The sequence below is a fragment of the Sarcophilus harrisii genome, chromosome 3, assembly GCF_902635505.1.
Source record: "Sarcophilus harrisii chromosome 3, mSarHar1.11, whole genome shotgun sequence".
Taxonomy (NCBI): domain Eukaryota; kingdom Metazoa; phylum Chordata; class Mammalia; order Dasyuromorphia; family Dasyuridae; genus Sarcophilus; species Sarcophilus harrisii.
Window position 1 is genome coordinate 523155570 of NC_045428.1, and position 144179 is coordinate 523299748.

Genomic DNA, 144179 nt, shown 5'->3' on the forward strand with positions numbered 1-144179 from the left:
ATCATCATCCCTCAAATGTTTACCTTGAATTCATTTCCTTTCAGCCTCTTATTTCAACAGCATTCTCATCCAGGGATTCTTGTCCTAGTACCTTTAGCAATTTTGGGTACATCATGACACTTCTAAGGGTCTTTCTCTGACCTTTTGTAAAAATCTAGAAGAGGTGATTCTTTCTAGCTCTAACATTCTGTGATCTATATGAACCTCAGTTTCCTTATCTGTCAAATGAGGAACTAGAAGGGAGCTAGCTTTGTAGATTCCTTGGACCTCTAGGATTGTGATCCTACAAATATAAGATTTTTTGTGAGGCATTTGGGGTTTAGTGACAGCTAGAAAGTGTTAAATATCTGAGGCTAGATTTGAACTCAGGTTTTCCTGACTTCCTCTACCCACTGAACCATCTACTTGCCGCCTAAGATTTTTCTAAGATAAATTTAAGAAAAATCTAAGATCTAAATCATTTTGCTTCTTGTTCAATTATTTATTTGGGAGGATCTCAGTCAAATATTCTTTGTTATTTAATATTTTATTTTTCCCAATTACATGTAAAAATAATTATAACATTCTTTTTCTTTAATTTTTGAGTTTCAAATTCTTTCCCAACCTCTCTCCCTACCCTCCATTGAAAAGGCAAGCAAATTGTCAGTCAAATATTCTTAGGAGAATTACAGTTGACTAATTCACACTAAGGTATTTGTGATTTACCAGATATTTTCTGCCTGACCCAGTAAAATGAAGTCAAGGGAAATTGTAAGATGATACAAGGAACAAGAAAAAATATTCACCTATTCTATGCTTTGTCCAGGGTTGGCTACATTTATAGCATCCAATTGTAACTCATATAAGAGTTAAGCATAGCCTGTTTCAACCAAAATTGCTTTGAGCCTGTGTGTAAAAATATGATGGACAAAAATTGTTGGAGTGAAGGGGAAATCCAAAGAGATTGGGGGAGCAACGTGGGTGGGAGAGATAGGAACACTGAAGATGTTACTAATTATTTATACACCTCCTCTAAGTCTCAATGCTCTCACTTGTGGTGAGAGCTAAGCTCATCACCTTTGTCTCCCTCCCCAGTTGCCTCCTTTTGAGTCTCCCCTGGCAATAAAACCCCCTCCTTTTGCCTAAGCATTTTCTCCAGTCCCTAAGTGAGAGCCAGACTACAGTGAAACCCTCAGAGCACCTTGAGAAGGACAGGCTCTGGAGACAGAGCTCTCATCACAACCACATGTGGTATTGTTTACCCATGTCAGTTTGAATGATTAATGTGGAAAAATTGCTCTGTGGCTAATAAGACGGAGCTGTCTGTAGGACGGTTTCTTTCTATGTGATTTAAAACAATGCTCACACTGTACATGGCTAATCTCAATAACATTGTGGCTGGCACCGTGGGCTCTTCCCTTCACTTACTGCCCACTCCTATCCCCCAAGACTCCATTTCCAACCAGGGAAGGGAGGGTGAGAGCTCTTTAAACTTTGTCAGTAAGTGATCTATGAACTGTGGGTGGCAAAGGGCTGGGTGAGAATGCTGGGGAGCAGCAATAGCATTGATGTCATTGGTGACTGGCTGCACAAGCTGAAGGGCAAAAAAGATGGCCCCAAGCCAAAGCAAGTTTTTTGTTTGAATTTTTTTCCTTTTTCTTTGGAATAGGAGTTAATGTTAAATTTCAAATTACTTTTAAAAATTCTTCACTTTAAAATGACTGTAATGGGAAAGTTGAGGACTTTACATGTACTAGAATGTAACTAGGAGAAAAAAACAGCATGGCATAATGAAAAGGAGACTGGCTTTGGAGTCAGAAGAATACCCTCCTAATACTGGCACTGTGTGATCTTAGGTAAATAGCAACCTCTCTGGATCTCAGTTTCCTTAAAGGGAGTTGGTTTAGAAAGTCCCTTGGAGTTCTAAATCTGGTATTCCATGAAGAAGATGATCACAGCTATGAAACCTTCAAGGGCTATAAATAATTCCTGTCACGTTTTGCCAACATTATCATTGCCCCCCACTATTCCTCCATTCCTCCCTACCCTCCATTCATTTCTTTGAGGAAAAAAGCAATCTGAATGCTTAGATGATGGAAGAAGCCATTTATTAAACTGTCTCTTAATTTCATTTGATTTCTTTGGTTTTTCTATCCAGGGAAACAATTTATTGATTGATTGATTAATAATTATTTAATGAGAGAGGAAGGTTCTTAGTTTTAGACTTGGTAGATACTGGAGAAATCATTGAGCCCAATTCTTTTATTTTATAAATAAAGAAACTGAGACCCAGAGAATTTGAATGACTTGCTCAAGATCATTCAGGTGGTAAGTGGCAACTGGGATTTGAGCTCATGTCCTCCTAATGCAGTATAGTTTTCACAATGAGTGGGAAACTGGTGGAAGGAAGAGCCCAAGGTCTTTCAACATGTTGGATACCTGGCAGAGTATGTTTTTTTAGATGATCAATCCAGTAGCCTTTGCAGACTTCTGAAGGTTTGTTCAACAGAACTCCCATTTTTATAGCATGGTAAAGTATTTTCCTAATACCAGTCTCAAAGATAGGTAGTACAAACATTTTTAACCTAATTCTACAATCCTGAGGGATTGAGAAGTGAATAACTTGTCAAAGATTACACAATTTATAAACATCCCAAAGCAGGATTTTTCAGCACAGATTTCCAGTCTCCAAATCCAATGCTCTTCCCATCACATCATGTAGCCAACAATCAAAGTGAACAATGAAAAAATAAAAAAGTAATATTTTAATATGTAAACATGGGCTGCAATGTTAGTGGTTCTGCTCATGGTGTAATCTGCTTTGACTGGAGCAAAGGCTCCCCAGAACTCGAGGTATCTGTATTAATTTAATAAAATGTAAGAATTTACAAAGACCTGAACTCTGCTAGAAACTTCTCAGATTGATCCATTACCAAAAAGTGTCCTAATGCTTTGTGGGAGTTCCCATGAAAAGGGGAAACATTACATTTGACATTTGACATGGCTTCACTCTTTTGGACCCATGATGTTCTAAGTCAGAGTATTTGTTGTTGGCTGTGAGTCATCCTGACAAGATAATCCTTTGGAATGACGCGCAAGGAGATGGGGAGAGAGTATTTAAGGAGTGATGACACTGTCAATTCCCCCATGCATTTTTTGTGTGCCAGCTAGGCAGACTGGGACTTAAATGAGAGTCAGTGGCTTTTTATTTTTTCTGTCTTAAATAAAAGCTGTATTTTCAGTTATAGGAGACAGCCAGAGGCAAAAAGCATAACACTGGCTGAGAAGTTCATGAAGCCTGGAATACAAAATGGAAATGCAAATCTAAATATTCAATCTCTTTATGACTTGGAATACTAATGAATAGGTCCTTAAGTCTGCTCTATGTGAGGTTTGGTTTAGTTCTTTTCCTACACCAATTTTTGATTCAGCATTTTTGATATGGAATTATCTTGGACAAATTTTCACAAATGCCTCTATATCTTCTAAATTAGTAAACGTAAATTTAGGGAATAATGCCCCCCCCCAACAAAATAAAAATTCTAATTCAGCAAGTGTTGATTAAGTATCTATTACATTCTTGGCATTGTGGTGGGTGCCATATGGTACAAAGACAAAACAGAACAAGAAGAAAGGGCTCCCTGTCCTCAAGAAGTTTCCATTCTACTAGGATTTACAACATCTAATGATTAAAATATACACGTTAACTTGAAAAAGGAACAAAGTCTAATCAGTGACATTCTATCATAATCCTAGGTTTCAGTATTAGTAGTTCTAGCCATGGTATGATCCACTTTGTATTGCTTGAGCTAAAACCTGAGACCACAGCTCCCAGAACTCAAGATACCTGAATTAATTTGATAAAATGTGGGAACTTACAATTTAATAAGTAGGAGAAGGGTGAGGTTATGAAAGACTTGCTATAGAAAATAGCACATGATCTTACCTTTGAATGAAGGCAGAGACTCTAAGAGATGATAAGGTAGAACTATAACCATGGGGTAGGCAACTTGGGCAAAAGAACATAAGCAGGAAATAGAATTACTATTTCAGATTTATCTGAAAGGATTTTAGAATTTGTCAAGGAAAATAATGGGAAATCAGCCTAGAAAAGTACAGTGAGGAAATATGGTGAGACATCCTAACCTCTAAATTCCCAATAGCATCTATTTTATCACTCCATCTACTTTATATTTTATACATATATATGTATGTAAATATATATATACACATATACATATATATACATATATAATGAGAAAGAGAGTTTTATATGGGTTGTTTTCTCCTTTAGAATATAACCTCCTTGAGAGCAGTAATTGTTTTTTACTTTTTCTCTTTGCCTCATTGATCCTTACCAGCCTGGTAAGGCCTGATCAGCCAGATCAAAGTACTTAATAAATGCTTAGTGATTGACTGATGGATTCTAGAGCTAACAAAATATTTGATTTTTTTTCAAGTATCTAAGGGTACTTGATTTTGTTCACTTTTTAAAATTCTAAACTTTGCAAACACCAAATAAAATGCATTTCCATATGTACACTGAATTTCTCTATTAGTTATAATTTGCTTTTAACTATGTAACTTTCACGTAACTATATAATTTTTAACATGCAACTTTCAAATATCTACTTTTTGTTGATTGTAAACTTCTATGTTTTTCTGTATTTTTTTAAAAAATCTGTTATATTCTTTTTTTTTTTTTTTTACTTTCTTTCCTTTCTCCCTTCCTTTTTAGTGGGTTTTAGTTTGGTTGGTCTTAGTTTGGTGCTTCATATTTGTTACAAGGCTTTCATTTTTTTTTCAGTTGGGGAAGAGAAACATAATCCCCACATTTCTGTTCTCCACAGAAATTCCTCCTCAGACTTTACATTTTGCATAGAACTTTGTTTGGAAATATCTAATATATTTATCAAGAAACAGTGAGATTATGATAAAGAGAAGGCCAGTTCAGCGATTATGCAAACTTGTACATTCTTGAGTTCAAGTTTCTTAGGGCCTTGGGTTCTAAAAATATAATATGAAAATAAGTTGCCTATCTATTCTGATGGGTATTTTTCAAACTGGTATTTTCCTAGAACAGTGATACACAGGTTCAAATTTTAAAAAAAGATCTTACACTGATTACAAATGTTGAGTCATATGCTTGCTACACTATAAACTACATAAATGAGGTCAGACACTGTCTTATCTAAATTTGATATCTTTTTTAGAAATTAGCACAATGCTCTTGACATAGAACATATTTAATAAATGTTTTCTGTATATCATTGAATCATTCCTCAATGATTAACATACTCCCACCCAGTCATATGATCCCCATTCCAGAGATTCTGAACCCTTTGCTGTTATTGTACAAAACCATTCTCTATCTGCAACTGCCCACTGCCTGTTTCTCATTCCTCTCAGTCCAGACCCTTCGACGACCTACCTAAGAGCTACCCATTCACTCCACTGGATTTCATCAGTCCCCATATATTGAATCCAATTATCATTTCTATAATGATTCTCATTTACTCCTCCGACCCTCATGAAACTGAACTCCATCCTTTTCTAACTGTTTATTAGACATCTTACATGGATATCCCTCATACATCTGTAACATAGACCACTCTGGTTTTCACTGCCTGGAGGCTAAGGAGCTAGATTTTTCACCTCTCCTAGGGTTCTCTGGAGTCTTTAAGAAGAGTGGTGAATAACTAGGTGTTTTGGAAATGACTCCAACCCCACAGATGTTTTTCTCTCAGTTATAATCGATGGAGTCCCGGGTACCAAAATTCCATTTAGCTACTAACATTTAGATTTGCTTTTTCACAGAAATATGTGCTTCAAAAGGTATAATCAAGTACTTAACCTTATCCAACAAGTGGAGGGCAGAATCCCCCTCTCACTTCAGTCTATGAGTAGGGAAAGGGAATTAGGTCTATAGCTTAACTCAGTCCCACAGAACAATCCTAGTTTGATGTCCCCAGACCCCTTGGCTCCCTAGGACTTCTACAGCAGTCTGAATGACTGTGGACAAGATGATGCACTCATCCCACCAAAATCCGGGCTCTAAGGTCCTCATGGGTCAGACTTCTGATCCACAAGTATGGGTCAGACTCCTGATCTATGAGGATCATCTCTAGTACCTAAAATTAAGGAACACAACAGAAATAATAACTCCCCATGTCCCTATCTTGGAGCCAGGGTAAAAGAGTCTGAGCAGGGCAAAGAAGATTGTTCCTTTCTTTCTGATTCAGTTCATGGCATCCTGGCTTTGGATGGACTAGCACCTTCTCCCTCTGGATGCAACAGATAAGAGGTGCTGAAAGTGCAACAAAAAGTGAACTTCAGAGTCTCATCAGTTTTAAAGACATGGGCAGCTAATTAAGAGAAGCTCAAAGACCCTAGAGCCCTTCAGAAAGATAGAAAACGAAATGAGATTCTAGAGAGATTGGCAATAGCTGGTGGAGTAGGGGTAGGAGCACAAGGAGTAAGGAAGACCCAAGTGAGTGAAAGCCAGCTTGCTGGCATTATTCAGTTAGGAAATGCTGGTTGAAAGTAAAATAGGTGGAAAGCTAAGACATGTAGGTATACAGCCTTTGCCAGGTCTGCTGAAGAAAAAAACCTATCTGTGTTTTATATAGAGAAATCAAGCACATTTCAGCTGTGTGAAAATATGACTTCCAGAGTACCACCAAAATCACAAAGACCTGGATAATTACCAAGAGAAGTGTTGGTCATGCAGCTGACACCTGCCTGAAACACCTTTAAACTTGGGCAAGTGTAAAGAAAGTCATTTGTACCAGGACATACTAGGGATGGAGGATGGTCTTCTTCATTAATTAATTAATGAAATAATGATTCAAAGATTGATTAATTAAATTTTATCATTCCCTAGAGAAGAGTTGATAAATTCCCTACTGTGCTACTGTTGAAGAGGGAAATCCTGGATCTTGATTTTGCAAGACAGAATGCCCTATCTCTTTGGTTCTAATTATGCAGCAATTCATCAAACATGTGGAAAGGCCAGGAGCTCAGGAAGTTTCACCCACCATCCAAAAAAGCAGCATTCACACTTTGGATGTCCAGAAAAATGGGTCATTCCTTCCCATGCAATGTCCTGCTGGAGCCTCCATGCCCTAGGGCTAGAATGTAATGGTTTTCCATCCTCATTTGCAAGAGGCCACTTTAGAAACAAAGAGAAAAATCGTAATCTCCTACTACATTACTTGGTTCTTATCTGTTCCTAAATCCACTTTGCCTTCCAAAGGCACAATTAACCTGAAGCAAGCTGACTCAGGGATTCAACATGATTTTTTCTCAACTAGTATGACCCCTTCCCCTAACTTGAGCTGCCCATTTAGCGCCCTTAATAAATACAGGGATAATTTAAACCATGTGCTAGCAAATTGAAAACATGGGCTTTTGAACTATGTATTTTCTTTCTCACGTTGGAACTCTTCCCTTGAGAAAGATTTAGGCCTCACAATTATGGAAAAGGCAAATCTGTGTATATCTTTTGATGAAGTGTTTTGTGATATATATATATGTATGTATGTATATATATATATATAATGTATACACACATGTGTGTATATACATAGATATTTAATATATATAATATGTGTATATATATATACAAATATTTAATATGCATATAGTATATATGGATAATACACATGCATACGTTGTTTGTCTTTCATTCTCATTTCATTTCATTCCATTACATTAAGGAGGTGATGCTATGACAGACAAGTGAATTGGATTGAAGTGAGGGAGAGCTGGGCAAGGTCACCAGCCCCTGCTGAGCCATCTGGGTCTGGGGGTCAGGATGCCTGGAAATGGCCCTGAATAGAATGAGAGACCCTTGACCTTTCAAAGCTAAGGTCTTCAACAGGTCTCAGTTATGTATATGTGTGTGTGTGTGTGGGGGGGGTTTATATATGTGTGTGTATATGTATATGTGTGTATATGAATAGACATATATACATATAAAATGCCTATACATATATAGATGTACACTTATAAATAATTAATATACATACATATATGTATGTGAGCTTTGTATATAAAGGTTTACATTCATTTTAGTGTTTAGGTATATACTTATAAGTTTGCGTAGATTCACCTGAAATTCAAGTTCTTACTTGGGCTTGCAGACTTCTGCATTTTGATGAAGTATAGGGAGAGAGACTTCTTCCCCTTGGAGGAGGTTTCTGTAACTGGTTCTGTAACTTTGTTCCTAGAGACTATTTGTGTTTACCTGAGGCAGAGTCTTCCAAGCTTGTATTAGTCTGATCAGACACAGTTGGACACACTAACTTGATTCTAACACAGTGATATTGTTTTGTTCCTTTTCAAGAAAGAAAGACAACAACTAATACACATATAAATAGTAAACACACACACATATACACAATATAGTTAATAACACATATAGCTAATATTAATACATATTATGTATAATACACACATATACACATATATAGTATCTGTATTTTCTTTTTTTTTACTTTTTAGTAGGGGCTGAGAAAGAGGGGGAGGAAAATGAAGGTACATTGATTGGAATGTGCCATGTGCTTTGGAGAAAGGCATTCTATCAACCCATATTTGGACCTGCAGAGGCTTTTTGATCAACCTATCAATGAAACAAGATTAGAAAAAGATTATGTCTCTAAGGAGTCCAATAAGTTTTAAAGTTGCTGAACTGTTATGTAAGCTAAAGACTATTTTCTACTTGAACAATAGAATGAATAAACACATATATTTGGGAACTTTGTATAAGAAATACATATTCAAATACACCACTTCAGAGCTCACATTGGTTGTGATTTGAAATAAAGACTTTATGTTGTCACTCAAGTCTTCAGAAGCCCATCATCATCTATTACTTCAAATTATAACTTTCAACAAAAATAAAGGAAGCAGTAATTCACTCTTTAATTAACATCAAGAATCTTGATTTGGCTCTAAAATGTCCCTGACGTATTAAAGATAAAAAAATGTCTCTGTATGATGTTTCTTTTTCTCTGCATTAAGAAGAAACATCAAAGAGCTTCCCAGATATTAGATGCTTTACTACAGTTTTGCCTCAGGCTCCTTTCATGTGGAGCCAAGGAAGGTTCACAACTAGCTTTCTCCAGGCAGTGGCCCACGAGACACATCTGGCCCCATCATTTTGACCACAGACAAAAGACTTTTCCTGTACACTTTTACCACAAATTCTCTGGGGTGCTTTCTCTTGGGAGATTAAGGCTTACATCTTTCCTTTCTTTTCTCATCCCAGTCTGGGACAACTTCCCCCAGCCACCTCAACAATAGCAAGGGAAAAAAAATTTTTTTCCTCACAATCGTGAGATGGGTTAGTCCTTACTGATTCAGTACTCAGAAAACTCATTCTAAGCACCAACTGGCCTTCTCTTTCTGAAAAAAGTAATAAATAGTGTGATCTCCTATCGATGAAGGATTCTTGGCTTCTGGAAAAAAACAAAAACAAAAATCCAGATGTCATTTCAAATAAACTGAATCACCCCCCAGAAGAAGGAAGAGAAAATTCCTATTAGGCTTTATGAGACTAAAGTTCATTAGGTGTTATTCCCTGAAAGATGAGTATTAGATAGACAGATCTTGAGACTCATAATAATTTCTTCCATCTGGACAACTGGACAAGAGTACCTGTTTGACAAATTTGCAAAATGCAAGGAAATTTGCTTTCTGAGGCTATTAAGATTCAGGATGCAAGGGGGTAGGTCCATCTCTTTGAATTTTCTATGTGGCAGCTGCCTAAATTCTGTCCAACAGACTATCTGATGTGGGGAATCAGTAGGATCATTTAAAGGAGATAATCTTTTGAATATAGCATGAGAGTTTCTTAGCAAGATTTTCAGCTTGTTTCAGATGAGAATACAAATTCTGCACACAGTGCTCAGTTCAGAATACTTTTCCTTTTTTGATAATTTGCTGAACTAAATTGGATAATGCTACGACACAGTTCACTGGGTGCTAAATAAAGTTGGGATGTCTCCATTAACTTCTGTGATAAATATACAGTTGCAGAAAGCAGCTTCTTCTGATCTGTTTTCCTAATATTACAAGAAGTCAGTAACCTTTCAAAAACAAGTATAATTAGAAAAGGGCCAAAAGATTGACATTTATAAATGACTTAGAGGTTATGATTGGGAATCAGGAACCATAAAGTTGCAGGAAGTGCCTCTGACGCATCACTCAGGCAGTTACTGTACAAAGTCGGTTAATAAACACTGGTTGAGCCTGAATATTTTTATCCAGTATCTTTTACTGTCTCACCTGGAAAGTTATAGAAAGTGTGCTACTTTTGATAATAAGGTGGTCTCGCAACTTCTGCTGACTTTTACATCCATTGATGCTATTATCACTGTTTATATAGTCACCAATACAAAAAGATACTTCTCTTTTCATTTCCTCAGATTATTTTGCTCTTATTTCTAAAATGCACAAAATGATGGGTTTCTAAAATATATATAAACTATTAGTGGTGTTCATACAACCAAGGCAATTAAAACCTTGTAGGGTAGCTGCTCCTGAATTTAAAATTATCTGGACTAGCAAAATGCTCCTGATTTTCTGTAGGCTAGTTTCTACCCTTTACTTTTCTGTCCAGCCCCTGACTTTATTCAATTAGTCACAATTTGGCCAGCCAGCAATTGGCTATATGACTTCAAGAAATCCATTTAACTTCTCTGAGTCTCAGTTTCCTTTGTGTAAAATAATAAAGTTTAACTAGGTGATCTATAAAATCCTCTTAGCTCTAATTTTCAGATGAAGAATTGAAACTGTCTAGTCAAAGGTGCTCCAAATCACTATTGATCAGAGAAATACAAATTAAGGCAACTCTGAAATACCACTACACACCTGTCAGATTGGCTAAGATGACAGGAAAAAATAATGATGAATGTTGGAGGGGATGCGGGAAAACTGGGACACTGATACATTGTTGGTGGAATTGTGAACAAATCCAACCATTCTGGAGAGCAATCTGGAACAATGCTCAAAAAGTTATGAAACTGTGCATACCCTTTGATCCAGCAGTATTTCTACTGGGCTTATATTCCAAAGAGATCTTAAAGAAAGGAAAGGGACCCACATGTGCAAAAATGTTTGTGGCAGCCCTCCTTGTAGTGTCAAGAAACAGGAAACTGAGTGGATGCCCATCAGTTGGAGAATGGCTGAATAAATTGTGATATATGAATGTCATGTAATATTATTGTTCTGTAAGAAATGACCAACAGGAAGATTTCAGGGAGACTTGGAGAGACTTACATGAACTGATGCTGAGTGAAATGAGCAGAACCAGGACATTATACACAACAACAACAATACTATAGGATGATCACTTCTGATGGACGTGGCTCTCTTCAACAATGAGATGATTCAAACCAGTTCCACTTGTTCGGTGATGTAGAAAGTCAGTTGCGCATAGAGAGAGAACTATGGGAACTGAGTGTGGAAAACAACATAGCATCTTCATTCTTTCTGTTACTGTTTGCTTGCATTTTTGTTTTCATTCTCAGGTTTTTTTCTTTCTTTCTAGATCTGTTTTTCTTGTGCAGCAAGATAACTGTATAAATATGTATACATATATTGGATTTAACATATATTTTAACATATTTAACATGTATTAGACTGCCTGACATCAAGGGGAGGGGATGGGGGGAAGGAGGGAAAAATTTAGAACAGAAGGTTTTCCAAGGGTCAGTGTTGAAAAATTACCTACGCATGTGTTTTATAAATAAAAAGCTATAATAATAACAAATAAAATAAAATAAAAAATAGAGGCAGAAAAAAATTCACAATCTTATCACAGTAATCATAATAATAGCACTTATGCAATGCTTTAAGGGGAAACACCATGTGTGAAATCAGGAAGATTCATCTTCCCAAGTTCAAACTTTCCAAGCTCAAGCACTTCCTAGCTATGTAAAAACTCTATTTGCCTCAGTTTCCTCATCTATAAAATGAACTGAAGAAGTAAATGGCAAATTTTCCAGTATCTTTACCAAGAAAACCCCCAATGAGGTCTCAAAGAGGTGGATACAACTGAAAAACAACTGAACAATAATGCTTTTAAGACCTGCAAAGTGCTTTACATATATTAGTTCATTTAATTCTCATAATACTCCTCCTGGAGGATGATTTTTTCATTATCTCTATTTTACAGATGAGGAAACTGTGATTATGAAGAATTAAGTGAATTATCTGACAGCAAATGTGTGAAGGAAACTTTAGAACCAAATCTTCCTGGATCCTACTTTACCATTCTTTTCCAATACCTGACTGCCTCTATTATGTACATCTTAATAAAGTATTTCTTGACAATTTGGGACACATTTTTATTGAGTTTTTTTTCAATCAACAATTCTGACTGAATGATCAAATGGTGTGATTAATTTTGCCACTGCCTTAGCACTTCATAAACTGAACTACACTTTGCTCAGATACTGTCCCAACTTCTCACATTGCTCAACTGAGAGAAGTGGAAGATACACTTACTCTCCATTATAATGGAGAAAGTTGAGCCAAGAGGGGAAGCATCTAGTCATTTTGTCTGCTGCTCTTCTAACCTTCTCTTTCTCATTCTCTAATATTTTTAGCCTTATCTTATACTCCTTTCAAAACAGACATTTTGCATTGTCAGCTGGAGAGCTATTTCTCCAGCCTTTGTTCCATGTAGAGAAAATGAGATGAAGAGGGAAATAAAAATGATAATGATGTTGGTGATGGTGGTAGCCTAATGCAACGCTTCTTAAACTGTGAATTGTAACCCCACATGGAATCATATAACTGAATGTGGGAAGTCACAAAAAATTTAGCAACAGTAAAAGGTATCAAATATTCCATCAAGATTTCATATTTTATGTAAAAATAAACACACATCCATCTCAGTATTCAAATTTGTTTTCATCTTTAATAAATGGTAAAATTATATGTATACCAAATAGTTGTTTTGAATAAATTTCTTTATGACTTATTGTCAGTAAATAAGTAAAAACTTATTTTTTGCATTTATATCCTTGGGATCACACAGATATTTCTTGGGTAAAAAGGGGTCATGAGTGAAAAAAGTTTAAGAAGCCCAGCCTAATGAATGATGAAATAAGCTTTGATCCACTAATGCCCTCTGTCCCTTAAGATTTTTCCCCTTGGCCTTGTGGTTTAATGAATATGTTAAAAAATTAAAAAAAAAAAAAACAGAACTGGCTGCCCAGTGAGTGATGTTTTCTGCCTTTAGCTGCAGTCCTGAAATTCCCATGGGTATGGAGAAGACTCTGTTTCATCTCTTGGACATAAAACTATCAGCTTTCTTTTTCAATAAAATAACCTCCCATTACAAAGTGAATGTGCAGACAATGACTAACCGGAGGCAGCAACCACTTCACTAGGACCTGAGACATCTCTAACCCCCAAAGGAAACGTATCGGGTTTCAGGAGAGTGTTCTGGCTCCAAAAGGTTGGAGGCTCAGATCAATCTGGTTAGCACACAAATTCCAAAAAAGAAATAAAAATTCCAGCAACTACACTAATAAAGTCCAAATGTCCTTTCTCCAAACAGTAGCCCTGAATCTAGTGGAGGGTCTTATATGACTGATTGTGGATAGTGTAGTGATTGGATTAAGAGCTAAATTAAAGTTGGACTTTTCTGAGAGTCATATATGCCATCACTGCTATTATCCTCCAACACGCCCACCACCACCACCACCACACACACACACACACACACACACACACACACACACACACACTTCTTACTTCCCCAAATCTTTGAAAACTCTTTGGTTTCATTGAAGCAGTACCTGTGATGGTGGCCATCTGAGTGACTAACCCAATAAAAATCATTCTGACCTGGAGATGCATTTAGAGTAAGATGGCTAACTATGGCAAATCCTATTGATTGGCTCTAATTTGTTAGACAACCGTAATTCTTCTGAGAACATTTTCATTCACAGATAGTTGATTTATTTTTTACATATTTTTCATCACATGGTAGCATTGAAGGGACAGCTGAGATTTGATTATGTATCTATGGTTTAAATATCAGCATCTATTATAGTCTTTCATCATAATCTAATTGTTAGCCACGGGATAATTTGTAACAATATCTCCTGTGCTTAGGACATTCCCTTGCATGTAGCAGGTGCTTAATAAATGTTTCTCGACTGAGTTGTTGAGATAGTTTCTAATGTGTTAGAGGAAACAAGACTGAATTTGGTGTATTTTGAGATCTTTTGGACTACTTATGGATAGAATCAATCAATCAATGAGCCTTTATTAAGTTCTTGCTTCAATTTTTTTTAAATTCATCATAAAATTTTACAAGTAATTGCAAAAAAATTAGTCTAAATAAAAAATGATAAAAATAATAACTTCTTGTCTTCTCAATGAATGAGACAGAGAGGAAGAAAAGAAGGGAGAGAATTTTAAACTCAATATTTAAAAAAAACATGCTAAAAATTTGTATGTGTAATTGGAAAAAAATAATTTAAAAAATAAAAATACTAATTTTTTACTTTCTCAGTGAACAGGGTTTGGATAGGAAGGAGAGAGAGAATGTGGAACTCAAAACTTAAAAAAAAGGAATGCTACAAATTGTACATGTAATTATAAAAAATTAAATAGTTTAATAAAAAAATAAAATTTGGTTCCTATTGTCTCAGGTACTGACATATATATTAGAGCTACAAAGACAAAAATAAAAAAAGTCCTTGTCTTCAAGAAGCTTACATTTTACAGGGGGATATAACATACTACTACTACTACTACTATTAGTAATAATAACAATAACAATAATATCTAACATCTATATGAGGCTTACCATGTGGCAGACATTGTGCCAAGCACTTTAAATTTATACATATTTGTAGGTGTATTCAAAATACATAAAAAGCAATTTGGGGATGCTAATAGCTGGGATGATAAAAGACTCTTAATAGAAGTTGAAACAAATTGAATTTTAAAGAAAATTAGAGGTCATAAGAAGCAGAATTGAGGAGAGAATGGGCTCAATGCAAAAGCATGAAGAGAAGGAAATGGAATATTATATTAATAAACAGCACAAACTATAGTATGATACTTGGAGGAGAATAATATACAAGAAGATAGGAAAAGTACTTTGGGGTACATTGTAAAAGATTTTAACTACCAAACCCACTTTGTTTGAGGAATTTATATTTCATCCTAGAGGTAATTGGGAGCTACAGGAGTTTATTTAGTAGAATGACATAGATCTAGTCTTGAAGAAAATGACTCAACAGCCACATAAAGGAAATATTGGTAAAAGAAGAGAATTGTAATAGAAAAACAAAGTGAGATGCAGTTACAATAATAATCCAGTAAATAAGTGAAAAGGGATGGAGGATGGGAGTCATTTGGGAAAAACATAGAGGAGGTGACAGATAAGGGAAAGATAATATTTAGCCACCGATTGGACATGCAAAGTAAAATACCATGAGGAAAGACATATGATTCCATTGTTGAGAATCTGGGTAATTGGAAGGATAGTATTGCCTCACCAAAATAAACACATTTGGAAGAAAAGTGGATGGAGGGGAAGGAGGAAAAGAGATAATGAAGTCCAATTTAGACGTGTAGAGTTTTAAATACCTACAGAATTTCCAGAACAAAATGTTCCATAAGTCTTTAGTTGGTCATGAGAAACTAGAGATAAGGAGAGGGACTGGAATGGATATAGTTGATAAGGTAAAAAAATTAGATCCAGGACAAAGTGGGCATAATTCTCAGTGAGATGATAAAATATGATCTACATACATGAGAGATCAGCATTTTAGTTTAAAAGGTAATACAAAAAAGAATATACATATGCTGCAGAAAGATCAAGCAAGTTAAAGATTGAAAAAAGGGCCATTGGATTTGTCATTTAAGAGGTTATCATTAACTTTGAAGAAAATGGTTCCAACTGATTGATGAACTAAGTGGTTCTGATATGGACTAAAGAAGAAACTGCTTGATTTAATAGGAACAAAGATTTTCTTCCCTCTGCTTCTATCCACAATTTCTAATTACTTTTAGAAATTTTCACCCTAGAGGGTCAAGAGTCTGGTTCTTAAAAAAAACAGTACCCTCAACACAAACTGCAAAAGATTTATAGCTGTACTCACAAGGTAAAACTTGACAGAATATAATTCAGTTTGAATTGAGCTTATTAGGTCATGGCTTTCTGACAAAGTCTCCTTGATTTAACTCACGGATCTCCATTAAGATTTTTCCCTTAGGATATATTATGGTATATGAAATAAGTAGAAATGCCATACATTGCCAACTTTTGAATATCTTTTCTATTTAAAAAGAATGTTCTAGTGCCTCCTAAATGATCTTTACAAATACTCAAAAGTTTAATCTAACTAGACCCACAGGAAAAACAAAATAGATAAAGGATTGCCTGTATCTTCACAACGGCATCCATTTGCATGGACAGGTCATTGAAATGGGCCAACAGATTGTGTATATTTGACAAACCAAGTAGATGAACAAAGAATTGGAGAAAGAAGACAATGAACAAGAGAGACAGACAGACAGGCAGAGAAACAGAGAGACAGAGACAGAGACAGACAGATAGAAAGAGACTCGTCATTGTCTCCAGTAATTCATCATTCAGCAAAATCAAAGGAAACGTACCCTTCCCTTTCTTACTATGATTGTAGAGAGTCTAAAGGGACACATTAGAAAAATGCTCCTAGAACCTCTACTTAAGGAAAGCCCAATAACTTCAGCCACCACATTATCTCCCACCCCCTTCCAGAACTTTATTATGCCCCTATTCTGCTTCCCTTTTTCAGCTTCTTTTTCTGTTCTATCTTCCCTTTAGATTGTGATCTTGAGGCAAGGACCTGCTTCACCTTTCTTTGAATTCCCTGTGCTTAGCACAATGTCAGACACATAGTAGGCCCTTAATCATTGTTTATTGAGTAATATATATGTATGTGTGTGCATTTATATGCATGAATATAATAATCATTAGCATTTATTTGGTCCTAATCTAAACCTGACCATTGGACCCCGATGGCTCTAGAGGGCAAAGTGAGGCAGGTGACCTTATACAGCCCTCCCTCATCTCATCCAATTCACTTGCATGCCATAGTATCATCTCTCTCTTCAAGAAAGATCAAACAACAATCACAATGTTTACTATAAGCCATATAAGGAACTTTGCTAAATGTTTTTACTTACTATGAGCCATATAAGGCTCTATGTTGAGTGTTTTTTATGATTATTATCTAATTTGAACATCATAACAATCTTGGAAGGTCAGTAGCATTATTTTCCCCATTTTACAGTTGAGAAAACTCAGGTAAACAGAAGTTGTAATTTGTCTGGTCACATAGCTAATGAATATCTGAGGACAGATTTGAACTCAAATCTTCTTGCTTCAGGTTTAGCATTCTTATTTGCTACGCTACCTAGTTATATATATATATATATATATATATATATATATATATATACACACACACACACACACATACACACACACACACACACACACACAAATATTTAGAAAAATATTTTTTGTGGTAGAAAAAAAACCTGTCAACAAAGTGGGTATCCATAAAGACGAATGGTCCTTGTAGTATTAGAATGTAATGTCCATTATGCTGTTTCCTAACACTTGAAAAATAACACTCAAGACACAGACCACAAAAGTCTTAAGGCTAAATTCACAAGGACTATCTTGACAGAAGGTAATGAATTCTGAATAAACTAAGTAAAGTATTAGGTGATAGGCAATTTCTTTCCTGAATTTTCTGCATACCTATAGTACCTAATATATTGGTTTGAACACCATTTTATAGATATTAAATATCTGGGGAACTCAATTGAAATTTAAGGTATTCTTTTTTAAAAAATTATTTATTTTAAATTCACATTGTTTTTGAATCATGTTGGGACAGAAAAATCAGAGCAAAAGGGAAAAACCATGGGAGAAATTTAAAAATACTGAAAAAAGAAGTGAACATAGCATGTGTTGATTTATGTTCAATCTCAAAACAACTCTGAGGTACCGCTTCATATTTCTTAGATTAGCTAAGATGACACAAAAAGATAATGATAAATGTGGGAGAGGATATGGGAAAACTGAGACATTAGTGCATTATTGGTAGTTGTGAAATGATCCAACTATTCTGGAAAGCAATATGGAACTGTGCCCAAAAGGCTATCAAACTGTGTATACCCTTTGACCCAGCAGTGCAATTACTGATTTCCAAAGAAATCATTAAGGAGGAAAAAGGACCCATATGTGCAAAAATGTTTACAAACAGCTCTTTTTGTGGTAGCAAAAAATTGGAAAAGAAGTGGATGCCCATCAATTGGTGAATGGCTGAATAAGTTGTGGTATATGAAAAAATGGAATGTTACTGTTTTATTAAAAAGATGAAAAGGCTGATTATAGAAAGGTTTCAAAAGATTTACATGAACCGATGCTAAGCAAAAAAAGCAGAACCAGGAATACATTGCACACAATAATAGCAACAATGTATGATGATCAACTATGGTTCTTCTCATTGTCTCAGTGATCCAAAGCAATCCCAACAGACTTTGAACAGAAAATGCCTTCTGTGTGCAGAAAAAGCACTAAGGAACCTAAATGTAAATCAACATATGCTATGTTCACTTCTTTTTTCTATAATTTTATCTCCCCCATGGTTTTCTCCTTTTGCTCTGATTTTTTTCTCTCCCAACATGATTCATAAAGCAGTGTGTATTAAAAATAAATAAACTTATCACAATAAAAAAAGATTTACCCTCAGTCTCCTTAGTGCTGATTTTAGAAAGGCCTGGAAAAAAATTACATGAACTGATGCTGAGTGAAACAAGCAGAACCAGGAATATACTATACACTATAACAGCAAGAGTGTGCAATAATCAACCAAGGAAGATCTGGTTCTTCTCAATGATTTAGTGAGCCAAAGCAATCCCAATAGAATCTGCATTCAGAAAAAGAACTATGGAGGCAGAGTGTAAATCAGCACACATACACATACACATACACATACACATACACATACACATACACACACATATATTGTCTCTTTCTTTGGCTAATTCCAAATTGCTTTCCAAAGCAGTTGGATATTCACAGTTCACCAATAATCAATTAGAATGCTTCTTTTTCTATATTCTCACTATTATTGGTTTAGGGCACAGTGAGATTATTAAGATTTTATTTATAATTCTTTTATGAACTGTTCATATCTTTTGACAACTTATCTACTAGGGCGAATTTAGGGTTAGATCTAGTGGTCCTTCACTTTTTTAAGAATGGCATGCAGGGAATTCTCACTTTCCATCTAGCTGCTTTCCTGGACTTTATCATTCTCCAAGAACTCATCTCTCTCCAAGATGAAATCAGCTTGGAAAACCATGCCTCTTTGGATCATGTACCACCCGACCTGTGTAACTAACTGTATCATATCCCTTAAGAAGACCTCTGACTTTGCATCTTTTTTTACGTGCAATCTTCCCCATTAAATTTTGAACTTTCTGAGGACAAATATTCTTGTTTTTGGTTTGTTTATTTGTTTGTTTGCTGAGGCAATTGGGGTTAACATAGATAGGTCCAGGGTCACACAGCTAGGAAGTGTTAAGTGTGTGAGACCAAATTTGAACTCAGGTCCTCCTGACTTAAGGGCTGGTACTCTATCCCCTGCGCCATCTAGCTACTGTTGAGGACAAATATTGTTTTATACTATATACATATATATATATATATATATATGTATATATAAATATATATTCACACATATATGTAATGATATATACACATATTTAATTATATATATACACACACATATATAATATACACATATATTTGTATGTATGTATAGCACTTTAGCATATTTTATATCCCTGACATTTATCTCAGTGTCCAGGATTTAATTTTTTTTTAAATGCTTAGGATTGACTGCTTATCCATTGGGGAATAGTTTTTTTGATCTTACATATCTCTGTAAGTTTTCTATGCATCTTCGATATCAAAGTTTTATCAGATATATTTTACATGTTTTTTAATTCTCTCCAACTATCTTAGATTTATTAATTTTTTTGTAATTTTCTTCATAATTTAAATTGATGATTAAAGTACTTCATCTTCCTTCAAAGTATTGCGTAGGTACCACTTCTTCCATGAAATCTACCTTGATTCCCAAAGCCATCCCATCCTTCAGTTATTAGCACTTTTAAAAAATTCTTCATGAAATAAATCTTGCATTTCTTTCCCATCTCTTTCCCTGGAACTCAGATGCAAATACATGCTCGTGCAAATATGTGCATGTGCACAAGTTGCACACTACATAGGTTAATGCTATTGGGAAGCATGACACTTTGTGGCACATGGCAACCAATCCTTCCCTCATTCAGTCTGGGGTCCTGTCAACATGCTATAATGCAAACAGTCCCTCGTCCAACACTTACTGAATATCCAGAGCTCTGCCATACAGAAAATGTGGCCTTTAAAGTAATTCTAGCAAAGGAGCTTTAATAACTGATTTAATAAACTCTTGGCCATTTAAAACACTCTAATGTTTTTCATTTTTCTCAAGGTTCCTCCTTATCTCTTCTCCAACTGTAGTGGGTCAGCAGAATGACCTTTCACTCTCAAGAGGCTGGGATTCTGACTCTATTTGGGTCAGAAATGACACTGAATTCAATTGCCTCAATCTGGTCCCTCTTGGTCACCTGTCAGCCCCATTGTTGGAGGGATTGACAGTTTGGGCTCTGCAGAGGCCCCCAGTGCCGAGAGGAGGAGAGCTGCAGGTCACGCCTGAGTTATTACCCTCTTGGCGAACTTTCCCAGACTTGGCCTGGTGGGTGCATTAATTTTTCTCCACCCTTTCACACATTCCTCAAGTGCTTAATATGTTTTTGAAGATGAAAATGAAAGAAAAGTCTTGTAAAAAACTTCCTGAGCAAATTAAACTAGGTACCTATTATGACTTAAAAACTTGTCTGCCATGGAGCTGGACCATTCCAGATATTTTCATGATTAAGCTTTCCACAAGAAAGCAAAAGGGAGCCCAGGGTTTTTTTTTTCATTTTGTTTTTGTTATTATTCATTTCTTCTTAAAGAAAAAAAAAGTTTAGTGGAGAGTAAGATGTCAGCAAGTCTTAATGGTAGCTAGTCCCAAGACCACAAAAAGACTTACTTGTAAGTGATCCCATTTTTAAAAAACATTTTGAAACTTCACAGGAAAGCAATATAACATTAAAAAAATACTCAGGAGATATGTTTTGTGTCTCCAGAAAGCCAAAAACTACCTTTTTCATTCATTAGTTCACTTTTTTCCCCCAAGTCCTGCCCAGAGAAGACCTTAATGTGTGCTCAAAAGCTGTACACTCTGTGTGTTCTCAGAATTACAAATGGATTTTTCAAAAACAGAGAGAGGACTAGAACTGTGATTTCATTCATATATGGCATTCCTGGGTAAAAAAAAAATCCCATTTCCAAATATTGGTGGACCAAATCATCAATAAATATGTATTAAGTACATACTAAGCACCAGGGAGATAAAAGGAGGCAAAACACAATCCCTGCCCTAAGGAATTTATCATTTAATGATCAGGATTCTTCTGCAATTTGCAATCTTGAAGAACTGAGGAGGACTAAGAATTCAGGGGGTTTGTCCAAAGCTCATAGTCAGGATGTGTCAACAATGAGACCAGAACACCCATCTTCTTGGCTTCAAAGTCAGCTGTATAGCAACTAAAGGGTGGTGTCTCTCTAGAATTTTGGTTTCTCTTCAGATCATGCAACTCTGGCCTTTTTTTAAAAAAACAGTGCTCAGAATAAAAACTGAAAAGAAAATCTTTCCAAATGTGCATGGGTAAGAATTATTTTAAGGTGGGAGGTGAGAAATATCTTGGGAAACTAGTCTTGTTAAAGAGTGGGCATTTCTATAATGACTGTTGAGGGAAGTACAAGCTTTTTTCTAGAAAGAAAGAGAGAGAGAGAGAGAGAAGGAGGAGGAGGAGGAGGAGGAAAGAGAAAGAGAAAGAAAGAAAGAGCGAGAGAGAAAGAAAGAAAGAAAGAAAGAAAAAATAAAAAGAAGGAAAAAGGGAGAGAGGGAGAGAGAAAGGAAGGAAGGAAGGAAGGAAGGAAGGAAGGAAGGAAGGAAGGAAAACAAAGAAGGAAGGAAGAGAGAGAGAGAGAGAGAGAGAGAGAGAGAGAGAGAGAGAGAAAGGGAAGAAAGGGAGAAAGAAAGGGAAGAAAGAAAAATTGTTCTGAGACCTCTAAAGTTTGTGTAAATTAAGTCTCTCTCTCTCTTTCTCTCTCTCTCTCTTCTCTCTCTCATGCACCCACACATACACACACTCAAATGAACTGGTAATCTCATTGATTTGAATACTTCAATATAGATCACAATCCATTCATACCATTGCTCATGTCCTCCCATAACTTTGTCCAAGGGAGTCCACACAACACGCTGAAGGTCTTCATTTTCTCATGATATAAACCTAGATAATAATGGAGAAAGTTGGCTATATAAATGTTATTCCCCACCTTGGTCACATGAATAATCCCATTTTTCTTTTTATCAGACATTTCCCTAATGATATTTTCTACTTTTTTGACTTCTGCTTCTACTGTTTATCTTTAAAGAGACTATCCTATTGGAAAAGCAGAAATGGTCTTGAGTGATTTTTCATTATCAAACAAAAGACATACACAAAGACTTCCTTGGATTTTTGTCACCTCTCCCAAGACTAGGCTCAGAGAATGTTGACTTATTAACAGTATGGAATCTGTAGTCCTCCTGACCCCTGGGAATTGTTAAAATGAAATGGTACCCATTACTTCACATTTTCAGAATTCTGATGAAAAACAATCTAGTATTGTGTAGGTTTGCAATGATATTTCACAATAGCAACTTCAAAAAAAGCAACTTGGGACTTAAAAGAGGTTCTTTTTATAGATACTTCCCGTAACATGCAAACAAATACCTTTGGGGCAATTTGGGGGTTTTATGATATAGCAGAGCTATACATCTGAAAGCCCATTAGAGGACAATTGCTAGAAACTATCTGTAAACAAGCTATACTAATATGTTCCCAAGGGGTATTTTGTCTTCAAAAGAGAAAGAAAAAAGATGAATTGTTTTGAGTACCAAGATTTATATTTTAATTTTTTTCAGGCATCCAAATGATATATAATACAGGGTGACAAATCACTAGCTATACATTGCAATAGATTTCCTCCCAGGGATCCTAGACTTCAAAGGGATTCATGGATAGATTGGATGGGGAAAATAAATCTTTATTTTCACTAACTTTTAATTTCCTTAGTAATCCTATGTTTCTTATTTTATGCATTTAAAAACATTATGTGAATATAGAATTAAATAGTCTGTACCTGGAAAAAAAATCTTTTTGGCCCCAGAAAAGATATTTTCATTTCCTAGCGAGCTATATCTTTGAAATATAACCAAGAATAATGTCATTTTTCCCCATCCATTATAAAAATGACTTCTGAAATGACTGCTGTCTGTCTTTTCCCATTGACCAGAAACTCTACATAAACCAAGCTCACTTGAGCTCTCCTAATCTTTAATCGCCAAAGTACAGGAAAAACATGAAAACAGGAAATAAGGGAATATTTTATGGGAATAATATATTTATACATTTGTCTATGAGTATATATTATACACACATGCATATGTGTAGTCTTTATGTATGCATTACATGTGTTCATATATGTATACATTATATATGCAAATAATGTGTATATAAGTGCATGTTAAGCATGTATGCATATGTGTGTTTACTAGGAATAACAGCAGTTGATGCCCTTCTGACGTTTGTCTCCCAGAATCAGAGGATGGGCCTAGCCGCCCCTGTTTCTCAGGTTCTGACACAGTGTGTTTAAAACACACTGGAATCTGAATCAAGCTAAATTGCCCTGTCATTACAGGGCTGCTGATCTCAGCATACCCCCGCTGATCAGAAATGTGTCAGATGTTGAACTCCTGAAAACCAAAAATGCTAGTGTTCTAAAATGCCCTTTCATGTGGTCCAAATGTTCCTGCTTGTCTCAGGGCCCACGGTACCAGGGAAGGGGCAGCAGTAGTCGCCACCTTTGCCAGCTGTCCCTTTGAGAAAATTCTGCACACAGCAGGAATGGGGGAATTCACTTTATCTGTGGCCAAGTGAGTGGCTTGCTCTTTGTAAACATGTCTTAAGGCCCCTGCCTCTTATCTTTACACCGTGTTATTCCTCTCTAGGGAATGACCTTAAGAATTAATTCACCAATTTTTATAGGAATTTTGACAAGAAATTATTCATTAATCATTTTTTAGTCTTTTCTTTGACTGTAGTTGATACATGTGATGCTGCTTGAATGCTTATTCAACTACCAATAAAATGTATTTGATTCCCCAAAAAGAATTACCCAGAATGGAGAAATGGCACATATTTTGATAATTCATTTAAGAAATGAAGATCATGTATCTTGTCAGTATCTCTTTGTATTTTTTTTTCTAGTACAATTATTTTTCACTATTTTATTTTTTTCTCCTTTTTTCTTTTTCTTTTTCTTTTTTTTTTTTTTGCTATTTGGTATTGAGAGGTAAAATAACATCAAATGCACAGTCAAATTAAATGTGATATCAAAGAAAAACTACTGACTATCTAGGCCGGGGTGGAGGTCATACTCTAATGGCTGTTTGGGAAAATGTCATGTCTCTCACCAATCCAGTTATTTTGCCTCCTGGGGATTTCAAATGGACTCCCTCACCAACAGCTAAAGCTCATAAATCTCAAAAACTAAAGAGATATGTGATGTCATCATTATGATCACTTTCTTATTAGATATTATTAAAAGTATGGGTCCATACATATCTATATTGTCTTTATAAGAAGATATGACTAATAATCCTCTACTTGGTAGCCAAATTTTTAATGGTATTTCTCTAAACATATCTAAGGATTAGGACATCATCATTGAGGAGACTTTTTCCATTCACTTTAAATTTCTAAATCCTTCCCCCAAAAAGCTACCTTCCATTTACTCCACACGTATATTGTATATGTTATTTATATTTATCCTATCTTGCCCATTAGAATTAGAATGTATACATGACTTAAACATTATGGAAACATGGAAGAAATTATCTTTTGCAGATATGGCTAAGGGAATGGTTTATGAATCAAGCAAGGATTACATAAAAATTTTAAAGTTTCTGAACAAATGAAACTAATGCAAATAAAATTAGAAGGGAGTGGGGTGATATTAACAGCAAGTTTCTCTGAGTCACATTTCCAAAATATATAAGGAATTAATTTAAAAGTATGAGAATAAGGGCCATTCCCCAATTAAAATGTTGTCAAAGAATATGAACAGGCAGTTCAAAATTACAAGATATTTCTAATCATGTTTTTAAAAGCTACAACTCACTAAAAATTACAAGATACAAATTAAAGTAACATTGATGTTTTGCCTCCTCCCAAGTTTGCTCAACTTGACCTCCCCCTCCATAAAAAAAAGAGAGAAAATGTCAAATGTTAGATGAGGTCACAGGAAAACAGAAACATTAATTTACTACTAAAATGAAGATGTGAATTGGTCCAATCATCATGAAAAGCAATTTGAAACTATACTTCTAAATTGTGCGCACTTTTGGATCCATCATCGCATTATGAAGTTTATACTCTAAAAAGAAATAGAGAAAAAGGAAAGTGACCTATGCTCACAAAAACATTTGTAATAGGCTTTTTTTGTACTGTCAAAGAACTGAAATCTAAGAAAGTAACCATTGCTTGGTGAATAAATGAATTGTGGCATGTGAAAGAAATGATAAAGGGAGTATTTTCATAGAAATCTAAGAAGCCATTTATGAAATGATGCAAAGTAGTGAGAAAGACTAGGAGAATAATTTATATTGTAACAACAACACGATAAATACAAATAACTTTGAAAAAATGAAAAAGCCTGACCATGTAATAATTATCCAGAGGACCAATGATGAAATGTGTTATGTATCTTCTGACAGAATATGATTCAAGGTACAGAATGAGATGTATATTTTTTGAACATGGCCAATATAGGGAATTCATTTTGCTCAATTATTTAATTTATTATGGGGGGTTTGCTTTGCTTTCTCTTTAATGAGGTAAGGGGTGGGAGAATAAAAAAATAGATTTTTGTTCATTGAAAAAAAAATAAAAGAAAATAATTAGAGAAAAATATGTTTCTTGAGGATAAAAAGTGATTTTAGGTGGGATTGAATATCTTTATGGCCTTAGCTAATAGCACAAAATAAACTCTTAATGAATGCCTATTGATTGATCATCTGACAACAGACATAGTCCATCACTAGAAACATATGCAAAGCCTTTCCAGCTTGAAAAGAACTGCCAGAGTTTGTGCTTATGGAGAAAGACCACAAATAAAGAGAAGCTAGAAAGGAGAAAGGAAAAGGTCTATTCCCTTGAGTTATGGGGAATAAAGCTAAATCTCTGGTGAGGAGATGAAGAGTGAGTACTTTTTAACTTAAAGCATTATAAAACATCAATTATTATTATTATTAGGCCCAATAACAGTAGGTCAAAATCCTAAACCACACTGTTTTGCTATTCCCTAGTCATTGGGCATATGGATTATGTCCAGTATTTTGATTTTGTATTTGTTATTATGAATAAAGCTGTTGCAACTATTTCTGCATAACTAGACCAGAAGAACTCTTTGCTAATTTCTTATATGATTTGCAGACATTACTAACGGGAGATTACCCATATGTTGAATTCCAAACATACTCTTCCATTAGGATGCCATATACATTTTACACACACACACACACACACACACACACACACACACAGTATACATTTACATATTTCATTGATATAAGGAACTCCGATGAAAAAGACTCCTTCCACTAATGAAGAGACTTTATGATTTTAGAGATTTACCTATAACATTAAGAGGTTACGTGTTTTGCAGGATCATGATCCAATATATTTCACAAGGAACTTGAACCTAGATCTCTCTATGAGGTTAGCTTTCTATCCACTAGTCCATTCTGCTTCTCACATTGAACTTTAAAGTTTATAAAGAGCTCTTATATCTCTTTGTAAAGATAGTATTATCCCCATTTTATAGATGAGAAAGCTGAAGTTCAGAGCTGTCACCCAGGTGAGCAATGGTAGATAAAATCAGGTTTCTTGATTCTAAATGCAAAGCTATTTTTGTGAAATCCCATTGCCTTCATGAAGATTAAGAGCATAGAATGAAATAGTGATGATAATTAGGACTGAAGGGGTTTGGGAGGAATAGCTGAGCAACTGTGCTATAATTCTACTGATCAAGTGGATATTGTCTAGAAATATGGTGGCCTCTGGTAATTTTTTAAATTGTTCTTTGATTTTTGGTTCTGATCTGGCAGTTAACAAAAATTAAGGTGGAATTTTTTTTTTTCCCATTCATGTTCACACACCCCTGAAATCCTCCCACAGAACCATTAGGATTCTTGTTCCAGTCAGAACATCAGTATTCACTATAACATTTTTTTATTTAGCATCATCATAGGTTGCCTAGAGATAATTAGAGTTGGCCTTTTCTTTCTGAAGTGATATGAGGATGGTATTTACATCCTAAAACATTATCTAGTGCTTTGGCTTATATTAAATCATAATCTTGTGGAATCAGGTAATTACTAACTCAATCTGTCCAATTTCTTACTAAAACCAATTTTGTTTGATAAATAAAGATCCCAGGGAATTTTTAGACTCATAGAAGGGTTGAAAGGTATCATAAATTAGTCATTCAGTCCTCTCAACACCCTAGGAAAAGCCATGAATCCCTCATCTAGTCCTACTGAGGTTTTCATAGGACCATAAATCTCAACCTGGAAGAATCTTAGCGGCTGGGTAGTCCAGCTCTCTAATTTTTCAGATTAGGAAATTAGATCCATAGGGGTTATGATCACATGTCATATAAACATCAAAGGTGGGATCTGAACCCAATTTCTTGGACTCTTTCCATGTACCATTATTCCTCCTTAAGCATGTACCATTATAAGTATCTGCCTTCCTTCTTGAATAGTACAGGGAAAACTGACATAAAAAACAAATTCATTCTAAAAGTAATAGTTAATGAAACTGAGTCTGCCAACTAGTACTTACTAAGCATGAGATACTGTGCTGAATGCTAGGAATTCAAAGAAAAGTAGAACCAGTCCTTACTGTCAAGGAGCTCATAGTCTGTGCTGAGCTGTTCACTGTGGGGGGAAAGAGTGCTTACTAAAAGAGAGAGGGGCAAAAAACAGTTGTTTTCATCTTTGAATGGACTGGGGGCTTAAAAATGATCCAATTGGGAAAAATACCTATTAACCTCAGTTTTATAAGTATAGTTACCCCTATAATATCGCAACTTTCCCATTTTAGGTTTTATATATTGTTAGTAAATAAAAAAAATTAAGGAGGACTTTTGCATCAACTGCAAAAAACATACAAAAGGCAACAGACAGAATAGAAAAAATGATTTCTTATGTATGCATTTATTCAAGAAAAATGAGGTCAAATGAAAGAAAAAATGAAGTTAAAATAAAGTAAAACCTGAATTCTCATTAATTCTCCAAACAAACAAAATGTTTCACAAATCTCAGCTGTCCTCAAAGTCTATCTCTCTCTTTCCATCCACAATTCCCTGGTATATTGCCTCAAAGACAATCCAGAAATTCAGTCATGTGGGGAAAAAAGCCAGGCCTTTGGTTCTGAATAACTTGCCTCCCGCTCAGGAAGATTAAGGGCGTCTCATTTCACAATGACTGAAGTTCACATTTGGAATCAGTATATACAGTATTTCATTGAGCTTTTTCTTTCTTCCTTTATGTTCCTTTTATTTTAAATTAAATTTAGTTCTTTTAGTCTACTTATATCTAGCCAAAAACCCTTCAGCAATAAATGGAATGGACACTGTTCACAACTCTTCAAGTGCTCTTATCAAATCTCCAAGAGCTTCAGCTCTGCCTGGGACAGCTCTCAGGGGAACAATGTTCTGGTCCAAGCCATATTACCTCATAGAATCCTTGCCTCCAGATGATTAAATTCTATTCCCTGCTTTTCAATGATTTTATTCAACAAATATTCATTAAATGCCTACTATGGACAAATGAAATGGATGATGGTTATCTGCTGCCCAGATTGTGACATGCAGTTGGAAGGATAGTCTATAGAACACATCCATAAGTTACAAATACCTTGAACAGAAACTATAAATAGATGACGAGTTGGTCCAAAAGTGAAGAAGTCAATATACACCAGATGACATTTGGAAAAGTATGCATTGCTTTCAATGACCCCCTAGTTTCTTCCTAAATTAAAAATCCATTTTGTTAATGCCAAAATTCTTCTAATAATATTATGGGACTATAGTTGTAAAAGAAAAAAACTCTAAAAAACCAAATTGTGGGTGACCTTTATACTTGAATAAATCCCAGGGCTCTAACCTGGTCTCTCTCTCCATTTTCCTCTATTCTTCTTTAGCTCCTTATTAGTTCCAGTAACATTCCTATGCAAATGAGCTCCCAAACTCCATAGTTAGCCTAGTTTAAAGCTTTGGGGTTCATCCACAGTAAGGGGGAGAGATATAGATGATGAATAAACATATAGATGCACCAAGAAGTAGCAGAAAGTCATTTAAAGTAAAAAAAAAAAAAATGGAGAGAATAATATCAGGAATGACTATGGATTTGATTTAACATTGTTTCGATACCTTCCAACTCTTAAATTCTGTGATTCAGTGGTTCTATAAGAATCTATAGATAAGAGTAACTAGGAGGAGATGGTCAATAGCATCACATGTTATGGAGAGGTCAAGAAGGATGTCCACTTAAAAAAGAGAACATATTTTTTCTATTTTTTCAATTAAGTGATTATCTAGAGAGAACTGAATAATCGGAATGGGTTTAATGCAAGGTGGCACTTGGAAAGAGTTTTAATTAGTTTATTTATTTATTTGGGGGGGGAAGCGTTTTGAAGGAAATGACCAAGGGAAGATAGTGAGGCAAGTTAGAAAATTCCAAGCTCTCCAGATTCCTCCTCTCCCCAAAAAACACACAAATGCAAAATTATGTCTCATAACAAGCACAGACCAGTGAAAAAACAAATAAGACTTGGGACAGAACAAGGGTCCTCCTGGGATAACCTGAGAAGACCAGAAGAAAGACCCCATGACTGGGGTTTAACCAGTTTAAAGTGTAAACACCTCCAGGCTAGCTTTACAGAAAGAGCAAACTGGATACCCTGGAAAAAGCTGGGTTTGGAGGTAGTCTCTGTATGAACCATAGGCATTCTTACCACTCAGACAGCAAGGAAATAACCAAGAAACAGAAGTCTAGCATTCTAAGCACAGAGCTGCCTACCTGCTTTAAAATGCAACTGAAGAAAGATGGTGAACTGGGGGAAATCACTCCACTAATTTTCTTAACATTCCCTTAAAAAATTTTTAAAATAATTCTTCAAATCAAATTTTGGAGAGGCAGAGTCAACAAAAGGTCAGAGCAATACATATCTGTAGCCTAAGACAATTTACAGTTGACAGGAGATGTGAGAGTTGGCCCATAACATGATAGCAGCACCAGTCTTAAGCTTTGGTGGCAACAACAATAGCAATGGCAGAAGCTTTGGGAGCTCCCAACCAAAAGACAGTGAGGGGGTTAAACTACTCATCAGGAGTACCTTTGGTGGACCTAGATGCTGCTAGTGCTGATTGACAATTCTATCATCCATATGCAATTCTGGTCATGGTTCCAGGAGAGAAAGGAGTGATGATGATAAAGCACAAAGTATCAGGGATCCTGGTCCCAGTTTCAAAGCAAAAAAGAACACTCATACTTGATACTGCAGCAGTGTAGAGGACTTGGTCACTGTTCCAGGGCCAAGAGGTGTGCTAAACCTCTGGCTAAAGAAAAATACAAGAAAAATACTTTGAAGCACCAAAAATTGCAGATCTCCAGAACTAGCTGTGAATAAAACAGCAGCATGAAAATGCCTGAAGCTTGGGCCAAAGTGTCCCCACCCCCAGATAAGCAGAATCCAACTTCAACTAATGTTCAAAACCCAAAAGTAGGCTGGGAAAATGAGCAAACAACTAAAAAGTAACTTGATCTTTAAAAAGCTACTATGTGGCTAGAAACTGGAAAATGAATGGATGCCCATCAATTGGAGAATGGTTGGGTAAATTGTGGTGTATGAATGTTATGGAATATTATTGTTCTGTAAGAAATGACCAGCAGGTTGAATACAGAGAGGCTTGGAGAGAATTACATGAACTGATGCTAAGTGAAATGAGCAGAACCAAGAGATCATTATATATGTCAACAATGATACTGTATGGAGATGTAATCTGATGGAAGTGGATTTCTTTGACAAAGAGACCTAATTCAGTTTCAGTGGACAGAAGCAGCTACACCCAAAATTAAAAAAAACACTGGGAAATGAATGTAAACTGTTTTCATTTTTGTTTTTCTTCCCAGGTTATTTTTATCTTCTGAATCCAATTCTCCCTGTGCAACAAGAAAACTGTTTGGATCTGCATACATACATTGTATCTAGGATATACTACGACATATTCAACATATATAGGACTGCTTGCCATCTAGGGGAGGGGATGGAGGGTGGAAGGGAAAAAACGGAACAGAAGTGAGTGCAAGGGATAATGTTGTAAAAAAATTACCCTGGCATGGGTTCTGTCAATAAAAAGTTACTATAATAAAAGAAAATAAAAATAAAAAGCTACTATGATGGCAGGTAAGACCAAGACAAACTTAGAAGAAGACAACAATGTGAAAATTGCTTCAACAGAGTCTCAAAGAAAAATACCAATTGTACATAAACCCAACAAGAATTTCTGAAAGTTAAAGAAAGAAATAGGAATGATAGAGAAAAAAGTGAGAAAAGTAGAGAGTGATGCTAGAAAATTATGAAAAGAGAATTAATAGCTTATAAAAGATACTAAAGAAAATATCACCTTAAAAAGGAAAAGAGGCACAAAATTCACTCAAGCAGAACAAATCAAATGAAAAACAAAATACAAAAATTTACTGAAGGAAAGAACACCTTAAAAGAAAAAAGCAAATTTCTCCAAAATTAGAATTGGGCAAATAAAAGCTAATAATTCCATAAGACATCAAGAAATAATAAAACAAAATAATAAGAATGAAAAATGAAAGAAAATGTGAAATTTATCATAGGAAAAACAACTAATTTGAAAAACAGATCAAGAGAGAATTTAAGAATTATTGGACTATCTAAAAGTCATAACATATTTCAAGAAATAATAAAGGATAATTACCTTGATATCTTAGATCCATAGAGTAAAATAGTAATTTTAAAAATCCCCTAAACATCTCCTGAAAGAGATCCTAAAATGAAAACTCTTAGGAATATTGCAGCCAAATTTCAGAGTTCTAAGTCAAGAAGAAAATACTGTAAGCAGAAGGAAACAATTCCAATGGTGTGGAATCACAGTCAGGATCATACAAGATTTTGCTGCTTTCATGCTATAGGAGCAGAGGTCTTGGAATATGATATTCCAAAAGGCAAAGAAAGTAGGATTACAATCAAGAATAATTTAACCAGCAAAACTGAATATAAATTTTCAGGAGGAAATGGGTGTTTAATGGAATAGAGGACTTCCAAGTACAACTGATGGAAAGACCAGAGCTAAATAAAAAAAGGTTAAAATTCAAACAGAAAAGCATTAAAAACATAAACATGAAAGAGTAATAAGGGCCTCAGTAGAGTTAAACAGTTTACATTCCTAAATAGGAAGATAATACATATAACTCCTAAGGACTTTATCATTATTAGGGCAGTTAGGAGTCCATATAAAGATCATGGGTGTGATCAATTATATTGGGATGATCTCAGAATAACAACTGATGATGATGATGATAAGGGAAAGGTAAAATGTGGAAAATTTTCTTACATAAATGGACATGCAAGGAAGAGCTCTTATAGTAAGTAGAGGGGGAAATTGGAAAGGGGGCATTGTAGACAATTATTGAACCTCACTCTCACTGGAATTGGTTCAAAGAGGTAAAAATATATACACACATTCAGTCGGATATAAAACTCTATCTTACCTAATAAAGAAATAGGAAAAGAAGAGGATAAAAGATATAGGTCAAGCAGGGGGAATAATTAAATAATAAAAGAGAAGGAAAGAGGAGGGAGGGAAGGGGAGGAGGGATGGAGGGAGGAAGGGAGAGAGAGAGAGAGAAGGAAGGAGGAAGGGACAGAAACAATAAACATAAGAAAATACAAACAGGATGGAGAGAAATAGTCAATAATCATAGCTGAAAGTGAATAGGATGATATCACTCATACAATGGAAATGGAGAGAATGGATGAGAAACCAGAATCCAGCAATATGTTGACACATTTGAAAGAGAAAGACACACACAGAGTTAAAATAAAGGGCTACAGCAGAATCTATTATGCTTGGTTGAAGTAAAAAAGGTAGAGATGTCAGTCATGATTTCAGACAAAACAAAAAACAAAAATAGAGCAAATTAAAATAGAAAATCATAAAGGTAGCACAGACAGAAAAGTAATATCAAAAAATTTAAGTGAAAATTTCTCTGTTAAAAGCTTCATTTCTCAAAAATATATAGGAAATTGAGTCAATTTTATAAAAATAAGAATGATTCCCCAAATGAAAAATAGTCAAAAGATATGAACAGGAAGTTTCAGGGGGAAAAAAGTTATCTATAGTCATTAAAAATGCTCTAATTGAGGGGCAGTTAGATGATGCAGGTAGGTGACACAGTGGATAGAACACCAGCCGTGAAGTCAGGAGGACCTGAGTTCAAAACTGATCTCAGACACTTAACATTTCCTAGCTATGTGACCCTGGGAAAGTCACTTAACCCCAGTTGACTCAGAAAAATAATTGAGTATTGATTAGAGAAGTACAAATCAAAATAAATCTGAGGTACCACCTCAGACTTATCAGAAATGAAAAATGTTAGAGAGTTTGAGGAAAAATAGGTAGATTAATAAATTGTTGGTGGAGTTGTTACAGTTACAGAAATGTTATAATAATATTATCAACTATGAAAGACTTGGCTATTCTGATCAATATAGTGATACAAGACAATTCCAAAGAAATCAGGAGGAAAAAATCCTATCCACCTCCAGAGAGAGAAGAGAGTGCAAATTGGAGTATAATTTTCTTGCTTTGTTTTACTTGCTTTTTGTGATATGGCTAATATGGGAAAATGTTTTACATGATTTCACATGTATAATTAATATAATTTTACAAACATTTCACATGTATAGTTAATATTATTAGTGGGTGAGGGAGAAAGAGAACTTGGAACTCAAACTGCAATAACAAAAGAATGTTAAAATAATATTTTAAAGACAAAAAAGATCATTAAGCAGTTTCAGTTGAGTGATGTCAGAAGTCAGATTGTAAAAGGTTGAAAAGTGACTGAGAGGAGTGAAAAGGGAAGCAAGGATTATAGTTTTGTTTGTTTTTCCTGTGAACTGGGCTGAGAAGAGCAGTAAGGTGATTATTTGATGTAGTAAGGAACTGTGAAAGTATTTAAGGTTAGGAGATACTTGGGCATTTTCAAAGTCAACAAAGAAGGAATCAGTAGATAAAGAGATTGCAACTTGGAAAAGTGGGGTATAGTTGGAGAAAGTGGAAGAGGTTCAGATCAAGGGCACATATGGAGGAGTTTTCCTTGGCAAGAAGGCCACTTCATTATAAGATACTAGAGGAAAAGAGAAGTGAATGAGTCATGATGTCAAGAGATTTTAAGATAAAGAGAGAGGAAGTTTCAGAAAGAATGACCTTAACTTTCTCAGTAAAATATGAAATGTGGCCCCCAGATGAGAGAATGATGATAGAATAAGGCATAGTGGGCTAAAGGAGAGAAGAGAAGGCTTAGAGCCTTTGTGAGAATTGAGATAGTGATTCAATTAGGGAGAAGTGAAAAACCTGACTTGCTGTAATGAAGACTCTCTTGAGTTTAATAACAAATTTTTGTGCACTCACTTGGTTCAACTTCCGGGCTTCCTCCAACTTTGTATAACAGTACCTGAACAGACCCAGAATTGAGGTTCAGAAAAGAGTTTTGGCAACAGGACAAGGGTGAGAAAAATTCAAGAGTACATGGAAATATAAAGATGAAATGGTAATCTATATGGTCAAGAATGAGAAGGAAAGAAAGTAAAATCAGAGCAGGAATAATGGCCTGAGAAATTAATAAGAAATGTAGAGACTGAAGATTGTTATTAAATTATTATTGTTATTAAATTATAATTAATATTATTGTTATGAAGAATAATATTGTTATGAAGAATAAGTTTAGGAGGGACAAGGTATAAGAATGTAATAATGTTACAAGATTATGGTCAGCTAGGGGAATGTCAGAGTATTTGATCAAGGAAATGCAACCCCAATATTTAATGGTAACAATATCATGACCATTTTTCCTCAACTACTTTATATTTAATTATCTTATATTTATCTTACATTTATTTGGTATATATTTATAAATATATGTACATATTGCATATTTGGATAGATATATAGATAAGTAAATACATACTATTTTATACATGCATATGTGTGTATGTATGCTTCCTTGGTTAAATGTGAGCTCCTTAAGAGTGAGTTCCACTTTTTTCTTTATGCCTAAAAAATATATGGCACACAACAGGCACTTAATAAATGCTTATTGACTGGTTAATGTGTTGTCTCCTCTAATTAGAAAATAAACTCCTTCAGAGAAAGAATTTCTTCTGCGTTTATATTGGTATCTCCAATATTTGACATATAGTAATCACTCAATAAAAGCTTTTTCATTCAGTCCTCTCCAAAAAGATACCTGAATGTCTCACAGACATCACCAAATCAATCTATCTTCCACGTAACTTGGATGGAAATTTTCCTCTTAAATTTAAATCTACTCCACATCTAAATTTTCCTCTTTATTTCAGACACCACAATCTTATCAGTCATCCAGAATTAAAACCTAGGAGTCATTCTTATTTCTTTACTTTCACTTACCCATCCTATATTTAATTAGTTGCCAACTCTTATTGATTCCACTTCCACAGCCACCTTTACATCCTCTTACTTGGACTATTGCAATAGCATCCAAGTTGGTCTAGATTGCACCGCTTTCCTAAGGAGACTGAATATAAATCAACACATGCTATGTTCACTTCTTTTTTATTTTGGTTTTTTTAATCTCTCCCATTCTCTCCCAACATGATTAATAAAATAATGTGTGCTAAAAATAAATAAATAAAAGAGAAAAAAATTCCACCATTTTCTCCCTTCTCCACCAATCCTCCACAAAACTGCCAAAGCATATTCCTAAAGCATAGTTCTGACTTTGCTTCAAAAAACTTCAATGTTTTCCTGTTTTCTCTAGGATACAATAAATAAACCTTGATTTTGGCATTTAAAACCCTTTGCAATCTGGCTCCAATCTCTCTTTCCAGATTGAATACACCTTATCGAATTTCATGCACTTAAAGTTCAAGCCAAATCAATCTATTTGTTTCCTGAATGAAATGTTCCATCTTTGGAATCATTGTCTTTGCTTAGGCATCTTTGCCTTTGCATTAGTTGTTCCAATGCTTGAAATGTGCTCCCTCTTCATCTCTGTTCCCTAGAATTGCCAGTATCCTGCAAGTTGATCAAGCATTGCACCTGACATCCAGAGCCCTTTTCTGATCCCCCCTAGTTGTTAGTAAGTAAAAACAAACAAAAAACCACCCTCAAAATAACTTTGTACATAGTTAGCTTTTATTGATCTGTGACCACATCATTTCCTACAAATAAAAGGTAAGGTCCTTGAGGGCAGGAAATATTTGGTTTCTGTCTTTGTAACCCCAGAACTCATCAGAATTCTTGACACATAGTAGATATAATAAATGCTCACTGAATTGAATTGAATTGAATTGAATTTACTAAAAAAAAAAATAGAACAGGCATTTGAAAGGGAACACTGTACTAAGAGAGCAAAGGTAGAGATAAGACTGTGGAGGGAGGGTTATGAGGTAGATAGGGATGGAGTTATGTGAGACATAGGAGGGAGGAAATGCTTGGTGACTCAAAGAAGAAACAGTGGTTGAGAAAGAATAGGCAGACTGTGCATCAATGTAAAGAGTACTCAGAAAAAGTGAGATTACTGATCCATCAAAGTATGGAAATCACCTAATCTGGAAGGAGTTAGAGGTGGATAAAATAAATAAAGACAGGACCAAGATCAATTTTAAAAAGCCATTCGTATATCTGTCTTCTTGCATTGCTCCCTCAGATGGAATCACACAATATCTAAAATTGTTACAGACATATCTATTGATAGAGCCTCACAATTCATCTGTTACGGATTAATGACAAATCACCACACCCTTTTTTTTTTTAATCGATTTTGCTCACTCATGCACAGAATTTAGATTCCCTAATCTCCTAAAATGGTCACTAGTGTATATTCTTTCTGGCCTACATTCCTTCCTAAGAAGTCTAATCAAACCCCACAGACAGGTGGGGTTGTATTCTCTCTGCTATACATGTAACACATGTGAGCCTTCACTTGTAATCAGTCTCAGCCCTTCTGATCTTTTTTCAGGTATGTAGGCACCCGAGTCAAAATCTTTATTTTGCTATTATTTTATTCCAGATATGTATACAGACTGCTAAATCAGTTGGTGTACTGAGCCTTTTTATCCCTATCAACATCAAAAACATCTTATCAATAACTGTATTCAGCTCTTCTTCCTCTGATTCAACCAGTACTGTGAACATGCCATTTCTATCAGCATTTGGGCTACAGATAGTTTTTCACTTCTGTCCAACAGGCCCACTGGAATTGGCCATTACATTGGAACCTTCATGTTTGCTGGCAGCCAGGAGAATAAAATTTATAGCAGTAAATGGAAGCTGAATTCTTCCATTGGCTTTGTGCTAAACAGCTCTGTGTTGGCCCTTTCTTAATTGTGAAAACAATATGTATAAGAATTCTGCATTCATCAGCACTTTCTTATAATCATTTCCACCTGGCCAAAAAGACATGTGGGATGCCTATTTCCATGACTGTATTGTCCCCTAAATAAAAATGTAATGTGCAGAAGATGACCTAGGATGACATGAAAAATCTGTACTGAATGAGAGATAGATAGATGATAGATGGATGGGCAAATGGATGAATGGAAGGACAGAGGAAAAGAGGAAGAGGAGATGGAGATGGAGAGAGAGACAGACAGACAGACAGACAGAGACAGAGACACAGAGAGAGAGACAGAGAGGAAGAGAGAGAGACACAGAGAGGGAGGGAGAGGAAAAAAAGGGGGGGGAGATTGATTGATAGTCAGACATAAAGACAGATGAATAGATGGAGAGAGAGATAAAGATGGAGGAATGGAAAGATGGATGGATGGATGGATAGATAGATGAATAGATAGAGGGATGGATGGAGGGATGAATGGATGGATATATATATAGAGAGAGGCAGATAGATAGACAGATGGACAGATAGATACAAAGGAAAGATATATTAGACTCATTCAAGGGCTAATTTTGAAAAGTGGGCCAATATAGGTAATGAGAAAATCCTCAGCTGTTGGCTTTTGTGTCTTATGCCCCTTGTGCCTATTAAGTTCAGTCAATAATTAACATATGCTTGTTGAATTGAACTGACTAGAGCAGAGCATCTAGTGAAAATAGTATTCCAGGAAATAATATAGATCATGGTGAGACAAGACTAGCAAAAGTGAATATCTCTGTTAAGGCAGAGATTCTGCCCTGTATTTTTCTTAACACTTAGTATACCTCTCAATACCTCTATAACTCTGTGGTGAATTGAATGATCTTCCCTCATTTCTAATTAAGAATAAGAACTGGTGGGGACAGCTAGGTGGTGCAGTGGACAGAACACTGGCCTTGGAGTAAGGAGGATCTGAGTTCAAATTTAGCCTCAGACACTTAACATTTCCTAGCAAGTCACTTAATCCCAATTGCCTCAGGAAAGGAAAAAAAAAGAATAAAAAGTGGACCTAAGATTTGTGGTATAAGTGGTATAAGGAACTCTTGGATGAAAACAATCACAACACTAATGTAGGTCATCACCATGTCCATAATTTATACATTCTTAAAGGGTAGCCAGCCTGGACCATTGAAAAGTTCATTAATTGATTTAGTCATCAACAAGCATTTATTAATCATCTACTATGTACTAAAGACAAAAAAAAAAAAGAAAAGAAAAGAAAAAAGAAGAGGAGAAAAAAAGGAAGGAAAGGAAAAGAAACAATCTCTGCCCTCAAGGAGCTTACATTCTATCATTAACTATATAAAGTTTACCAGCATTGAACAGTGTCAAGTTATTTGAAATTGCTCAGAACCTTCATTCAAGCAGAACTCTGCTTCAAGTACATTTCTTGCTAACAATATATTGTAATATTCTGTTTTGGGGAGAGTTTATCCTATTTACATTTCAGTGATTAGTAATAACTCTGTACATAAGATGCATACCTGTAATTCAAGGTACCAGAAAGACTAAAGTTTATAAATCTCTGGAGTTTAGGACTCCTGAGCCACAGTGGTTTAAGCTCATCAGGTGTTCACAGTAGTTTAGCTTTAATAGGGGGAAGCCAAAAGAGCTGGTGGGAGAGGATATACCAGATTTCTAAGAAGGGACAAAACAATCCAAGTCAGAAACGGAGTAAGACAAAGCTCCCTTGCCAATCAGTAGAGAGATTGGACCATTAAGTAGCCCAATATTTCCAGGCAGGGTGAGATAGGGAACCCAATCTTTTGTTAATTAATTTAATTTTAAAATAATTAACTCAGAAAATATGAATTACTAGAATATCCTATGGTTATTTAGGCTTGAATAATAGCAAAATAACAGAAACAAATTCACTTAGTAAAGAAAGTGCATGGTGTCTCTCATTTTGGACATTAATAGTAGGCAATCAAGTTGATGGATTGAAATAAAGATTTAACTAAGCGAAGTATACTGGATTGTAAAGTTATGAAGTTTCTATTAAAAATCTTTTTGCCAATATTCTGTAGAAGAATATATTCACAAGTATTTAACATTTTAATGAATGTTCCTTGGTTAACTAATTGACTGATCCACTTGGGTACCCAGACTCTGTTCTTAGAACTTTGTAGAAGCTGCTAGATTTTTTTAAAAAAATGAATTATTTAATTTATGTAACCATCCAGAGTATAGAATTACTGAACAAAAAGGAAAATACATGGCCTGAAGCAATAGACTGGGTGTCAGGAGGGATGAAGGAATAAATCCTCTGAAACACAAGGCTGAGGGAACCTTATAGTTCTGTAAAGTAATATATGTTTTGAGTCTTCAGGTAGTTGATATTTATGTATTTAGGGTATCCCAAAAGTTTTATACTCTTAATGCTTATATGTGTACAAATATATATGAGCTTTATGGTAAGCACATATGTGTATCCACATCTAGATATAAATCATACAAATCAAGAAGTAAATTGTGTATGTATATGTATATATAATATATATTATATAAGTGTATTGCATCTGTATATATACACATATGTATGTATGCACATATATGTATACATACATGCATGTGTGTATATATGTATGTATATGTGCATTTTTTCTTATATTTCTTGATTTTTCCTTCATGTAATGTCAATTTTATGAATGCTGAGTTTCTTCTACTCCTATCCCAAATTTTATCTAGAATCATATCATGTTTTAGTTTGATTACACTGTTATCTACCAAATATGGAGGATGCAGTGTTTTGTTTAAGCAAATATTCGGGGTGGGGGTTACAGATAAAGTAGGGAGAAGGAAGCATAGGATCTCCAGGACTCAAACAGTAGATATATTCTGGCAATAAGGTCAAAGATATTTGAAGTGTGGAGTGGGAGGAGACCTCAAAGCAAAAACTCAGACACTAGGGTCAGTAGCAGAGAAATTGTTGGTCTGTAGTGAGTTTCTACCAGAGAAGAAAGCCGGTGGGGTGAGACCGAGAGAAGCTCTCTTAGGCAGGCACCACTAATTGCTTTTCATATCAGAGCCCTGATTCAGTCTGCATTTCAGTATGGGTCACATAGGTAACTTACATTACCACTCACCCTGGGCACCTCCTGAAAAGTGAAATATGAATTCCTGGGAAACTGAACTGTTGGGAGTGCAGAAGCTATTCTGTCACATTGGGGAAGGGGATGCTCGTGCCTTGAGAAGTCTAGTCTGTGTCCTTGCTAAAAAATCAAACACCTCCATTTCTTAGAGAAAATGTAAATGAAAGAAAGAGCAGGCAGGAGAACAGGAGTAGAAAAAAATAGACCATAGGGAAGCAGTATGAAAATCACAGGTTCCTCGCATTGTTGGCCCCCCTAGATAAAGGGACAGGAACATTTGCATTGTAGTTATCAGCTATGAATTGAAGGCCAACATTCAAAACCTGATTTCGCAACTGATGTAACAGTAAGTGAATTAAAAATATTCTTATCTATAAAATCGGGATAAAAATACTTGTCCTGTCTGCCTTAATGTGATTATAAGAATTAGATAGCTAGGTAGAGCATTTGTTAAACGCTTTCTATGTGCAAGGTACTGGATTAAACAAGGAAAAATAAGTATAAATACTTTGAAAACTACAAATTGCTTTATAAATGTAAGATAAAAACAACCATAAAGATTGTCCATATTTCCCAAAATGAATGATCAGTTTTTGAAGAATTAGAACAGAATAAAAAATATTACTTAATACTAAAAACATCCTAAATATAATCTGATAAGGAGTTTCCCTTGAGTAGCATCCAATGTTTGAGTAGCAACTAAGGGGAAATTAAAAAAAAAAAAAAAAAAAAAAAAGATGCAGCATGAGGGAACTAGAGAAGTTACATTATAACAATTCCAGCATAGACAAAATGAACAATAGCCAGATACATGTTTTGGGTATGGGATGAGATGATGACATCATAGCATCGCTGGATGATAAGCTCTGGTCCCAGTGACTCAATTCTGAGAAGCTGCTCCTAACACCAATCCCTCCCATTGGATTTTGGTTTTCACTGTCACTTAGCTACCCCTCAGTGGAAACCAAGACAAACTGACAAAAAAGGAGGCTTCTTATTGGGACAGCTGTCTGCCTCTCTCAGTTTAAAGCTTCCCAGGTCTGTCTAGTCCATAAAGGACCAGAAGCCATATGAAAGGCAGAGCACAAAGAGAAACAAATTTTCCTGTCCTTGAGTGTTGATTCCTTCTTAGGAAACTTTATCAAAGAGAGGCACTATAGCATAGGGCAGGGGTCCTCAAACTTGGGCCAGTTCACTGTCCCTCAGACTGTTGGAGGGCCGGACTATAGAAAAAACAAAAGCTTTGTTTTGTGGGCCTTTAAATAAAGAAATTTCATAGCCCTGGGTGAGGGGGATAAACGTCCTCAGCTGCCACATCTGGTCCACAGGCCATAGTTTGAAGACCCCTGGCATAGGGGATAGAGTGCTGGTCTTAGAATTATGAAGACCTGGGTTATACTCCTCCTTCACATTAGTTGAACAGTAAATAGAGTATTGGAAATCAGGAATTCAGGAAGACTCATCTTCATGAGCTCAAATCCTTCCTTAGACATTTACCAGCTGGGTGACACTGGGCAAGTTTGATTCAGTTTCCTCATCGGTAAACTGAACTGGAGAAGAAAACAGCTAACCACCTCATAAACTCTGCCAAAGAAAACTCCAAATGGGGTCATAAAGAATTATGGAAAATGACTGAACAACAACAACTCTGACTAATTAGGTGACCCTGGCAAGTCATTTAAAATCTCTGAGCTTCAATTTCCACATTTATAAAAGGAGAGGGTTGCAATTTATGGTACCAAAGGTCCCTTCTATCCCTACATATTTTTTAATCATATGCACCTGTGAAATGGATAATAATATATGACCTAGGTTTCTCTGGGTATTCAGGGGCTTCTTGGGCAAGCCCGGTGTGCCTATCGTGGAATCTGCTCTATTCCCTACCGTGTCCAGGTGGGGCAGCCGCCTTTGGTTGACTCCCTGAATTTTAAATGCCTTAAAAGCAATTGGTCACTTCTTTCCACCATTCTCTCTTCCACAGCTACTCTTATCTTATCTTGATTTTCTAACATCTCTGAGGCTATACTTTCCTTAGATTTCTGTAATCAATCAGTTTTCACATGTTACAGTGATGGGATTAATGCCACTTTTGTCAACATTAATGTGTTCATATGATGTTATAGCAGCAAGCCAGAACTCTTTCACATTAATCATGATTTTACTGCAGACAATTTTAGAGACAAGAATGGAAAGATTCAAATATGGTGTTTTAAATTAAAATAATGTTTTGTGTTTCCAGTGTTCCAGTAGGACTGATGACTAATATGTAGAAATAGGCTAGAGCAAGCAAACACCCCAAAATTAAATTCTTTTGGTTTATACTTACTGAAGTAAGAGTAATTTAAAATTTTCACTTTCTCCTTTATTGCCTTACTATTCTTTAGAGAGAGAGAGTGAATGAGTGAGACAGAGATAGCCAGAGAGCCAGAGACAGAGACAAAGGGAGAGGAGAAGGGAGGGGGGAAGAAAGAGAGACAGACAGACAGATAGATGGATAGAGACATAAAAATAGAGGCAGAAAGACAGACAGAAACAGAAGCAGAGAGAAATATTTTCAAATTAATAGTTTTAGAATATCCACTATTTTTGGTAAAATATAAAAAATATTTGTAGAATAAAACCTAAATAGATGCTTCCAATTATGAAGTGTTTTGAATACATTTTATTCATAAAATTTATTCTCTCTCTATAACCCATTAGGGGGTAGCTAGGTGGCAAAGTAGATAGAATCTTAGGATCAGAAAGGGCTACGTTCAAATCTAGTCTCAGATACTTATTAGCTGTATGACCCTGGGCAAGTCACTCATAATTCTGTTTACCTTAGTTCCCTTACCTGTAAAATGAATTGGATAAAGAAATGGAAAACTATTCCAGTATATTTTCCAAGAAAATTTCAAATGAAGTAATGAAGAGTTGGATATGACTGAAAACAACTGAAATGACGAAAAAAGAACAAATTACCTTTGAATATTATGGATTAATCAGTTATTGATTAACTAATCTTCCTGCTTTCCAGAGAATCATAATTTCTTTAAGCTTTTCTGACCTAAGTCTAATATTCAATGTTTGAATATTTTTATTGCTTTCTTCTCAATTTACTTCTATAAGTCGTTAGTATTTGTTATGTAAGTGCTAAGTGGAACAATGGATAAAGTGCTGGTCCTGGAGTCAGAAAGTCCTAGTTTTAGATCTGGCCTCAGATGCTTACTAGCTATGTGACTCTAATAAGTCACTCAACCCTTTTGCTTCATCTATTAAATGAGATGGAAAATGAAGTGGCAAACCCTTCGAGTATTTTAGCCAAAAAAAAAAAAAAAAACGAAAACAAATGAATATGATTAAACTACAATAACAAATGTACAAAATACGGACATATATTGTCATAAAGAATTTAAGAAAAGAAAAAGAAGAGAAGTAGAAATAATGGGTTACATTTAGGACATTTTAATTTTGAGATGAAATATGATATATCTCTTAAGATGAAGACATTCACAAGGAATAGAGGATTGGAGAGAAGGGAAGCTCTTGACATCTATATTACTTTTGTATTTTTATCTCCAGGATCCAATTATAGCCTAGCACATAGTAGGGGCTTAATAAATGCATGGTGCTTAATTATTGGACAAATTCATAACACTTAATTGTAGTGTGCTTTCTAGAGCCCGCATGCTGGGGTACCCAAAAAACTGTGCAGACTAGCTCTCTGGAGGATCTCGGGACCTGCCTGAGTCCTTGGTCTTAATGGAAGAGTGAAGAAGGCAAGAAACCCATGAGGCTGTCCAAGATGTTGTTTATTTCAAGTCCTTTCAGCCCCTAAATACTTTAATATGATTACATCACTATACCACACTGAGCATGTGCCAACTATAGAACCATTACATCACTACATCACCACAGCACACTGCACAAGTGTTAACTATAAGCATCCTGCTATTGATATATAAATGCGTCTTTATTGTAAGTATCCCTTGCTTCAAGTAGAACACAGATGATCAAGCCCTCCTTGACTTCTCAGAAAAGGTAAGAGGAACCAAAAGGAGATGGGGAGCTGAATCAGACACTGTCAACAAGTTCCCTCTGGGTTAAAGGGTCTTATACCTTACCCAGAATTCCCCCATTATCTGTAGCCCTCTTAATCAATGCATGGTGCTTAACTGGTGGATAGGAAAAAAATAGCATTTTTATTCTCCTATTCTATCTTCATACCTCCTCCTCCCTGCAACCAATCTAGAATACTTAATTAATGATTGCAGAGCTTAATAACTGTTTTTCCACTCATTTTTCTTATTTCAGGGAACCAAAATGACTTAAAAGTCAAAATTTTCAGGGGTTTGGACTTTTGAACCAGTGTCTGTTTAAAAGATTGACAAGGTTTAGGAGGACTAATAAGCCAAAGTCAAGTGTTGGCCTGGATCATCTCTGAGAAGGATCTTAGTATTTTCAAAACTAAGGATCTGCCTGAATTTCTTGGGCCTGTGGCTAGTCCTTTAGACATTCTGCTCTCTCTCCATTCTGCCAAAGTGAATAGAAACAAGAGATCTATAATGCAGAATTCCATCTCTGCTGCCAACTAGTTGTTGGTCATATATTTCACTTTCCTTATCTTGGTCTTTCTTTACCTATACAAAAAGAAGGCTCTAGGTTGAATAATCTTCCAAGTGCCTTCCAGAAATAAAATTCTAACTAAGTTAATAAATAATAGGGGAATGGCCTTATACAGTGGAAAGAACATTGGTTTCTAGTTCTCAAGCTTTGGCCCTATGACTCTATGAATCATGGATGTCCATGAGTGCTGCATATTTGCAAAATATTTTATGAGACTGTACTATTCATCATCTCAGACATGACCAGGCTACATTGCTGCTTGCCTGCCTGCCTTTTACTCTCCACCCCAGTCTTATCACAAGTGACAGTATTACTTCTCCCCATGTTTTCAAGACACAAGAGAATTATCCAACCATGAGATTGCCACTAAAATGCATTGTTTGTGGCAAAAGTTGGAGCTCTTGTTAGCATCTGAAAAGAACAGGGAGAGAAGAAAGAAAAAACATGTTAAGGTCAGAAGGGGGTAAAATTAAAAAGCCAGGGTAAGTCTCAGACTCCTTCTACATGGGACTGCCGGTTTGGCTGTTCTAATTTTATTTGACCAGTCAATTCAGTCAAACAGTTTCAGTATTTTTTTTCCTTCACTGAACTGTTGTTTGATGAACTAACTGAATCAATTTACTTTTGGACTTGGAATTAAGAAACTGTCTCAGTCAGAAAGATCAGAGTTCAAATCTTGCCTTTGACATTCAGTGGCTAGAAATCTAGAACCAGAGATAGCTGATGACTCAATAGAGAAAGCACTGAGTTCAGAATCAGACGTAAGTTCAATAGCAGTGTGATTTTAGGCAAGTCAATTAATATCTGCTTCCTCTACTGTTAAAATGGAGATCCTAATTATACCTACCTTGCCCAGTTGTAAGGAACAAATGAAATAATATTTATCTTTTTAAAAGGCACTTAGTATAATATCTGGTACACAGTAGGAGCTTAATAAATGCTCATTTCCTTCTATAGACTATTTATTTACTCTTCTGAGTTTCAAGCTTGCCATCTGTTAGAGAAAGATAATAATGGATAAAAGTAGCTATAAGTATCTATCTCACAGGTTTCTCTTGGAATATACAAATGAGATAATTAAAATGATTGGAATTTAAATAGAGCATTTAAGTTTGCAAAAGGTTTCACATTCTCTAATTTGAGACATGACAATCTATTCAGATTGAAAATGGATTTTTATCCCTTTTTTACACCCAGGTTGATAATTATGAATGAAGATCAGATTTTTTTATAAGTATTAATAGTGAGCAAATATGTCATACAATTAAGACAATTGATTTCAATTATTTAAATAAGAAATTGAAATTTTAAATATTGGAAATGGAATGAAAAAACAATTAAAATTGAAAAATTTTAAATGGGAAATCATTGATTTTGTTGTCAATTAAAAACTAACACAAATATGAACTATAATAATTTTATTCAGAAATTTAACAAAAGTAGATATATTGCCACAAGACCAAAAGAGTCTACAAATTGTCTTACTCCACAAATATCTGACAACTAACTAGAGAACCAAAGGCAACACTAGCTTAGAATATAAACTTTTCAGTAAAATCTTCAATGATGATAGATAATCATGAGCAATATCATCTCATAAATCAGAAACAAACAGTGAAAGAAAAGGCCAGCTTAAAAAAAATGTGTCAAGACCCAACTAAGCAAAATTGCTACAGAGCATTGAAGGATAAAAATGGAAAAAGGACTACACATAGAAAATAAATGGAGAGATTTATTTTCAAACCATTTTAACAACTTATTTGCTCCATCAAAAATGACATAACTACCATACTATACCACAAAATCACAATTCCAAAGAGTTTAATTGTAGAGGGCCAGAACTCTGGAGACTTGAAACAAAGTGTTAACCAGTGGAATTGATGAGATAATGGTTCTCTAGCTCACATATATACTTAGTACTTAGCATGGTGATGTAATGGTTCTCTAAGTTCACACATAATCAGTATGCTGTAATGATGTAATTACAATAAGGAATATAAGGGCCAACAAGGGCTGGAAGATAAACATTTCATCTTTGACCAGCCTCATGGTGGTTGTCCTGCCTCCTGCATCAACATCAAGACTGGGCCAGAATAAAGACTCTAGACTCTATTCTTGACCATTCTCATAGTGTCTATCCTGCCGAGACCAAGACCCATTCGAAGGACTTCCAGAAAGCTAGCCCAAACATTACATTTAATGAGCATGGTCTACTAAAGATGGGAATAGCAATTAAAGAGTTTTGTGATGGCACAATTTTTAAAATTGTGAGGACACTAAGCAATCAATATACAAGGCAGCTGAAGGTGGATAAAATATTAAAAGCATAGGGTAAATAATGTCAGACCTTGTTAATACTAAAAAAAAATGACTAAATATACCAATAACTACTGGTATATAAATATGTATTACACACACAAATGTGTATGTGAATTACATATATATAGAGAGAGATACATATATATTTATCTATATATAGATATAACAGAGATACACTATATATATGCCTATTCTTTCATCTGTACGAAATCCTTAAGAAAGTTACCTATACACAAATTGAGGGTATTCCTAAAGAGGACATTAATCCCTATTAATTAATTGAACAACCTGGTTTTTGCAACAATCAGTAATAAACTACTTTTAAAAAAAACATTTTATAAGTAACTGAAAAAAAATTGAGAATCTAAAATGCCATTGTAACTATTTATTAATTACAAAAAAGGCACTTGATTCTTTGGAACAGAAAGTCATCTTACAAATTCACCTACAGCATTGTCTTTCATCCATATCAATATCAAATAGTATTTCTTGAAAGACATATAAACAAAAATAATATTGTTCAATGACCAAATGATATTTTTATGATTATAAACATTATTATATTATAATATTATATATAATATATATTATAAACATTATATGATGTTTATACATCAGACAAGGCAAAAATAGGAAGGAGTAAAACATGCTTGTCAAAAGCCCATGTAATAGAGGAATCCAGGTCAAGGACGGAGTCCCTAGGAATGGTGATATCCTCTAACTGCTCCTATTATTTTAAATAGTATTTTACTTTTTCACCAATTACATGTTAAAACAATTTTTAACTTTTTTAAGTTTTGAGTTACAAATTCTATTCCTTCCTCACTCTTTCCTCTCCTTTCTTCCTGAGACTGTAAGTAACATGATATAGGTTCTACAAGTGTAATCATGTAAAACATTTCCATATTAGTCATTTTGTCCAAGAAGACTCAAAAAGTAGCATGCTTCAGTCTGAATTAAGACAATATCAGTTATTAAGAGCTGCTCCTATTTTTCAATGATATTTCGATTTTCTTCTACAATCACTAAAAAAAATTTACTTGCCCCTTCACAGCGCAATGACTAAGTGGATGAAAAATGCCTATTATACATATTAGGTATAAATTTGGATCTTTTTTCCAACAATATCTGTGTTTAGAATAGACAGTACAGATGGACAATGATCTCAGCCTAGAGCTGAAAAGGAGGAGAAGAGCTTAATGAATTTCTGTCAGAAAAAGTTTTATTGACCTCAGGTTTCCTATGAAAGCAAAAATCCATCTTTTCAATGTTAACATTTATTGGTGTCAATGAGATATCTAACAGTATTGCTTGATCTCAGCAAAACTAAATCTGAATATCACACAGAGGTCAATGGAGAAGTGGATGGTGGATGTAAGTAGGATGAGGTATGTCAAAGGAGAACAGGAATCAATAATATCATCAAAGAATTAATTGGATCTTTCATTAATTTGTCATAAAAAGAAAATAAGGATTTATATGTAATATGAGACATGGACAGACAGAGTGAAGGAGGTAGGAAAGGGAAGAAAGAAGGGGAAGGGGAGGCGAGGAGAGGAGAGGACAGATCAGAATAGGACATGACAGGAAAGGACAGGACAGGTCAGGAGAGAAAAGGAGAGCAAGGACAGGACAGGAGAGTTGACAGGTGGGCAGTCAGAAGGTTTCATTTATCAGCCTCCTCAAGAAATCAAGGAAGACCTCTAGCATGTTTGATGGACACTCTGTGATGAAGTTTTGGAAAAACATAGATAAGGATTTCATGGAATATTTGAGAAACAATCTGCATTGCTGGAGAGAATTCTTGAATTGATAAGATCACAAATGGTTCATTTCAGTATTTTGCTGATGAAAAAAGATGAAATAATATATATGACAGAATTATATAAATGTCAGTTATTCCTTCTATTCAGTAAGAATGAATTAAGTACCTACTAGGTGCCAAGCACAATAGCAATTTACAAAATATACAAGATGAAAACAAGATAGTCCCTTGCCCTTAAGGAAGCGATAAGGCTTTTATAGAAGCAGCTTAACCACGCTGAAAAATCAATTTAGTAGATAAAGCTACCTAAAACTACCTAACTTTTCTGTCATTGGTAAAATGGCCTACTTGTGCTATTTTTATCTTCCTTTACAACCAACCCCCTGCCTCTGGCAAGTCCCTGTTGCTTCAGTTATCACCTAGGAAAATTCCCAAAGTGCACATTACAATCCAAGTTATTGACATCTCCCCTAATCTGAACATCCATTATAGTTAATTTCAATTAATTCCAGCCACACCCCAATCTCTTTAATGGCTGTCAGGTTCTAGTCATTTTTAGGGGGGGGGGGAACTGCACAAAGATTACATGATTTTTCCCTTTCAGTATTTGTGGGTAGTACAGGCTTCCACTTACTTAAAAAGACATGTCTTTTTTACTTAAAATTCCCTTTGAAAATACACAAGGGTTTAAATTAAAGGGGAAGGGGTGGTAATTTTTTTTTCTTCAAAACACGAAAAGCTTTACCAAAATCCAAAATGTTTGAAAAATAGGTCAAGGAGTTTTGCAAAAGCACTGGGTTTTCCCAAATGCAGTTAGAACTGTTGATCCCATGGAAAGGTTTTCCATACAGATTTCTTCATTTCACGTCCCTCATTGCTATGTGTTTGATCACTAAGGAAGAATGCTATTTAGCTGGGCTAGGATCAAGTACTTGTGAGAACTAGGCAAGAGATCCCAAGTCTGTAACCTTGGACAGATCCCCTCTTCTCCAAGACCTCAATAAATTAGAACAGAACTAACAACCTATATCAGAGCTGGGAGGGAGGGAAGCTTAATATATGTCTCAAAGGCTGATCTTTATCCTATTAAAGGATTTTTTAAAAATGCAAATGCAAAATAATATTTCTCCAATTCTTAATGGCAAATCCAGGCACTCAATTTTCAAATATGTTATTCTCAGCACCGTGCATGATGCTCAATACTTGGCACTATGTACAGTTTTGAAAAGATGAACTTAATGTTCTGATGGCTAGAACTACTGCAATGCTCACAAGAATCATTATGATTGTTTGCCCATAATGCACATAATATGCTGCTAAAGAAGGTATGGGAAGGGGGAAGCAAGAGGTGAGGAGAGAGGGATAAATGAGACCAAAAATAAGGTAAGTGGATATGCATCATAATCAGAGATCTACAGCTTAAAAATTGTTTACTCTAACCTCAATTTACAGAGGAAGGATTAGAGAATGGCTTGTCTAAGGTAACAAAGCTAGTCTGTGCCTAAGTTAGAATTTGAACTCATATCCAACACTTATCCACTGAGCTGCTCTTTCTCCTATAAATGAAAAAGGCCTTATATTGTTCATAAGGAGTTGTGTGGGACAGGACTTCTTAAAATTTCTACACTCAGGACCCCTTTTTGTCTGAGAAATTTTTACATGAACTGTTCTCAAATCTGAGCCAAGGTGTTTCTGGCAGGTTTGTGCATGCATGTGTAAAATGTGCATGTTATATGTTCAGAAACAAGGCTGCAGAGACATTACATGATACAACACAGGCAAGTTCTGCCAGAAACACCTCGAATTCATTATGATTTTTAATTAATTTTTGATCATTGCATTCAGAAACCTTTTTCTATTACCAAACTTTTTCACAACCCTCACATTCAGTTATACCTCAGGATTGCAACCCATGGTTTAAGAAACTTTGGTGTAAAAGAAGAGGGTTGTTGACTTAAAATTAAACAAAAGCTTTTCCTTAAAAACAAGAGTGACCTCATATATTCAAGAGTAAGTCACTGTCCTTGCTTCCTCTGTGATTTGAAACTAAGTCTATAGCTCCCATCAGGCATTTGTGAGAGATATATCCAATCTGGGGTGAGAGACAAGTAAGAAGGAATTCAAAAATGGACATCCCACATTGCTTGGGAACTTAGAGACCAGGTCATATGCATAGACTTTGTGGTGGAAAAGACCTCAGAAACCATCTTATCCACGCCTTTTATTTTCTAGGCAAGGAAATTGACATGCAAAGAGATTAAGAGATTTTTTTTTTCCCCAAGGTCGCAGTGATAGAAAGAATGAACTGAATTTTTTTAAATGACATTTTGTTTCCCCATATTATATAAAAACAATTTTTAACATTTTGTTTTTAAATTTTGGGCTTTATATTCAGTCCCTCTCTCTTCCCCTCTCCCCTTCCTGAGATAAGAAGCAATCTGATTTAGCTTACACATGTGCAATCATGTAAAACTTTTCTATATTAGCCATTTTGTAGAAGAAAACTCAAATGAAAGGCAGGAAGGAAGGAAGGAAGGAAGGAAGGAAGGAAGGAAGGAAGGAAGGAAGGAAGGAAGGAAGGAATGGAGGGAGGGAGGAAAAGAGAGAGGGAGGGAAGGAGGAAGGGAGGGAAGGAGGGAGAGAGAGAGGAAGGGAGTAAAGTCACTTTACCCAGTTTGCATCAATTTCTCATCTACAAAAAAGACCTACAGAAGGAAATGGCAAACACTACAGTATCTGCTAGGAAAATTCCCAGTGGGATCATGGAGAGTTGAACATGATTGAAACAACTGAGCAAGAAGACAGAGTGATCACTGTGCTAGGCATTGTGCTAAGTGCTTGATTTTCCACCTCTGAATAATCAGGAATACCCTCCATCTTCTTTTCTCCTCACTTAATTCCTGCTTGCTCAGCTTCCAACTACACATTCCCATGAGTTCTCTATCACTGGCTGTCCTGCCCAGACTGCTGTATCCCTCATCCAGACTCGCAGAGTACTCACTATCTTCACCACTCATGGAATTATGGAGTTGAAAGTTGTCTTGGGGATCATCTATCTATTTCTCCTTCATTTTACAAATGAGGAAACTGAGGACCAGAGAAATTGACAATTTTCTCAAGGTCAGCTAGGCAGAAATTATAGAATCTGGAGTCATATTGAGATCCTCTGCAAACCAGGGACTTTTTCCACAGCACCATGATTTTTTTTTTTTGGCCTTTGTTATACAATGCCTCGTACTATTTTTGTGTGCATTTGTACTTGTGGGGCCCCCCTCTCCTCCCACCGACTTATAAACTCTGAGAACAAGAACTGTGTCCCATTCCTCTTTGGCACACCTAATGTGGGGCCTCACATACAGCAAATGCATGCTGATTGATTTAACCAAATACAATATATACTAAAATCATAATCCAGCAAACTGACATGGTTGGACTTTGTCCTCTCAATCCCTTGAGGACATCTCTGCATGCCGGGTATATTGGATCAGGGAATTCATTTTTGCTACTTTCCAATCAATACAAGTATCTATAGGTTTGATCCTTGGGGATTCCTGACAATCAAGATGAATGAAGGGGCTCAACTGCCAATCATTCATTCTATGTTTAAGACCCTGCCAGAGATTCCTTCGCCTCATTATGTCTGGCATTCTCCTGACTGAGTAGTTGGCTCTCGACATTTGAAAACAATAAACCTTCGAACAATAAGTTGGAGTTGGTTTTTTTCTGGGATCCTTTTCCTTTGAAACATCCAAATAGCTTTCCATCATATCAGGGGTCCCAGAGCGGAATCAGAGAACGCTTCAGCAGCATTGGCTAGCCTAGCCAAGCCATGCTCGAGAAAGCACAGGTCAAGCTTTTCATACCTGTCACAGGGGCTGCTAGGTTGCAGGGAATCAATGAGCTAGGCATGTGTGCTGTGCAGGCTGCTGAGTTTTCCAGCTGTGTTGTTCACTGTTATGTGTTTTTGGACACAGTTTCCATTGTCTCAGACTTCTTATTTAAGAATCTCCATTGTTAACTCATTCCTTTCACAGGATTTCTGCCTGTTCATAACAGGAGGTTTACCCCCTCCTCTTGTCACCTTCAGAGATCCAGAAAGATGCTTCTGTCACTTGAAATAATTGACTAAATTAAAAGATGCTTAAACTTGTCAAGCTAAAAAGAGCAGTAAAATAGCATTTATACTTATAACATGGAATAAAGAATAGAAATATTTGCAGAATATTCCTAGAAATACTCAGTGGGAAAATAGTAATGATCACAGTTATTTGCAATTTCACAAACTGGGAATAAATGATCACAGACAAGGTCCATAATCCAAATCCAATCAGAAAATCACACAAAGCCCAATACCTTATCATGCCCATTCAGAAAGTAAATAATAATAGGAAGAAGAAGAAGAAGAAGAAGAAAGAAGAAGAAAAACAAGAAGAAGAACAAGAAGGAGGAGGAGGAGGAGGAGAAGGAGGAGAAGGAGAAGGAGAAGAAGAAGGAGAAGAAGAAGAAGAAGAAGAAGAAGAAGAAGAAGAAGAAGAAGAAGAAGAAGAAGAAGAAGAAGAAGAAGAAGAAGAAGAAGAAGAAGAAGAAGAAGAAGAAGAAGAAGTAGTAGTAGTAGTCAGGTCAGCCAATGAAAAAGAATTTATTAAGCATTTACTATTTTGAACTTCTTCTGTACAGGAACTAAGAAGCAGAGGGAAAGTAGTAGTTCCAGTTCATGGGAATGTGTTTGGACTTTTGTTCTTGTTTTATTTTCTCAGTCAACATTCCCTTATAAATGTTAGTTGATGTTAAATACTAACCAGTGATTTCAAGGAAATACCAACTGGTTAAATTATATTGGGAAAATACTGAAACTCATATATTATAGTACAGAAGTACTCATTTGTGTTTGATACCAGAGAGAATACACTGAGTGGAGGCTCATGCCAGTAGCATTAGAAATAATCCAATAACCCTTTAAGAATACTGCTAAAACTTCAAGGAGGTATCATAATAATAGCTAGGTTATTAGTAATAGTAATAGCAAAACTTGCCAGTGCTAGTGTAAGTAAGATGAGTAAATCAAGGGCTATAAATAAAATCCTAAAAAAAATCGAGGATTGTAAAGTTTGAAAAGGCTTTCCCTGATCCAATCATTCTGAAGAGCAATTTGGAACTATGCCCAAAGGGCTATCAAACTATGATGCAGCAGAGACACTACTGGGTCTGGATGCTAAAGACACCATGAAAGAGGGAAAGAATCACATGTAGCAGCTCTTTCTGTGGTGGCAAGGAATTGGAGATTGAATGGTTGCTCATTGATTGGGGAATGGATGGATAAACTACAGCATATGGATGTAATGGAATATTATTATTCTATAAGAAATGACCAGCAGGCTGATTTCAGAAAAGTCTGGAAAGACTTACATGAACTAATGTTGAGTGAAGTGAACAGAACCAGGAGAACACTGTCCCCAGTAATAGCAAGATTATGTGGTCAGCTAGGATAGACTTAGTTCTACTCAGCAATATGGTGATCCAAAACAATTTTAATAGACTTGGGATGGAAAATTCCATCCACATCCAGAGGGAGAACTATGGAGACTGAATGTGAATCAAAGCATAATATTTTCACCTTTTTTGTTATTTGCTTTTTCTTTCTTGTGATTTTTTCTCCTTTTGTTCTGATTTTTATTGTTGTACATGTATAACATATCAGATTGCCTATTGTCTTGGAGAGGGGAGAGATAAGAGGAGAAAAATTTGTAACACAAAAATAAATGTTGAAAATAATTTTACATGTAATTGAAAAAATAAAATATTGGGGGGGGAACTTTCCTATCTATCATGTCAGAGGATTTTCTCAATACTATTGTGTGAGGTAGGCAAAATAGATATCATTATGTCCACTTTACAGATGAAAAAATATAGGTTAAGTAACAGGTCCATGATTACCTAACTAGTTAATGTCAGTCATATTTTAAAACTTAGTCTTCTTCCCAACTTAAAGGGAAGAAATGTCCAGTAACTGGCATTAGATCATTTCAGAAAACTTGGATCAGAGAGTAGAAGAACCTGGTCTTTCATATTGGTCAACATATTACTCACTCCCATTTCCCTTATGATAGTCATGCTCTGATTTTTAAAAGATTTGCTCAATTTTGCATTGCTAATAATTTATTATACCAATTTGCTAGGGAGGTGAGGGAAATAGATTCTCTGGGACTAGAAGAAACTCAAAGGATTATTGATTAATTACTATAAGGGACCTCAAGGATCCTTTAATCAAATACCCTCTCTGTCTTTTACCAATAAGAAAACAGACCCATTGGAATACAGTGACTCAATGAATCAAAGGGTCAAAGGGTCAAAGAAATAGTAAGAGCCAGAGTCAGGATTCAAACTTAATCTTCTGACTTCAAATCTGGCAAGTTGCCCCCTGCCCCCTGCTCACCTTATCTTTTGAAGAGAAGAAGGAAATAGGTGTTTCCTGATCCCTATAGAAATCAATTGATTTTTGTTGTTTTTGTTCAGAGGCATAGGCAATAAAGGAACATAAGAGCAAAAGGAGTGGAAGAGATCAGACCTGTTAAAATTTCTTCTTTCCCCAAAGATTGCCAAACAGGAAACACATTTCTGGTTTCTCAGAGTTATTTCCTGGTAAATTAGTCCTTTGCAGAATTTTCAGAAATTCTCAAACATCTGGATGTTAATATTTAAGTTTTTTTTTTAACAAATGTCACACATTTATTTCAGGAAACAATGCTGGGGTGCCAAAAAATCCATGTCTGTTCACCCATATAATATATTAAGAATAAAATGTTATTCCTACTTTCCTGGGAAGTTGGAAAGAACACTAATAGGAAAGAAAGAGGAAATTTTGAAAGAGAGATATCTATTATAAACATATATATACAGGTGATATATATAATACTATATACATACACATCTATACACATTTATATCTGTATATATGTATTATACATGCATATGCATATATATGTGTATATATACATATATTCATGCTGTAAAAGAGACTAGAACATACAGAAATTGCATCAGTGTGTTTGGCTGAGGGGGCAGAATAAGCATTTATTAAGTGCCAGATAAGCAATTTATAAATTTTATTTCATTTGATCCTTACAACGACTCTAAGAGGTATATGCTATTATAATCCCCATTTTACAACTGAGGAAATCAAGGCACACAGAAGTTAAGTGACTTACCCAGGATCCCATAGCCACTAAGTCTCTGCAGCTGGATTTGAACTCAGGTTTTCCTTATGCCGGAACCACTACAATACCACCTAATGGCTAAGGAGTCTGCTTCTGGCTCAGTTGTGTTGGCGTATAATGGAAATACTTGGAGAGACATGGGAGCATACTTAGATAATCTGTAGCTGGCTCCAGCCAGCTAACCACATGGGGAGACAAGGCATTCAGAAAGGCATGAATCATCCCTGGTTTAGTTCTTTCAGATGCTCTGTTTGTAGTTAGACTCCTTCACTCTCATCGTCCAGGGAGAGACAGTACTGTAAGGGGAAAGACCTTAGGGCTGCCTTCCCACTGAGACCACATGAAAAATAAACCTAAGACCTTGGCGTCTGCCATCTCCATTGTACACGAAGTGACCCAGTCTCTTTTGTCCAAGAAAGCTTCCCATCATCCCTTTATTCCTGAGTTTGGGTTTTAAGACCAGCACAGAATGCATGCCTGAAAAACAAGGAATGATCTTTGGGAGTGACCCTAGAGACCTAGCCCAGAAATAACTGAGATATCAACTCATCCATCTATAGACGTGGCCAACTCTATGACTATGTCATATTTGTGGGAACATGTTATATAGAAACAGAGCTAAGTTTAAGTCCTTTATCCCCAGAGACCACGATGGGATAAGGGGGAGTGTGTCCCCAAGGTGAATGAAGGAAATACTAATACTTTTGTTCCTTTTACATCCTCAAAGTAAATACATTCCTGTGTAAAAGCTAATACATGTTAAATTAATTGGATCTGGAGCTGACTCAACAGTTGCTAACAATGGATGATAAAGTCAGTAGAGGCTTGAGGTGATGACAATAGAGAAAAGACACCCACAGACTCTAAAAGAACTTTAGAACCTCCAGTTCTAGACCTACTAAGGTGTGTTAGAGTGCAAGAATTAGTTAGAACAAACTCCCTACAAAAGGATGACAAATCTATTTTTTTCACTGTCGATTATCTGGGTTTTGTCTGTGTGTCCCCAATTCCTAACACAATGACTGACGAATAGAAGAATAAAATTAGGACCAAGAAATGAAATGATAAAGAGAATGGGATTTTGTTTTTACTTTTTCTTTTTAAATGTACATGTGCAAAAGTGCAATGAATTATCTTAGAACATAGTGAATTCCTTACGGCATAAGGAACAGTAATAGATGCTTAATAAATACTTGTTGATTGATTAAATCTAAATTTCTTGAGAGCAGAAAGACTATTTCATTGTTTCTATCTGTGTCCCCAATGCCCAGCGCAGTGCCAGTGGTTCTCAAAGTATGGTCTAGAGAATTCTGGGGATCTCTGAAACCCTTTTAGAGGGTCTACAAATTCAAAATAGTTTTTATTTCCGATAGGGTAAATGTCTATAAATATAATCCAGATAAACAAAAACACTTTGGAGAGATCCTCAATAACTTTTTAATAGGATAAAGATACTGAAAACAAAAGTTTGAGAACCACTGGCCACAGGTGCTTACCTGATTAATTGTGTATCACTTCTTGTAAAAACCAGATGCCTTGATTTGGCTGGAGCTGATGTCAATCAACAACTTGGGAAATATCTCTTTTGGAATTAGGGTTTTAGATTGACAAATAGGAGGAAATTCATCTGAATAAATGATTCTCCAGCGGACTAGATGAGAGACCACAAGGCTTTGTTAAGGATTGTCAAGGATCCTTGTTTTAGAGGAGCTGACCCGAGGAGCAGTCACACTACACCCAGCCCAGACCAGGAGCTCAGACAGTAGAGTCACATCACATTTTCACCCACTCAGTACCTGACTCAGGTTATTATTATTCCCATGGTTTTAAGCATTTATCTTTAAGTGGCCAATAGTCTGGCTATTTTGTAATGTCTGGCCAAATAAAAAGAAAGAGACTGTGCAAGGGAGATAAGTATGTGTGCGTGCGTGTGTGTGTGTGTGTGTGTTGTATTGTGTGTTAATTATAAAAGCAATAAAAGGGAGGGAAAGCATGACTATTTTTTTAAGAGAGCATGTTCCCCTGCCCTCACTTCTTATGGAGATCTTATCATACAAGGGCTGGTGTGTCTCTGAGAAGGGGCTTTGTGACTGCTTACTGTGTGTATTTTCATGTATTGTTTTGGTTGCCATGGCTGCTGAACTAAGCATTCTTATAAAAACTGGGCTGGCTCAGCCAGTGCCTCCTCCCCCCAAACCCACACCCCCATGCAGGCTTAACTCACTTTGGAGTTTGTAAAGCAGACTGATTTGATGGAAAGTGTGTTGGATTCAACGTCAATCCATCAATCTATCAAAAAACATTTATTAAGTGCCTACTAAGTGCCAGGCACTGTGCTAAGTCAGAGATACCCAGGTTTGAATCTAGCCTCTTCTACTTATTAGTTATTAGTTCTCATGGTCAAGTTATTGAGTTAATCAACAACGATTTTTTACTCAAATAGGACATGGTTCACTGTGTCTATGTCTCTGTCTTTCTCTCTCTTTTCCTCTCTGTTTTTCTCTGTCTCTCTGTCTGTCTCTCTCCCTCTGTCTCTTTCTCTCTTCTCTCCTCTCTTCCTCTTTCTCTCTCTGTGTCTGTCTGTCTCTTTGTTTCTGGCTCTGTCTCTGTCTCCCTGTCTCCCTCCCTTTCTCTCTCTTTCTCTCTTCCTCTCTTTCTCTTCCTCTTCCTCTCCCTTTTCCTCTCCTCTCTTCTTTTTTCTCTCCTCTCCCTCTCCTTCTCCCCTTTCCCCTCCCGTGTGTGTGTGTGTGTGTGTGTGTGTGTGTGTGTGTGTACCTCAGAAAAATCTCTAGTTTGTTAACTTAGACTTCAGGTCTAGAGGTTTCATAAATAAAAGTAAAATGATCCCATAAAATGAAAGTAAAATGTGACCCATTGGGTTACATGGGTACCCAATGTACAATATAGTTACCAGATATAGGATGGACTTTATTTTATCCCACAGAGGATGTTTAAAATGTAAAAAACTCAAAGGTCTACATGAAAAATACAAAAATCATCAAATATTCAAATATATCTTATACTCATGAACTTTTAAAATACAGCTTGTTTATAATTCAAAGTTATCTTTATGCTGTATTTAAAATATAGGGATTCCTTAATGTTTAAGTCTTTGAGAATCTATCCCCTTGAAAACATTCTCCAGAAATGATTTCCTCACTCTATTTGGCTCAGCAGACTCTTCCCTCAAAGTAATCCTGCATTTTTTATTTATTTTGTTAAATATTTCCCAGTTACATTTTCATCTGGTTGTGCCACACTTGGAAGTGTTGCAGGACAAGCTGCAGGTGTTTTATATTTCTAGTTTAATAGATTAAGTGCCAACCTTTGGAATTAGGAAGATCTGAATTGAAAATGACCTCTCAGTGCCCCACTCAACACTATAACTAGAAGCTGGGAAGGTTTCCTCAACATGGGTTGGAGAGCTCATGAATATTTATCTCCAGTTTGTAGTTGTTGCAACTCAGCAGCACTGCAGTTACAAGTAGGATAATATCTTCTCAAAGAAATATTCTGAAGGGAACTTTATGGAAATAGCCACTAATGCTTGGGTAGCCAATTTCTGTCACCAAGGAGAAAAGGAGGTGCCATTTTAAGAGATCTTCCCATCAAAAAGAACCAAATTAATAGGTATTTCCCAAGACTGTCTGATAAGCAGCTACAAAAAAAACTCAACAATATCAGCTTAAATGTCACTAACCTTATTATAAAGCAAGTAAAGCAGAAGTGAAGCAAGAAATAAACTAGCTGCTACTTGTCATAATGAGGAGGAAAATAGCTTAAAAACAATACTCCTAAGAGACCTGTTTGTGTTTGAGGAGGAACAGTCAGTTGTAAAAGAAACACTGACCAAGGAGTCAAAAGACATGAAGTTAAGTTGATTCTGTTACTAACTAGCTGTGTTACCTTGGAAAAGTGGCTTTTAAATGGCTTTAAAATCATAATGCCTCAGTTTTTTTCATCTATAAAATCAAAGGTTTGGGTCAGGTGGATCTCTGAGGTTCCCTCACAGCTTAACCACTATTACTTTATTATGTATCTTAGGGCTGATAAATAGCTATTGTTTGTGTTTTGTTCAAATAGGAAATTATCTGGAAGTTAAAACACTAGTAGGAGGTATTATTTATCCTATTCCCCTGCACACAAGTTTGAACTGTGTACTTGGGTATACAAAATAGTCATGAACTCATTGGGTAGCCCATACTTGTACCTTCCAGGAAAGTGAAGAAGAATCGTACTTTAGCATTTTCATCAACTATAAAATGGGGATAAAAATAGTATCTACCTCATAGAAGCAAATGTTATGAGAAGCAAATGAGCTAAAATCTGTAAAGCACTTACCACAATGCCTGGCATGTAATAGGTGCTTGTTCCATTCTTTATTTTTCCCCTTCTTTGGTTAAAATCCCAAATAAGATTAAAATGATTAATATGGGAGTAATTATGAAAAATTGAATACAATAATATGGTATTAATCGATCTGTGAATTCCTACAAATATTACTTAAAGGAGTTAGGGTTACTGTTAGGCATATAACCCCACAAAATTACTGATAAAAAGATAAAGACTCCACATATACAAAAATATTTAGAACAGCATTTTTTTTATTATACCAAAGAACTGGGATAAAGTTGATGGCCATCAACTGGAGATTGGTTAAACAAATTTGATATATAACAGTAATGGAATATTATTATGCTAGACGAAATAACAAATATAATGAATACAGAGAAGCATGGAAAGACATAGGATGTGATACAAAGGAAAGTAAACAGAGCCAAAAATAATAAAATGTACACAATGATTACAACACCATATATGGAAAAAACAACAAACACAAAAGAATCAAAAATGAATGCCATAAAATTACAAAGAATAAGTTTGGTTCTTCTCTGGCTGCAGGTTCCTGACTAGTACAATAAGACAATTAGATTAACTGGGAATTTAAGTGTTGTTTTGAGGCCCCTCCACCACTCCCTCCCAGTTCTGACATTCCATGTTCTAAGCTCCCTCCCAGCTATAACATTCTATGTTCTAAAGTCTCTCCCAGCTCTGATATTTTTCTACTTTCTTCTAGCACTGACATTTCATGACCTATTTATGGGAAGAGTTAGAGAGTCAGTCTCTCTCTGACTGATTCACTGAATCATAAGCTCTTTTTGTTTCTTTACCAACAAGGGAAGTAGCCAAGGGCTCCATAATCCTCACAAGTCCCAAGGCTGAACTAGTTAGCACAAGATCAGTCAAAATCAGGAAGGGAAACTCTGAACATAATTTGTACAACTCTGTTATAGTCATCATGTATATTGTTTTCCCAGTTCTCCTCTCTTCACTTTTCATTTCTTCATATGTCTCCTCAAGTAAAAACTTATTTTTAAATGAAACTAAAATCCAATAGTCTGCACAAGGTACCATTATTTTTTGCCTTAAAAATAAGACCAAATACTCTAATTGTCACTAAACTCCACAATGTTGTTTAAATATTTTAAAAGTTATTGATATATTGTTTTTATATCATTTACCTTTCAATTTGTATCTTTTCCTCTCTCTCCCAGTCATCCTTTAAAAACAGGACTTTTTAGCTAAAAAGGAAAAGAAACAAAAAATAACTGCAACCAATTCCCTTGAGAAAGCAAAAGAAATCTGATTTTTTATGTAGTGTCATATGGTAGTGGACTCCTGATATCTAAAATGATTCTGAGTTTGGGATTACTTCTTCTGAGTTTCTTCTGTCTAGTCTTGGAGGTCACTTTGTGGGTTTGAGAAGTTTGGCATTCCTGGGTTCTTTGGTCAGAGATGACTGGCAGCAGGAGAAGGATTTGGTTTCCAATAACTATCCTAGATCTCTTGGAAGAGATCATTACCAACAAGAGGAGGAGAATTCCAAGTTTGTCTCAGCTTGCAAGAAGATATATATCATGCAATAAAACCAGTTCAGCAGTCTGAGAAACTTTATGTTCTGAAGAAGTGGAAGCCTCAAACTCTTTGCTGTATATTAATATAGTTGTTGCCGTTTCTTATTTAATTAACTATTTTAACTGTCGATGCACACTTGGGTTTTATGTGTATTATTACTGATCCCAAATCTGATTCTGAGTATATTGGAGGAGATTCTAGATATGAGCTAAAACCAAAGCTTTAGTTAAATCGACCTGCCAGAGTAGGGATGTGATTAGTCAAAGAGTATAAGAAAAGAATCTAATGCCTTTTATGGTGTCAGACATCACCACCCCCAGTTCTGGACCCAATATACATATTTCCAAAGAAGAGAAGTAAGAGAGGGGGTACAAAGTCCAAGCTCCTCAGATCCTGAAATGATTTTAATGTTAAATCCACAGCACTGTAACCACAAAGATTGCTAACAAACTAAAACTGAATAAAACAAACAAAAATTGAATGCGGAATATTATAACAACCAAGCTTATCCTTCAAGAAGAGAAATAATGTCCCTTCTTTGCAGAGATGAAAGTCTATGGGTGTGGAACACAGCAAATGCTGTCAGACCTGGCTGATTTTTTTTGCTAGTGTTGGTAAACTGCTTTTCTCTCACTTTAAAAAGTTCTCTGTTACAAGCAATAACTCATTGAAGATAGGATATGAACATATTTGGAAATATAGTTGATATTAAAACAAAAGGTATCAATAAAACTTTAAAAAATGAATAGCTCTCACAGATACACATTTCTTGTTGTTACAGTTTCTTGGTGCTCAAAGAAATATAGATGTGTCTTTAGTTACATAAAGACTTCTAAGGACTCTAAATAGTAATGAATGGTTTGATCTCAGTGAAAATCCTTAAAGTTATCTTCCTGCACATCCATTGATCTCTTAGTACATTCCATTCTGATGATACAAAAATATGAAAGGCTAGAATTCTACAATGAAGCATAACTCCAAACTCATAATAATGAAATATTTGGCTATTTGCTCCACATCTGGAGCCCTGTAGACAAGCATCCTAATAAAATAAATAAAGGAGTCTCTTTAAATCTACATCTTTTCAGCAAGATTTGCATGAATATTCCCTTAAAGCTTGTTGTTGGGAGTTTTTCTGCAGTCCCTGACCACTGAGTTCACAAGAAACTTGTGAGAGAAAACAAAATGTGAAGGCAAGTAGATGGAGTTCTGTTTTATTGAGGATCCTCCAGGTCTTTCCATGCTCAGCATCCTAGACTTTCAAGATCAGAAGGCACTAGAAATGTCACCTCATTCCACTTATACTCAAACAACAATCCCTTGTATAACATTCTGGGTGTAAACACCCTGCATCTTCCTGAATTTGCTTAAATCTCCTCAGATGAGGGGAAACTGCAATACAATAGTAACAATAATAAGAATAACAATAATTATAGCATTTACATAGCACTCTAAATTTTATAAAGTGCTTTATACACTATCACCTTTGATCTTCAAAAAAAATAAAGCTACAAAGTAGGTGTTATTATTAGCCCTTTTCAATACATGAGGAAGCAGTGACTGAAAGAAATTAAGTCACTTGCCCAGGGTCTTAGAGCTAGTAGGACTCTAAGGAAGATTTCAGACTTTGGTTTTCCTAATTCCATTTACACAGTGTACCATGTCCTTGTCACCTGGATAGCTACTAAGTAGGAGGTTTATTCTCACAACAAACCTAAATCTGCCTTTTCTATTTCCAACTGTTGATCCTAATTCTGTCCTCTATAGCAAAGGAGAACAAATTTAATCCCTCTTTCATATATGAGCCCTTCAAAGATTTGAAAACTCTTATCACTCCTCCCCCCAGAATTCTTTTTCTCCATATTAAATATCCTTATTTTTTCTAATTCTTCAGAGTTCTGTATAGACTTCAGTTACCCAACCAGCATACGGAGCAGAGCCTAGCACATAGCAGGTGCTTAATAAAGGCTAATAGACTGATTTTATTATCCTTGTCATCTGGAATTGTTATTCAGTCAGTTTCAACTTTTTGTGACCCCATGTAGAGTTTTCTTGATAAAGATATTAGATTGGTTTGCCATTTCCTTTTCCAATTCATTTTACAGATGAGAAAACTACAGCAAACAGGATTCAGTGACTTGTCCAGGGTCCCACAACTAGTGAATATCCAAAGTTAGTTTTGAACTCAGAAAGATGAATTTTCCTGACTCTAGAAAGCCTAGCACTTTAACGACTGAATCACCTAGCTGTCCTTGTCTGGATTTATTCTGAAAATATCAATGTCCTGCCTAAACTGTGGCACCGAGAATTGAACATATTTATTCAGAAGTCACCCGATATTTATCCCTGTCTTTTTATAAATCCTCTAGTCTCTAAACTACAACTAAAAGTCAAATAAAAATAGGATTTAACATACAAACATTTACTTTACTTGCATTTCCCAGAATGAATACAATGGTAAGACAAGGTTAATTTACATTTGCTTTCATACTAAAAAGATCAAGTAAGTCAATATAAAGACATTTTATTTCTTCTGTCCAGCCTTCCAAAACTCTCTTTGTAAAAGGGGTATAATGATAATAAAAAATAATAATGATAACGATAGAATGTAACCGTTAGAAGGGTCATGAATTCCAAACCCCCACCCAATGCAGGAATTCCTCATATGACATCTCTGACAGGTGGTCATTTGGCCTCTGCTCAAGATCAGGCAACACCTTCCACATAGATGAGGAATGCTCTGTTCCTGGAATGAGTAATATTGCTTTAAACCTGGCTCAGGAACCTGTGTTCAGAATTCATGGTTTACAATTCTCATTTAGTGCAGTTGCAGCCCTGATCTTCTTTCCTGGGGGCTGCCTGAAGTCTCTGAACCGGAACAGTCAGAACCAAAGAAAGAAACAAAACTGCTGTCCCCGATGAAGTAGAATTTATACTCCACTGAGCTGGAGTCATTGCTAATATGACCATGATATCATTCTTATGAGAAAAGGGAAGAACTGGACTGAGGGTATTTAAGTAAGGACAGGTGTTTTCAGGACATTCTGGAATACATTCACCTTGGTATGAAAGTGAGGCCAAACCTTTTCCCCAAAAGGGGAGATGCTCTACTCTTCTCTACAAATCCCTGACTCCTCTAGTGACAGTCCAAGATGGTCCAGAAAAACTGGTCTCTTGCTGTTCCACATATATGACATTCTATCTTTCTTTTGAATGTCTTTGCATTGTCTCCCTGCTTTCCAAGCACATCCTCTCCTGGAATTCGGCTCAAATGCTGCCTTCCCCACAAAGACTTTGTTCATCCCTTCTTTCCTGCTTGAACCTGCTAATGCAGCCTCTAAAATAGTATTGTTGTACAGTTGGTATTCAGTTGTGACTGACTTTTCTTGGCAAAAATATTGGAGTGATTTGTCATTTCCTTCTCTACTTCACTTTATAGATGAGGAAACTGAGGTAAACAAGGTTAAGTGGCTTGTCTAGGGTCACATAGTTAAGAATTGTCTGAGGGTGAATTGGAACTCAGGATGAGACGTCTTCCTGACTCCAGGCCTGGAGTCTAGCCACTGTGGCACTTAGCTGCCTAAAACAGTACTTAGTATTTCTTTTGACTGCACTATACAAGGATAGCTTAAAAGAACTGGAGATATTTAACTTAGAAAAGGAATTTCTTAGGAGGAAATTACAAGTGTTTGCAGGCATGCCATGTGGATGAGAAAGGGAGAGACAGAAGAAGGAAAGGGAGGGAGAAGGAAGAGAGAAAAGGGGAAAGGAAAAAAGGAAGGAAGGAAGGGAAGGAAGGAAAGTGCCTTTGGGCACACAACTCTGCCATTCCTTCATTTGCCTCTCCAAGGAGACCTTGGGAATGTTCCTTCCATGTAGTTGCAATTTATTTACATCTTCTCATTCCATTTATAATTTAAATGTTAATATGGCTATGGTTCAATAGTATATTAGCTCACTGGTCATTGGTCAAATATTTCATATGTAACTGGGCTTGCCTTTGGAGCATGACCAGCTTATCCAAATGGAAGTTTAGCTGAGCATGGCATGCCTCTATTGAGATACCTCCATATGAGGAAATCTTGAGTATGTCCCAAAGGCAAATCCATATATAAATATACCCATATACATACATGCATATATACATATATATGCATACATATATATTGTATAAACAACTAAATAAGTTTTTGGAAAAGGTCCATGGATGCCCCTTTTAACTCTAAGATTCTCTGAATTGAATTGAATCAAACTGAATGAGCAAGATGACTTTAAGGAAAAAATCATTTAAAATTATGAAATTCTCAGGGCACTTAGGTAGTGCAGTAGATAGAGCACCAGCCTGAAGTCAGGAAGACCTGAGTTCAAATCTGGCCTCAGACACTTAACATGTCCTAGATGTGTGACCCTGGGCAAGTCACTTAACCCCAATTGCCTCAGCAGAAAAAAATAAAAAAAAATAAAATTATGAATTTCTCTTTATCATCTACTCCTTTTCTGCCACTATGTAATCATTTGGAAGTAGAAAAGAGCCTCAGAGCACCAAGGGTCTTCTGATCTTCATAACTTCTTAAACCTCTCCAAAAGACATAAAGCTATTTATTTCTACCATCTCCATGGAACATGTTACCAAAAAGTCTTATGATATAACAACATATGAACTAAGAGCTGAGAAAGCTAACCTGTAATTATTAATATATTCACTCAGCATCCCTTCCCCTACTAGTTACTATGCTCTATCAGGGTTTCACAAGCTAACCTACAGGCTTGCCAAATAATTGAATTCTATCCCATTTTCTTCCCTCGCTGCAGAAAACTAATGGAAGGTTTCTCTGAAACGAACTACAGAGTGGAAAACTAAGGAACAGAAGGAACTGCAACTAGATTATTGCATGTGTGGATATAGGAGGTCCAAAGCATAAAAGCCCAAAGCACCTAGCTGGGGCTAATTCTGTCTCCTGAGAAATTACTTGGGGAAGAGAATGAAGCTGGTAAAAAGAAGTGCTCATCATGGAAACTGAAAGCTATCATCAAAAGGAAAGGATTCATAAAATGAGCAATAGGAGAATAGGAGATGGGAAAATGAAATTTCCAAAGATTACAGGATGAACAAAACTTAGTTAAAGATCATGAACCCAAGCAGTTAAACCAACAGGCAAGATATTGTTAACAAAAAGAAAAATAATAAATAATAAAATTATAAATAATAAAATAATAAAGAAAAATAATAAATAATAAAATAATTCAATTAAATGAGAACAGACATCTATAAATAAACATGGTGAGACAGGAAAATGAATCACCTTATGAGTCATATGATCTTGACATATGGATTATTTTTTAATTAATTGACTGATTTTCAAATTTATTTTCTTTAAAGAAACAGAATAAGAAAAAAGAAAAGCAGAAAAGTAATAGAAACAAAATGAAACAAACTCAAAAGAGAACATTGCCATGTGCCCAGCAGAATATCATCAGGGAGGATTCAAAATCCATAACAAAAAATTACCAAATCAAAAAAGTATGTATATTAACAGAAAAAAATATATTTATGAGTGTCCATCTTTTCTTTACTTCCTTGTAATTGTTCTTTAATTCTCTGCTGCGCACTTTTTTACTTTTACATACATACACATAGCCCCCATATACACACACATATTTTTCCCATCCCTGCTGACCCTTTCCTTTAATTCTGCTCCTTAACTTGCCTTGCCATTACTTAATCTCTCCCCACTCAGGGATACCTCCCTTGTCTTCTTCCCTCACATTTGCTTCCCCATCCACCTGTCCCTCCCCCTTATTTCTTTGTAGATCTTGGAGGGTGCTATATCCTTCATGGTATACATGTAGTGTTGTCTATTAAACCCATTGTTGATGTGAGGAGTTTTCAGAACTAGAAGTCACCTACCCCCCCCCACACACCACCACCACCAATGTCTTTGTGTCTATTATTCCTCTGCACCTTATTTGTATAATCTGATTACTATTTTAGCCATTATTCTGCCAATCTTTCTTTTGAGTTGCTTCATTATTGATGTCCATCTTTTTTTATTTACATTCAGTCTCCTTAGTCCTTTTTTCTGGATGCAGATGGCATTTTCTGTCCAAAGTCTATTGGTATTGCTTGGAATCACTGAACCACTGAGAAGAACCCAATCTTTCATAGTTGGTCAATGAACATTTTTGCTGTGGTTGTGTACAATATGTTCCTGGTTCTGCTTATTTCACTTAGCATAAGTTCATGTAAATCATTCCAGGCCTTTCTAAAATCAGCATGTTCATCATTTTATATTCCATTATATTCCATTACCTTAATATGTCACAATTTGTTCACCATTACCCAAATGATGGACATCTACTCATTTTCCAATTCTTTGATATCACAAAAAGGACATAAATACATAATTTTCATATGATGAAATTAAAGCCATCTATAGTCATATGAAAAAAATGTTCTAAATAACTATTGATTAGAAAAATGCAAATTTAAACAAACTCTGAAGTACCACTTCACACCTCTCAAATTAGCTAAGATGACATGAAATGATAATGATAAATGTTGGAGGAAATGTGGGAAAATTGGGACATATGATGCATTGTTGGTGAAGTTGTGAAATAATCCAAACATTCTAGAAAGCAATATGGAACTATGCCCAATAGGTCATTTGCACCTCCTCATGTCTCCGTAAACTTTACCTTTCCTTTTTTTCCAGTACAATTCTCAAAAGTTAAGATATTGTTTTACCATCCAGGGATGTGAACAGTTTAACCTCCTGTTTATTTTTCTGCACTTCTCTTGTGTCCTGTGTTTATAGATTAAATTTTCTGTTCAGTTCTGGTTTTTTTTTTTTTCAAAAGAAATGATTGAAAGTCTCTTACTTCATTAAAGATCCATTTCCTCCCCTGAGTATTACAGGCCCTCTGATACTTTATTGTCCAGGTCCTCAGTAATTTTTACTGATGCTCCTTGATATTTGAATAGTTTTTGTCTGGCAGCTTGCAATATTTTTTCCTTGAAATTGTAGTTTTGGAATTTTGCAACAATGTTCCTTAGGGTGCTCCTTGTGGGATCTCTTTCCAGAGGTGATTGATGGATTCTTTCAATGAGTATTTCCCCCTCTGTTTCTGGAATATCAGGGCAGTTTTCCTTAACGAACTCTTAATGAATACTATCTAGGTTCTTTTTTTTTGGTCATGGCCTTCAGGTAGCTCAATAATTTTTAAATTGCTATTTCTATATCTATTTTCCAAAGCAGCTGTTTTTCTAATGAAATATTTCACATTTTCTTCCATTTTTCACTCTTTTTAGTTTGTTTGATTGATTCTTGCTGTCTTACAATCATTGTCTCCCATTTGCCCTGTCCTACTTTTTAATGTGTCATTTTCTTCAGTTAGCTTTTGTTTATCTTTTTTCCATTTGGTTTATTCCACTATTTAAAGAGTTGTTTTCTTTAGACAATTTTTTCCTTCCTTTTCCAAACTGTTGATTCTCTCATGCATACCTCTCATTTCTTTTATCATTTTTTCTTCTAGCTCTCTCATTTGCCTTTTGAAGTCTTTTATGAGAATTTCCAAAAAGCCTCTTTGGTCTGTGGACATTCTGTCCTTGTCTTTTATGTTTTGGTCTTTCCTGTCACCATAGTAGCTTTCTATGGTCAAGGTTCTTTTATGTTTCTTCCTCATTTTCTTTCCTTTTATTTTGGTATTTCCTCTTTTTTACTTTTGAGGTGGAGCTCTGCTCCTTAAGTAAAGAGGGTGCTGTCCCAAGTTTCCTGTGCAGCTCTGCACCTTTGCTTTGAGTACAGGGGCCCCTTATGTCTGCAGGGGGTAGCTCTGCCTTCTCTGTTCAGGAAACAATCTGGTTTCCCAGAATATGCCCCTTCAGCTGGGAGGCTGTCCCACTGATTTGCTCTTTTACTGAACCAGGATTAAGGATCTTAGTTGCTGATTTGCTGTGGTGAAGACCCTCTCACAGGCTTTCCCAGAGTTTCTTACCTAGGTGGAACACCTTTTTCACCCCTGTGAAACTGACCTTTCTTGAAGTTTTTTCATTGTATCTTGAGTTGGAGAGTGGTTTCATTCTATCAGAATCTGTTCAGAGACTTAGTTTTATGTTTTTTTCAAGGGAAACTCAGTTCTCATTTTTTCAATGGAAATGACTGAAAGTCCCTTACTTCACTGAACATTCATTCAGGGGACCTGAGAGATGATTCTGAGTCTCCTTGGGTAGTTAATTCTTGGTTGTAATCTTAAGTTTTTTGCCTTCTGGAATATGGTATTCCAGGCCCTCTGATCCTTTGTAGTAGAAGCTGCCAGATTCTGGGGTAATCCTAACTATGGCTCCTCAATATTTGAATTGTTTTTGTCTGTACCTTGCTGTATTTTTTCCTTGAGATTATAGTTTTGGAGTTTTGCTACAATGTTCCTTGGCGTTTTCGTTGTGGGTTTTATTTCCAGAGGTGATTGATGGAGTCTTTCAATTAGTATTTCCCCCCGCCCCGTTTCTAAAATATTGGGACAGTTTTCCTTAATGAACTCTTAAAGAATACTATTCAGTCTCTTTCTTTGGTCATAGCCTTCAGGTAAATTTTTAAACTGTATAATTTTGATTATATTAAATTAAAAAAGATTTTGCACAAACAAAACCAACGCAGTCAAAATTTAAAAGGAAAACAAGAAATTGAGAAAAAAACATTTTCTAGCAAGATTCCTTGGCAAAGGTCTTATTTCTCAAAATATAGGGAACTGAGCCAAATTTTAAAAAGTAAGAGCCATTCCCCAATTGATAAATGATCAAAGAATATGAACAGGCTGTTTTCAGAAGAAGAAATCGATAGTCACATGAGAAAATGCTCTAAATCCCTAATAATTAAGGAAAAATAAAAATTAAAACAACTCTGAGATACCACCTAATACCAATCAGATTGATTAACATATCAGGAAATCAAAATGATAAATGTTGGAGGGGATGTGGGAAACTAGGTACACTAATGCACTGTTAGTTTATTTGTGAACTACCCCAACCATTCTGGAGAATAATTTGGAACTATGTTCACAGGGCTATGTAACTCTGCACACCCTTTGACCCAGAAATATCACAAATATGTTTTGCATCTCAAATAGATCAAAGAAAATGGGAGAAATCCCATGTACAAAAATATTTAAAGTAGCTCTGCCCATGGTGAATTTGAGAACTGGGAAAGGGTTAAACAAGTTACAGTATATACTTTGATAAAATATCACTAAACTGTAAGAAATGGAGAAGTGGATTTTAAGAACTGAAGCAAAGTTAAGTGAGCAGAATAAGGAGGATGTTGTACACAGTTATAGCAACACTGTAACTATGATCAATTGTGAAAAATTAACTACTCTGATCAGTACAATGATTCAAGACAATTTCAAAGGACTCATAGCAAAATACTATCCATCTTCAGAAAGAACTGATGAATTTTGAGTGTAGATTAAAGCACATTTTTATTCACTTTGGTTTTCTCGCTTTTTTATTCTTTCACAGCATGGCTAAGGCAAAAATATGTTTTTTCATAATTCCATGTGTATAATTAGCATAATATTCCTTGCTTTCTCAATGGGTAAAAGAGGAGTAGGAGGAAAGGAGAGAATTCAGAATGAAAATAAGCTTTTAATTTTTTTAAAAATTTAAAGGGGAAAGAGAGACAGTGGAAATAGAGTTTGCCTTAAAGTAACTCACTCTTTAAAAAATTGAAGACATGAAATACTGAATTTAAAGAAAAAGGGGGGAAAATCATAATTTAGAAGAAAAACTAATACAGATATGTGGGGAAAACATAAATCTAAGTCTTATAACTTTAAATATGGATGATTTAAAATTTAAAAAGTGACAGTTTGAATAAAAAAACAAATCTCCAAATCTCATAGGAAATATGAAGACCCAAGACATGCAAAAAAGAATTATGATGGGGCAGCTAGGTGCTACAGTAGATAGAGCACCAGCCCTCAAATCAGGGAACCTGAGTTCAAATCTGGCCTCAGACACTTAACATTTCCTAGTTGTATGGTCCTATGCAAATCACTTAATCCCAGTTGCCTCAGCAAAAAGAAAGAAAGATGAAGAAGTGATACAAAATTTACTATGCATCAGGTGAATACCCTCCCCCCAAAAAATCAGGAGTTGCAATCATGGTATCAGACAAACAAAACCAAGCAATTATAATTTAAAAAATAAACAGGGAAGCCACATTATGCTGAAAATAACCATAGACAACAAACTAACACTTAAATATAAATTCTCCAATTGCATTAGCATCCAAATTCATAAAAGAAAAATAACTTGATTACATAATGACAGTAATCATAGAGGTATAAAAGTAGCAGATTTTAATGACTCTCTCAGTTTTGGACAAATTTAACATAAAAATAAATAAAGGTAGGAAAAGACTATCTAGAAAGGGGAGAAAATGATCAACAGTGTGGAATGCTGTAAGAGATGTCAAAGACGATCCAGATTGAGAAAAGGCTATTCGATTTGACAACTAAGAGATTACTGATATTTTTAGAAATAACAATTTCAGTTGAATGATAAATTTGGAAGTTAAATTATATAGAATCAAATGAAAGGAATAAAGATGGAGTCACTGTTAATTGTTTCGTTAAGTCATTTACCTTCAAAACAGAGGAGAGATATAGGAAAATTATTAACATGGATGGTCAGATCAAGTGAAGGGTCTTTGACAATTGGTAAAGAGAATGGTGTGTTTATAGATAGCAGGGAAGGAACTAGTACATAAGGAAAGACTGAAGAATAGAAAATAATTGGAAAAATAGAAGAAGCAATCTGCTGAAGAAATTGAGGGAACTTTTTGCACAGTTATGAAAGAACTGTTATTTGTACAGCTCTGGGTGGAAGTCAGAGGCAGCACAGGTTTAATTCCCATAACATGTGACCAACACTTGGTAATGAGGATAAGGGTGAGGCTGATACATTACATTTAAATGGTGTTAGTGTTTTATAAAAGACTTAAGCCTACATTTTCTAATCTGTTCCTCACAGAAACTTTGTCAAGTAGTCAAGAGAGAAATCAAAGGAACTGAGAATTGGACCTTGGAGATCATTTTATCTATCTCCTCATCTTACAAATAAAGAAAGTGAGACTGGGCCAGGGATCCAGCCGAAGTCTTCTGTGTATTCAGTGTCATGCAAATAATAGGCATTCAGTAAATGAGTCTTGAGTTAAACTGAATTGAAATGAATTCTGGCTCCAAATTCATTGTTCTCTTCACTAAGAGCCCAGCAAAAAATTATTGTGCAAGCTAAGTTTGTCTTTGGCTCTCTCTTACCTTCCATTATCAGTATTCCCTTCTCATTCCCCATCTCACAAAGTCCCTTGCAGTGAAATTTTACTCAAAGCTGAAGGTTAACTAATTCCTGTGATGGTGTTCCTTGGTAACTAAGTCTTTACATAAAAGGACTAAGTGGAATATTCCAGTTGAATGATGAATTTGGAAGCCAGACCACACAGGTTTTATAAGCAAATGAAAGGAATAAAGGTAGAAAGACTGGATGTCAAGAGTTTTATCAGGTAATTTACCCTTAAAAGGGAGGATAGATGAAGGAAAATTGATAGTAGTCATGGTCAAATAAAGTAAGGGCACTTTTTTCTTAATCATCTTATTTTGATTTCAAATACTTGAAGACAACTGTCATGTCATGCAGAAATATTCTGGCAAATGTTTAACAAATGACTCTCTGAAGGAAAAAAAAATGTATGTATGTGACATTTTAAAGTTTAACCTATATTATTCTTAATCTATATTATGATTGTGCAATCTATTTTATTATCATTTAATTATATGTTCTCTCCACCTCTAAAAAAGAAAAAAAAAGCATGTGTCACACTTTAAAGTTTAACCTACATTATTATTATTATTATAAATCTATATTATGATTATTATTCTACATTATTAATTATGTATCCTTTCCATCTCTGAAAAAGAATGATCCTGGCTGTGCTCTTCTGTGCTCCATCCAGTTCATTAATGAACATGAAGTATCTAGAACCTAACACAATAAGACTACATACACACACACATACACACACACACACACACACACACACACACACAGCCTTCTCCTGGATACAATGCTTCTTTTAACACAGACTTGTTGTTCAGTCTTTTTTTTTGTCATGTCCAATTCTTTGTGACCCCATTTGGGTTTTCTTAGCCAAGATACTAACATAGTTTGTCATTTCATTCTCTAGTTTATTGTACAAATAATAAGTTGTGTGGTAGGCCAGTTAGGCCAGATTTGAAATCAGGCCTTCCTGGTCCAATACTCTCTCCATTGCACCACCTAGATGCCCTAATGCAACAAATATATGTCCTAATGATGATTCATATTGTACAATAGAGTTCTTTTCACCCCTGCCCTCTTTAGGGAAAACCCAAAAAATCAGCTAATGCATAAATTTTAAGTAATATTTCCTTGGATCAGGATGGGAGAACTGAAAAAAAAAGTGGAAAAAGGGAGTTTAAACCTTCTCATTAGAGACCAAACTCCTCCAGGATTAAATTCAGTATATGGGCATCCAGAGCATATAAGCTCTTTAATGGAGAAGGGAGTACATGAAGTATTCCAGCCTTTTTTTTTTTTTTTTTTTGCACAGTAATGGTTCCTTAACATTATTGAATATAGGCAGATACTCTTTCTGTGGTTTCCAGAAGAGTGTGTGTATACCAATTCCAAAAATAATAGAACAAAGGTCAGAAGATACTCAATTCACAAGAGAGGTTGCTACAAAATTCTGGTAAGGAAAGAATTCAGAGGATGAACTTTTGGAATACAACATGTTGGGGGAACTGACAGTAGGAGGAGGAGTTTGAAAGGAAAGAAAAAATTCATCTACTTAAAAAAAGTCCAAGTGTATTTAAATTGCATCATTATTGATAAATGTAGTACTCCAATAATTCCAAAAAACAATTCCATTCACCTGCTGCATATTTGTGCATTTGTCTTTGCAAGGATATCATGCTTGTGTATCCATTATGGTCCATCAACAACTCCTAGCAAGTATAGCTTGACAAATGACCAGAGCTGGAGTGTAATATTGGATTTGCTAAAGCCCAGGTGATAATCTTAAAATCTTAGATCTTTGGATAGCAGAGTTTAAGTTAAGGAGAAACTTAGATATCAATAATCAATGGAAAACAGAGATGATTGTAACCTTGGAGTAGAGACAAGTAAAATTGAGATTCAAAAAATGCAATATAATTAAATGGAAGAACCAAACAAAAGTCATGTGTGTGTATGTTACCAATTATATCGTAAGAGTATTCTCCTGAGAAGAGTCATTGTTAGGGATGAAAAAGATGCTAATCATAAGATTGTAGGAGCAAAGATCTAACATTAACAGAGAAAATATAGATCATGTAGTCAATCCCCTCCTTTTAAAAATGAGGGAACCCAGGCTCTGAAAGCCAAGGGATTTGACCAGGGTCATACAGTAGTAAGTAGCTGAGTTGGATGTTAGGCTAATTTACCAAATTATGCAGCCATGAGGAGCTCTTAACATATTGTCCATCTGTATTTTTTGGCGGGCAATTAGCTCTGTGCTCACAGTGTGCATTGTAAATTTATATCCATCGCATCAAAAAAAAAAAAAAAAAAGTGGGGGGTGGAGGGAGAATCTGTGAATTCATTCAATGTGAAAATCCCTCCAAGGATAGAATTGAGCAACTTCTCTGGGATTTATAGTCTTAAATGGAGTCCTGAAAGATTAAATGAAATTGCCCACCATGGTCATATAGCTAACACAAATCAGAAACACAATTGGAACCCCATATTTTCTTAACTTTAAGGTCAGCTTCCTATTTACTATGTCCCTCAAACATATACATACACATGTATTTATTATGTATATAGATATATACATACATATGTATTTGTATATAGCACATGTGTATTACATATACATATATACCCACATATGTGGGTGTGTACTTATGCATGTTATATGCCTGCAAAGTAGTAAGCAGAAATATATTCTTGTGTGTATCATTTAAATGGAGCAGCATAATAATAGGGATCATTAGAAACATACAAATTTAGAATTTTTCAGCAGCATAAAGTAGTAGAGGGAGAACTGGCTTAACAGTCAGAATGTCTTATTCTCTGAGTTCTGGGTTCAAGTCTTGTCTCTAGTAGTAACCACATAGCGACCACCGGTCCTTCAGTAAAGTACTTAAGTTCTCACTTAAGTAACTTTCTAAAGTAAAATCTTCAGAGCAGGTGCTGTTATGCTTTGATGGAGTTTCTTCAGTACAAGCATCCTCTGCTAACAAATCTAGTCAAAAAGCGATTTTAGAATCCAACCACAGAAAAAGTAGTCCCAGGGTGTGTAGCTAGTGGGTAGCAGGGCTCAAGCAAAATCTTGACTCTTAATCTAGTGCTTCCCCATCACCGCCCCTCCCCCAAGAGAGCCTCCTTTCTAAACCCTTGCATCCCAACAAAGAAAGCCATCAATTGCTCGGGAGTGTCAATGCCCCTATTGATTCCAGGAGTGACCGTACCCGGTTCACGCTCTTCATGTCAATTCCAGCTGGAATGATAGAATGATAGGAGCCCCAAACTTTGACTTATGCAGCTGAATGGGCTATTGTTCCACGGAAGTGTGTGGGCCGGGAGGACAACAAACCGCTAAGTGTCAGCCGGTGGAGCAAACATTCTCCCTTTCCCCCCCAACGTAATTTTTGACGTAAGGAGCCTTGCCCCCAATTTTCCTTGCAGATAGGCACACTGGTGGCCATGGCAACTGTCATGCTCAAAAGCTGCCCTGTCAGGAGCTCTGAAAAGCCTGAAGACATTTGTATTAGATGGCCATAGCCATGCTAGCGGAGGCTTAAATGCCAAAGCAGCCGGCCTTCATCCAAATGAAGAGCATCGACATTTGTGTTCCATTAAACCAAAATTAATAAGACTCCAATAGGAAGAAAGCAAAGGGGACTGGGTTTTTTTGTGTATACAGCTGTGTTATGAAGTAATATGGGGAAGGCTCATATGAATAATGATTACACATGTGTGTTCAATTTATTTCTTTTACTTTCCTATATGGTCGCCTTTAACCCTTTTTCTCTATAGGTTTTTAAGGAATCAATCACAGGTTTCACAGCTGGCCAAGACAGGGGTTTTGACTATTCCTTTCACATTACTGGGCCCCAATACACTTCTATATTTAAAAGCCACTCTGGGTCACTGGTAAATTATACTTTGAAAAATGGTCTCTTCTTTGCTGACTAAGTACAAGGGTCTGGTGGTTTGACTTTACCAGGGGGGGAAATAATTTTTTTTTAAAAATCCATGTCTATAAACAATGAGTCTATGAATTAAAACATAACATGAAACCTGCTTTCAGTCTAGTGAATAAGGTTGGGGGGGATTAGAAAGATGTCCATGAAAACGGCAGATTCTCCTCAATTGATAAGTCTTTATTTCCTCCTTTACTGATCTTCTGACTCAATTTTGTATGATAAAGATTGGATCATGGTTCTGCTGCATATTTTCAGATGAAAAGAAAGAAAGATGAAGAGAGGGGAAGGAAGGAAGGAAGGAAGGAAGGAAGGAAGGAAGGAAGGAAGGAAGGAAGGAAGGAAGGAAGGAAGGAAGGAAGGAAGGAAGGAAGGAAGGAAGGAAGGAAGGAGAAAAAAAGAAGAGAGATAATCAGTGGTCCCCAATCTGGCAGTATATCACATGAAACTGAATGAAGCTGGTTGTATGGGTTTATGTCATTTATATTTGCTCCTGCTTTCTACCAACAAATTTACCTTGTTTGTTTTAAGAGCCAGCAACTTCCATGGAGGCTGGATTCCCATCTTCCTGAGATCTAAGCTATTTTCACCACCTCTAGTCCCCAGCCTTTCCCTTCCAGTGTATCTTTCATTCACTTGTAAAATGCTTAGTACAGTTTCTGCAACATAGTACAGATATAAATGCCCTTTCTCTTCCCCTCCCCTTTCTCTCTCCTATTTTTTTTTTTTTGTATGAAGCTCTTATCTCCATTGTTTCCATTTTTTTGATCTTAGGCTGGGTGAGTGGGTAGAGGGCAGAGAGCAGAAAACATTTATCTTTCTAGATGTAATTATAAAATGGTAGTATGTTATGTTGTCTACACTCACATGTTCAATTGTGGAAGCCTGAAAGTAAGGAAATTAGCTTGGCCATTATGTGGAGGGATATCACACAGGAACAATCAAAATGTAGTTTTATTGACCATACAGGCAAGGAAAAGAAGAGAAACCTGTAGATCCAGATTATGAAATAATACTCAGAAATATATAAACTCAGAAATTCTTAGTTTCCTCTAGAGATTTTGGAAGGAATTTGTTCCACCTTCCAACTCTATAATCAAAGGGGAAAGGCAATGGAAGAGGATAACTGATTTTTATCAAAGTAGAATCAGTCCTGTAAGTCCTGGAAGAGGCATGATGTACAGCATAGAAATCAAGCAGAGGATATGGGAAATTTTAAAGAAATTATCAATAGGATATAGGGCATATATTATTCTATTAAATATGTTATTATATTATATTATTCTTTAAAATATTCCTTAAGTTAGTGTTATCAAAAATATTACATACTGAATAAAATTTTCTTTATAGGAAAAATCTTTTTAAAAATTTCTCCAAGATATATACAAGTCAATATACTATATATAAGATATATATCTATAATATACTCTATATAAAAAATAAACTATAGAAATACTTCTGGGGAGGGAAATTCAAAAGTAATAAAGGAAAACCTAAGAGGGAGAAAGAGTAAAGGGAAGGGAATGATCATAACAGGAGCTTTTCTTGACTTACTCTACAATGGTTTGTAGACATTGAGGCTTCCTGACCTCTTACAATATGAGACTTTGCACTCAATACAATTATATGACTATCCTGAGCAGATCTTATCCCTTCCACAACTGCAGCAGATGATGTGGCTTCAAATTTTTGAAGACTGAGAATTATTTTGGTCTTGTTTTGTCTGTTTAGTCATTTTTCAGTTGTGTCTGACTGACTTTCCCCATTTGAGATTTTTTGGCAAAGATAATGGAGTAGTTTGCCATTTCCTTTTCCCACTCATTTTACAGATGAGGAAACTGAGGTAGACAGGGTAAGTTGCTTAGGGGTACACAGTAAGTAAATGTCTAAGGCCATATTTGAATACACAAAGATGAATTTTCCTGACTCCAGGCCTGGCTCTCAATCCACTGTGCCACCTAGCTGCCCTTAATATTATTTGAATAGATTCTTAAAGAGCGTTGGGAATAATACTAGTGGCTTAGCACCTAGCATGAAGACATGGTCCCTTTTTAAGGATCAGTTATTCTATTATGCACTACTTCCCCGTAGATAAAGCAGAGGCACAAAGCCAAGACTTAGGGTACATACACAACCTTCCACTTTTGTGGGGTTGGAAGCTGATTTATATTCAAAAATAGAAATTTACCATTAATAATTTACTGTCTTTTGCCCTGAAATGCTCTTTCAAGCACTGTAATATTATGTGACTAACCTAGCACAGATTTGAAGGAACAAATTCAAAGGATATGGAAACTCAGATGCTCCTAGTAATTGTTTAAGATTTAAGATTTAAGTTGAAGAAAAGGTGATGAGCTACATGGGACAAGGCAGTTTCCTCATCTGAGTAGTCCCTATATCAATAAAATCAGAGATCTAGGCCTTATCCCTGAAATATTCTATGAGTTAGTCAGAGTTCTAAGACAGGTGTAAAAAGGAAATCACCAAGAATGGAAGAAATTATATTCACCTAAAAAGTTAAAAGCAGAGTTAATAGAAAAAGGGCGATCTGAAGCTAGGAAAGATAAGCAAAGTATATCCTAAAATTCCATGTTTCTGAGTCCTTTTTAAGGAAAAGCAAATTTGTGGAAGGGAAAAGTAAATCTTAGCAAGCATAACTCAACCATATAATTACAGTGCTTTACAACTCTTTTTGTGGTGGCAAAGAATTGAAAGTTGAGAAGATAACCAACAACTGGGGAATGGCTGAACAAATATGTTCAGTATATGAATGTAATGGAATACTATTGTGCTATAAGAAATGATGAGCAGGCAGATTTCAGAGAAGCGTAGAAAAACTTACATGAATTGATGCAAAATGAAGTGAATAGAACAAGATCATTGCACACAAGAGCAGCAACATTGTGCGATGATTAATTATGATTGACTTAGCTCTTCTCAGCAATACAATGATCTAAGACAATCCAAAATACTAATAATGAAAAATGCTATTAACATCTGGAGAAAGAATTGTTGGAGTCTGAATGCAGATAAAGCATTCTTTTTTTGGTTTTTTATTTTCCATGTTTTTTTCTTTGCTTCTGTTTCTTCTTTTATAACATGACTAATATGGAAATATGTTTTCTGTAGTAGCACATATGTAACTTTTGTGAAATTGATTACCATCTTGGGGAGAGAGAAGGAAAAGGAAAATTCAGAACTCAAAATTTTATATAAAAAATTAATGTTAAAAATTTTCTTTATATGTAATTAGAAAAAAATATCTTTTCAAGGAAAAAAATTTTTTTAAATTATAGTGTTTAGTATTGGCCATTGATCCTTCTTTTTAACTCTATAGTCCTGGCTTACAGTTACTATCTCTGGGTACTTTTCTTCCTGTCTCTTATGCCAATTGACTTAACTTTCTCTACAAACTCTGATCCAGAGAATAAAGGCCTATTCTTTAGGTACCCTTCTCTCCTATGAGGAAAAAGAGGAGCTCAGCTGATACAATTTATATAGGCAGGATTAAGAACTGATCACCAAATGCTTTATTCCTTCTATTATACTGATATATGTGGCATTTGGTCAAGCAACTGTTTGCCTCTACACACTTCTCACCTTTATTTCCCACCTCATGACAGTCTATTTAAACCCATGGAGTTAGTTCTATGTGTTATCCATCTCAAAGCTGATATTTTTTTTTTGTATTATTAGAGAAAAAAAGAATAAGAAAGACAAAGAAAGGATAAGGCATAAGAAGAATAATTTGGAACAGAGATCTACAAATTACATCCCTTTAGACAAATCCTGCTGGATGACCTGAAAATGGTTCTTACATTTTCAAATAATCCCATTTAAATAACTGTATTTTAAAATGTAATCACTATCTTACTTCACTTTTAGTACAAAAACAGGTAGAGGGCTCTGTCTCATTTGACATAGCTCACCAACTCTTGATTTCAAAAATACTAGAATGAAATTCAAAGTCTCAAGATTTGAAATTTTATTTTTCCTGAAGTAGGAACTTTCTAAGAGTTCTTGTGTTCTTCTTCCATACATTTAGATTCATTCAATCAAACAAATGTATATCAAGTATTCACTATATATAGGATACATAGCCCCTGCCTTCATGTTACTAGTTACCATCAACAATCAGAATAAACAAAGTTATGTTTTCTCGTTTTATCATCCTATTATGTGCCCAAGAAATTGGCTTTCTAGTAGCCAATAAAATTACAAATGGAGGAAGAGAAAAAGCCATATATAGTTGAATAGTTATTAATTAACTATTGTTGTATTTCTGTAATATTTACGAAAGAAGTTTTAAAGTTGAATAAATGGCACTTTTGTATAGGGTGGCAGTTTAGTGTTATAGAAAAACTGAAATTGGAATCAGAAAACTTGGGTTCAAATCCCCAGTATGCTACTTCCTTAATGTGTTTGGGCTTAGCAAATTATTCACTTTTTCAGGCCTGCTTTCCCTACTTTGCAAAATGAGGCAGTTGAACTAAATGATTTGTAAAGTCCTTTCCAACTATAAGATGATGCAGATGGAATTTAAAATAACTATTTCTTCTGCCAATAAATATTTTCACAATCATTGGGTATGCCTTCTAGAGTCCCAGGTTCATAATTGTAGTCTTTTACTGCATTCCTCACACTGTCATCCCACATAACAAATCAGTACAAAATCTCGCCATTTCCACCAGACACCTTCTCTTTACTCACCTAACCGAACTGTCATCTTTGGCCAAACCTTCATGACCTCTTACCTAGATTTTTATAGTATTTCATTTTTTTAAATACATGCAAATATATTTTTCAATATTCAACTTTTCAATACCTTATGTTCCAAATTTTTCTCCCTCTCTTCCCCCTTTCCTAAGAGAACAAGCAATCTGATATGGGTTAAACATATACAATTATTCTAAACATATCTCCATATTTGTCATGCTGTACAGAAAAAAAAATAGATCAAAAGAAAAAAACAGTAGAAAGAAAAAGCAACCAAACAAACAACAACAAAAAGGTGAAAATACTATGCTTTGATCCACGTTTGAATGATGTTTTCCCTCACAAGTCTATTGGAATTGCCTCAAATCAACCCGTTGTTGAGAAGAGCAAAGTCTATCAACGCTGATTATCACATAATTTTGTTATTACTTTGGACAGTGTTTTCTTGGATCTGTTCATTTCATTCAGCATCACTTCATGTGAATCTTTACAGGCTTTTCTGAAATCAGCCTACTCATCATTTCTTACATAACAATAATATTCTATTATATTTATGTACCATAACTTATTAAGCCATTCCCCAACTGAGGAGCATCTAATCATTTTCCAATTCTTTGTTACCACAAAAAGGGCTATTGCAAACATTTTTACACATGTGGATCCTTTTCCCTTTTTTATGATCTCTTTGGAGTAAGACCTAGTAGAGACATTGCTAGATCAAAATGTATGCACAGTTTTATAGCCCTTTGGATATAATTCCAAATTGCTCTCCAGACTGGTTGGGTCATTTCTCAAATTTAGAATACTAATTTTCTCATATCCCCTCCAACATTTATCATTATCTTTTCCTGTACTCTTAGCCACTCTGAGATGTGTGAAGTGATATTTCAGAGTTGTTTTAATTTGAATTTGTCTAATCAATAGGGACTTAGAACATTTTTTCATATGACTATAGATGGCTTTAATTTCTTCATCTGAAATTGTCCATAACTTTATCAATTTATTGTTTTTCAATTTATAACCATTTGTCAATTGGGGAATAACTTGCATTCTTATGTATTTGACTCAGTACTCCATATGTTTTAGAAATTAGGCCTTTACCAGAACTCTTGGATATAAAAATTTATTCCCAGATTTCTGCATTTCTTTCAATATTGGCTGTATTGATTTTATTTGTACAAAACCTTTGTAATTTAATGTAATTGAAATTATACAATTTGCATTTCATAATGTTCTCTATTTTTTTCTTTAATCATAAATGCCTTTCTTCACAGATCTGAGAAGTATATTATCTCTTATTCTCCTAATTTGCTTAAAATATCACCCTTTATGTCTAAATCATCAACCCATTTTGACTTTATCTTGGTATAGGGTATGAGATGTTGGTCATTGCCTAGTCCCTACCATTCCATTTTCTAGTTTTCCTAGCAATTTTTATCAAATAGTGACTTCTTATTCCAGAAGCTGGAGTCTTTGGGTTTATCAAGCATTAGATTACCACAATCATGGACTATTGTATCTTATGAAATTAACCTATTCCACTTCTCTACTACTATATTTCTTCACTAGTACCAAATGGTTTTGATGACCACTGTTTTGTAATATAGTTAAATGTCTGATACAACTAGGCTAACTTCCTTTGCTTTTTTTTATTAACTTGGAATTCTTGACATTTGTTCTTCCAGATGAATTTTGCTATTTTTTTCTAGTTCTATAAAATAATTTTTTTTGGTATGGCAATAAATAAGTATATAAATTTAAGTAGAATTGTCATTTTTATTAAATTATCTTAGCCTACTCATGAGCACTTGATATTCTTCCAATTGTTTAGATTTATTTTTATATTTGTGAAAACTGTTTTGATATTTTTCCTAATACATTTATTTATTTTTAATACACATTACTTTATGTATCATGTTGAGAGAGAAACATCAGAGCAAAAGGAAAAAACCACGGGAGAGATAAAAAACAGAAAAAAAAGAAGTGAACATAGCATGTGTTGATTTACATTCAGTCTCCTTAGTTCTTTTATCTGAATACAGATGGCATTTTCTGTCCAAAATCTATGGACATTGCTTTGGATCACTGAACAACTGAGAAGAAACCAACAATCACATATTTTTGCAGTTATTGTGTACAGTGTATTCCTGGTTCTACTTCTTTCACTCAGCATCAGTCATGTAAATCATTTCAGGCCTTTCTAAAAATCACCTTGTTCATCATTTTTTACATATCAATAATATTCCATTATTTTCATATAGCACAACATATTCAGTCATTCCCCAATTGATGGGCATCTATTCATTTTCCAATTCTTTGACACCACAAAAAGAACTGCTACAAACATCTTTGCTCATGTGGGTCCTTTCCCTCATCTAAGATTTTCTTGGAATACAGACAGAGTAATGACACTGTTGGGTCAAATGGTATGCATGGTTTTATAGCCCTTTGGGCATAGTTCCAAATTGCCTTCCAGAATGTTTGGATTATTTCACAACTCCACTAACAACTCATTAGTGTCCCAGTTTTCCCACATTCCCTCCAACATTTATCATTATCTTTTCCTGTCACTTTAGCAAATTTGAGAGGTATGGTGGTACCTTAGAGTTGTTTAAATTTGCAATTCTCTAATCAATAGTGATTCAGAGAATGTTTTCATATGACTATAGATGGCTTTAATTTTATCTGAAAAGTGTCTGTTCATATCCTTTGACCATTTATCAATTGGGGAATGACTTGAATTCTTATAAATTTGACACAATTCTTTCTATATTTTAGAAATGAGACCTTCATCAGAAATACTGGCTACAAAGACTTTTTTCCCGCTTGGTTTTAATTTTGTTTCTGTTGGTTTTGTTAGCATAAAAAATTTTAAATTTAATGTAATCAAAGTTATCCATTTTGCCTTTTATGTTTTCTAGTTCTTTTTTTGGTCACAAATTCCTCCCTTCTCCAAAGATCTGATAGGTAAATTATGCCTTGCTCTCTTAATTTGTTTATGTTATAATCTTTTATGCCCAAATCATGTACCCATTTTGACTTTAATTTGGTATGGTGTATGAGATGTAGGTCTATGCCGAGTTTTTGACATATTATTTTCCAGTTTTCCCAGCAATTTTTGTCAAATAGTAAGTTTTTATTCCAGAAACTGAAGTTTGGGGATTTGTCAAATACTAGATTATTATAAATCTTGATTATTATGCCGAGTATATCTAATCTATTCTACTGATCCACTACTCTATTTCTTAGCCAGTACCAAATGATTTTGATGACTGCTGCTTTATAATATAGTTTTAGGTTTTGTACTTTTTTTTTCAATTAATTCCCTTGATAGTCTTGACCTTTTGTTCTTTCAGATGAATTTTAAAAATTATTTTTTCTAATTCTATAAAACAATTTGGCAGTTTAATTGGTATGGCACTAAAAAAAAGTAGACTAATTTGGACAAAATTGTCATTTTTATCATATTAGCTTGACCTACCCATGAGTAAATGATATTTTTTCCCATTGTTTAGATTTGATTTTATTTCTGTGAGAAGTGTTTTTTAATTGTAGTTCTTGGGTTTGTCTTGGAAGGTAGACCCCCAAGTATTTTATTTTATCTACAGTAATTTTAAATGGAATCTCTCTTCCTATTTCTTGCTGATGGATTTTGTCAGTAATATAAAGAAATGCTGATTATTTGTGTGGTTATATAAAATTCTATATACTGTAAATTTGTCAAAGCTGTGAATCAATTCTCCAAAATCTCTGGGTTTTCTAGGATGCTATTAACCTCCCTCATTTCTTTCTTGTTTGTTTTGTGGTTAAATTTGTCTGATTCTGAGAGAGGAAGTTTGAGGTCCCCCACTAGAATAGCTTTGCCGTCTATTTCTTCCTGGCATATTACTTGGTGCATACAAATTTAGTATTGTTACTACTTCATTGTTTATGGTACCCTTTATCAAAATGATACCCTTTACTTTTCTTCATTAAGTCTTTTAATCAGATCTATTTTTACCTTTGCTTTATCCAAGATCAGAATTGATACCTTTGCTTTTTTTATTTCAGCTGAGACATAATAAATGCTGTTCCAGACTTTTACTTTTATCTGTATGTGTCTTTCTGGGCCAAATGTGTTTCTTGTAAACAACATATTGTAGGATTCTGTTTTTTAATCCATTCTGCTATTCATTTTCCTTTCATACTATTTTCTCCCCTGTATATCCTTTGTTCTCTCTTTCCAACCTGTCCTTAGTAGTTTTTTTAAACCACCCCACCCACTATCTTATCTCCTATCACCCCTCCCCTTTCTCTTAGTAGTATTTTTGTAACTTACTCCATCCACTATCTTATCTTCTATTACCCCTTCTCCCCTTCTCTTACCTTTTCCCCTAGTGTTTCTGTCCTCCCTTCTGGCATCTCTTTTCCTTTTATTTTCTCTTTCTCTTCCAACTTCTTTATAGATAAATTAAATAAATCTCCATAACCAACTGAATGATTAAATTATTCCTTCTTAAAACCATAACTGATAAGATCAAGCTTCAAGCAATGCTCATCTCCCTATCTTCTTTCCCTCAATTGTAATAGGTCTTTTGCACCTCTTCATATTAACTAATTGTCCCATTATACCTCCCCTTTCCTTTTTTTTTCCAGTACAGACTTTTCCCCACCCTTTAATGTCTTTTTCTTTGATGTAACCAAATCAGTCCATTCACAACCACACCCTCAGACCCCCCCCTCTGTCTGTCCCAGTGACAAATACTGTTCTCAAGAGTTAAGATATTGTTTTCCCATTTAGAAATGGGAACAGTTTAACCTCTGTTTACCTTTCTATGGTTCTCTTGAGTCCTGTGTTTTTAGATTAAATTTCCTGTTCAATTCTGTTTTTTTCAATAGAAATGATAGAAAGTCTCTTACTTCACTGAAGCCCTGAAAGATGATGCTGCATCTCCCTGGGCAGTTAATTCTTGGTTGTAACCCTGGTTCCTTTGCCTTCTGCAATACAGTATTCTAGGCCTCTGATCCTTTACTGAAGAAGCTGCCAGTTCCTGGGTAATCTTGACTGATGCTCCTTAATATCTGAATTGTTTTTGTCTGGCAGCTTGCAGTATTTTTTCCTTGATATTGTAGTTTTAGAGTTTTGCAACAATGTTCCTTGGAGTTTTCCTTGTGTGATCTCTTTCCAAAGGTGATTGATGGATTCTTTCAATGAGTATTTCCCCTTCTGTTTCTAGAATATTGGGGCAGCTTTCCTTAACGAACTCTTGAGGAATGCTATCAAAGCTTTTATTTTTTTATTTTATTTTTTTTTTTGGTCATGGCCTCCAAGTAGGCCAATAATTTTTAAATTGACTTTCCTGAATCTATTTTCCAGGTTGGCTGTTTTTCCATTGAGGTATTTCCCATTTTTTTCCATTTTTTCATTCTGTTTAGTTTGTTTAACTGATTCTTGATGTCTCACAAAAACATTGTCTTCCATTTGCCCTGTTTGACTTTTCAATGTGTGATTTTCTTCAGTTAGCTTTTGTATCTCTTTTTCCATTTGATTAATTCTACTTTTTAAGGAGTTGTTTTCTTCAGACAATTTTTCACTTCCTTTTCCAAACTGTTGACTCTCATTAATACCTCTATTTTTTTCTCATTTTTTCTTCTACCTCCCTTATTTACCTTTTAAAGTCTTTTATTAACACTTTCAAGAAGTTTCTTTGGGCTTGAGACCAATTAACTCTTTGATATTTCTTTTGTGCACATTTTGTCCTCCTCTGAGTTTGTGTTTTGGTCTGCCCTGTCATCATAGTAGCTTTCTATAGTCAAGGTTTTTGTCTATTTCTTGATTATTTTCTTTTCTTTTAGTTTTTCCTTTTTTTTTTTTTTTTTTTTTTTACCATTATGCTTGATCTCTGCTCTTGGGGTAAAGGGGGCACTATCGCAAGCTTCCTGTGCAGCTCTGAGCCTTGGCTTTGAGCCAAGGGGGCCCCTTGTGTTTGTAGGTGGTAGCTTTGCCTGCTCTGTTCAGAAAACAGTCTGGTTTCTCAGAGTTTGCCTTTTGAGTTGGGACTGTAAAGTCCCCACTGGTTTTCTCCTTTACTGAACCCAGACTGAGGATCTTAGTGGCTGATTTGCTGTGGTTAAGATCCTCTCACCAACTTTCCCAGAGTCTATCTGAACTGGGCTAAACACCCTTTTCATCCCAGTGAGAGTGACCTTTCTTTAAGGTTTTCCAATCTATCTTGAGCTGAAGAGCAGTTTCATTCTGTCAGATTCTGTTCAGAGGAGTGGCTTCATGTGGTTTTTCAAGGGAAACTTGAGAGCTGGACCAGCTTCCTAGCTTTACTCTCCCATCTTGGATCCACCCCAGAAGCTCATGAAAAGTGTTTTGAAATTGTATTCATCTAGTTCCTGTCTTTCTCTTGGCAAGTAGACTCTTAATATGTTATCTACAATTATATTAAATGGGATTTCTCTTTCTACATCTTGCTACTTGGATTTGTTGGTAACATATGGAAATTCCAATGATTTGTGTGGATTTATTTTATATCCTGCAAGTTTATTAACGTTGTTAATTGTTTCTAGTAGTTTTTCAGTTGATTCTCTAGGATTCTTTAAGTATGCCATCATATCATCTGCAAAGAGTGATCATTTTGTTTCCCCTTTGCCTACTCTAATTCCTTCTATTTCTTTTTCTCCTCTTATTGTTAAAGCTAACATTTTCACTACAATATTGAATAGTAATGGTGATAATGAGCAACCCTGTTTCACTCCTGATCTTATTGGGAATGCTTCTAGCTTATTCCCCATTATATCTAATGTTTGCTGATGATTTTAGATAAATGCTACTTATCATTTAAAGGATAATTTCATTTATTCCTATGTTCTCTGGTGTTTTTCATAGGAATGGGTGTTGTATTTTGTCAAATGTCTTTTCTGCATCTATTGAGATAATCAGGGGACCAAGATGGAGAAAACCCAACTTTCTAAGCTCTTTCACCCTCTCTATCAATATTTATCGGTAAAATAGTCTTGACTGCTACAACGAAAAGATAAAAGTAGAACAATCACCAGCCGGAAAATCTGCAGTCTTGCCAAAAAAGGTTGGTTCGGGGCCAGGGGGGAGATCAGCGACTGGGGAGAAATTGTTCCGGAGGAGGCCTCAAACCAAAGTGAAAGCCAGATTCAGCACAAGCCTGGCCCCACCTGCAGTACTGGGCTTTTCCTTGGGGCAGTTGGATCTGCACAGCAGGAGGACACCCAGGTCCCAACGCGCGTGGGGGCTCGGCTTGGGGAAGAGCTTTCCCAGGGTTGATTTGTCGGGCAGAGTCGGCGAGTTTGGTAGTCGGGGTCTGTATCACTCCAAACTACAGTCCCAAAGAGGCTCTGGCGGGGCGTACCCCCTTAGTCTCAGCCTGGGCAATCCTAAAAGGCCCAACTGGGCATTGAGCTTTCGCCGTGCTGAATCCCCTCCTGTTGGGGAAGGAAAACTCTCCCAGAGCACTCCCATCCTGGGCCAAATCGGGTTTTCTCCCCTTGAGAGGAAGCTGGTAACCCCTTGTAGGAGACATCCCAAGGGTTAAAACATGAATAAAAAATGAAAATAACATCCACAGCTTCTATGCAGAAAAAGAGCAGGTCACAAACCTGAAGAGACAAGCAAACAGCAAAATGACCAGACTGTCCTCCTTTACATGATGCTCTCATAGAAGAGACCATTAAAAGTCTCAAGAAATTAGAAATAAATGGGGAAAGGAAAGAGAAGCCTTACAAGAAGCAACAACTTCCTGAAATACGAATTGGAAAAGATAAAAATTTCCCAGGAAGTGCAGAAACAAAATTTGGTTGGAAAAAAAAAAAAATCTCAGAAAAGTAAGAATTGTGAATTGGAAAAAATAAAGAATTCACTAGAAAGTAGGATTTGTGAATTGGAAAAGACAAAGAACTCGCAAGAAAGTAGGATCTGTGAATTGGAAAAGACAAATAACTCACAAGAAAGTAGGATCTGTGAATTGGAAAAAGAAAATAATTCACTAAAAAAAAAAAATTAGTGAAATGGAAAAAAATTCCACAGACCAAAACAATATATTTAAAAACTCAATTGGACATATACAGAAAAGAAGTAAAAAAGCTAATGAAGAAAATAATTCTTTAAAATTAGAACTGAACAAATAGAAACTAATGATTCATTGAGACAGCAAGAATCAGTCAAGCAAAAACAAAAAAAAAAAGACAAACTGGAAAAAACCATGAATTATCTACTTGCAAAAACGACAGATTTGCAAGGAGAGATAATCTGAGGATTATTGGACTTTCTGAAAACTATGATGAAAAAAGAGCCAATACTATTTTACAAGAAATCATAAAGAAAATCAGATGTAATAGAATCAGAAGGTAAAATAGGCATTGGAAAATTCATCGAACACCTTCTGAAAGAAACCCTAAAATAAAACCCCAAGGAATATTGTCCAAATTTCAGAACTATCAGATTAAGGAAAAAATTTTACAAGCAGCCAAAAAAAAAAAAACAATTTTAAATACCACGGTGCCACAATAAGGATCACCCAAGATCTGGCTGCTTCCCACATTAAAGGAGTGAAGGGCCTGGGATCTGATATTCCAAAAGGCACAAGAACTTGGGATGCAGCCAAGAATAAACTACTCAGCTAAGCTGAGCATTTTCTTCCAGGGAAGAAGATGGACATTTAATGAAACAAACGAAGTCCATTTGTTTCTAAGGAAAAAACCAGAACTAAACAAAAAATTTGATCTCCAACCATAGAACTCAAGAGATGCAGAAAAGGTAAAAATAACTCTTGAGAATGGTATTTCTGTTGTGGATATACAAAAAGAATACATGTATAATTTGATTTTACTCATATAACATAAAAAAGGGAAGTAGATATGGAAAAGGGATGATGGCAGAATAAGGTGGGAAGAAGGGATAAAAAGAGGGAAACCACATCCCACGAAGAGACAAAGAAACTTATCATATTTGAGGAATTTAGAGGGAGGAACGATATTAAATCTTACTCTCATCAGAGTTAGCTCAAAGAAAAAATAATTGACATTTTTTTTAGAAAATTCTCTCTGCCTCTTAAAAATGGGGAGAGGAAAAGGGAAAGAAAAGAGTAATAAGGGGGAAGGAAAAGATTCAAAGTGGGAGGAGGTTATAAAGAGGAAGCATTGTGATCAAGTGGGTAATAACTCAAAGGGAAAGAGGTTGGGGAGGCAAGAAAAAGTAAAGCATAATCTGATTAATAGGTTGGCAGGAAACACAGATTTAGTTATTCTAACCGTAAATGTGATAGGATGAACCCCTATAAGAGGGCAGATAGCAGACGGATCAAGTAAGAACCCACAATATGTTTTACAATAAACACATTTAAAGAGGAGATACATATGAGTGTAAAGGTGGAGCAAAATCTATTATGCTTCATGAAAGTCAAAAAAAGCAGGGGTAGATCTATTCTCAGATCAACAAAAGAAAGTTATTAATTAAAAGAGATAAAAAGGTAACTACACTGCAAAGGGACATAAAACAACAAAGCAATATCATTATTAAACATATATGCACCAAGTGGTTTGGCATCCAACTTCCTAAAGGAGAATTAAAGAGTTGCAGAAGAAATGGACAAAAAACTAATAGTGGAGTCTCAACCCACTCTCAAGTTAACAAATCAAAACCACAAAACAAATAAGAAAAGAAATTAAAAGTAAATAGAATATTAGAAAAATTAGGTATTTAGATCTTTGGAAAAATTGAATGGAGATAGAAAAGAATATACTTCTTTCAGCAGTTCATGGACCATTCAAAAACTGACCATATTAGGACAAAAGACCCAAAAATTAAATGCAAGAAAGCAGAAATATAAACTTTCTTTTCAGATCATGATGCAATAAAAACACATTCAACAAAAGTTAGGGAAATAGACCAAAAAGTAATTGGAAACCAAACAATCTCATCTTAAAAATTTGGTGAAGCAAAATTATAGATACAATTAGTAATTTCACCCAAGATAATGACAATGATGAAGATTCATACAAATTGTGGATGCAGCCAAAGCGTAATAAGAGAATTTTATATCCTTAGAGCTTACTAAAAAAACAGAAAAAAGATTGTAATTGGCCCAACTAAAAACTAAAAAAAAGACAAATTAAAAACCCCAATCAAATACTAAATTTGAAATTCTAAAATTAAAAAGGAAAATTAAAAATTTGAAATAAAAATAACTATTGAACTAATTAATAAAACTAAAGTTGGTTCTATGAAAGCCAATAAAAACAGTAACCTTGGTAAAATCTGATTAGAAAAAGGAGGAGGAAAATGAAATTAGTATCTTAAAAATGAAAAGGAGAACTTTCCACCAATAAGAGAAATTAGAAAATAAGGAGTTACTTTGCTCAACTTTATGCCAATAAATTTGAAAACCTAAGTGAAATGGATGACTACTTTAAAATAAGACTTCCCAGACTACAGGAGGAATAATGGCTTGAATAGTCCCATTTCAGAAAGAAAAAGAAAGCAATTAAACAACTCCAAAAAAATCCCCAGGACCAGATGGATTTACATGAATTTACCAAACATTTAAAGAACAATTGCTTAATCTATATAAATATTTGATAAAATAGCAATGAAGGAGTCCTACAAAATTCCTTCTATAACACAGACATGGTACTGATACCAAACAGGTAGGTTGAAAACAGAGAAAGAAATATGACCAATCTCCCTAATAATATGATCAAAATCTTAAATAAGATATTGAAAACTACAAAAATCATCTCAGGATAATACACTATGATCAAGTAGGATTTATACCAGAATGCAGGGCTGGTTCAATATTAGAAAACTATCAATATAATTGGCCATATTAATACCAAATTAACAAAACCATATGATCATCTCCAATAGATGCAGAAAAAGCATTTGACAAAATCCACATCCATTCCTATTAAAACACTTGAGTAAAAAATAATTTCCTTAAATAATCAGCAGCATCTATTTAAAACCATCAGTAAGCATCATATGAAACAAATGATTCCCAAAGTCTGAGAAAATTGCCTACTGACATTTTGGCGCAATGATGAGAAAGAGATTAAAGGAATAAGAAGAGCAATGAAACCAAATTCCCTTTGCGACAACAGGCACATATTTAGAAACCCCCAAGTTCTGCTAAAAGTTATTAGAAATAACCACAACTTTAGCAAAGTTGCTGGTTATAAAATAAACCCACATAAGTCATCAGCATTCTTTATATCACTAACAAATCCCACAGGTTACAAGAGATTCCATTGTAACTACTGATGTATAAAATACAGGAATCTATCTGCCAAGGAAAATCAAAACTTTATGAGCAAATACAGACCACTTTCACAAGTAAGTCTGATCTAACCAATTGAAAAATATTAAATGCTCTTGATGGGCGAGAACTATAATAAAGATGACATATTCTAAACTAATCTATTTATTTAGTCTATACCATCAGACTCCCAAAACTATTTAATGACCTAGAAAAATAACAACAAAGTTCATATGGAAAACAAGGTCCAAAATTTCAAAGGGAATTAATGAAAAATCAAATGAAAGGTGGCAGCTGCCAGATCTAAAATATATTATAGGCACGTTACCAAAACCATTTGGTATTGGCTAAGGAATAGATTAGTTGATCAGTGAATAGGTTGGTTCAAGGGATAAAACAGTCAAGAAATATCAGCCTAGTCTTTGACAAACCAAGACCCCAGCTTTGGGATAAGAACTCACTGTTTGATAAAATGCTGGGAAAATTGGAACTAGCCAGAAACTAGGCAGTCCACACTTAATGCCGCACCAGATTAAGGTCAAAATGGGTTCATGACCTAGGCATAAAAAGAATTTTAAATAAATTAGAGAACACAGGATAGTTTACCCTCAGACCTGTGGAAGGGAAACTTTGACCAAGCAAGAACGAGAGATCATTACTGATCGCAAAATGAAAATTTGAATACCAAACTGAAAAGTTTTGACAAACAAAACTAATCAGCAAGATTAGAAGGAAGCAATAAACTGGGAAAATATTTTTACAGTCAAAGTTCCGATAAGGTCTCATTTCCAAAATATAGAGAATTAACTCTAATTACAAAATCGTCATTCTCCATTTGAAAATGGTCCAAGGATATAAACAGACAACAGATGAAGAAATTGAAACTATTTCTAGTCATATGAAAAGATGCTCCAAGTCATTAATCAGAGAAATGCAAATTAAAGACAACTCTAAATACCACCACCCTGTCAGATTGGCTAAGATGACAAAAAATAATGATTGTTGGAGGATGTGGGAAAAACGGGACATGATGCATTGTTGGTGGAGTTGTGACAATCAACCATTTGGAAGTAGTTGGAACTATCTCAAAAGTTATCAAACTGTGCATACCCTTGATCCAGCAGTGTTATTACTGGCATATCCCAAAATTAAGAAGGAAAAGGGACCTGTATGCACGAATGTTTGTGGCAGCCCTTTTGTAGTTAGAAACTGAAACTGAATGGATTCCATCAGTTGGAGAATGGCTGAATAAATTGTGTATATGATATTATGGAATATTACTGTTCTTGAAAAGACCAACAGGATGATTTCAGAAAGTTGGAGACTTAACGAACTGATGCTGAGTGAAATGAGCAGGACCAGGAGATCATTATATACTTCAACAACAATACTTATATGATGACCAGTTCTGATGGACCTGGCCATCCTCACAATGAGATCAACCAAATCATTTCCAATGGAAGCAGTAATGAACTGAACAGCTATGCCCAGAGAAGAACTCTGGAGATGACTAAAACCATTACATTGAACTCCCTCCTTATTTATCCACCTGCATTTTTGATTTCCTTCACAAGCTAATTGTACAATATTTCAGAGTCTGATTCTTTTTGTACAGCAAAATAACGGTTTGGTCATGTATACTTATTGTGTATATAATTTATATTTTAATGCATTTAACATCTACTGGTCATCCTGCCATCTAGGGGAAGGGTGGGGGGTAAGAGGTGAAAAATTGGAACAAGAGGTTTGGCAATTGTTAATGCTGTAAAGTTACCCATGCATATAACCTGTAAATAAAAGACTATTAAATTTTTCAAAATATTAATAAAGTTACATTCAAAAAAAAGAGATAATCATATGATTTTCTGTTAATTTTGGTTTTTGATATGGTCATTTATACTGATATTTTTCCTAATAAAGAACCAGCCCTAAATTCCTGGTTTAAATCCCACTTGATCATGGTGATAAATTGTTGTAATCTCTTTGCTAATATATTATTTAATATTTCAGTGTCAATATTTATTAGGGAAATTAGTGTATAATTTTCTTTCTCTGTTTTGTTCCTTCCTGGTTTAGTTATCAGCCTCATATGTGTATCATAAAAGGAATTTTGTAGGACTCTTTCTACCCCAATTTTTCCAAACACTTTATTTAGTATTGGAATTTGGTGGTATTCACTTTTAAAATCATCTGGTGCTGAAGATTTTTCCTTAGGAAGTTTATTAATAGCTTGTTCAATTTCTTTTTCTATAATGAGAATATTTAATTTTTTCCTCATCTGTTATTCTAGACAACCTATGTTTTGGTATGCATTCATCCATTTCACTTAGATTATCAGATTTATTGTTAAAAAATTGGGCAAAATAATTCCTAATTATTTGATTTTCAGAATTTCTAATTTGGTATTTACTTGGAACATTTTAATTTGTTCTTTTTCTAGCTTTATTAGTTGTATGCCCAATTCATTGCTCTTCTCTTTCTCTATTTTAGTAATGTAAGCATCTAGAAATATAAAATTTTCCCTAAGATATTCCTTTCTATACTCATTCAATTTTCTCCAAAAGTCTATTACACCTTCTTTTCTAAAATTCTATTCATCTACTTAAGTTCTTTCCCATTTATTTTTTGTTATGTCTATCTAATTCTGATAGAAGGAAGTTGAGATTTCCCACTATTATAGTTTTGCTATTTCTTCTTGCAACTCACTTAACTTCTCATCAAGGAATCTGGATTCTATACCAGTTGGTGCATATATGTTTAGTATTGATATTACTTTATTATCTCTGGTACCCTTTAACAAGATGTAGTTTCCTTCCTTTTCTCTTTTAATTAAATTTATTCTTGGTTTTGCTTGATCTGTAACCAGGATTGCTACTTCTGCTTTTAATACTTCAGCTGAAGCATTATAAGTTCTTCTCCAAACTTTTCCCTTTTATCTGTATACATCTCTCTACTTCAATTGTATTTCTTTCAAACAACATATTTTAGGATTCTGGCTTTTAATCCACTCTGCTATTTGCTTCTGTTTTGCGGGAGAATTTACATCATTCACATTCATAGTCAAGATAACTAACTCTGTATTTTCTGCCATCCTATTTTTCCCAAGTTACACTTTTTCCTCTCCTTTCAGCTTTTCCCTTCTCATCAGTGTTTTACTTCTGACCACTACCTGCCTCAATCTGTTTTTTTTTCTTTCCATTTATCTTTTTATGCATATATTGAGTCTTTTGATCAGAAACAATCAAAAATCCCTTATTTCATTGAATGTCCATCTTTTCCCCTGAAAGATAATGCTGATTTTTCTGCGTAATTGATTGTTAGTTGTAGTCCAAATTCCTTTGCCTGCCATAATATTGTATTCCAGATCCTCTGATCCTTTAATGTGGAAGCTGCTAGGTCTTGGATAATTCTGATTGTGGCTTTTGTCAAATGGATAGGGCACTATAATAAGCAAGCAAATGGATATTCTTTTACACAAGGACTGCGTCATTCAGTAACAAGAAGCAGAATATTATGGTACATATTGTGCTGGGCCTGACCACCTTGTGATGTCACTGATCCTCTTTGAAAATAAAGGATGAGAGGGATAGAGCCAAGATGGAAGACAGAACACATGTCTTTTTCCTGAGCTCTTCCCACAACCCACATAGCAACAGCAAATCCAGACGCTGAATTAGTTTTGGAGTGACAGAACCCACGAATATTGGGAGTGTAAATTGTCAGCAGAAGATAATTTTTAAGATCTCCAGAAAAGGTCTGTTTCAATCAGGCATGGAGGGAGGAGGGCCAAGTGCAAGCAGGTTGAGCACAGATCCTGAGTTCAGGCAGCACACAGTTTTGGTGTGGACTCCATACCAGAGAATCTACCAGGAGGATCTACTGCAGTGTTTACTACTTGCAAGTTAGTAGATCAGCAAACCAATTATAAGAAACCCAACAGAAATACAAAATGCAAATAGTGAACCCACAAATACTAAAATTTCATGGGACTTGGCCACACCCACCTAGTACCAGAAGTCAGGCAGCACTGACCCACTGCAGCCACTGCCACTTGTAGAAAAAACCTGGACAATCTCCTCATGGCCCTAAAAAATCAAGCTCTACTTTTTAAAAAAATGAACAAAAAAAAAGCAAAAAGAACTCTAACTACCGACAGTTTTTATGTTGAAGAGAGAAGAACAAATTGCAAACTCTGAGGTCACTAAAAGCCAATTGTCTCTAGATGAAGCCCCAAAGGATGATATAAATTGGTCCCCATCTCACATGGCTCTCTTGGAAGAAATTAGAAAGGATCTTAAAAGAGAACTAAAAGAAAAATTAAGAAAGGAAGTGAAAAGTTTGAAAGAGGGTTTGGGAAAGGAAACACAGAAATTATATGAAGAAAACTCATTTTAAAAAGATTTAATGAAATGGGAAAAGCATCTAACTCCTTACAAAATAGAATTTACTATTGTAAAATGGAAATGGAAAAAGAAAACAACTTCCTGAAAAACAGAATTTGTGAAATAGAAAAAAAAATCCATACAACATTTAAAATTTTTTTTCTTTTCATTTACCTTTTTATGCTTATATTGAGTCTTGTATTTGGAGAGCAAAACAGGTAAATGAAGAAAATAATTCACTAAAGATCAAAATTGAACAAATGGAAATGAATGAATCAATGAGACATCAAGAATCAGTCAAGCAAAACCAAAAAAAAAGAAAAAATAGAAGAAAATGTGAAATACCTACTTGGGAAAACAACTAACCTGGAAAATAGATCTAGGAGAGACAATCTAAGGATTATTGGACTTTCTGAAAACCATGATTAAAAAAAGAACCTAGACATTATCTTTCAGGAAATCATCAAAGAAAACTGTCCAGATGTCTGAAAATCAGAAGGTAAAACAGCTATTGAAAGAATTAACCAGTCACTTCCTAAAAGAGATCCCAAAATGAAAACTCCAAGCAATATCATGGCTAAATTACAGAACTTTTGAACCAAGGAAAAAATATTACAAGCAGCCAGAAAGAAACAATTTATTTATTTTACATTTTTTTTAATTATAGCTTCTTATTTACAAGTTATATTCATGGGTAATTTTACAGCATTGACAAATGCCAAACCTTTTGTTCCAATTTTTCCCCTCCTTCCCCCCCCCATCCCCTCCCACAGATGGCAGGTTGACCAATACATGTTAAATATGTTAAAGTATACATTAAATACAATATAAGTATATATGTCCAAACAGTTATTTTCTTGTACAAAAAGAATCGGACTTTGAAATTGTGTACTATTAGCCTGTGAAGGAAATCCAAAATGCAGGTGGACAAAAATATAGGGATTGGGAATTCTATGTAATGGTTCATAGTCATCTCCCAGAGTTCTTTTGCTGGGTGCAACTGATTCAATTCATACTGCTCTATTGCAACTGATTTGGTTCATCTCATTGCTAGAAATGCCCATGTCCATCAGAATTGATTATCATATAGTATTGTTGTTGAAGTATATAATGATCTCCTGGTCCTGCTCATTTCACTCATCAGTTCATGTAAGTTTCTCCAGGCCTTTCTGAAATCATCCTGCTGGTCATTTCTTACTGAAAAATAATATTCCATAATATTCATATACCAGAATTTATTCAGCCATTCTCCAATTGATGGGCATCCACTCAGTTTCCAGTTTCTGGCCACTACAAAGAGACCTGCCACAAACATACAGGTCCCTTTCCCTTTGAAAGAAGCAATTTAAATACTAAGGAGCCACAATAAGGATTACCCAGGATTTAGCAACTTCCACCTTAAAGGATCAAGGGCCTTGGAATCTGATATTCTGAAAAGTAAAGGAATTTGGAAAAAAGCTAAGAATAAACTACTCCACATCTTCTTTTAGGGAAGAAGATGGACATTCAATGAAACAGGTGAATTTCTGTTACCAGAGACACCTGCTAGTGGCTGCTGAGTGTGATGACCATGCTAGCACCCCAGATACCTCAGAATCAGCCAGAGTCAGGATAAGCAAAAGTCCTCAGTCTTTATTTTTGGTCCTTAGATGGAGGATTGAATAGGATGGAAGCAGAATCTCTGAGACCACCTTCTCCCTTGTCTACCGCCCAAGTGTGACTCTGGCTAGTCTTACTCCATCCCCTAGTCCCTCCTCCAATCCTCTGTATACACCAATCATTAAGCCAGCTCAGATAGTGGAAAGGACCATTTTCCAAGCATATGCCCATAGAGTATTGTCCAATAGGTAGTCAGCCTCAAGTGCTCAGCAATCCTGACCTCAGTGCATTGACTCAATAGTTTCAGCCCTCTACAGCTGAGGATCTAATTCTGTGCGACAGAATAGCAAGGAGACTGAGAGGCAGTTACATTCTCTGACCTCTCTCCTCTTATCTCTTGTCTCCAATTTATTTCATTCCTAATCTATGAGCAACATCTGCATCAGTAAAGGCTGATTTGCAATTCCTTCAGGGGTGTAATAATTCATAGCTGTGGGAGCTTTTGGAGAAATGAGCTGTCCCTTCACATTTAGGCATGGTTCTTAAAAATTTTCATTTATTTCTGGTGAAAAGACCAGAGCTGAACAAAAAATTAGACTTCCAAATATAGAACCCAAGAGAAGCATAAAAAAGATAAAAAGAAAAGAACTCTTGAGAACTATATTTCTGTTATGGATATACATGGATACTGCAGATATAATTTGATTTTACTATTATAATATATAAAAAAACTAGAAGTAGAAAGGAGATAGTACTGGAAAAAGAGGAAAGTGAAGGTAAAATGATGGAAATTACATCTCATGAAGAGGCAAAGAAAACCTATTATAATTGAGGGGAAGAAGGGAAATAAACATTGGGTGAATCTTACTATCATCAGATTTGGCTTAAAGAGAGAATATTAGACATATAGGGAAGTTAGAGGGGAAAAGGGAAAGGAAAGGGGGAGGCTAATAGAAGGGAAAGAGAAATAGTAGGGGAAAAGTATAAGAAAAGGAGAGAGGCTATAAAGAAGGCAGGCTGTGTGAGGCAAGTGCCGGTCAAAAGCAACATATTAGGGAGAAGGGAAAGAGGTGAATGAAAGAGAAATAATTTGGGGTAAATAAAATAGCAGGAAATACAGAATTAGTTGTTTTAACTGTGAATGTGAATGGAGTGAACTCTTCCATAAAATGGAAGCAGACAGCACACTGGATTAAAAGCCAGATTCCCTCAATATATTGTTTATAAGAAACACATTTAAAGCAGAGTGATTCTATGTAAAGGTAAAAGGCTGGAGCAGAATCTATTATGCTTCAGGTAAAGTAACAAAAGCAGGGGTAGCCATCCTGATCTCAGATCAAGCAAAAGCAAAGATAGATTTAATTAAAAGAGATAAAGAAGGAAACTATATCTTGCTAAAGGATACCATAGATAATGAAGCAATAGCAATACTAAACATCTATGCACCAAGTGGTATAGCATCTAAATTCCTAAAGGAGAAGTTAAGAGAGATGCAAGAAGAAATAGACAGCAAAAGTATAATAGTGAGGGATCTCAAGCTTGCTCTCTCAGAACTAGATAAATGAAACCACAAAGTGAATAAGAAAAAATTAAAGAGATAAATAGAATATTAGAAAAGTTAGGTACAATAGATCTTTAGAGAAAATTGAATGGAGACAGAAAGGAGTACACTTTTTTGTGGCAGTTCATGGAACCTGTACAAAAATTGACTATATATTAGGGCAAAAAGACTTCAAAATCAAATGCAGAAAGATAGAAATAATAAGTGTATTTTTTCAAATCACGATGCAATAAAAATTACATTCAATAAAAGTCCAGGAGAAATTAGACCAAAAATTAATTGGAAATTAAATAATCTAATCCTAAAGAATGAATGGGCAAAACAGCAAATCATAAACACAATCAATAATTTTCTCCAAGAGAATGACAATAATGCAACAACATACTGAAACTGGTGGGATGCAGCCAAATTGATAATAAAGGGAAATTTTATATCTCTAGATGTTTACTTGCATAAAATAGAGAAAGAGAAGATCAATGAATTGGGCATGCAACTAAAAAAGCTATAAAATGAACAAATTAAAAATCCCGAATATTTATACCAAACTTGAAATTCTAAAAATAAAAGGGGAGATTAATAAAATTGAAAGTTAAAAAAAAACTATTGAATTAATAAATAAAACTAAGAGTGGGTTTTATGAAAAAAATCAACAAAACAGATAAACCTTTAGTTAATTTGATTAGAAAAAGGAAAAAAGAAAATCAAATTGTTAGTCTTAAAAATGAAAAGGGAGAACTTTCCACCAATGAAGGGGAAATTAGAGCAATAATTAGGAGCTGTTTTGTCCAACTTTATGCCAATAAATTTGACCTAAGTGAAATGAAAGAATACCTACAAAAATATAGATTTCCCAGATTAACAGAGAGGAAATAAATCATTTAACTAGTCCCATTTTTGAAAAAAGAAATAACACAAGCAATATTAATCAACTTCCTAAGAAAAAAATCTCCAGGGCCAGATGGATTTACATGTGAATTCTACCACACATTTAAAAAACAATTAACTCCAATACTATACAAACTATCTGAAAAAATAGGGAAAGAAGGACTCCTGCCAAATTCCTTTTATGATACAGACATGGTACTGATGTCCTAAGCCAGGTAGGATGAAAACAGAGAAAGAAAATGATAGACCAATTTCCCTAATGAATATTGATGCGAAAATCTTAAACAAAATTAGCAAAGAGATTATAGAAAGTCATTCCCAGGATAATACACAATGACCAGGTAGGATATATACTAGGAATGCAGGACTGGTTCAATATTAGAGAAACTATTAGCATAATTGATTATATCAATGACCAAACTAACAAAACCCATATGATTATCTTAATAGATGCAGAAAAAAACATTTAATAAAATCCAACATCCATTCCTATTTAAAACACTGGAGAGTATAGGAATAAATGGACCTTTTCTCAAAATAATCAGTAGTATCTAATTAAAACCATCAGCAAGCATTATATGTAATGGAGATAAAGTAGAACCATTCCCAATAAGATTGGGGTAAACAAGATTGTGCACTATCACCATTACTATTCAATATTATATTAGAAATGTTAGCTTTGGCAAAAAAGAGAAGAAAAAGAGATTAAAGGAATTAGAGTAGGTAATGAAGCAACCGAATTATCACTCTTTGCAGATGATATAATGGCATTCTTACAGAACCTTAGAGAATAAACTAAAAAATTATTAGAAATAATCCATAACTTTATCAACATTGCAGGATACAAAATAAATCCACATAAATCATCAACATTTTTATATATCACCAACAAGTCTAGCATCAAGAGATAAAAAGAGAAATTTCATTTAAAATAATTGTCAATAGTATAAAATATTTGGGAATCTGTCTGCCAAGGGAAAGTCAGGAACTATATAAACACACTAGAAAAGACTTTCCACACAAATAAAGTGAGATCTAAAAAATTGGAAAAATATCAAGTTCTCTTGGATAGTTGATCAAATATAATAAAAATGACAATACTATCTAAATTGATCTACTTATTTAGTGCTATATCAATCAAACTCCCAAGAAATTATTTTACAGATCTAGAAAAAATAATAATGACATTTATCTGGAAGAATAAAAAGTCAAGAATTTCAAGGGAATTAATGAAAAAAATGCCAATGAAGGTGGCCTAGTTGTACCAAATCTAAAATTATATTATAAAACAGTGGTCGTTAAAAGCATTTGATTTTGGCTAAGAAGTAGAGTAGTCAATCAATGAAATAGATTAAGTTCACAGGACAAAATAGTCAATAACTATAGTTATCTAGTGTTTGACAAACCCAAAGACACCAGCTTTTGGGATAAGAATTTACTATTTGACAAAAACTGCTGGGAAAATTGAAAACTAGTATACCAAGATAAGGTTGGAATGGGTTCATGATCTAGACATAAAGAATGATATTATAAACAAATTAGAAGAACATAGGGTAAGTTACCTCTCAGATCTGTGGAGGCATCAGGAATTTATGAGCAAAGAAGAACTGGAGATCATTATTGATCATAAAATAAATAATTTTGATTATATTAAGTTAAAAGGTTTTTGTACAAACAAAACTAATGCAGACAAGACTAGAAGGGAAGCAATAAACTGGGAAAACATTTTTACATTTAAGTGTTCTGATAAAGGCCTCATTTCTAAAATATATAGAGAATTGACTCAAATTTTTAAGAATTCAAACCATTCTCCAATTGATAAATAGTCAAAGAATATGAACAGACAATTCTCAGATGAAAAAATTGAAATTATTCTAGTCATATAAAAAGATGCTCTAAATCACTATTGATCAGAGGAATGCAAATTAAGACAACTCTGAGATACCGCTACATACCTCTCAGATTGGTTAAAATGACAGGAAAAAATGATGAATGTTGGAGGGGATGCGGGAAAACTGGGACATTAATGTATTGTTGGTAGAATTGTGAATGGATCCAACCATTCTGGAGAGTAATTTGGAACTATGCTCAAAAAGTTATCAAACTCTGCACATCCTTTGAATGTCTTATCTTTTGTTAGTAATTGAGCAGAGATGGGAGAAAAAGAAAAGGAAATAAACGGAAGGACATTTGAAGTTGAGGAAGAGCTAGTGAAAGAGAAAGAGGAGAAATAATGTTAGGAAGATCATAAGGTCACATATTTAAAGCTGGAAGGAACTTCAAGGTCATTAAGATCTATTCCTTTATTTTTACAGATGAGAAAACTAAACCTTAAAAATTAAACAACTTGCCCTGTGTCCTACAATTTATAAATGAGGTAAGACTTGAACTCAGGTCTTCCTGACTCTGGGTTTAATTCTCTAATGAACACGAACAAGAATCAGAAAGGAGAGAAAACACTAACAGGTAAGTAGTTGGGGAAAAGATAGAAAACAGTTGAAATGGAGACAAAGAATAAAAATAAAATATAATGAAAAGGAATACCTCATCATTATGAGTGTTATAAAGAGTCTAAGACATGTTTTATTCAATGACCTCTGGGGGAAAATTAGTTCTCTAGTGTATTTTTCATAGGTGTTGAATCCAATGGACTTTTCAAGGAGTTATCTGGGTTCATTATTTAACATAAGAAGGTCTTGTGTTTATAGTTTTACTGTTAAACAGTTTCCATTCTATTATCAAAATAGGTGTTATTTGGCTCAAATAACACAGCCTAAAAAATAACTGCTAGCTCTGGCTTAAAATATATCCAATTAACCTATACTGATAGAGGCATGTAAAAGTTTCAAAATCAAATTATAGCTGGATAATGTTTAAAGTAGACACATATCAGGCTGATTATATATATATATGAAAATGACTTGAGGACCCCACAAATCAGAAAGTAGGAAAAGGAAGTTCAATAAAGCAGCTACTCCAGACTAGGGCTGTGCCATGTATAATTGGCTATTTTATTTTATTTATTTATTTATTTTTAATAATTATAACTTTTTATTGACAGAACCCATGCCTGGATAATTTTTTACAACATTATCCCTTGCACTCACTTCTGTTCTGACTTTTTCCCTCCCTCCACACCCCTCTCCCAGATGGCAAGCAGTCTTATATATGTTAAATATGTCACAGTATATCCTAGATACAATATATGTGTGCAGAACCGAACAGTTCTCTTGTTGCACAGGAAGAATTGACTTCAGAAGGTAAAAATAACCCCGGAAGAAGAACCAAAATGCAAACAGTTTACATTCATTTCCCAGTGTCCTTTCTTTGGGTGTAGCTGCTTCTGTCCCTCATTGATCAATTGAAACTGAGTTAGATCTTTTCTTTGTCAAAGAAATCCACTTCCATCAGAATACATCCTCATACAGTATCATTGTTGAAGTAAATAATGATCTCTTGGTTCTGCTCATTTCATTTAGCATCAGTTCATGTAAGTCTCTCCAAGTCTCTCTGTATTCATCCTGCTGGTCATTTCTTACAGAACAATAATATTCCATAACATTTACATACCACAATTTACCCTACTATTCTCCAATTGATGGGCATCCATTCACTTTCCAGCTTCTAGCCACCACAAACAGGGCTGCCACAAACATTTTGACACATACAGGTCCCTTTCCCTTCTTTAGCATCTCTTTGGGGTATAATCCCAGTAGAAACACTGCTAGATCAAAGGGTATGCATAGTTTGATAACTTTTTGGACATAATTCCAGATTGCTCTCCAGAATGGTTGGGTTCGTTCACAACTCCACCAACAATGCATCAGTGTCCCAGTTTTCCCGCATCCCCTCCAAAAGTCATCATTATTTTTTTCTGTAATCTTAGCCTAATTAGCTATTTTAAAATAATCCTCTGGCAATATAGATGATGTTGGGGTGTCTAAACTACAATGTAAGATACTGGCTTGAATAAAGACTTTGTATGAGACAAATTATAATTAGCTAACTCCTTGTCCTGCTCCTTAAGTAATATATTCATAATATAGTTTTGACTCCCAGAATCTCAGCGTTGTGAGGGAGATCAAAAGTCTAGTCTAGTCTAATCCATAAGTGAACATAACCTTGACAATTAGTTATCCAACTGCAACTTGAAGATCTCCAGTGATAGGGAACTCCCTTGCACACAACAGGTAAGAGTGAGAGGCTAGATTTGAACTTAGGAAGATGAGTCCTCCTTACTCCCCATAGAGCACTTTATCCAGTGATCTAACTTGCTGACTAAGGACTCGATATTAGGGTTAGTCTGTGCCTGGAGAAGGTCTAGCCTGATCCTGTTGTTGTTTTCTTGTGGTATTTCAGGATCTCAAGATGTGCTGAGGACCTGCAAACTTCCAGTGTTTTGAAAGTGGCCTAGTCCACGTCAAAATATGATTGCTGCCCCTCCCTCTACCATCCAACTCTACAAGTTCCTGATCTGAGCTTGATCTGGAAAAAAAAAAGAGTATATTGCTGAACTCGGGCTCTATTAACTAGCTAGAAAGCACTGTTGAGCTGTGGGCTGGGATTCCTGCCTTAATTATTCCTCTGAAAGCTGAGCTAGGTTTTGGAAGTGAGATCTTTCTCAGCATCTAGGAATTGAGTCCCACCACTCCTGAGACTAGATTCTAAGCTTTGCCTTTCTCTGTACTCCTCAGGGACTCTTTATGCAGGAACAACACAGCCCTGCTCAGGTCCCTTCTTAGTCTGCAGTGAATATGCGACCCAGAACTGAGGGGAGGGTGGGGGTAGTTATTTCAGTCTTTTCATGACCTGATTTGGGATCTTCTTGGCAAAGATACTGGACTGGTTTATCAATTCCTTCTCCAGTTTATTTTGCAGATGAGGAACTAAAGCAAACAGAATTAAGTGACTTGCCAAGTTCAAACAGCTAGTAAGTGTCTAGGATCAAATTTGAACTCAGGAAGATGTCCAGCACTCTATCCACTGTACCACCAGCTGTCCACTATGCCATCTAAATGTCCCAGAACTAGGTAGTGGGTAACAAAACTGTCGATTCATACCTATTCCGTGAATGCCCATCAACTGAGGAAGAAGTGAACAAGCTGTGGTACATGAAGGTAATGGAATATTATTGTTGTATAAAAAAATGATGAACAAGCTGATTTTAGAAAGTCCTAGAAAGATTTACATGAATTGATACTGAGACAAGCAGAACCAGGAATACTTTGTATACAATAACAGCAGGAATATGTGATGATTCATTATGAAAGGCTTGGTCCTTCCAAGTGGTTTATTGATCCAAGGCAATCCCAATAGAATTTGGGCAGAAAATGTATTCAGAAAAAAACTAAGGAGATTGAATGTAAATCAACACATGGTATGTCCACTTCTTTTTTTGTTTTGTTTTGTTTTTTTAATCTCTCCTATGGTTTCCAGCTTTTGCTCTTATTTTTCTCTCCCAACATGATTCATAAAGCAATGTGTATTAAGAATAAATAAACTTACTACAATAAAAAAACAAAGAAAGAAAAAATTCGTATCTATTCCTATCACAGAGTGCCAGAATGGGTCCAGAGGTGCTTTACTCTCTGAGATCTTCTCTTCTTCTAATGCTTAGCCTTTCCTTGGGTGCTAGAGTACCCACAGATGGTGTGCTGCTGATCTGACCCAGTACCCCCAGATCTCCTTGTCCATCTATTCCAAGATGGACTGGTCAGATAACTCCCTGACTTTTTCTGGATGTTACATCAGGATTCAATGTGGTGCATTTTCTAGATCTTCTTCGAAGCATTTGTAGAAGATAGCTCATTGCACTGCTTTCTAGTATTCGTTATCTGTCCCCATATTACAATTGCTAATGAGTTTTTCTCTCTATTGAACTCAATCTGCCTAATTTCTATTACATGGTCCTGTTCTTGCCTGTTGGGCCAGGCAGGAGAAGCCCAGTTCTTCTGCCACAAAACAGCCCTCCCACAGTTAAAGCTAACTATCATGTTTTCCCTAATTATTCTTTTCTCCTGATTTAATGCCATTGCACTTTTGATTTATTGATATACCAGTCTTGGAAATAATATATTCATAGGACTCTCACTAGGTCCATCCTGGGTGTGACAGGATTTTTTTTTCTTGAAAGTGTTACTAATACAGCAGACTTAACATCTAAGGAAGATCTGTATCATTAAACAGTCAACTGTTGTTCCTGGGGAAGGAAACAATGACTTTGCTCCATTCTCAGCTAATATAGGGAGACATCCTCCATGATAGCCTTTATCTTTATTTATCTCTCTTCAATAATGGTTTTCTGTCTTGGAGTTCTTCTAGCACCTTGCTTTGCACTACCAGCATACACTTAGCATGTAATATTATATATGGTAGTGTCCTGTGTTTTATGTCATAATTAAATTACTATTGCCATTACTACTAGAAAGTAGCAATTAATTGCGGTATTGCTCTACTCATAATCCCTGTAATTCCCTCAACTAAAACTCTCTTTCACCACTCCCCTATATGTGTTGTGTCCCTTATCAGAACGGAACCTCTTTGAGAACAAGGATTGTCCCACTTGAACAAGTCCATCCCTAGATCCTAGCACAGTGCTTGGCATGAAGAAGACACTTTAAAATGATTTTTTCTTCCTTCCATTCATTCATTCATTCTCCTACTAGACAATAAACTCCATAAAGACAAGAATTTTATGTAAAATTTGTACCTTCCCCAGCACCTAGCACTATGTTTTACAAACAGCAGTCCCTTGATAATCAAATGAAATAATATTTGTAAAGAGTGGTTGGTATAAAGTGCTTAATATGCGACATTTAACTATGAAAGATTTGGTTCTTCTCAGTGGTTCAATTATCTAAGGCAATCCCAATAAACTTTGGACAGAAAATGCCATTTGCATCTGGAAAAAGAACTATGGAGATTGAGTATAAATCAACACATGCTAGGTTCACTTCTTTTTTCTGTTTTTTTTTCTCTCCCATGGATTTTCCCTTTGTTCTGATTTTTCTCTCCCAAAATGATTCATAAAGCATTGCATATTAAAATTTAATTAATTAAGTAGGTGCCCTTTAATGTTTGTTGAATTTAGGAAAGACTCTCCAATTACCCAAAGATATATCATTCCCCTTATCTGTTAAATGCCCCAAATTTCTATCAATGGGTATCATATCATTCCTTTGAGTTAGGGCAGCAAGACTCATTCTGAAAGCCCTACTGACAACCTAGAGTTAATACTATAGAAATTCAAATTCAGGAAAGATTCCCAAGCCAGTCACCTTCAAGGTTGGAAAAAAAATTGGTAAGCTTAAATGAGGAGCTCAGATGAGGAATAGGCTGAGCACAGTGAGCTCTCAGACAGCTGGCATTTGCCTAGAGCCACTCTGGCTTGGCTTTTTACCCCAAAGAGAAATCTGCATCTTAGAGAATTATTGTTCTGTGCAGATTGGGATCTGAATCCACCAAATGTATTTCATCAAGGACTTTGATTTAAAACCTGGGTTTCAAACCACATTTCTGAAGGGGAAAGGTCATTTTCTCTTTCATGCAATGACTCATTGTACAACACAAAATCGAGTTCACAGATTACTGGGGAGAGCATTTACTAGTAATTTGCAACACATTATCATGTGAGGATCAGATTACCACTAAGGATTCCCTCGTAAAACAAGCCCTAACTTTTATTGCATTTTTTTTTAGCAAAATATTTGTTCTCTTCCTCTGTGTGACTACAGTCACATGCCCTGGGAAGGACACTGGGAAGGGGGGGGCTCAGCGTGGCTCAGAGGGAAGGCACTTAGTGGGGGAGGGATTGGCATTTAAACCACTTTAAGGTTACAAAGATGAGTCAGTCCAGAATGTAGTCCTTGTCCAAGGGGATTAGCATCCCAATTAGTGGCGACAGAGTGTGGGTGTTCATGGAAGCAGCTGTGAGGATGGAGCACTGGAGTATGGGAAGAGCAGGCTGGCTCTAAGAAAGGGACTGGGAGCTCATGGGTCTCACCCCTGCATCTGCAGCAGGGGGATGGTTTTCCTGCCTCTGAGACTTTTGTTGCTATGGAGAATATGCCCAACTGCTAATTCCAGCCTCCAGAAGGCCTCCTCCTGACCACACTAGCTACCTCTGCCCTAAGCAGCCAATGAGGGTTTTGTGCTATTCGCTTGTGTCTGACCCCTCAAGATGCCATTTGGGGTTTTCTTGGCAAAAACATTAGAGGGGTTTGCGATTTCCTTCCTAGATCATTTTAGAGATGAGGAAACTAAGACAAGCAGGGTTAAGTGACTTGCCCAGGTACATCTGTATAATCACTAAATTTTAAGCAGTCCTAAACTTTGATGGAGTGGGCAAAGTGCTAAATCAAAAAAGAGAGGACCTAAATTCAAATTATGTCTCTCACTCTTGTTACCAGTGGGACCTGGGGAAAATCACTTAAGCCTGTGGGCCTCTCTTCTCAACTGTAAAATATGGCTGTTGAACTAGATCAATTCTATATATGTGCAAAAAGAAAAAAAAAAAAAATATATATATATGTGTGTGTGTGTGTACATATATATTCTATATATATCACCTTAAGAATTACACAAAAAGTTGTCCACTCATATCATGTTATATTGTGAAAGAATGAATGACTGGAAAAAAAAAAGAATGGATGAAATAGCACATATTAAATAAATAGTTTATGTAAAATACTATGATAAGACTTGGAGATACAAATATAAGGAAATAGGACAGTGTCAGCCCTCAAGGATTAGAAATATAGATATATGTGTGTGTGCACACATACATACATATATGTGTGTACATATATACACACATATGTATATATACACATAGGTAATATTTAATTTAGTTTTTTACTTAATTGAGACTAGAAATACAAATCTCTGATACCTTTGACTTGCTATTCTTTTGAGTACATCACAGAATCACATAACTTGAGAGTTAGAAGGAATCTGGATGGCCTCTAGTCAATCCAGTTAATAAAAGAACACTTCTAATAAATAAATAATAAAATCAACATGTAACTTTCAAAGATTCCCCTGCTTGTCTTTTTCTTTGATCCTTCCTCCTATTCTTTTCTGTGTACTTTTTACACACTTCAGTGACCTTCTTTTTTTTTTTTTTGATTCCTCCACCCCACCCCACCTAACCTTCTCCAACAAAAAAGAAAACTCTCATATAAATAAATTTCTACCCTAACCATATTTGAAAATATGCCTCATTCTCCACTGAGTCCATTGTTTCTCTGCTCAGAGGTGAATAGTATATTTCCTTATCTGTTCTCTGAAATTGTGGTTGGTCAGTTCATTGAATACAATTCTTATGTCTTTCACTCAAGTGATTTTGATCAACAGTGCTATGGCTAATCATATAAACTTCTTTGGGTTTTAAATAGAGCTTGGATTTTAATCGAGAAATAAGAGACATGTAGATAAGGGGAGTGGTGGCCAGAGAGGAGTATTTTGGGCAGCCAAACCAGAGTGAATCATGACTGGAGTCATAAGGCAAATTATTGGCATGTGCTTTCCAGGAATGGCAGTGGTGATTTGATTAGTGTTCTCAAAGTCTGAATTAGAAAGTAGGAAGGGATGAGAGGAGAGAGGGAAAGTGATACTTCAAAGTATGTAGAGATGGTTTCAAAGCTGCCTGGTGATTTTGAGACTAAGCAGGATAAGGGGAATCCTCATCAATCAGATTCTAAACCACAGAAGTGGGGAACTCTAGTGTTAGTCAGAGGCAAAGGCTCCAAGTACAAAGGATAACATTTAAATCAACTATTAAAGTATGAAAGTTCTTGCTGTTGCTATAGATGAATATTCGGGTGCCTAAATGGAACAAGAAAAGAACTTTGATTTAATGAGATCTATTAAAATATGTGTATGAAGTAATGTAACTTTCAGATGGGGTTTAAGCAGTTTGGAGCAAAGTATGAAGTATAATGAGAGATTCTTGTAAAGATAGTGCCTCATATATAGGTAAACAGCCTTCACAACTGCTTTTCCATCAAGACTTTCACCTCCTCCCTTTCTTACACAAATTCTTCTCACTGAAGTAAGAAGTAGAATTCAGGTCAGTTAGCTCTTTAACTACAGTATGTAACTTCCCTTCCTTCCCCCCAATTACTTTGTATAACTCTGCTTCATTTAATCCAATTCATGTGTAAGTCAAGACATCACCCTCAAGATGTCATTGGTCCTCTTCAAATTAGAAGGAAGAACAACAGCCCATCCAAACACAAGACAAAGTTTCAAAGAAACAAAATGTTTTGGACAATTGTCTTGGGAAATTCAGAGCTGCAAAACACTATGGATGCTCAGTTTATCTGAATATAACTGATTTTAAGACTATAGAGAGAGACAGAGAGAGAAAGAAAGAGAGAGGCAGAGAAAGAGAGAGGAGAGAGGCAGAAAAAGAGGAGAGAGACAGACAGGAAGAGAGAAAAAGAGAGAAAGAGAACAAGAGACAGAGAGAGAGACAAAGAGAAAATCAGAGAGAGAGAAAGAGAGAGAGAAACAGAGGGAGAGAGAGAAGGAGGGAAGGAGAAAGGAAGAGATAGAATTCATACACATATTTGGAGGTTGAAGTATAATTTTTAAAGTTCATCATTTTCATTTGGGTGAGTAGTTATCTTTTTAAGTGAAAGGTGACTCACTGAAAAACAAAAGCCTGATTTAAGTCACTGAAAGATATGGAAGTTATGGGAGGCAGAAGAATACAGGAGTTTGAGGTTGAAGAGGGAAGAACCTAGAAAAGAGATTGAAGACAAAATAAAAGTTTGTTAAAGTTGAAGAACCAACAGCAAAAGCATCTCAAAGGCATCAACGATCTAATTTGTAATTGGATGAATGAAGGCTGCACTTTTAGGTATTACTTCAATACCATCTCAAGCTTATCCAGAATGAAACCTCTGCTCAGTGTATGTTAGTGAGTGGGGGAAAAACTCACAATGAAGAATTTCATAAAGACTTTGGCAGGTAGACCGTAATGCTTGGGGTCAGCTTTCTTACACTATTGAAAATGTCAAGGTCAAGATAAAGGATAAGGAAGGCATTTCCTCTGATTAACCAATAATGATTTTTTTTAATTGTGTCAAGCAGCTATAAGATGGATGGACTTTGTCTGATAATATCATGAGCAAAGTCTCCTTTATCTTGTGCTGAGACTTTGAAGTAGTGCCAGGAAGAGGAAAAGAAATTTTAACACCCTTCCCTCACCCCATCTCACCCAAAAAATAAATATGGACAAGAGGGAAAAATTAAGCTTACTCTACTTACATAGATGTGATGATGAGAATATCAGAATTAACCATGAGTGTATTCTTCTGAAAAATAGCTAGCATTTAAATAGCACTTTAAGATCTGGAAAGCACTTTAGAAATATAACCTCAGCTTTTCCTCACAACCTCAAGAGTTAGGTATGTTTACTAACCCCATTTTATACATGAGGAAACTGGCAAGGCAGATAGAATTTAAATGGCTCCACTTAAGTCATACAGCTAGTAAGTGCCTGAATAAGAATTTTAACTCAGTTCTTCTGGACTGCAAATCCAACATCCATCTATTGCACCACTTAGCTGCTGAGGTCTTTGTGAGCAACCATTCTGACGATTGTGTTAAGGTCTAACCCAGGACTTCTTAAACTTTTTTTCCATTTGTAAACCCTTTTTTGGCAGAGAAATTTTTAAATGACAAAAGAAATCAAACATTTACTGATGATAAATCATAATTTTGCAACCCCCACATTCAGTTACAAGAACCCAAATGGGGTTGCAAGCTATAGTTTTAAAAGCTAGGATCTAACTTATTACTGTAAGACCAGAGATAAATAAATGGGTATATGTTCATTTTTTCACTTAACTGAGAAGAAAAATGTAAGTGGCCTTTTTCTCCTTCCCTCTCAAGTGAGAGGGAAAGCAGAAAAGGGAAAGACAGACACTACAACTGCTTTGCTATAAAAGAGGATATTTTTTCTTTGCCAGGAAAATCCACTTAAGTTGTGTGAAATGTGTTCTGTTCTGATTGGACAAAACAGCATCTATGTGAGTAAATAACCAGATAGGTTGGTCTATAAAGCCTACTGATATACATCCAGATGAACTTTGCCATTCTCTGGCTTAAAAATTGCTATTTATATTAAGAGGTAACATTTTCTAAATGTTCTTTTAAGAGTAGTTATAAATTAAAATAGATTATAAATATTCCATTTCATTCTAGAAGATTTATCCAACTGAGGAAATTCATAGCAGTTAGCAGAGAAATTGAACCAATGCCTTCAAAGTCTGAAGTCCAGGTTTATGAGTTAGTCTTGGTACATGAGTTTTCTCTTTCATGTGTTTCCTCGATAGTTTCCTGTGTGTGCCCACTCTCCCTTACAGATACTGAGTGCATTGGTGAAAAAGTATGGCCCAGGTTTATATGTAGATGGTTATGCAATTTATCACTTGTGTAAATGCTTTAATATATAAGTATCTGAATTCTTTTTTGCCTTATTACTTAATAAATGGCTATGTTTAATAATTTAAAATATTATTATGAATTATTGGATTGTATAAATTAAATGCTTTGTAAGTTGTCTATATGCATTGTAATCTGGCACAGTATATTACATTGTGAGTGGCTGCTTGTATGAATACAGAAACACTGGTAATAGAGTGGTAAATAAGAGATGTGTATTTCCTTTTATTATAGTAACTATTAGGATCCTGAGAAAATTTAACTGTAGCCATGTGGTAGTGAACTCTTTCAGGGAAGGATGAAGTTGGGTAAGAGTAGTTTAAAATGGGTATGGCAACACAGAAAATTAGTAGCCATCTGTATACTTCCCTTGGATAGGTAATGTTGCATTATATTATGGAGGTTTCCTCACCACATATCCATTACATTTGGATAAGCATTGTCCCTGTCCTTATGGAGATTCAATATATTGGGGGCACATGTCCTCAAATAACAGTAACATAAAAATTTTTAAAAGTATATGTGTTAAATATATTAAAATATAAATTAGATACACAATAAGTATACATGACCAAACCGTCGTTATTTTGCTGTACAAAAAAAATCAAACTCTGAAATATTGTACAATTAGCTTGTGAAGGAAATCAAAAATGCAGGTGGGCATAAATATAGGGATTGGGAATTCAATGTAATGGTTTTTAGTCATCTCCCAGAGTTCTTTTTCTGGGCATAGCTGGTTCAGTTCATTACTGCTCCATTGGAAATGATTTGGTTGATCTCGTTGCTGAGGATGGCCTGGTCCATCAGAACTGGTCATCATATAGTATTGTTGTTGAAGTATATAATGATCTCCTGGTCCTGCTCATTTCACTCAGCATCAGTTCGTGTAAGTCTCTCCAGGCCTTTCTGAAATCATCCTGTTGGTCATTTCTTACAGAACAGTAATATTCCATAATATTCATATACCACAATTTATTCAGCCATTCTCCAACTGATGGACATCCATTCAGTTTCCAGTTTTTAGCCACTACAAAAAAGGCTGCCACAAGCTAATTGTACAATATTTCAGAGTCTGATTCTTTTTGTACAGCAAAATAACGTTTTGGTCATGTATACTTATTGTGTATCTAATTTATATTTTAATATATTTAACATCTACCGGTCATCCTGCCATCTAGGGGAGGGGGTGGGGGAGGTAAGAGGTAAAAAATTGGAACAAGAGGTTTGGCAATTGTTAATGCTGTAAAGTTACCCATGCATATATCCTGTAAATAAAAGGCTATTAAATTAAAAAAAATAAATAAATAAAAAAGTATATGTGTAAGCAAAGCACTATGTGAGTCAGAGGGGAATACATAATTATAAAGAATACTTTGGGGCTTGACACATGCTCACAAAATCACAAATGCTGGGGAGAGGGGACATATGGTATAGTTTTTCCTCTTTTCCTTCTACAAAGAAATTTTTAAGCAAAAGAGAAAACTAAGCTTGTTTTCATACAATAAAAATGTTATGTGGAACAAGTATATTTTGATATATACACAATATCATATGTAATGTTTAGGAGAATAAAATATTACTAGCACTGACATTTTTTCATGAAATCTTTATTTACATGATAAATAACTAGTTTGCAAATGCTGGCCTAACATTACGAATTGTGACTTTGGCACCAGGGAGTATCTGGCTCATTCTTATCTAGAGCTTTTAAGACCCTAGAGAAGGCAAGGTATTCCATTATAATTCAGCCATGAAAACTGCCAAGATCATACACTCCAGGCTTAAAGGAAAGCCGGCGATAAGTCTAATGAAAATCAGGCATCATGAAAAGAGTAATATTCTCATCTTTGATCATCACTTTTCCTCCAGCTCCAGCTCTGGTGCCTGATTTCTCTTGGTGTGGTAATGGCACCATAATTATTCTTATCACTGAGATTCAAAACACCAGATATAAGTGATCTCCCGCTCTCTTGCCCCTCACACCCAAAACATTTCCATATTCTGTTTATTCTTTCTCTGAAATTTTCTCATGTCAGTTGCTTCTTTTCTCTTCCCACTGGCACCATCCTGTTTCAGATCCCCTTTACATTTGGACAATAAGATTGACATTGTCAGAACTACACTTTAAGTATATAAATTTGTCAGCTATGCACTAAATGGATTGGAAAGGGGAGTAAATGGAAGATGAGAATCCGGTGTGGAAGCTGTTGCAGTAATTTCAGTGAAAGTTGATGACATCTAACTAGAATCTTAAAGCCAATTTATTCTATAAATTTCTGCCTAATTGATATTTCTCTTACCCCATATGTATAAAGCCAAACTTCTTTTTTTTTCATAATCTAGATCAATCAAAATCACTACTTCTTCTAGCAAAAAGCTCTTTCCTACTACCTTCCCCAAACTCTAGTCTCCATGCATTTGTCCTACACTTCCCCCAGTCCTTCCTCTCCATAGTCTATTTTTCTTCTATAAACTGAGGCCTACTATTCTATTTTAACAATCTCTCCATCCTCAAACTCTTCTTGCAGTCTCTCCATTTCATGGCAGTAAATGGAGTCTGACTTTTTTTTCTGCTGGTCTATTACTTCAGGTCATTGGAAATTTTACCCTTCCTCTGGAAGAAAATTCTTTTTCACTTCAATTCACTTCAAACTTACATTGTCACCCAACACTGCCCCACAAAAACCCAATTATTCTTATTTAATTAACAAATTTTTCATCTCTTTGGCACTTTGACAGTCACATTCAGCTTTCTTTCTCATTTCTTGCCAATTTGTATTCCTTTCTGATAATTTTGACTTTTTTGTCCTCCTTTTGCTTTAGCTAAAATTCATTTTTCCCATTTTGCCTGAGTCTTCTCCCTTAGCTTAAGTGTTTCTCATTCTTCAATTTTTACTTGAATCCTTCCAAATTTCATCTGCCCTTCACTTTCTTATCCTCCTTTCCTTCAAGACTTTCACCTACTCTCTTTTCTTACAAAAACTTGCTCTCACTGAAATAGGAAGTAAAATCTAGGTCAGTTGGCTCACATAGTGTTTAGCTTCCTCACCTACATGTTTCTTCCTTCTTTCCCCAACTACTCTGCCTCATTTAATCCCAATTTACATTCAAGACAGGATATCACCCTCAAGATATCATTGATCCTCTTCAAGTATGAAGAATGACCAATAACAGCCACTCCAATATGAGCCTTAAATGCTTTCCTTTACTTTATTTTACCCATTTCCCTCTTTTTTACTCTCATTTTGGTTTTCACGTTTTAATCTTTCCAGAGAGTTTCTAATTCAGATATTTTGAAATGAACTATTTACAAGTCATTCTTCCTAAGAAGCAAATGTTTTGAGTATTAATGTGCCTGTGAGACTCAATGTCCCACTGGAACTTATGGGTTCACTATTATTATGCGGGAGCCAACCTTCTAAGCAAGACAATGACCCCAATCAGAGAATAAAGACACCAGAGTCCTCACACGGATCCCCCAAGTCTCTGCAAGCATTGACAAGTCTGGAGTGCAGGCTGAAAATACACAGCACACACACCAAAAAAGGGCTGCCGCCCGTCTTCTGAGAGAAGGCGTTATTGCTGGAGTTATTCATCCTTTGTTTTCCAAGAGGAGCAGTGACTTCTTGGGATGATTCCTATGTCCCCAACAGAGATGCTTAGGCAAACAAGACTGGGTCTACCACTTTCTCCTTCTTGGCATTTCCTTGAGTTTTACCACCTTCACAAAATGACAGAATTCCAGAGTTGGTTGTCACCTCAAAGACCAGCTAATCCAACCCAAAACTACTATTTTGACTTGGCCAGCTGGTCATCTAGACACTAAAGAAGTCCTTACTTGCTAAGGCAATATATCCTTCTTTTCAATAGTTCTAACTGCAAGGAAATACTTCAGTATCTGTAGACTTCAGTGACATAGGCTTTCTGACTGTTATTTACTGCATTTCATTTGGTGATTCACATCCTTGGGTTGCTTCTACCTTTACCTGAGCTTATATTATGGTTTCTCAAGTAGAAATTTGATTCCATTAAAAAACAGAGACAGGTAAAGTAGGGGAGGAGAGAAGGAAAAGAAAGGAAGGAGGAAAGAAACTCTGCTTGAAAAAAAAGAATAAAACAGTTTTTTTCTTTCCCTCCTGCCAAAAAAATAAAACATGAAAAATATGGAAAAAGAGAGAAGGAATTAATGAAATAGTAAAGGAGTAGTTAGTTTAGGTTGATGTGCTTATACAGTTCTGGATGAAATAGAAGCAGGGCTGTATAGGAATGAAGCTTCTTTGTTTTTAAGCACTGGACTAAGAATAGGAAAACCCAGGTTCTATCATTTCCTCACTTCGTGGATTTGGGCAAATCAATTTCCTTCTCTGACACTCAGCTTTCTCTTTTAGAAAATGAAGAGGTTTTTGTGTCTGTATCTCAAAGAGATTATAAAAAAGGAAAGGGACCCACATGTGCAAAAATGTTTGTGGCAGCCCTTGTGTGGCAAGGATTGAGGGGATGCCCATTAGTTGAAGAATAGCTGAATGAGTTATGGTATATGAATGTTATGGAATATTATTGTTCTGTAAGAAACAACCAACAGGATGATTTCAGAGAGGCCTGGAGAGACTTACATGAACTGATGCTAAGTGAAATGAAAAGAACCAAGACAGCACTGTACATAGCAACAAGAAGATTATGTGATAATGTCCATATGATGGACATGACTCTTTTCAACAAGGAAGTGGTTCAGACTTATTCCAATAGATTTATAAGATGGAGAGAGTCATCTGCATCCAGAAGGAAGACTATGGAGACTGAACGTGGATCACAACATAGTTTTTTCAATGTTTTTATTGTTATTGGCTTCCATTTTGTTTTTTTTTCTCATTTTTTTTCCTTTTTGATCTGATTTTTCTTGTATATTTCTTGATAAATGTGGAAATATGTATAGAAGAATTGCACATATTTAACATATATTGGATTACATGCTGTTTAGGGGAGGGAGTGAGGGGAATGAGAAAAATTTGGAATGCAACATTTTGCAAGAGTATTGAAAACTATCTTTGCATGTATTTTTGAAAATAAAAGCTATTATTTAAAAAAAGAAAATAAAGAGGTTAGGACTAGATAATGATTCATCAAGCTGTGTGACTCTAAGTAGATATATCACAGTACCACAGAGTGTAAACTACACATATATCCAATACACAGCACACATATCCCATGGCTCCTACCCCACTGAATAGTGAATAGATATTGTTGTTTTTGTCTTTGTTCATCCTTTATTTTTAAAGAGAACCAATGAATCATGGGGTGATCTCTTGGCTCAGGCATGAATTGGATTGGAGGGAGGCAGAGATGCCCAAAGTTATCAGCCTCACTAGTTCTCTTCCAGAGACATTGAAATCCAGTGGCAAGACAAAAGTCAAGATAACTGATGATAGCCTGGGATGTAGTGGATGATTTGGACATCTTGGCTATCTGGCAAAGGTCTAGGACTCCAATGAGCTTGCTTCAGGCTTCATGGAAAAAGGAACAAATTATTCTCATACACCCATTCTGTCAGGAAAGTCTTCTCATGTTTGGGGTAGTCATCCCCTTAATTTAACAATTAGTTTGATATCTATCAGTTACCCTCAACCTGGTTTAGCCCATCTTCTGAGTTGGGTATGGCCAACAGTTTCTTAAAACCATAGGTAAGAATTGAGGGACAGCTAGACATGAACAGCCCTCATACCAAAGTGCTAGTTCATTCCATATAACCTAAGAATAGGTGCACAATAATATGAATAATGCCTCCTATTAATCTGTGTATCCAAAGTCATCTGTGATCCAATTTACCCCTAGCACATTTGAAGAATAAAAATCACCAGCGCAGCACCACCATGTGCACTTTTGAAAATGTATTGACCCTTGTTGTGAAATGTCTTTGTTGGAGAATTAAGTTCTAACTACAGCTATAAGCCATTTCTGAGGTTACCCTGGAACTGGCAGGCTTGACTTGCACAGAAAACATTTCCAAACATGCTCTGGATTCACTGCATGTTATGAGGTGTTAAATAAAACTGTCACTTGAAGTGTTTTGGAATCATCTCTGCCTTTTGGGTTGATGTTATGCTAATGCAGGATGAAGATATATTAGTAGTATAATCATGGATTCATTTTAAGGCATATTTAAAAAAAGTAATTTTCCCAAGATGCTCACTCTATTCAATGTTCCCTAAAGACTAAATATTTTTCATAGACCCTTAGCAGAGCATAATAAATAATGAAAAATGCAGTATGATACTTTCACGTAAAAATCAAATTTACTTGGGATTTTATACATGTGTATATGTATATCATATGTGTGTATGACAACATGAACCAGAAGAATTATATATTAATACACACATATCTATGTATCTTTTAAAAAGAAAATTTATTGCAAGCTTTTGTTTTTATATCACTGATGTTCCCACAAGATGCCTTTCTTAGCCCTTCCCAGAGAGCCATCCCTTATAATAAATACAAAAAGAGTTCAGCATCAGCCAACAGGCCCCCCAAATCTGATATTATATGCAATATATATATATATATATATATATATATATATATAACTATTCACATGCTATGTAGCCATGCATATATATATTAATACATTTGGTTATGAGGTCTATTGAAGTGATCTTTTCCCATCCCTTTCTATGCTGCTATCTCAATGAAGTAACACAACTAAATTTCCAAAGTTTAGCAAAACTAGCCAACATACTAAAAAAAAAGGCTGACATATGCAATATGCATGTATCCATTATACATATATATACATATATTCGCATGCATTTCTATTGATAAAAGTTATTAGATCTTTGCTACTCCATTAATTGCTGTTACTTTCTCAAAGTAAGTGATAACTGACTTTCCAAATAAGATTGTTCTTTAAGAATAATACTCATATTCTTATGCAAATTTCCATAGACCCTTTTTTCAAAGCGTAGTCCTCCAAAGAGATTGGATTTAAATGTTCTTCTGCTCAGGCAAGCATATGAGAACATGAAAAAAAAAAACATCATCAGGCAAAGTCAAAAATATTAAGTACCACCTATGCATCCACTTCACCCAAAGATTATCCAGAGTATCTTGCAGCTCTCCATTTATCTATAGATGGATTTTAGTCAAATTCAGTTCAAATCTGGACTTGGACAGTTAAAGTTACAAGCTCTGTAATTTCGGGAAAGTCACTTAACCCTGTTTGCCTTGGTTTCCCCATATGTAAAATAAACTAAAGAAGGAAATGGCAAAATAGTTGAGTATCTCACCCAAGAAAATCCCAGAGTCACAAAGTGTCAGAGACTTAATTAAAACGAGTGAACAACATAGCCCTGCCTGCACTGGTACTACAGGTGATTTAATCTACAACCTCCTTTCACACTAAGCATAGTGGAGGATAACTTAACTCTTTTTTTGTATGTCACTGGGGAGCCATTTAGTCCATGAATTGAAATTTGCTAAATGGTTATTTATTAAGGGACCTGATCATTGTTAAGAACTCCCAACAGACTAAACTGATGAGCTTACATTTTGGGATTAGCTAATTTACCCATGATACCAAAACATTTGTGGCAGGGAATAACCAGATGAAACAGAGGCTCCTTTGGAACCAGTGGGACATTGGGATGCATCAAAATCTCCATGAACACAGTATGCCTTTGATGCTGGCTTTTAATATCATGCTCAGCTGGAGCCTGTTCTTACACTCCCCAAGCTTCTGCTGTTTCAATCACAACCAGGAACACATGGAAGATTTCAGCTCCAGACAGATGGTATGACAAGTTACTAATAATAGATAGCATCTATTCTAATATCACCATGATCTTTTTATTTAAATTGATGTATTCTTGTGGAAGCATTCTCCTGCCTCAGTCCAAATGTGGCTCTTATTGCCTTAGACAATATATTCCGGTATATGATGTCCATTTCTGGAAATTGAATACTTTGAAAATTAGCAATGGTGCCATGTCTCTGTAAAAAAAATTACCAAAAGGAGTTTGAGTCAGATAGTTGGTGAATAAGAGAGCTCAACAGAGGATGAAAAACTGAAACTCACCATCCTGGTCAATATGATCAAGGAGGAAAGTAAAGGATAAGAAGAGAGAGAAGTTATTCACAATCACTCCTTTTTCCTTAACTTCAGACATATTTCCTCACTCTAATGAGTTGTGAGTTCTCATCTATGAAATGGAAACCAATACCTCAAGAGACAGTCAGTGGTAGTTTTCTGGGATCCCCTCCACTTGTCAGTGCTCTCCCCTGCTCTACCCCCAAATTACTGTTTATATACTCTGCATATCTTCTGTTTTCACTCATTTATTACCTGCTGTGTTGTATACCCCACCCAAGAAGAATATAAGCTCCTTGAACATAGAAACCATTTAATTATTTTTCCTGTATCCCCCCATCACCAAAAATAATACTTGAAATATTATTCAGTTATTGTATCCAACTCTTCATGATCCCATGTACATCAGGTCCTTTATCCTCCACTATCTCTCAGGTGTGTCAAAGTTCAGATCTGTTTCCATGACACTATCTATACATCTTATCTTTGGACATCTCCTTTTCTTTTTGCCTTCAATCTTTCCCCAATATCAGGGTCTTTACCAATGAGTCCCATCTTCTCATCATGTGGTCAAAGTAATTATGTATGGCCTTAATGTATGTTTGTTGAATTTTGGAATTCAATTCAAATGAATTGAATCTTGATTATGTAATGATTGTAGGGAACTCTGTATTCAACACCCTGGGGAGTTTTTTATTTTTGTTTTTAAAAACAGGATTTCTGGTATTTGATTTGGTAAAGTTTCAATTTTTAGGGAATAAAGAGTAAACATAATCAAAAATACATAGGATATAAAAATAACAAAAGCATATGACTATAAGCAACTATAGCAAATCAACACTATCATTGGTTCTGGAGTGGGAAAATCCATTTCCTTTCCAATTATTCTAATCACTATCTTCATGATTCTTATCATTGTCCCTACAAGAATACATCTTCCTCTAGCTATCATTTTCCTATATTTCTTGTTTCTCCCTATTAGAAGGTAGACTACTTGAAGACAGAGTCTATGTCAATTTTCTATTTTTACTCCAACAGCGCTTAATACTTGGTGAGCAGTTAGTAAATGCTTTTCCAGGCATTTAAAGAGATGTAACAAAATAAGATTATTGGAGTAATTAGCATCATGTCTATCACAGAGTCTGAGCTATGGCAAAGAGTATGTGATGGGAAGGTGGATGAATAATTAAATCACCTTCATTTTCTATTTTTACAAATACAGTGCACAGCAGAATAAAGTTTCTGAGTGAACTGTCTCTTAGAATTTCTGAGGCTCCATGTTCAAATTACCAATTTTTTGTCTTCTTTAGCTTTTCCCTCTGTGACTAGCCTAAAGAAAGATGAATTCCTTATAGGAATAAGTTCCCATGATACCTAAAGTGGGCAGTGAGTCAAATTTGTTAATATCTCCTGCCTGGTTTCCCATAAGACTCAATCTTTTGCTCTCTGAGCACATGGACAAAAGAGTATTTTCTAGCCTGGACCATACAATACAAATACAAAGCAGCAATTGCTGATTAATGCAATAATCACCCTTCACTGTGATAGAAAGATAAATTCAGAGAGAAGAGTTAAATAGATATCCAACATCTGTTGACTAAATGGAGAATGGATGAAAACCCCTCTAATTTCTGAGTTTTCCTTTTTCATTTTCCTTAAACAATTCACCCCCTTTGGACTCTCAAAGGAAACAGAACAAGGAAAAAAAAATAATTCAAGGATAACCGTTGGCTTTGTGAAGTTATATATTAATTGAGCAAGATCTCAGAGGCACCATTTTTGAAATAAGGTATTCCAAGTCCTTTGAAGTTTGGAGAAAAGAGATGGAAAATTACAATCTCAACCGAAATAGGAAAGAAGAGAAATTGAAAAGTAAAGGAAGTTAAATATTTATGGTGGGAAAAAGTAGAAAGATTATGCAATGGTGGGGTAAAAAAGATAGAGAAGGAGTGCAGCACCGATCCCAGCATTAGGAAGACCTGAGTCAAAATTCAGCCTAAGATAGTTGCTAGCTGTGTCACTCTGGGCAAGTCACTTAGCCTGTCACCTCTTCATCTGTAAAATAGTGATAATAATAACCTATCTCCAAGGGATGTTGTGAAGATAAAATGAGATCTCATTTGTATAGTACTTTGCAAATCTTGAAGCACCATGTAAATATTCACTATCATCCTCATCATTAATTATTATCATAATCAAATGGGTAGAACCAAAATTTCCTATTTTTAATTCTGTATGCAGCTCAGAGATATCAATAAGAAGGTCTTTCTAGATGTCCTAGGACTTTTTTTTGTACTTCAGTCCTATGTTATTAATTCTTAACTGATTTTAGTTCATCTGTCTACTTAGGAACTAGGGGCAGACAGCTGATGGAAAACAGTCCAATATGAAAAATGTAGTAAAAGCAGAATAATAATAATATTTTATTTAAAAAAACACTTTTCAGGGAAAAAGGACTGATAGTTGAATAGCAAAGTGAGTAATAAGAACAATGGAGCCTTGCCAGTTATTAAATGATACAAAAGAGCAAAGACTTTTTCACAGAGCAGGAAAAAAAGGGGTTCTCTAGTTTTTAGCTGTCAGTAGTTCCAATTCTATCATCAAGACTTGACTGCTGATGCAGATGTGATGAATTGTAGTCCTTCCACACTGAAATTTCAGATTTTCTTTTATTGCCTAGGTTTTTCTTCTTTGGAACAATTCCATGTGACAAAACCCAAATGCAACAGAAAATGATATATTCACTACTAAACCAGATACAAAAAAGATGATCCATTGAGAAGATATTGCTTACTTTATCCATGTTGAAAGTCACCATTAAAATTAGCAAATGTTAGCACTTCAAGTGTTCTGAGTTTTTTTATTTGTTGTTTTTCTTTCAAGAGGCCAGTGTTGAGGTAGAAGATAATAATGTTCATGTAGTTATGGTAGCTATATGTACAATAGCAGTTGGGATAGAGTGGAGAATAAAGGAAGGTGGTATAGACCAGGCCTATTTCAGGATATTCTGGGGCTTCAAGTTTGGAAATGGAACAAAATGAGATGTTCATTAATCATCCACCAAGTAACAAAAGGATGACAGCAAAAGGGTAGCACTGACTCAGCTCTGCCTCCATATTGGTGATACCAGGGCACCAATTAGCCTCAAGCAATACTATTCCATTTACCTAAACTCAATAAAACTGCATGGATGTACCTTTGCAGCAAACATTGACATTGAAGAGATTATGTGATTGTAAGGAAAAGAGACAGATAGGAGGTGAGAGTGACGAAGGCAATGTGTGGAGTAGACTGCTGGACTGATCATAGGCTTATCCTCTCCAAGCTAAATGTTTGCATTCAACAACAGTGTCCCCAAAGCAAAAAAGATTACCAGAAGAATTAATGTCAAAAGATCAGAGCACTTCTCTGAGAGGGAACTTGGAAGGTAACTTGAGCCACCATATAGTTGGCAATAAGCAGAAAAAGAATGGGCAGTTTTCAATGATTTGGGGTACAGCTCTGCATTTGCTAAATAGGATGAGGAAGTCGCCAGAAAATGGAGGAAAACTTGGAGGAAAGCATGATCAAAGAAGTCACCCCCTTCACCCTATAATTATTCCCCAGGGAGTAATTTCTAAAAGGGATGGAGTAGATTAAGGAGTGGACAGTATTAAGTAACATCCAGCCATAGTGATAACCCACTGGTATTAGATTAATCTACCACAAAAAAGAAGGAGAAAATTTTGGCTGTGATGGGGACACCATCTACTAAGACAACTTTTTCCATTTTTTAAAAACTCTAATCATCAGTATTCTAGGGCTAAGCAGAAAAACTCTAATTTCTCTTCTTATATGATAACATTTCAAAGTCTTTTTTTTGAAAACTTTTTATTTTCAAAACAAATGCATGGATAATTCTTCAACTTTGACCCTTGCATAGCCTTTTGTTCCAAATTTTTTCACTCCTTCCTCCCCAGATGGCAAGCAATCCAATATATGTTACACATGTTAAAATATATGTTGAATCCAATATATGTAAACGTATTATACAATTATCTTGCTGCATAAGAAAAATCACATCGAAAAGGAAAGAAAATGACTAAAAAAACAAAATGCAAGTGAACAACAACAAAAAGAGTAAGAATGTTATGTTGTAATCCACTCTCAGTTCCCACAGTCCTCCTTGTGGGTATAGATGGCTCTCTTCATCACTGAACAAGCTGCACTAGTTTGAATGATCTCGTTGTTGAAGAGAGCCACATCTGTCAGAATTGATCATTGTATAATCTTGCTGTTGCCATGTACAATGATCTCCTGGTCCTGCTCATTTTACTTAGCATCAATTCATGTAAGTCTCTCCAAGCCTCTCTGAAATCATCCTGCTAGTTGTTTCTTAAAAAACAATACTATTCCATAGCATTCATATACCATAATTTATTCAGTCATTCGCCAATTGATGGTCATCTACTCAGTTTCCAGTTTCTTGCCACTACAAAAAGGGCTGCCACAAACATTTTTGCACATGTGAGTTCCCTTCTCTCCTCTAAGATCTCTTTGGGATATAAGTCCAATAGAAACGGTGGATCAAAGAGTATGCACAGTTTGATAACTTTTTGAGCTTTGTTCCAAATTGCTCTCCAAAATGGTTGGATCCATTTGGGAGTTTTAAAGCTCCACCCTCTGACAGTTACTGGGACAATTGATTGGAATAAAACTGGGTTAAGACTATTTTATCCTATATGTGCTAAAGGTTGAGTTTTAACTGCTTATGTTATGTTATACTTTTTCCTCCTGTAACTGATCTCTATGATCAGAGCAATGGTCAATAGAAACTGTTAATTATGTCATACCTTGCTATTTTCAGTCTGGTTATATGTAATCATTGTATCCTAAATGCTTGGGCAACTAAGTATTTTGCCTGGTCATCTCTGTTACTGGATATTTGTGTTTTGTTTCTTTTAAGATTTCTACATGTCTATAAGACAGCAGCCGTTTGCCTGGCAAACTCATCTCTTCACATAGGAAACAATTTATTTTGGCCTCCTCATATTTTGCAGCAGTCTGGTGAACTGAGTCTTTCCATCTGAGACTGATCTAAATCGGTCAAATTACATATATTGGCTTGCTTTTGGAACCTTGATCAGCTTTGATTGTCAGCATGGCATACCCAGTCTGCATGGAATGAGAGCCTCCTATCACTTCACAGCCTGAAGCAGTAGTTTTTAAAATGAGACCATGGACTGGACCCTGCATCTACTGTACTTTGGACTGATATGAGGGACTTTGGGAATGTTTGATGACTGACTGTTGAATCTTGCCTGGATCATCTATCACTCTGTGTTTAAGATTTGGGATGGGATTTGTTAAAACTGTGTAATTATTGCTGTTATGTTTGAGGGATTTTTAGGAAATGCCACTGTACTAGTCTGTTATGTATAGGGATTTTAATTCACTCTTGGGATTTATATGGGGAATAGTCATTTGATAATTCCTTTCCATGAGGAAAAAGGAAGGGATAGAATATTTGGAAAATTGGTAGATTTTTTTCAAAATACCTGAAATAGTGGGAACCCCTATTCAATTTGCCTTAGTTCAGATTGAATTTGAATGCTTTAGCTTTAGAATCCCTTATTTTGTTAAAATTGCCCTGGCAGACTCAGTTTTGGGGATTATTTTTTAAGCTTTAGAATTCATTAATTAGTACTTCAGAACCTCAAAGGGCCTTTAATTGGCCTTCTTTTGCTTTTTTCCCCAAGTAGATAGTGCCCTGGCCAAACTCATTCATGTACACTATCACCGCCTTGAGACTGGTGATGATCCCCTTGATGCTCATATGAGCAATAGAAATTTTCGACCTGGTTAGTCAATGACAGGTAAGATTCCTCAAGGACTAGCCGACCTAAGCCAGGAAGAGACGTTTCTGCACATCCTTCCTATGACGGGTAAGGCTTTTCCCCATAGGAACAACCTAAGCCAGGCACAGGTCGAGAAATGAAAAATTCTACATTTGATTCTTTTAATATAAATGAAAAAAGGGGGACCTGTGGGGAGCCGGCACTAATCTACAGCCACATAAGGCCAACCTTGAATAGGTTGGAATCTCCTAATCGCATCATACCAAAGACTTCCTGAATAGGAATCTCCTAATCACATTCTAACTTTGAATAGGCAGGTATCTAGGCATCCCCTAATCACATCATAAAGCTTTCTGCCACCAGAAACATCTGAGCAGCTCATCCTTGGGCGGGATACCAACCCTTTGTCATGGACCCCCACCCTGTACTGTGTTTGTACAACCCTGCCTTCTTTTCTACTGCTATATATATCTGTACTATTGCACCCATTACACAATTCCACCAACAGTGTGTCCCAGTTTTCTCACCATCTCTCCAACATTCATCATTATCTTTTCCTATCATCTTAACCAATCTAAGAGGTATGTAGTAGTATCTCAAAGTTCTCTTAATTTGCATTTATCTAATTAATAGTGATTTAGAGCACCTTTTCATATGATTAGAAATAGTTTTAATTTCTTCATCTGAAAGTTGTCTGTTCATAACCTTTGACCATTTATCAATTGGAGAACAACTAGAATTCTTATAAATTTGAGTCAATTCTTTATATATTTTAGAAATGAGGCCTTTATCAGAACCTTTGACTGTAAAAATGTTTTCCCAGTTTATTGCTTCCCTTCTAATCCTTTCTGTATTAGTTTTATTAGTACAAAAACTTTTTAGCTTAATATAATCAAAATTTTCATTTGATGTTCAATTTTGAGTTACAGTTCTTCTTTGGTCACAAATTCCTTCCTTCTCCACAGATCTGAGAAGTAAACTATTTTATGTTCTTCTAATTTGCTTATAATATCACTCTTTATATCTAAATCATGAACCCATCTCAAACCTTGTCTTGGTATATGATGTTAGGTATGAATCAATATCTATTTTCTGCCATACTAGTTTCCAATTTTCCTAGCAGTTTTTGTCAAATAGTGAGTTCTTATCCCCAAAGTTGGGATCTTTGGGTTTGTCAAATACTAGATTACTCTAGTTATTGACTATTTTAATCTGTGAGCCAAACCTATTTCACTGATCAACTACTGTATTTCTTATCCAGTGCCAAATGGTTTTGATGACCATTGCAATATAATATATATATATATATATATATATGTAAATGTATTATATACATTTAGATTCAGCACAATAGTCCACCTTCATTGGCATTTTTTTTTACTAATTTCCTTGAAATTCTTGTTTTGTTCTTCCAGATGAACTTTGTTATTATTTTTTCTACATCTGTAAAATAATTTCTTGGAAGTTTGATTGGTATGGCACTAAATAAATAGATTAATTTAGGACATATTGTCATTTTTATTGTATTTGCTCAGTCTGCTCATAAGAACTTGATATTTGTCCAACTTTTTAGATCTGATTTTATTTGTGTGGAAAGTGTTTTGTAATTGTGTTAATATATTTCTTGACTTTCCATTGGCAGATAAATTTCCAAATATTTAATATTATCAACAAGTATTTTGAATGGAATTTCTCTTTGTATCTCTTGCTAAGGGACTCTGTAATGCATAAAAATGCTATAATTTCTATGGATTTATTTGGTATCCTGCAACTTTGCTAAAGTTGTGAATTGGTTCTAGGAGTTTTTTAGTTGATTCTCTAGGGTTCTCTAAGAATATCATCATATCATTTGCAAAGAATGGTAATTTGGTTTCCTCATTACCTACTCTAATTCCTTTCATCACTTTTCTTCTCTTATTGCCAAAGCTAACATTTCTAATACAATATTGAATAGTAATGGTGATAGTGAGCAACCTTGTTTCATCCCTGATCTTATTGGGAATGGTTCCAGTTTAACCCCATTATATATGATACTTGCTGATGGTTTTAAACAGATGCTATTGATCATTTTAAGGAAAAGTCCATTTATACCTATACTCTCTTCAGTGTTTTTAATATGAATGGGCGTTGGATTTTATCAAATGATTTTTCTGCATCTATTGAAATAATCATATGGTTTTTGTTAGTTTGGTTATTAATATAGTCAGTTATGCTTGTAGTTATCCTAATATTGAACCAGCCTTGCATTCCTGGTATAAATCCTATTTGGTCATAGTATATTATCCTAGGGATGACTTTCGATAATCTCTTTGCTAATATTTTATGTAGAGGGCTGGAATTTTAGATAAGTATACTTGAAACAAGGTGTTAACTCAGTGGAATTGATGAGATAATAGTTCTCTAGTTCACATATATCTAGTTTGATATAATGATATAATCACTCTAGTTTGATATAATTATATAATCACTCTAGATTAGCTCCTACTCAGTATACTGTAATGATGTAATTGTAATAGGGTATTTAAACTGGGGACAAAGTCAGACTGGGATGGGGACTGGTGGAGACTGGCAGACTAACAGACTGGCATACTGCTGAAGGAGACTGGGTCAGACTGAGATTGGGTCAAATTTTGACAGACACAGACTATGAAGGAGGCAATAAAGACTTTGGATTCTATTCTTGTTCATCCTTGTGGTGATTATCCTGCTGAGACAAGGCCCTTCCAGAGGACCTCCAGAAAGCTAGCCCAAACATTACAATTTTATTTAAGATTTTTGCATCAATATTAATTAGGAAAATTCAGCCATCATTTCCTTTCTCTTGTTTTCATCCTACCTGGTTTAGGTATCAGTACCATGTCTGTGCCATGAAAAGAATATGGTAAGAATCCTTCTTTCCATGTTTTTTTTTCCAAATAGTTTGTATAATATTGGAGATAATTGTTCATTAAATGTTTGGTAGAATTCACATGTAAATCCATCTGGCCTTGGAGATTTTTTTCTTAGGGAATTGATTAATAGCTTGTTCTATTTCTTTTTCTAAAATAGGACTATTTAAATAATTTATTTCCTCTTCTGTTAATCTGGGCAGTCTATATTTTTGTAGATGTTTCTCCATTTCACTTAGATTATCAAATTATTAACATATCGTTGGGCAAAATAACTCCTAATTATTGCTCTAATTTCCTCTTCATTGGTGTGAAGTTCTCCCTTTTCATTTTTGAGAATAACAATTTGATTTTCTTCTTTTCTTTTTCTAATCAAATTAACTAAAGGTTTATCTATTTTGTTTTTTTTTCATAAAATCAACTCTTAGTTTTATTTATTAATTCAATAGTTTTCTTTTTTCAATTTTATTAATCTTCTCTTTTATTTTCAGAATTTCAAATTTGGCACTTAATTGGAGGGTTTAATTTGTTATTTTTCTAGCTTTTTTAAGTGCAAGACCAAGTCAATGATCTTCTCTTTCTATGTTTTATGCAAGTAAGCAGATATATATATATATATATATATATATATATATATATATATATATAAACTTTCCCCCAATAACCACTTTGGCCATAGCCCCAAATTTTGGTATATTATCTCATTATTGTCATTCGCTTGAATGGAATTATTGATTGTGTCTATAATTTGTTGTTTTATCCATTTATTCTTTAGGATTAAATTATTTAATTTCCAATTATTTTTTGGTTTATTTTCCCCTGGCCTTTTGTTGCATGTGATTTTTATTGTATCATGATCTGAAATAATGCATTTACTATTTCTGCTTTTCTGCATATGATTTTGAGGGTTTTATACCCTAATACATGGTCAATTTTTATATAGGTTCCATGAACCACTGAGCAAAAAGTAAACTCCTTTTTGCCTCCATTCAATTTCTTCCAAAGATCTATTAACTTCTTTCTTATTTATTTTGTGGTTCAATTTATCTAATTCTGAGAGAGCAAAGTTGAAATTCCCCACTAGTATAGTTTTACTGTCTATTTCTTCTTGCAGCTCTCTTAACTTCTCCTTTAGGGATTTAGATATTATACCACTTGGTGTATATATGTTTAATATAAATATTGCTTCATTATCTATGGCACCCTTTAGAAAGATATAGTTTTCTTCCTTATCTCTTTTAATGAGATCTATCTTTGCTTTTACTTGATCTGAAATTAGGATTGGTATCCCTGCTTTTTATACTTCAGCTGAAGCATAATAAATTCTGCTCCAGCCCTTTACCTTCATTCTGTATGCATCACTTTGCTTTAAATGTGTCTCTTATAAACAACTTATTGTAGGATTCTGACTTTTAATCCAATGTGCTATCCACTTCCATTTTATGGGAGAGTTCAACCAATTCACATTCACAATTAAAATAATTAATTCTGTATTTCCTGCCATTTTATTTACCCCAAATTATGCTTCTCTTTTCTTTTCCCCCTTTCCTCCTTCCCAGTATTTTGCTTCTGATCCTCAAATAGCCCTTCCCCTTTTGACCCCCTCCCCCTTTCTTCCACCTTTATCCTACTACTTCTGTTTTCCCTTCTATAAGCCTTCCCCTTTCTTTTTTCCCTTCTCCCTCTTTCCTGTAAAGTGAGACAAGTTTCTTTGTGAAACCAAATATGTCTGATATTCTCTCTTTGAACCAAATCTGATGAGAACAAGATTCACACAATGCTCATTTCCCACCCTTCTTTCCCTCAGTTATAACAGGTCTTCTTTGCCTCTTCAAAAGATGTAATTTTTTTTATTCTACCTTCTTTCTTCTCTTTTCCCAGTATAATTCTCTTTCAACCTTTAGTTTCTTTTTCATATTATCATAATAAAATCAAATTATACCAACACTCTCTAAGTATATCCATAATAGAAATATAATTCTCAAGAGCACTTGCCTTTTTACCTTTTTATGCTTCTCTTAAAAAGGTTCTATGTTTGAAAAATCAAGTTTTTTTCCTTCAGCTCTGCTCTTTTCATCAGAAATAGATGAAATTCACCTGTATCATTGAATGTCCATCTTCTTCCCTGAAAGATAATGCTCATTTTAGCTGGATAGCTTATTCTTGGCTGTAATCCAAATTCCTTTGCCTTTTAGAATATCAGATTCCAGGCCTTTCAGTCCTTTAAGATGGAAGCTGCTAGGTCCTGGGTAATCCTGATTGTTTCTTTCTGGCTGCTTACAATATTTTTTCCTTAGTTCAATAGTTCTGAAATTTAGCCACAATATCCCTTGTAGTTTTCATTTTGGGATCTCTTTCAGGAGGTGATTGGTAAATTCCTTCAATGGCTATTTTACCTCCTTATTCTAGGACAGCAGGGCAGTTTTCCTTTATGATTTCCTGTAGGATAATGTCAAGGATTTTTTTTTCATCATGGCTTTCAGGAAGTCCAATAATCCTTAGATTGTCTCTCCTAGAGCTTTTTTCCAGATCAGTTTTTTTCCCTAGGAGGTATTTCATATTTTCTTCTATTTTTTTCATTTTTTTTTGTTTTGTTTGACTGATACTTGAAGTCTTATTAAGTCATTCACTTCTATTTGTTCAATTCTAATTTTTAGTGTATTATTTTCTTCTTTTCCTTTAATATTTGGCCAATTGAATTGTTTTGTTCATTGCATTTTTTTCCATTTCACAAATTCTCTTTTTCAACAAATTGGTATCTTTTTCATATCTATTTTGTATGGAGTTATGTGCTTTTTTCCATTTCACTAAATCTATTTTGTAAGGAGTTTTCTTCAGATAATTTCTGTTTTTCCTTTTCCATACTCTCTTACAAAGATCATATTTCCTTTCTCCATTTTTCTTCTCTCTTTTAAGATCCTTTTTGAAATCTTCCAAGAAAGTCTTGTGAAATGGGGACCACTTCATAATTCCATTTGGAACTTTATCTGGAGTTTATTGTCTTTTAGGAACTTCAGGGTCTGAGGTCTATTCTCTCTATATATATAAAAGTTCTCTATGGTCAGAGTTCTTTTTGTTTTTGTGTTCATTTTTTAAAATGAATTTTGCTCTTAAGGCAAAGGAGTGACATCTGCTTTAGTTTGCCCTGGACCTGGTGTTGGTGACTGACTTCTGGTGCTGGATGATAGTGGCCAGATGCAGAGTTCTACAGGGGCTCAGTGACTTACAATTTGCCTTTTGTATTTGCTTTGGGGGATTTACAGAAAATTTGCTAATACCTACTTGCAACCAGGACAGGCTCACAGAAGATTCCCGGTGGAAGCTGCAATGCCCTGGCTCCCCACACCAGCTCCTTGCCCAGGGCTCCCTGTGCTGGGGTCTGGGCTCGGCAGACTGTCCCCCTGCCCAATTGAAACAGACTATTTTAAGTTCTTCCATGGTATTTTCTTCTGGAAATGTGTTGTACTCCAAATACTTGTGGGTTCTGTGACTCTAAAACTAGTAGTTAATCTACTGTTGGTTTGAGAGGTTGGAGGTCACAGAAAGTCATGTCTATTCCCTGCATCCCTTTCAAAGTTTTAAAGACAGCTAACATGTTTCTTCTATATTTTCTTTTTACTCAGCTTATTCATCCCCTGATTTTTAGAAGATCTACATATGGCAGATTCTCCATTTTTCTTCCATCCTGTCACCTTCTTTTGGATATGCTCCAGATTACTAACATCTTTGCTAAAATGATGTGTCCATAATAATAGTTAGTTATCATTTACATAGCACTTTGAGGTTTGCAAAGCACTTTCCAAATATCTCATTTTATCCTCACAATAACCCTGCGAGGCACATGCCATTATTATCCACAATTTACAGATGAGGAAACTGAGGAAAACTAGAGGTTATATAACATAGTTAGTAAATTTCTAATCCCGGATTTGAATTCAGGTCTTTTTGAATCCAAGTTCAATGCTTTAATAACTGCATTACTTGGCTCTAAATAAACCTCTGAAATATATTGTATAAATATTAACATCATACTAACAACTTTATGCCTTTTGTAACCATTACTCTAAACTTCATTTAAACCTCTAATAAAGCTGTATTTTAATCCTAAAAATATTAAGATCATAAAGTGTGGTTCCCAGAGTTAAGTACAATGATCCAGATGTGACCTAATCAGAGTGTTGTACTACTACAACAACTTTTTTGGATATTCCCTCACTCTGAATATTATGCAGTATAAAAGAGAATTAACTTTTTTGATTGCCATTTTATACTATTCACTCATATTGAAGTAGCAGAGTCTCCCATTATTATCATATAAAATTTGTATAGCAATGTCTCTCATATATACATGGAGTTGACATTTTGGAACGAAATATTGAATTTGATAGTTGCCTCTGTTAAATTCAATTTGACCCTTAATTCATTGCTGTCAAGATATTTTGGAGTCCTGGGCTCTATTTTCCAACATATTAGCTCTCCCTCTAAAATCTGCATCATTTGATCATCTGACAAATACTCTATCTTTGTCTTCATCTAAGTCATTAATAGAAAATATTTAATTCCATAGGGCTAAATGCAAAACCCTGAGACATTTGAAAAGATATTTTCTTCCAAGTTGACATAAAATTATTAAAGGCTATTTGTTAGGCCTAATCATTCAAACAATTCCAAATCTAATTGTACTATCAGATAGAAAGCTTCTTCACCTTGTCCTTAAGTATGGTAAAAGATTTAATTACACACTTTGCTGAAACCTCCATGAGGTTCATTGATTTCTCCTTGAGAGAAATTAAAATTATATAAATACCTAATGATTAATTTGAGATCTATCATTTAAAGTTTTCCAGGTATGGAAATCAGTTAAGTCTCAGAAGGGCATGACAGAATGATTAGATCACTCCTAGGCTCATAGTCTTTAACTAATTTGGGGAGGAATTGCCAATTTGAAAACATGAGTTGTGTTCAGAGGATAAAGAGAACCTAGTCTGGGAAAATTCTTTGCCTGGAGAAAGGAACTATTGTCCTTGGTCCTCTCCAACAGAGTTTAGGATGACCCTGCTTCTAAAGGAGAAAACTAACCAGAAAAGTAGAGGCAGAAATGGCTTCCCCTATGCAAATGCCATGAGGCTGCTGAGTCTCACATTCTCAAGCCACATTCTCAAAACGAGGAACTGAAGATTTTTAGTGTATCTCCTCATTAAATGTCCACCAATGACAGTGGATAGACTGCTTGTCCTCTAGTCAGGAGGAATTCAAATCCAGCCTTAGCATTTGATATGTACTAGTTGAGTGACCCCTGGTCAAGTAACTTAATCCCAATTACCTCACCAAAAAAAAAAAAAAAAAAGTCCACCATTCAGTCTTGAGTTTCACTTGTCAGAAGAGTTCCATTTCAAAAGATACACAGTCTTAGGTTACTGAGAGAAACTACTGACAATCAACTTATTAATTAGTCTAATTAACAAATTGACTATTAATTACCTGGAAACTCTGTCTTTTGGGGATTTTGTTCACTACCACCCAATCTTCCAAACTAATTTCTCTATAAAAAGAGAAATGTGATCATTCTAGCATGACATGTAGTTGATATTGCTGTGTTGGCTCTCAATAATCACTACCTTTCTTCTAAAAGGTTCAAAAACCAGTTACCTAATAATTTGTCATAGAATTTTTACCAGGAGCAAAAGTCAATCTCACTTGTCTAAAGTGATTGAACTTTCCCCTCTCCCCATTACCATTTTTTTAAAATTGTGACCCAAACTATTGTCTGATTCCATGCATGACATGGCACTTCTCCTATTCTCTAAGACCTTTCTGAGATCAAAGACATCATCCCAAAATTCATGTCTAGTAATGCCTTCAGTATTCAGAAATACAAAAGTTAGAAAGCAGAACATTAGTGTTTTTAGGCAGCTCCCATTTGTTATCCCCATCTATTCTTTTTTGAATAAAATTTACCTTCTTGGGGCAGCTAGGTGGAGCAGTGGATAGACCCAAATTCAAGTCTGACCTCAGATACTTAACACTTCCTAGCTATGTGACTCTGGGCAAGTCACTTAACCCCAAATGTCTCAGCAAATAATAATAATAATAATGATAATAAAATTTTAAAATTAACTTCTTGGAATCAAATTCCAGTCATGATTCATATCTCAATAAATATGACCTATAAGTGCTTCCTTGCACAGGGAATTCTGTTTTATGATGCTTGTCATCCATATTTTGTGTATTAGTATAGAAACATTCAAGCTCTTTTCTCAGTTATAGTTGTTCATGAATTATTAGTCTTGTCTAATCTTAGCTGTTCAAAATACATTGGCAGAGGAAAGCCTGAGTATTTCACTGTAATATAGAAGTACCCTATACTCTGCTCTATCTGCATATTGTCACATAATTTTGCAAAGGACTTTTTTTACAATGATCTTTTTAAAAAATAAAGCTGATTATTGTTGAAACCATTTTAAAAAACATATGAAGTTCCTTACTTATATGTCTCAATACAAATGATTATATGTTAATCACATATGTTTAAAATTGCATGACAGGGTCACATTTTTAATCAGAACTTGCAGACTGCATTTCATCCTCAAATCAATTGAACCCTATTAGACAACACAATTTCACAAAACAATTCTCCCATGTTGCATAACATTTGTTATAAAATGCATGAATTATTAAATATTGGCATTTTCTCTCAATATGGCGTTGCCATCAATAGTCTATAAAGTACCAAATCTTCCTGAAAATTTGTTTCAACAAAATATTGTATAGATATAGTATAAATCTGTACATAAACACATAAGCACCTTAATTGTATCAGTTGCTTCAACCACTTGTGATGCAAAAAGGAAGATTTTAATTTCTTAAATAACTGATAACAAATACATACATGTGGATATGTCTTCTCACCATACTATCTGAAAGTAGAACCATTTGAATCTATTTTTGTGAATTATTTTCTAAGTATAATTTTTATCATACCTACAGGTATTTATAACTGTAGGAACAAATATTTTAACTGTCAAATGAGAACCTTTTTATATTTGGAGATTCTGTTAACAGGCTTATACAATATAAGCAATCCATATATGATAGATATGCTTTTTATAAGTTTGTTATTATTAAAAACATTTAATTTTCTCTAGAAAAAAATTATACTATTTTGCCAACATATTCTGCAATATACTTTCAAAATAATTCTTTAATTTATTTGTCTAAGGTACATTTAGTTAAAAAACATTGATATAAAGCAAAAAGAGACAATGGTCATTCCTCTTCATCAATAATGGCACTTGTAAATCTTAATAATAAATACAATGAATTGTTTGAAAAATTAGATTTAGGATTTTTATTTTCTGTTTTCCATATTCCTGCTTAAGCTGTTTCTATCATTTTTTGCTTGCAGTGGTTTTATGTGTTCTAATTTTTTCCTTAAAGTCCTACAATTAATTATGTATTTATCTGTCAAGAGTGATAATATTATTAAGAGTATTAGCCAACTTTTAAAAAGAGACCATAATAAATCTGAGAAGATTAAATTTAATTTTATTGTTGAAAAGGCCTAGCAGTTATCTATAATTGTTCTTGAATTTTTTTTAAGTTAGAGACTTCCCCATGTTCATCCAGCTAGTAAGTGTCTGAGATTAGTTTTGAATTCAAATCTTCCAAATTTATTGCTCTATTCTCTGCCCTGCATGGTGACTTCTATACAAAAGATATTTTATCTTTCACACAAAGTTTACTTCAAAAGTAACTCTTCTACATAGCAAACAACTTCATGACAGAACTCATCCATGTCACAAGTTCATGTCAAATGACAGTAATGGGGGCAAAAAACTCATAAGCACTGGCTCAAATGTGATCACATTTTCATATATTACACTGAATAATTTCTGAGGTATATTTGCTCCATTTGGAAACTGCATTGGGCACAATTTTCTGGATTTTGATGAGGTTTGCACTGAAAAAAGTGAATTTGTTGCCAATTGTTTTGTTTTGCGGGGAGTACCCTTTTATCCTTATCTCCCCATCCCTTAACATCTGCCCTGTGATGTGGGAGGCAACAAGCCCACAGTATTGGAAAACTCTTGCTTGGAGCAAGAAAAACTGCTTCTTCCTCTGGGAGCCAGCTCTACCTGTTATTGGGAAAACACGCACACATATACCTACATACACAGACACAGACACAGACACACACATATATATATATACACACACAGACCTATACACATATACATGCACATGTACACTATACATATACATACAGACAAACCTATATAAATATATATATATACACAAACATATATATATATACATACATATACATACATACATACATATATATATATATATACACACATTTCCCTTCCCCTTCCCTTAGACAGCAAGTAATCCAATATATGTTAAACATGTACAATACTTTTAAACATATTTCCTCAATTATCATACTGCTCAAGAAAAATCAGATCCAAAAAGAATAAAATGAGAAAGAAAACAACAAGCAAGCAAACAAAAAATTGAACCCATCAGTTTCCACTGTCCTCTCTCTGGGTGTAGCTGGCTCTCTCCATCACAATACCATTTGAATTGGCCTGAATTCTCTCATTGTTGACAAGAGCCAAGTCCATCAGAATTGATTGTTGTATATTCTTCTTGTTGCCGTGTACAATGATCTCCTAATTCTGCTCATTTCATTAGGCATCAGTTCATGTAAGTCTCTCCAGGCCTTTCTGAAATCATCCTGCTGGTCATTTCTTACAGAACAATAATATTCCATAATATTCATATACCACAATTTGTTCAGCCATTCTCCAATTACTGGCCATCTATTCAGTTTTCAGTTTCTGGCCACTACAAAGAGGGCTGCTATAAACATTCTTGCACATACAGGTCCCTTTCACTCCTTTATTATTTCTTTGGGATATAAGCCCAGTAGAAACACTGCTGGATCAAAGAGTTTGCACAGTTTGATAGCTTTTTGAGCATAGTTCCAAACTGCTCTCCAGAATGGCTGGATGTGTTCACACTTCCACCAATAAGGTATCAGTGTCCCAGTTTTCCCACATCCCCTCCAACATTCATTATTATGTTTTTCGGTCATCTTAGCCAATCTGAGAGGTGTGTAGTGGTATTTCAGAGTTGTCTTAATTTGGCATGTCTGGTATTGAGTACAGAACCAGAGAAAAGCAGCACATAAGTCTTGGAGTGACAAAAAGTAGTGAGGAAACTCTATTGCTTTTCAAACCGTTAAGAAAGGGTAAAAGTGTTATATAAAGAAAGATTCCTAAAAGAAAAATGGCTCTGAGAACCTTAAGCTAGTTCGTTCAGATTTTCATAGGAGATACAAGAAAATACTTCTAATTGGAATGGTAAGTATCTTTGGGTAAGAACTCTAATTCTTAATTTCAATGTACATCAGTGAGAGCTTTTCCCAGATTAATTTGTTGGGTTGAGACAGAGCAACATTAAAATAGTGAAGAGGAGCAAGCTGTCCTGGCTGCTTTCCATATTCACACACCTCGAGGATGTTAAGTTTGCCACAAACTCAAACAATTCTCAGCTACAAACATTGGTGGGTCTGGGTTCTATAAAAGAATCTAGCAGCTACTGCGTAGTCTGAGGCGGATTGAGGTTTATTTTTCCTTCATATGTCTGTAAATAAATGGTTTTGATTTTGGAAAACATACATCTGGAGTGTAGTTGTATTGCCAAACAGACAGAGCCTCATCATGATGTGTCAACAGCATCCAGAAGGTTGTCTGTCTTCCATGAAATTTTGCATGAGAGAAGTTGGTGTCTTGAAGCTTCTTGCCAAGGTTGTCCATGTCAACAGGTGACTTCAGCATATGGGTAAACCTTCATTCTTTCAGAAGAAGGGAAAGAAGCATGAGCTTGGAGTGAGGGGCACTTAAATTGCTGGGAGGGGTTGTGGTCTTGCTGCCATATGAGCTAAACTTAGGGATCCTATTTAACCTGTCCCCAAAATAAAGAGCCACTCTCATGCAGATGGAGCAGCCCAGTGCCAGCCACCCAGCACAGCTGTGCCTCATTTTAAGCAAACCTAACATATGAAAAATCTCAACTTACACAAAAGATGAATCAGACAGTAATCATATATTTTGCAAAAGTATTCACCACATGATTCGTTTGCAAAGCCAGTTTCCCTCATGAACATATTATTGTACAGAAGCATAAATTTGAAGTTGGAATTAACTCTAGAGGTCATCTAGTTAAACATCCCCTCCCACCCTACTCATTTTAATCTGAGGCTCAGAAAGGTTAAATGATTTGGCCAACATCAAATAGATCTAATAAGTAGCGATCAGAATTCCAGCATATCCTTAGCTCCAGATCCTGAGCTTTATCACCATACTGCCTCGTTCCTGTATTTGTTTAATTGTTTCAGTCGTGTCTGATTCTTTGTGATCTCATTTGATGTTTTCCTGACAAAGATACTAGACTGGCTTGCCATTTTCTTCTGCAGCTCGTTTTTCATATAAGAAAACTGAGGCAAACAAGGTTAAATGATTTGCCCAGGGTCACACAGCCAGCATTCCTCCTCATTCAATAAAAATTTAATTTAGCACGTTTATTCAGGAATACATTCAGGAGTACATCAGGAATACAATTATATCCATTCAGAGTACTCAACCTATTTAGTGATGACTGTTAAAAGTTCTATTTACTGCCTATAACATTGATATATATATATAGATATATATATGTGTGTGTGTGTGTGTGTGTGTGTGTGTGTGTGTGTGTGTGAGTGTGTGTGTGTGTGTGTATAACTATATATGTATATATAAAACTATGTATATTTTATATATATAATTGATTGCTAAGCCAGGACAGTTAGTTAACTAATCTAATTAACTAAACTAGCTAATTCAATAGATCATTCTTGTTTGAATCCCAGAATGCCCAATTTGGAAAGAACTAGAAAAGCCAACTAGTCTAAACCCTTGGTTGCTCAATGAATAGATCTCTTCTACAATATTCCCAGAACTCTGAGGGCCAGTGAGAGTAATGGAGACACATTTCCCAGATGAAGCTCCTGCTGCTGTTTCCTTGTCCCTGGGAAGGCTACTTGGCTGGGAAAAGGTCTGTAGGGATAACAGTGCTCAATTTGAATCTGGTTCTCCTAACTATGGGACCACAGACAGCTCACATTTCCCAGTTGTGTAAAGGGAGGAGACTCTGGCTAGATGCTCTCCAAGGTGACTTCCTGTTCTAGTTCCTTTAGGAATTCTAGCTTCTTAAGGTCTCCGTGTTGGAGAGCTAGGAAGGGCAAGCAATTGAGTACTGAAATTCCTTTTCAAAGCAGTCTGGACACCAGTTATAGAGAACAAAGAGGAAAAATTCATGCAAGGTGAGCTTCTATTCTGTTACTTCTGAAACACTTTTATTTCATTACAGCTATGGTAATTTCCCAACATTTTGCTTTTCTGCAAATGAAAACTGAGAATAAACTCAGCAGATTTGAATTCATTTAATCAGGACTAGACAGGGTAATAAGTCATTACAGCATCATAAGTTCTTATTCTATCAAATAGAGATGTAATCTATCAAGTCCAGCTTTTTCATTTTTTAGGTGAATCAACTAAGGCACAGAGAAATTAATTAAATATCTTACCCAATGTCAAGTAAAATAAGTATGAGACTAGGCAGATGCTCAGTCACCCACCCTTGCAGGGGTCCTCAAACTACATCCCGTGGGCCAGATGCAGCAGCTGAGGACGATCATCCCCCTCACCCAGGGCTATGAAGTTTCTTTACTTAAAAGCCCACAAAACAAAGTTTTTGTTTTTACTATAGTCTGGTCCTCCAACAGTCTGAGGGACAGTGAACTGGCCCCCTATTTAAAAAGTTTGAGGACCCCTGCAAGGGATTCAAGTGGATGAGCACTTGTTGAATAGGTTAAAATTGCTACTAAGAACCTGATAGTAGGTTGGATTATGGGTTGACCTATATGGTCACTGAGGTCCCTTCAGTTCTCACCTTCTGTGATCCCAGCACTAAGAATGAGCAGCATGAGGCATGACTCCGATTAATACCAACAGCAGGTCGACAACTCCTGGGGTAGATATGCAAGGCTAAGGAGCAATGCTGAACTTTCCATGAGGTAGCTATAAGCAACACAGTGAACAGAATCCCCAGCATGGATTTAGTAAGGCCTGAGTCCACCTCAGACTGTACTAGCTATGTGAATCTGGACAATCACTTAATTTTTTCTTTAGTTTCTTCCAGGTAAAACAGGACCAGTAATGATATTTATCTCACAAAGCACTGTATAAATAT